Here is a 144,179-nt window from a genome sequence, read left to right as displayed (position 1 = left end):
GCAAAGAAAGAGCCAAAGCTGATTTGGCAATGGAGGGACGTTAAAAATAGATGAACAGTTGGCTAAACTTACAAAAAAAGAGAAGAAAACCAAACTACCAAAATAAAAAATGAAAAAGGAATATACACAACAGATAAAGAGGAAATAAAAGAAATTATTAGAAAATATTTTGCCCAATCATTTGCCAACAGAATTGAGATGAAATGGATGGACATTTACAAAAACATAAAATACCCAGGTTATAGATGTCCCAAACTGAACTTATTATCCTTCTCCTCAAATTCCCCACATCCCCCATTCAATTCCTTCCCTATTGCTGTCAAGGGCACCATTATCCTCCCAGTCCTAAGTGTCATCTTCAAGTCCTTACTACTTTTCACTCTCCCTTCCCCATAATCAATTTGTTTCCAAAGCCAATTTCATCTTTGTAACATCTCTTGATGAGAATCTCCTTCTGTCCTCAAATACTGTCATCATCCTGGTGCAGGTTCTCATCTCCTCAAGCCTGGACTATTATAATAGCCTGTTGGTTGGCCTACCTGCTAGAAATCTAGAGCTAAGAATTAGCATTGTCCATAATAAAGGAATGCTAGAAGTCTTTCTGATAATATCAGGGGTAAATCAAAGATGTCTATTGTCACCTCTATTTGATATAATTTTGGAAATGCTAAATGTAGCAATAAGACACACACACACACAAACTTGACAGATAAGCATAGGCAAAGTATAAATAAAATTATTGTTTTTTGCTGATTATCTGGTGGATTACAGAGAATGCTAAAGATTTAACTAAAAATGTAACTGAAATAATAAAGTAGCAGGATATAAAATAAACCCACAAAAATCATCAGACTTTCTGTATATTACTATGAAAACTCAGTAGGAAAAGAATTTCCTTTTTAAAAAAATTAGAGTGTATAAGTATCTGATATGAGTATAAGCCCTCCCTCACTTAAATCTAATTCACTTGCTTGTCATGGCATCACCTCCCTGATGTCATAGTCCCCTTCAAGAATGAAAGACAAAGGGGGGTGGAGCCAAGATTGTGGAGTGAAAGCAGTGACTTGCTTGAGCTCTCCCCCAAATCTCTCCAAATACCTGTAAAAAAATGGCTCTAAACAAATTCTAAAGCAGCAGAACTCACAAAAAGACAGAGTGAAACAAATTTCCAGCCCAAGACAACCTGGGTGGTTGATTGGAAAAGTATATCATGCCTGGCAGGGAGAGGAGCACAGTTCTGTGTTGGCACGCAGGCTGCAGCGAACCTGGAGCAGGCCTCAGAGGACTAAATCACGGACAGCTGTGGTGGTTTCCAGACTTCTCAACCCATGAACTCCAAAGACAACTTAGAAGGTCAGTGGGAAAAGTCTGTGACTGCAGTGAGAGAAGGAGCTAGATTTCAGCCACAAGTCCTGAGCATGGCTTCTGGGGCAGTGGCTGCCTCCTGAGCTTCTGGCCCACAGACTGAGGGGGAATCGAGTGGCTGATCAGAGGGGGATTGCAGAGATCTCTTTGCCAGTGCTGAGGCAGGAATCTCTTGCTTTATCTGTACTTGGATCTGGGTTACAGTTCTGAGGGGCAGTCCTGGGGCGAGGAGGAGCCCTGGCCTGGTGGAGCTTGTTGTAGCGGTGGGAGGAAACACCTCGCCCCTTATCATACCACCTTGGAGGAACTGAAAATTTACAGTGCCCTAGAAGTAGCTCTGAAAACAGTTGTACAAACCCCCGAAGCTTGGGACAATACATTCTTCACACTGGAAGCAGACTCTTACCTTAACAAAGAGTTTAAAACTCAAATAACTGGCCAGGATCATGAGTAAGCAGCACAAAAAGGGTCAGACTATATTATCTTACTTTGGTGACAAAGAAGATCAAAACATACAACCAGAAGAAGACAACAAAGTCAAAACTCCTACATCCAAAGCCTCCAAGAAAAATATGAATCAGTTCCAGGCCCTGGAAGAACTCAAAAGGGATTTTGAGCAGCAAGTAAGAGAAGTAGAGGGAAAACTGGAAAGAGAAATGAGAGTGATGCAAGAAAATCATGAAAAACAAGTCAACAGCTTGCTAAAGGAGACCCAAAAATATACTGAAGAAAATAACACCTTAAAAAATAGCCTAACCCAAATGGCTACAGAGGTCCAAAAAGCCAATGAGGAGAAGAATGCCCTAAAAAGCAAAACTGGCCAAATGGAAAAGGAAGTCCAAAAGATTACTGAGGAAAATACTTCCTTAAAAATTAGAATAGAGCAATTGAAAGCTAGTGACTTTATGAGAAATCAAGACACAGTAAAGCAAATCTAAATGAATGAAAAATTAGAAAACAATGTGAAATATCTCATTGGAAAAACAACTGACCTGGAAAATAGATCCAGGAGAGAAAATTTAAAAATTATTAAACTATCAGAAACCCATGATCAAAAAAACAGCCTAGACATCATCTTTCAAGAAATTATCAAGGAAAACTATCCTGATATGTTAGAACCAGAGGGCAAAATAGACATTGAAAGAATCCATCTATCTCTTCCTGAAAGAGATCCCCAAAGGAAAACTCCTAGGAATATTGTAGCCAAATTCCAGAGTTCCCAGGTCAAGGAAAAAAATAGTACAAGCAGCCAGAAAGAAACAATTCAAGTATTGTGGAAACACAATCAGGATAACACAAGATTTAGCAGCTTCTACATTAAGGGACCGTAGGGCATGGAGTATAATATTATGGAGGGCAAAGGAGATAAGATTGCAACCTAGAATCACCTACCCAGAAAAACTGAGTATAATCCTTCAGGGGAAAAAATGGTCATTCAGTGAAATAGAGGACTTTCGAGCATTCTTGATGAAAAGACCAGAGCTGAATAGAAAATTTGACTTTCAAATACAAGACTCAAGTGGAACATGAAGAGATAAACAGGAAAGAAAAATCATAAGAGACTTATTAAGGTCTGTTAAACTGTTTACATTCCTGCATGGAAAGATGATATTTGTAACTCATGAGACCTTTGTCAGTATTAGGGTAGTTGGAGGGAAAAAATTATATGTATGTAGATAGATAGATAGATAGATAGAGGGCACAATGGACCATGCCAGTATAATAAAAATGACAACAATTTGAATTAATTTATAGGTTCATTGCCATACTACTCAAACCACCAAAGAGTTACTTATTAGAACTGGGAACAATAATAGCAAAATTCATCTAGAGGGACAAAAGGTCAAGAGTTTCAAGGGAAATAATGGGGAAAAATTTGTGAAGAAAGAGGGTCTTTCAGTACCAAATCTCAAACAGTACTACAAGGAGGTAATCATTAAAACTATGTGATACTATTTTAAAAAAATAGAAAATTTGATCAGTGGAACAGATTAGCTACACATAAGACCCAAAGAAAATCAAATGCAGTAGCATAATGTTCATTAAGCCCAAGGCTTCAACTCTTAGGATAAAGGCTTACTAACAGACAAAAACTATAGAAAAAACTGGAAAGCAGTCCCGCAGAAATTAAGTTTATACAACATCTCACACCATATGACACAATAAGTCCAAATGGAAACACAACCAAGATATAAAGGTTCAGATCATAAACAAACAAGAGGAGCACAGAAAGAGATATAATTTACAACTATGGATAGGGGAAGAGATCTTGTCTAAATTAGGGATAGTGAGGATCACAGAAGTGAAATGGACAATTGTGGTTTTATAAAATTGAAAAAATTTTGCATAAACAAAAGTAATGCAGTAAGAATTAGAAAACAAAGAGTTAACTGGGAGTAATCTTTTAAACAAATATCTTGGATTAAGATCTTCAATCCAAGAGATTTGGGAATTCCTGCAGATGCATAAGAACAAGCAAATCTTCAATTAGAATGATCAAAGGATATACAGAGGAAGTACTAAAAAGAAAAAAATGAAAGCTACCAACAACCATGTGAAAAAAGCTCCAAAACCTTACTGGCAAGAGAAATGTATGTTAAGATAGCTCTGAGGATCTACCTTACATCTGTCAGATTTGCAAAAAATGAAAAATTACACTTACTGGAGAGGCCAAGAGAGGAGAGGTATACTAATGTACTGTGGTTAGAGCTGTAAAATGGTCAAACTATTCTGGAAAGCAAGTTGAAAATATGTGCCAAAAGTAATGATACCAAATTGTCTGCCCTTTTAATAGTTGAAACAACTACTAGGCAAATTCATGAAACAGAGGACAAAAAATGAAGAAAAGGACTCAAATGTACAAAAATGTTTATATCAGTCCTTTTTGTGGTAGCAAAGAATTCAAAACAAAATGGAGTCCATCATTTGGGAAACAACTGAAGAATTTATGGTGTATGAATGTAATTGAATACTATTGCACTCTAAAACAGTGGTATCAAACTCATTTATAAACAGGGATTATTAAGCCGTAAGGAAAAATCTCTGTGGGTGCACACAGTTGTAAAACCACATATTAACATTATCTATGTTTTATTGGATTTTTATTTATTCTGTTGAATACCTCCCAATTACATTTTTATCTGGTTCTGGCACTCTGGAATGTTGTGGGCCACAACTTGGTGATGTTTGACATCTCTACTCTAGAAATGATGAAAGGGATACATTTTAAAAGCTTGGGAAGATTTATATGAATATATACAGAGTGAAATAAGCAGAACCAAGAGAGAAACTTTAAATTGACTACACTATTGTGAAGAAGGACAACATTAAAAGATTTAAGAATGCTGATCAATTCAATGACCAATCATGAATCCAGAATACTGATGGAGAAGTATGTTACCATCTCTTGGGAGAGAGGTGATAGACTATAGGTGGACAAAGATATAAATTTCTAGATATGAGAAATATGTAGATTTGTTTTGCTTGATTATAATTATTTGTTACAAGTATAATACCATGGTACAAAAATTAGCTCATTTTTTTAAGTCTAGAGGAACTATACTGAGCCCTCAAGTCCACTTGGTTTCATCTGCTGTTCTTTTAGGAAGTTTAGATTAAAAGTTAGGAATGCCATCATAGCCAGTTCCCAGTTATGAAAATTCCTAACATTTAGGAACAAGTGTGGATCTCTGCCTTACTTTTCATTTATATTTAGTTCCTTGCTAAACCCTTGGCCTCTTTGAAGTTGAGGCAAAATTTAAGTTACTGGAAATATTAGGGTAAAAAAGCATCTAAATATGTTGTAGTGTTTGTTAATAGACAAGGATTAGGAGGGGAAGTTGGGGAAAGAGCAGACATCTTCTTGGAACTTCCCTGAGGCTTTGAGGAAGCAGATACAACTGGTGGCATCAGCCCAAGTTTCCTGCTCTGAGATGCCTGTAGGGCAGATGGCTCTCTTCAGACTCTCCCTTCTTTGCCACAATTATCTTACTTTTTCATTCTCCTTTAGCTGGTTGCCTTTGTGGTGCAGATTTTTTTCAACTTAACTCTTGATGTGCTCACTCTTTTCTCTCTGCTTCTAGACCCTCAAAATCTCTCCTTGGTTTTGAACTAACTCCACCTTTGATACAAACTTCTCAGGGTATGACCCAGTCCCTCCCCCAATCAGAACAGATCATTGGTTTCATCTAATTTGAATATCGATGATTGATTCAAGGAGCTGTCCAGGCCCTATACTCTTCTGGGAGATTGATACTTACAACATCAAGAAATGATACAGTTTGAGGGACCATTAAACAGGCATTTCACATCTTCTCTCAGTTCTGTATTGTCCAAACACTACTCTCTAGGTCTATGTCTTCTGATAAGTCAGGTCAGGACTTGAACTCATCCTCTGGCTGAACGTCATCTTCTCCCAGAAGCACTGTGCTGGATGTTGAGAGGGTACCTGCTGTAGAGTAGCCAGTAACCACTTAGGAAGCAGGATCTCGAGACCTCTCAGATTCTAAAGACTGTCTCCAGGCCTGGACACGTCCATCTTGGGATCCATGTTGGGTCATTTATGCTCAGATAAAGAAACATAAAACAGCAGAGGCAGTAGGAATCTCAAGGCCCAGGCTAAGCTCACCTAGTCAAGTCTTTGCTCCAGCCATGATTTTTCTTGCAGCTGACATGCTGTCAAGGTGTGGGAACAAGTGCTTCCTTTTCCCCATTTCCTCATAGGAAATCTATGGAGAAAGAGCAACTTGACCCAAAGGAGAATCAAAGAAAGAGAGAGAGGAGGCCGGGTCTTCATTTTTATTATTATTACTTAAAAAGTCAATTACTATTGAGAACACATTTTCTCCAATACAGCTTTCTACTTTTAACTGCTTTTAAAAAAAAAAAAAAACAAGCATTTATTTTGTCTTCCTCTTCCCACGAATGCACAATTTAGTGGGTTTGGGGGAACAGTTCCAAATTGTTCTCAAGAATGGCTGGATCAATTCATAGTTTCATGAACAGTGCATTAATGTGCCTATTTTCCCACAGCCTCTCCAACATTTATCATCTTCCTTCTTTGCCATCTTTGCCAATTTGATAGATGTGAGATACAATCTCAGAGTTGCTTTAATGTTGTTAGGACCATTAAAATTTATTATGAGAAATAAACCTCATAAGAATAATCTGAAACAGTCTTAAAAATAAAATTTTTAGGTCATTTGGTAAGGAAAGAGCCAGAAAGAAGGGGTGGCTCCCCTTTCAAGTATTTGTGAGATTACATTATATAGAGTTCAGACAAGAGCCTAAGGATATTTGCCTGATTAATCTTAGGAAGATAGTAGGCACTCTCCAGAAAGGCAGTCTGAGATATGTATCAGCAGGTAAGTTGATCTAATTTGGGAAACCTACAACACAAGCTTTGGGTAGACCCCAAACCAGCACCAGGTGGGACCTATGCATTCCTTACAACCATTCAGCTTCCCTGGAGTGTCTCTGAAGTCAGCCTGACCTCCACAGTAAACCTAGCATTTTGGGTTAGATAATTTCCAGCCACAAAAAGCTAGGTTCAAACAATAATGTTATTATTCACTCATTTCAGTCTGACTCTTTATGACTCCATTTATGATTTTCTTGGTAATGATACTGGAATGGTTTGCCATTTCCTTGTCTGGCTCATTTTATAGATGAGGAAACTGAAGCAAGCTGGGTTAAGTGATTTGCCCAGGGTTACACAGCTACTAAGTGTCTGAGGCCAGATTTGAATTCAGGAAAATAAATCTTCCTGACTCCAGTCCAGATTTATAAACAGGGGTCATACAAATTTATACAATTTTATTTAATTATTTATTACATTACATATTTATTATATTATAATTATGTTATGATATATTATTTATTATATTTTATATATACTTACAATTACTTAATATAAATTTATAAACAGAGGTCATATAAACAGTGTTCTAACCACTGTGCCACCTGGCTGCCTTAAACAATATTAATAAATGATAACTAATAAATACTTTCTCCACAATATGCATTTTTCTAATTATTAGTGATTTAGAGCATTTTTACATGAATGTTGATAGCTTTCAATTTTTAACTTCTTAAAAAAATAACAAGCATTTACTTTGTCTTCTTCATTTCCTCACTCTGCTCACCTACTTGTTACAACAAGTTTCATTAATGTTTTTTGTTTTCTTGTAGCTGACATGCTGAGAGGGTGTGGGAAAAGGTGCTTCCCTTCCCTTGTTTCCTCATAGGAAGTCTATGGATGGAGAGTAACTTGACACAAAGGAGAATTGAAGAGAGAGAAAAGACCAGGTTACTGACTGTTTAAAATCATCACTACTCAAAAAGTCAATTACTATTAAGAACATGTCTTCATCAGTACAGCTTTCTATTTTTAACTTCTTTTAAAAAAAATAACAAGCATTTACTTTGTCTTCCTTATTTCCTCATTCTATTTATCCACTAAATTTTCTGTTGTAACAAAGAAAAACAGTTATGCCAAACTGACCAACACAATGATCACAGAGTCATAGATATATGGCTGAAAAGGACATTAGAGATAATTGAGCCTATTTCATTTTTTGATGAACTGTGACACAGATAAGTTAAGGAGCTTGTCCATAATCACATAGCTACTAATGTGTTTGGCAGGATTTGAACTCAGGTCTTTCTGATACTAAGTTCTGCACTCTATCTTCTCTATCATTTAGCTACCTGACTCTCTGTAACAGCGCATATAATAGTTCATTCCCTCTCTTCTGAGAAGAAAAAATGTGTTTCTTTCTTTATCCACTTGGACCAAGATTTATCCCCCAGGTTCTTAAAGGTGATGCTAGTGGAATGCAAATTTTGGCAGATTCTACCAAGCTGGAAAGACTTCAATTACAGTCCTAGTAAGCAAACTAAGCCTTGTGAAGAATGGAGAGGTTCATCACCGGTAGGTTGGCTTGTAGGTCAATAATTCTTTTGACAAGATAATTCATAAAACGAAATGATCTTCTGCTCTGAGTGGCACCTTCTACTTTCTATGATGGCAAAGGCAGAGAGGTAGAAAAGGAAGCCAAAGGTGCGAAGAACAACACAGTTTTTAGATCACCTGTACACATTACTTTAATATTCACATTAAATGTTTAGAATAATTAATTAATGATATAACTAATTAACTAAATAATTAACTAATTATTCTAAATGTGACATAATTTCCACTGACCACTGATTTGACATCAATCTTGACATTCTTGTTATAAGTAAAACCAGAAGATATAAGGATGTGGAAAGACCCCTCAGGTTCTTCTTAGAAACATAAACAAAGGAGTCAATGGAAATGTCTTCAGCATGACCCAAAATAAACAAGAAATATCATTTCAAGGGTTGACTGGTTCTTCTGGATTGTGTGTTCTCATGATGAACATAAAGTGAAGATAATTATGGACACAGTGAAGATAATTATAGTTCATGCACCAACATCTATTGAGGCAGAGAAATTTCAAAGAAAATTTGAGGGTTTTCACTGGCCAAAATATAATTCCCTAAGCAATCAAGAATCAGTGCTGACAAATATGCATAATAAAGACTGAAACATAGACTAGGTGGTAGAACATCCTCAACCTACCTTTTGTTTTGATTCAAATATAGTACATTTATTGCTAAGCCAGAAATGAGTTTGGGAGTGTGTAAGCTTGTATAAACCCCAAGTTTATCTGTAAGCTGCAAATCTGTAAAGTTTAGCTATAATTATCTATCACAGAAGGCTTTGGTCTTTGCCCACACATAGTGGTCAAAAGGGCCCTCCATCTGGCTTTTGTTAGCTGGGTGGAGTGGCTATGACCCAAGATCAATCTACTAGCCACTGTACTCAGCCTGGCTCTGAAGAGATGAGCCCTGAAGAAAGCAGCAAGGAACAACACCCAGCAGAGAGGCACTGACACTTGCAGAGTAATGTGTCAGTGGAGAATTTTGTGGCAAGAATGGCAGAAGTTACTGTAAAAAATATGTCAGCAGAAACATTGTACCCAGTGAGAGGCAGACCTACTGAGTGACCTTACCACGGATCAAGGACCCGGTAGCCTCTGAGATGTGACTTGCTTCTTCATTGTGGTATCCCTCACCCATGATCCCTATACATGTTCACCTTCACCCATGAGATATATTTTTGGGAGATTGTACCCCCGTTTGGGAGGGGCACATTCCATTGAAAATATTATTATTTGATTAATATTAATCAAATTTGATTAATATTTGATTAAATAAATTAAATTACTTTAAATTTTCAGTCAGCCAATAAGACTTTATTAAGTGCCTGAAGCCATCACCAGTCATCTTGACTTATGTCTTACCACTAGACTTTGATGATTTTGGAGGAGAGAGTGAGACTGATGACTTTGCACAGCCCTGCCTCACTTAAATCCAATTCACTTGCAAGTCAAAACATCACTCTCCTGATGTCATTGGTCCTCTTCAAGAACTGATAAACAACAACAACAACAACAACAACAACAACAACAACAACAAAGTGCCTACTGTATTCCAGGCACTATGCTAAATGTGGCACATACAAAGAGGAGCGAAAACAGTCCCTCCCCCTGAGGAGTTGACAACCTGATGGGAGAAACAACATGCATACAGCTATGTGCACACAAGCTCTATACAGAGTAAATTGGAGTTAATCTCAGAAGGAAGGCATTGGCATTAGGAGGGATCAAGAAAAATTCTTGCAGAAGGTGAGATGTGAGCTGAAACTTGAAGGAAGCCAGGAGGTGAGAAAAGAGAGCTCTTTTTGTGGCTAGGCAATGGGGTTAAGTGACTTGCCCAGGGTCACACAGCTAGTAAGTATTTTGTGTCTGAGAGAGCAGTTTCAGTTGAATGATGATATCACAAGACAAAATTCAGAGAGTGAGAGGAAAGGAAGTAGATGTACTTATTGTAGATGAGTTTCTCACAGAGTTTTCACTCTCTTCTTTCAGTCTGAATTTTGCCACCATGCTTCAGTGACCTTTCCCCATCCCTCCTGAGTGAGTTTTTGGTGAGTTCCTTCTTTTTTTGGTGATTTCTTCCTGGAACCTCCATTTTGTGGAAAAGCCAAGACCAGCCATCTTTCATTCTCCTGATTTTGCCACCATGTCCCTCCTCCCAGGAAGGAAAGAAGCAGAATATTCTAAGAAGTGGAGGTGAAAAGGAGTATGTTCCAATTATGCAAGATTTCCTGTACAAAAACAAAGAAGCAGGAGATGGAATGTCAAATTCAGGAAACAACAAATAGACTATTTTTGTTGAAATGAGGAATGCCTGAATAGCAGCACTGTGAAATAAATATGTAAAAGTTGGCTGAAGTCATATTATGAAGAGCTTTAAATGCCAACCATCAGAATTTGTATTTTACTTGATACTGAATGAGACTGGAGACTTTCAGGGGCAAAGCCAAGATGGCAGAATAGAGAAAGAGCTTAGCTGAGCTCTCCCAACATTCCCCTACAAACAACTTTAAAATAATGCCTCAAATCAAATTCTGGAGTATCAGAGTCAACAAAAGGTCAGAGTAAGACATCCTTCCAGCCCAAGGAAACTTAGGAGGTTGGAAGGAGAGATCCATGACATGGAGTGGAGGCTGACCTGAAGTTCATGTGGATGAAACATCAGTAGTGGGACTACGTGATGGTGACAGAAGCAGCAGCAGCTTTGGGTACATTCAAGACAGAGATGGTAAGGGAACCTGGCAAATGGTCAGAAAGAGATTATAGGTTACCCCTGTACTAGCACTGGATGTGGAACCAGAGGCTATTTGGCAACTATATTGCCTACGCCCACTTCTGGGTCATAGTTTAAGGGCAGATAGGAGCACTTCCAGTCAAGGGGGAGTGGGAGCCCTAAGGGGTAAGTGTTTGGCAACTCCATCGCCTATACCTACTTGTGGGTCATAGTTCAAAAGCAGAGAGGAGTACTTTCAGTCAAGAGGCAGTAAGAGCCCTGAGCCAGCTCTTGTCCAATGTGAATTGAACAAAAGCCCAATAAGATTTCCTGGCAGAGCTAAAAAATTATTTTCAAAATCAAATAAGACTGGTAGAGGAAAAATTAGGTAAATAATGATAGCAAAGGAAGAAAATTATGAAAAGACAATTAACAGCTTTTGGTAAAAGAGGCATAAAAAATACTGAAGAAAATAACACCTTAAAAATAAAAATTGGCCAAATGGAAAAAGAGGTACAAAATTCCCTATGAGAACAACTTCTTAAAAAGCAGAATTGGCCAAATGAAAAAAGAAGTACAAAAACTCACTGAGGAAAATAATTCCTTAAAAATTAGAACTGGACAAATGGAAGCTAATGACTCTACAAGACATCAAGAAACAATAAAACAAAGTAAAAAAAATGAAAAAATAAGAAAAAAAGTGAGATATCTCATCAGAAAAACAATTGACTTGGAAAATAGATTGTGGAGAGATAATTTAAGAATTACTGGACTACCTGAAAGGCACGATCAAAGAAAAAGCCTAAACATTATATTTCAAGAAATTATCAAAGAAAACTTCTCTAATATCCTAGAACTAGAAGGTAAAATAGAAATCAAAATAATCCACTGATCACCACCTGAAAGAAATCCCCAAATGAAAACTCCCAGAAATATTATAGCCAAATTCTAGAGCTCCCAAATCAAAGAGAAAATACTTCAAGCAACCAGAAAGAAAATATTCAAATGTTGTAAAGCCACAGTCAAGATCACGCAAGATTTAACAGCTACCACATTAGAGGAGTGGAAGGCTTGGAATATGACATTCCAGAAGGCAAAAGAGATAGGATTATAACCAAGAATAACCTACCCAGCAAAACTGAGTATAATCCTTCAAGAGAAAAAAAAATGGATATTTAATTAAAACAGTCTTAATGAAAAGACCAGAACTGAATAAAAAATGTGATTTTCAAATATAAGATTCAAGAGAAGCATAAAAACAGTAAATATCAAAGTGAAATCAGAAGAGATTCAATAAGATTAAACTTTTTACCTTCTGATATGGGAAGATGATACATGTAACTTCTGAGAGCTTTATTATTATTAGGGCAGTTAGAAAGATTCTATATAGAAGGAGGATGTGGAAGTGAGTCATCTATGTTGGGATGATGTAAAAAAATGGATAGGTGAGAAACAGGGATGTCCTTGGAAAAAGAGGAAGGAAGAGGAAGAATGGGGAAAATTATCTCACAAAAAAAGAGACACTCAAGGAAGAACATTTACAGTGGAGGGGAAAATGGGTGGGGTAGGTAATGCTTGAACCTCATTCACATCTAAATTGGTTCAAAAAGGAATATACACACAAATGTGTATGTATAGATAGATAGATACAGATATGGATACACATGTCTATATTTATATCTATCTATATATACATACTCAATTGTTATTAGAACTCTATCGTGTTCAACAGGGAAGTAGGAGGGTAGGAAATAAAAGGAAAGGGGGGTGATAAGATAGAGGGCAGATAAAATAATTCATCAGAAGCAAAACAGACTAGAGGAGGGTCAGGATAAAGAGAGAGAAGGGTAAACAGAAGAAAATAGGAGGGAGGGGAAATGAATAGTTAGTAATCATAACTGTGAATGTGACTGTATACCTCAAGTTAAAGTGAATCCCTCTCTAACCAAACTTCCAACTGAAGAAGTTTTGAATGTCATTAGGTTCCTCTCATGTGCAAAGCACCTGGTGCTGATTCCATCTCAGCAGAGATCTACAAGACAGGAGGTCCACTACTCATACAGAAACTGACTGAAATCTTCTGGATTATACGGCAAAAGGAGGTTATCCCCTAGGAGATCAAGGATGCCTCCACTGTCCATCTCTACATAGGAAAAGAAAACAAGTTGTCCTGTGACAATCACATGGGAGGGAGTCTCTCCCTTAGTCATTGCTGGCAAGATTCTTGCCAGCATCTTCCTTAATGGGCTAATACTTCACCTGGAAGATGGTCATCTACCCAAGAGTGAGTATGGCTTCAGAAATGGTTGAAGGATGGTCGATATGGTGTTTGTTGCCCAGCAACTCTAGGAGAAATGGCAGGAGCAGAACAGAGGTCTGAACAAAACATTCATCAACCTGACCAAGGCCTTTGATATTGCCCATATTAAAAAAAAGAGGAAATAGAATACTTAAACAACCCCATCTTAGAAAAAGAAATTGAACAAGCCATCAATGAGCTCCCTAAGAAAAAATCCCTAGAGCCATAAGGATTTACAAGTGAATTCTACCAAACATTTAAGGAATAAATAATCCCAATACTATATAAATTGTTATATATTTATAATATTATAATTTATAATGTAAATCATATATTTCAATATACCTATTGAAAAAACAAGTAAGTAAGGAGTCCTGCCAAATTCCTTTTATGACCCAAATATGGTGCTCATACCTAAACCAGGGAGAGCAAAAACAAAGAAAGAAAACTATAGACCAATTTCTTTAATGAATATTGATGCAAAAATTTTAAATAAAATACTAGCTAGGAGATTACAGCAATATATCACAAAGATCATACACTAGGACCAGGCAGGATTTGTACCAGGAATGTAGGGCTGGTTCAATATTAGGAAAACTATCAGTATAACTGGCCATATCAATAACAAAAACAACAAAAATCACGTGATTATATCAAAAGATGCAGAAAGGGCTTTTCACAAAATGCAATACCTATTCCTATTAAAAACAGTAGAAACTATAGAATTCAATGGAACCTTCCTTAAAATGGTAAGTAATTATCTATCTAAAACCAAGAGCAAGCATGATCTGTAATGGGCATAAACTTAAAGCCTTCTCAATAAGATCAGGGTGAAGCAAGGATGTCCATTACCACCACTGTTATTCAATATTTTATTAGAAATGCTAGCTATAGCAACAAGACAAGAAAAAACTGAAGAAATAAAAAGAACCAATGAGGAAATAAAACTATCACTCTTTGTTAATAATATGGTGGTATAATTAGACGACCCTAGAGAATCAACTAAAAAACTACATGGAACAATTAACAACTTCAGCAGAGTTGCAGGATATAAAATAAAGGCATATAAATCACATTGGGAGCAGCTAGATGGTGCAGCGGATAGTGTGTCAGGCATGGAATCAGAAAGGCTCATCTTCCTGAGTTCAAATTTTATCTCAGACCCTAATCAAATCATTTAACCCTATTTCCCTCAGTTTCCTCATTTATAAAATGAAGTAAAAAGGAAATGGCAAACCACTCCAGTATCTCTGCCACGAAAATTCTAAATGGGGTCATGAAGAGTCAGACACAACTGAAAAACAACTGAACAATAACAAAAAAGTCATCAACATTTCTATATACTACCAACTAAATCCAGCAGCAAGATGGAAAGAGAAATTCCATTTAAAATAACTGCAGACAATTTAAAATATTTGGGAATCTACCTGCCAAGACAAACCCGGGGATTATATGAGCACAGCAACAAAACACAAATGAAGACAGCTCTAAAGAAGTGGGAATATTAATTGCTCATGCGTAAACCAAGCCAATGTAATAAAAATTATAATTCTACCTAAGCTAATTTACTTATTTAGTGTTATACCAATCAAACTACCAAAGAATTATTTTATATAGCTGGAAAAAAATAATAATAAAATTTATCTGGAAGAACAAAAGGTCAAGAATATCAAGGGAATCAATGAAAAAGTATGAAGGAAAGAGGCCTCTCGGTACCAGATCTCAAACTGTATTATAAAATGATAATCATCAAAACAATCCGAAACTAGCTATGAAATAGACTGGTGGATCAGTGGAATAGATTAGGTACACAAGACACAGTAACAAATGACAATAGTAATGTAGTGTTTGATAAACCTAAAGATCCAAGCTTTGGGGCAAGAACTCTCTATTTGACAAAAATTGCTGGGAAAATTGGAAAGCAGTTTGTGAGAAATTAGACATAGACCAACATTCACACTATTTAACAAGATAAAGTCAAAATGGATATTTGATTTAGACATAAAGAGTGATATAAATAAATTAGGGGAGCATGTTAAAATGTACCTGTCAGATCTATGGATAAGGGAAGAATTTATGATCAAACAAGAGATAGAGAGGTTCACAAGAAGTAAAATAGATAATTTTTATTACATAAAATTGAGATTTTGCACAAACAAAATTAATGCAGCCAAAAGTAGAAGGAAAACAGTAAACTAGGGGAGAAAATTTATAGTGAGTTAATAAAGGCCTCGTTTCTCAAATATATAGGGAACTGAGCTAAATTTATAAAAACAAAAGCCATTCCCCAGTTGATAAATGGTCAAAGGATACAGATAGGTAGTTTTCAGAAGACAAAATCAAAGCTATCAAGTCACATGAAAAAATATTCTAAATCACTACTGATTAGAAAAATGCAAATTAAAACAACTCTGAGATACCACCTCTTACCGATTAGATTGGTTAACATGATAGAAAAGGAAAATGACAAATGTTGGAGTCAATGTGGAAAAATTGGGACACTAATGCACTGTTGGTGGAGCTGTGAACTAATCTAATCATTCTAGAGAACAATTTGGAACTATGCCCAAGGGGCAATCAAATTGTGCATACCCTTTGATCCAGCAATACCACTATAAGGTCTGTATCTCTAAGAGATTAAAGAAAAGGAAAAATGACCTATATGTGCAAAAATATTTATAACAGCTCCTTCTCTGGTGACAAAGAATTGGAAATTGAGGGAATGTCATCGATTGGGGAATGGCTGAACAAGTTGTGGTACATGATTGTGATGGAATACTATTGTGCTATAAGAAATCATGAGCAGCATGGTTTCAGAAAAATCTGAGAGCATTTATATGAACTGATACAATGTGAAGTGAACAAAACCAGGAGAACATTGTACACACCAGCAGTAATATTTTAAGGATGATCAATTGTGAAGGATGATCACCTTAACTACTCTGATCAATACAATGATCCAAGACAATTCCAAAACACTTACAATGCAAAAGGCTATCCACCTCCAGAGAATTCTGAATGCAGATTGAAGCATACTTTTTTTTGTTGCGTCTTTGTTTTTTTTTAATTTTTTATTAATTTAATTTGATTTATCAATAATCACTTCCTTATGCTTTTGAGTTTAAAATTTTTTTCCCCCTTCCACCCCACCACCCTCCCCAAGATGGCGTACAATCTGATATAGGCTATACATTTACATTCATATTAAACATATTTTCACATTAGTGATGTAAGTAGAAATTAAAATCAATAGGAGGAACCATCAGAAAGAGGAAACAAAACTCAACAGAAGAGAAAAAAAAACAATTCGGCTTTCATAGTTCTCTGTTTCAGTGTGGATAGCATTTTCCATCACAAGGTCTCTGGAGATGTCTTAGATCCTTGTATTGCCAGGAAGGGTTAAGTTTATCAATATTAGTCATCACACAACGTGGCTGTTATTGTGTACAACGTTCTCTTGGTTCTGTGAAGCATACATTTTTAAACTGTATTTTTCTTGTTTTATTTTTTGTCTTTGTGTGTGTTGATTTTTTTTTCTTTTTGCAAGATGACAAATATGGAAATATTTTGCATGACTTCACATGTATAATCAATATCAAATTGTGAGCCTCCTCAAGGAGGCGTGAGGAGTGGAGGGAAGGAGAGAGAATCTGGAACTCAAAATTTTTTAAAATGTTAAACATTTTTTTACATGTAATTAGGAAATACTTAACAAAATAAATAAAAATGAATTTAAAAAAGAGTTTGTATTTTATCCTAGTGGCAACAGTGAGGGACTGTAGATGCTTCTTGATAAGGAAAGGAACCTGTACTTTAGAATACTATTTTGGTTGGTTTTTGGTTTGAATTCCACCTCTTTTAGCAATTTCTTCAACTCCTAGGACAGAAAAATCAGGGAGTGAGAAAGAATACCACCAATCATACTAATTAACTTCAGTTTTGTATTATTATAACTACTTCACATAACATTTGTATCTATCTTGAAATATAATGTTTAAATGTTAATCTGTACCTCTATTAAACAATAAAAATGAATTTTAAAATGTTTAATCACTCAAAAGCATTATTAAGAGTCTATGATGTACAAGACACTGTACCAGGCACATGGTACTAAGAAAAAGAAAAAAGAAAAAATCCCTCCTGTCAAGGAGCTTACATTCAAGTTACTCCATTTACTGAAGAATTTACTAAACACAGTCTCAGAGAAAAGAATGTGGGGACAGCAGCTTAAAGAGTGAAAGGGACAAAGACAAAAGAATTAGAGAGAAACACAAGGAAACAACTATGTATGTACAAGACATTTATAGGGGAGATGGAGGATAATCACAGAGGGAAGGCACTAGAATTAAGGGGAACGATAAAAGGTTCTTGCAGAAGGTGGGATTTTAGCAGAGATTTGAAGGAAGCCAGGGAAGCCAGAAGATAGAGATCAGGATGGAGAGCATTCCAGGCATAGAAGATAGCCAGTGAAAATGCATAGTAGGTAGATGGAGAGCAGAGGGCAGAGGAAGAGATGAAGCGGTACTTATGCAAACTGTGGGTATGTTTATTATTATATATGTCCCTAAGAAGACCTTACTGAGCTAGTCTTTTGGTGAGTGGGTTAATGACTTCCTGGGCCATCCCCTCACTGAACCACAATAAATAGAAAATAAAGCTGTATCAGATGACTAAAATATCCAGGTTATTCTGTCTCTATGAGCAGAGTTGGTGTGGGAGGGAAGGTTAGGGAAGAAGGGACTAAACAGAAAATACATCAGCGATAACAGATAATACTTTGGGGAGGTGGGTTTATAAATGACTGAATCACTGGACCCATAGAGAGGCAACGGAGAGGGTGTTCTCAAGCAGAGGAACTCAGAGTTCTGACCATGCCCTGAATTTTGGTAAATAGATGTTCACCAAGTAAATGTGAAGTGATTATTAGTTGGAGAGTTTTAAGAATTATATCCATCCCTTCGCTGAAGACAGCAGCCAATTCCAGCATGTTCAATGTTCATACATTTCTTGTCATATTAAAATGCTGATGTACTTATTTATTTGAATGTTTTTGCCTTGCTTGACTTCTAGATCTCACAAAAATATTTTGCTCATGTTAGAGAATGAACTTGGAGTTATTGGGCCTGAGGCAAGTTTAGTTGGGAGTGAGGAGTATATGGAGAATAACCTTACCATGAGTGCAGTTGTGCTGGGAGAGGTGCAACCTATACCTCAAAGGATCTTACCCTCACTCTCAAAGGGGAAAAGGCAGGAAGGTGGACTCAAGGAGAGATTCAGTGAAAGATTTCAACTTGATAGATAGGGACAGTGATGGCCATTGGGAAGGTATTGGTATCATGGGGAAAAGTACCACTTGCCCCATACCTGCTCTGTATCATACAAACCCATACATTATTTTTTTTATTACTACATTAGTCATGTTGTGAAAGAAGACACTGACTCAGGGTGAAAAAAAAAACCAAAAAAAATACAGAAAGTGAGAAATAGTATGCTTCAATCACACTCAGGCTCCATCAGTTCATTCTCTGGAGGCAAATAGCATTTTCCATCATGAATCCTTTGGAATTGTCTTGGATCATTATATTGCTGAGAGTAGCTAAATCATTCACAGTTGATCATCATATAGTATTGCTGTTACTGTGTACAATGGTCTTCTGGTTCTGCTAAATTCACTTTGCATTAGTTCATATAAGTCTTTCCAAGTTTTTCTGAAATCAGACTGCTCATCATTTCTTACAGCACAGTAATATTCCACTACAGTCATATACCATAACTTGTTCATACATTCCCCAATTGATTGACATCCCCTCAATATTCAATTCTTTGCTACTACAAAAAGAACTTCAATAAATATTTTTGTACAGAAACCCATACATTATTACAAAGTTTAAGGTACTTTAGACAATGGAGCCTTCCAAGTGAATAAGTTCAGGACACTAGGAATTTTCTTAATAGCATGTGTAACAAAAGCCTATGAGCAGGAGAATCTAGAAATCATACTAAGGTAATTTATCTGCTATTCTTGATTACAGATAAGCCAACAGTTGTGTTTAGAAATTAACTATTTATGTGTTCCACCAGCACTATCAGATAACTAGGCATTTGAGGCTGAAAGATGTTCAACATTACTTGGACTAACAAAAAGGTGGAAAAAAATAAGAGTTCAATATTTGGGGAAGAGCTGAATAAACCACAGAATATTACAAATATGACAAGAATTCAGAGAGTAGGGAAGACCTACTTGTATGAAATGATGCATATGAAAGACAGGTGCAACAAAAGAATGCTATACTCAGTGACTACAGCAATGTAAATAATATGGAGAGACAAGAAGACTTGGGCCAAATACAATGGACAACATTGATACTATTCTATCAGAATTAAAGAACACAATGGGATTAACTTAGAGAAAGATAGGAAGATTTTGCAGAATGAATGGACAGAACCAGAACAATTTTTGAATTAACTACAATATTGTAAAGAAAAACAACTTTGAAAAACTTAAGGACTCTACAATCAATGTGATGAGCAATCACAATTCCATTAGACTGATGATAAAGCATGCTTCACACTTCCTGGCAAAGAAGTGATAGACCATAGGTACAGAATGGGACAAACTTTCAGACATGACCTACGTATGAATTGGTTTCACTTGACTATACTTATTTGTTACAAGGCAGGGCTTTTATTTCTTAGGGTGAGAATGATTCCATATAGGTTGGGAATACTGATAGGGATGCAGAAAAAAAGAAGAAAAGGGAAAAAATAACATCAATAAAACATTTTTAAAAATACAGAAATGAGTAAAAGGAAGCTCAGAAGGGGACAAGGGCAATCAGAGCACCATTTGTACTATATGTCAAATTTAACATTCTAAAAAAGTTACATGTAATAGATTGTTTCATATACAATCTTGTCTTTTTCTTTTTATTTGTATCATGAGATTTTCATATTCGTCTAGTTTCACATATGTACAAAAATGTTAAAGCATACATCCTTTCTGTTAACTCAACTGGCAAATTACTAAAGTGGAAAGTGATATGTATTATCAGTCTTAGTCATGCTATTAGGCAGTTGTACTTAACTGTATTCAGGAAATGTACTTGGGGAATTATATGGATTTGTTGGGATTGGATGAATAAAAAAAGCATTCATAAAGTACTTACTAATGTAGTACCCCTTTTACTCGAAGAGTAAAAGGAATGTAGCTGAGACAGCTGTCCGCAGGATAGGACAAAAATCTTTGATGTATTCTGATTGAAGGACTATAGAATTGTGAATATGTCTGAAAAGATAATCTTCTTTCATCTTAAAGGACAGGTACAGCTGAAATCTCATGAGAAGGTAGAAGTGAGCGTGCCGAGGGGGTGGATAGAAGGTTTTCCCATGCAATCAGGAGACAACAGGAGAGGATGAAACCTGGCCTTTCAAAAGGGAGACACTGAGAAAAGACAATAGCTGAAACATGCGGAAGTCACACCCAGCATATGCAGAATGACTGGAGCTGTATTTGTTACTGAGAATGAATCTAAAGACACTACAATTTTCCTATTGCCTGTTATTGCTCTGTTATGCAGAGTCTCTAACCCCAGCCTTCATTTTTAAAATAATTAGTTCATTTTCTCTATTTACCACATATTTTCAGAATCGACTGATTTTTCTAAGATATTGTTCATTGTTATATGTGTCTTTGGGGGATTAAATGATGAAGAGAGGGAGGTAATGAACAGTGAGGTACAAAGAGAAATAGATTCTTTATACCAGAGGTTCCCAAACTTATTTGACCTACTGCTCCCTTTTAAAAAAAAAATTATTCAGCACTCCTCTTGGATATCTACTTTAACTCTGTAATGGTTTTTTTTTTTTGAAATTTGTGTCATTTCTAAAAAATATTTTTTAAAAAATGATGCAGCTTAAATTTAATAATTTATTGTAAATGTGTTTTTTCTCTCCATTGAAATTTTTATGATACAATATTGTGTCATGTAACTGAATAGTTATTACATTGTAAACAAATTATTACACGCACATATTCCTGCTGACACATGATGTACTTCTCAACAATATGCAACATGGTCACCTGCCAACACTTGCTTGTTAAAATCTGTTGGTGAACTTGACAACTGATCAGTATAACTTGCATTTTGTGTGGGGTTTTTTTTAAATAATGTAATTACTACAACTTTAATTCTGTTACACAGCAGATGAGACATGTACCAATGGTTTTTCAAAATGTTCTTATCTTGTCTTCTTTCCTCATGCTTCCACCACCCCCTTATTTTTATTCAATGCCTCTCAATTGCACAGGAGGCTACTACCATCCTCCCATCATTCCAGCACCCCCAGGTGGCAGCATCACCCACTTTGGGAACGTATTCGAGTCTAAATAATCTACTAGGACTATCAGCTGAGGATTCAAACTGAATAAAAGATCTTTTCTGGCACATATAATTATAATTCCACCAAAGCAGAGAAAAATAAGTGAAACTGGATTGTATTGGACATGGGATGAACCAACAATTTTCTGGTGGGTGGAGGTTTGGTAAGTGAGTGTAAATTAGTCCTATGAGATAGCAGCTTCGGGCAACTTCCCTTTTCTTGGGAAGTTTTCAAAGACATTCATTCCCTTTGAAGGTCAGAATGAGAGTATTAACTAAGGGAAAAGTTATATTCGGAGGTCGTCTAGAAGGGAGAAGCTGGGAAAGAGTGGTGCTTCCCATTAGAGACTGAGACTCAGTGACAAGGAATAGCTAGCTCTCCTGCTCAGCCAAAAGCCTCCAATCCCTGACCACTGATAGACTATATGCCGAGTGTAGAGTTAAACTTTGAGAATACAAATTTAAAAAATTATACAGTCCCTGCTCTCAATAAGCTTATTCTAATTAGGGGAGACAACACATTTAGGAGGGTTTAGCCTATCCTGTGGATAGATGGAAAGGACTGGCAGGAGGGTTCAGCATAAGGACAGATAGTAGATAAATAAAATTAAAAGCTGGTTCTTTGAAAAGACTAATAAAATTGATAAACCCGTAGACAATCTGATTAAAAAGAAGAGAGCAGAAAATCAAATCAAAAAAATAGCAAATGGGCAAGGTGGAATGACAGCAAAACCAGAAGAAATAAAAAAAATTAACAGAATATATTATGCACAGTCACATGCTAACAAAACTGAATACACAAAAGAACTAGAGAAACATTTTCAAAAACAGAAAATACCCAAGCTACCAGAAGACCAGATAGAAATCTCAAATAACTCAATCTCAGAAAAGGAAATAGATCTAGCGGTAAAGGAACTAAGAAAGGAAATAGCTCCTGGACTTGAGGAATTCACAGGAAAATTCTATCAGACTTTCAAAGAACAGTTAATACCTATCTTAACAAATTATACTAAAAAATTGAGAAAGAAAACACTCTTCCAGAATCCCTTTATGAGATAAATATAGCTATAATACCTAAGCTAGGGGAGGATGGAACATGGGAAGAAAACTCTAGGCTAATATTGTTAATTAACACAGACTCAAAAATTTTAAACAAAATCCTATCAAACAGATAGACTATAGTGATTTATTAAAGAAATCAGGGGCAGCTAGGTGGTGCAGTGGATAAAGCACCGGCCCTGAAGTCAGGAGGATCTGAGTTCAAATCCAGCCACAGACTAAAACACTTGATAGTTACTAGCTGTGTGACCCTGGGCAAGTCATTTAACCCCAATTGCCTTAAAAAAAAAAAAGTAGGAGAAAATGTTAAAAAAGAAATCATTCATTTTGATCAAGTGGGATTCATACCAGGGATGCAATGATAGTTCAACAACCAACATAATTATTCATATCAAAAAACAAAACATCCAAAACCACATGATCATCTCAATAGATGCAGATCAACTTCCCAAAGCACACAAAAAATTCATATAGATTCAATTACTAAGTGCTTCTTAAAGAAATAAAGAAAAACCTAAATAGAGGAATATTCAATGCTTGTGGCGAGGCTGTGCTAATATAATAAAAATGACAATACACCAAAATTAACTTATGTTTTAATGTCATACCAATTACCAAATTTATAGAGCTCAATAAAAGAATAACAAAATTTATTTGGAAAAACAAAAGCTCCAGAATGGAAAATGATGAAAAGAAGTAAGGATAAGAGAGGAATAGCACTTCCAGATCTCAAACTATATTATAAAGCAGCAGTGATCAAGACTATCTGGTATCGGTTAAGGAACAGAGAAATAGGTCAGTGGAACAGATTAGACAAGGGAGATTCAGAAAACAACAGAACTCAATAAATCAATGTTTGATAGAGTAGAAAACATAGGTTACCTAAGGAAAAACTCTCTATTTGAGGAATAGCTCAACATCAATAACAAATCTTTTTATATCTATAAAAATAAGATCAATTTCACTTGTTTTGTGATGTTACTTAGTCTTCACCAAGTACATTACCCAATGATTTTTTTCTCAAAGAAAGTATTCATAACATAGAGATGTGGAGCTTCTTTGAAGACTGAGTCTTTGGCCTCTCTCATTCCTTATTCCTGACCCACAATTTTCAACATAATTCCCACCGTCCTTACCTATTTCCATTTTTATGTTAAAGTCACTGAGAATAAAAGTAAATGATTCTTTAATTTGCAGAATCTTTATTGAATTCATTGTAGAATTTCCCCAGCTCTTCATTCTCTGCAATTGTTGCTAGCGGATAAACTGTAAATATCTTCATGGCGTTCTTTTTACAAATACTTACCAGAAGCACTGCAATATAAAATAACCAAATGTCCCATGAAATCATGCTTCTTGTTGCCTTTGGATATATTATAAAATCCACCCCACCAGTTCCTTTCTTATCCTTTCCAAGAAGTAGACTATGATGGCTCATACTTATGAGCCATCTTTGCATTTAGCTCCAATTTCCTTTATTCTTCTGATTTTGTTTATAGTCTGGATGTCAGGATTGACATGTGTCAATTCTTCTAGTACTATATGTTCAGTCTGTGATAACTGGACAAATATCTGACATTTAAAGTACTAACAGCCAAGTTAAGATTTATAGACTATTTAAACATGGGACAATTCTTAGCATCCTCTGCTCTATTTTCTACCACTCTGCGATTATAACTGCAGAGGCTTAAGTAGGCCACGTAGAATTGAAGGCCATTTTGTAGTTTTCTTTCTTTTATAGGTTGCCATGACCAAATAATTTATCAACAAATAGCTAATTTGTTAGTGATGAGCCTTTCTATTAGGCTTGTCCTCAGCACTGTAGATCCAGTGTGTTTCCAAGAATCAGCCTTTCTAGTATGGCAGAGAGCAAGCTAGGTGGCACAGTGGATAGAGTGCTGCGTCTGGAATCAGGAAGACCTGAGTTCAAACATGACCTCAGATACTTACTAGCTGTGTGACCCTGGGCAAGTCACTTAACCCTGTTTGCCTCAGTTTCTTCAACTGTAAAATGAGCCAGAGAAGTATCTGGCAAACCACTCCAGTATTCTTTGCCAAGAAAAGCCCAAATGGGATCATAAAGAGTTGGACATGACTAAAAGGACTCAACAACAGTGTGGCAGGATCTGCCAAAGTTTAGACTTCATTGGCATAGCACTTGAGAAACAGGGTCACCTCCGTGCCGTGATGAAGCATCAGAGTAAGACTTTGCGGAGGTTTAAAGAAAGCTTTATGAGAAATCCAACTGAGCAAAACTATCCTGAGGGCATTTAAGGGTGAAAATGGTAAGACAAAAAAACTGAAGAAAAAAATGGAAAATATCTGCAAAGACTTTTATAATAAACTTATTTCACCAACAAAGATGGCAAAGCCGCCACATTTGGATTCTACAGTTCAGTTCTAGAAAACAGGGCGTCTCCTAAAATCTTTATAGAGAGTTACAAAACAAATACCACATGAGGTCTGATGGGGTACTTATAAAAAAGGCATACTAGATTTTGGAGGCTAATTATACGGGTTGGAGAGGTAATCAGGTTCACCTGACCCTTCTCCAAAATTTAGCATCAAATATTCCCTAAATGGCTAAGTGTATGGTAAATGGAACCTAGTGTTTCACCACTAAAAGGTGAAAACAAAAGCCAACGTACCACTTACGTATATAATAGCAGGCTTTATTTGGGACACATAAGTTATAGCTAGCCAGATTTCATGTGAGTAGCAAGTATAAGGAGTGAGAAAGCTGCCAAAGGTCCTTCAGATGTGGGACGTGTTCTTTATGACCTATAGGGGACTTGGTCCTCTACCAGCCTTTTTCCATAATTATATAATGTCCAGTATACACGTAGGGATCTCAGGATGAGCATTTGGCAACAATGCAACCTGAGACTGGATTTCTCTTTTTTTCATATCGAAATAGCTATGCTTAACATCATTTACCAGTATGATCCCTCTTTTTAAACATTATTGAAGATATGAGAGCATTAAGCTATGCCTTATAGATAGCTTTTTTTTTGCATTAATAATTAGACACAGATTAGTAACATTCCTCAGTAACTTTATCTTAGACATTGTCCAAATTAATCTTCTATATATCTCACTTCCCTAAAATATTTATTAGTATCTCATTGCCTACTAAATAGAATCCAAACTCCTTAGCCTAACACTTAAAACCTTCTATGATCAGCCTCCGGACTGCTTTTCCAAACATCTTACTTTACACTCTTCGCTCTCCACCATCTCTCCTTCACTTTCCCAGCTATGCCTTTACGGGGAGAATTATACTCTCTAGATGGTAAGAGCCAATTATTAAATTTTTAGTGTAAGTATTGACACCTTGGAAAAAGACAAATGCTACATGCACATGAGGGCTCAATTTATTATTCTATTGGTTTTTTTTTAATTAGGAAAGTGATGAAGAAAATATCACTAACAGATTAAACTTAAAAGTGCATTCTACATTACATGCCTGTTACTAAACATTTACCAGAATGCTGGTGATAATGTACAACATAGAATGATGAGGGGAATATTAGAGAGTGTCAACTGGATGGAACCGTTCTCTACCCTGTGGCTACATGGTGACTAACAGAGCAGGAGAGAGACAGGAGCATCAGGAATCAAACAGAAGTTTCATTTCAAAATGAGGGGAAACAGTTTGCAAGCAAGGACACATGTGCCAGGGTTTCACCCCTAGTGGGGGTAGATCCGAGTCAGTGTGGGGAGATCTCAATACTATAACAGTGAAAATCCAGTGAGCTGTAGCCCTGACGATGATGGATAACAGCAACAATGTGACAAATTTCACAGCAGTGATTCATAGCAGTACTTCATGTCTGGAACATGGTTACAGCAGGAGCTTGTCTGCGGTCAGAGAACAGCTGGTGCTGGTCAAAGCAACACCATAATTACGTGAAACAATTCCAGGATTTCGCTGTAGCTGAGATCATCCAGAGGGTGAGTGCAAAGGATTGTTGTTATGCCAAGCTCAGGGCACAGCTTGCTTGCTTGGCCTTAGCTCTAGAAAACAGGGTGTCTCCTAATATCTTTATAGAGAATTACAAAGCAAACACCATTGAGGTCTGAAGGGGTAAGATCATTACCAACCAGAGGGATCAGGGAAGGTTTCACACAAAAAAACTGCAAAGGTCCTGAACTGATCCTAAATTTCCCATCAAAGCAAAGACCCATATTTTTAATACTAACATTCTCCTACTGTTCCTAAATGACAATGAGACATTCAATGCATCTGCCTCTAATGGGGCAGCATTTAGCACAGTACCTGGCAACAACAGGTGCTTAATAAATGTTTATTGATTACTCCCAGAGGGCAATCTAGGGAGCATTTGAGTTAGGATTTACAAAATGGTTAGGAATTCAACACTGGATAAAGGTTGTGGGAGGAAGTAGGACATTCCAGATATAGAAATCAGAGCAACCAAAGACCTGGAAGTATAACAGTCCTTGCAGAGGTGTGCTGGCTCCAGCTTGAACCAAGAGCTGATTGTTAAATGATCAGTATGAGCATTTGTAACTTAATTTTCAACAAATGCCACAAAATCAGGATATGACTTCTTATTTTGTCGATTATCTAGATTTAAGAAAGTGATGGAGAAAATGTTAACAACAGATTAAATTTAAAAGTGTGTCATATATAGATTTTTTTTTTTTGAGAACTGGTCGTTAAACATTTACCAGCACATCACTGGTTTTGGGAGAGCAGAGAGAAGTACACTTTAGAACATTATTAGATTTTATCTTACCAACAACCCCGTGAGGAAGGCATTGCAGGTTTTATTATTCCCATTTTGGAGAAAAGTAAAGTAAGATACAGAGAGTTACTTGTTCAAAATCATGTAACTACCAAATGGCAGAGGCAGGAGTTGAACCCAGATTTTCTGACTCTAAATCCACTGCTCTTTCCACTGCACCATAGTTTCCTCCACATCTTTGTATCTTCCTGAGTGATTAGCACAGTGCTTTACATTTGTTGTTGTTCAGGTATGTCTGACTCTTTGTGACCCCATTTGAGGCTTTCTTGGCAGAGATATTTCTCCAGCTCATTTTATAGATGAGGAAACTAAGGCAAACAGGGTTAAGTGACTTACCCAGGGTCACATAGCTACTAACTGTTTGAGATCAAATTTGAACTCCAGTCTTCCTGACTCCCCGGCCCTGCCCTCTATCCAGTAGGACACCCAGCTGCGCCTACCTGTTTTTCATGTAGTAGGCATTTAAATGTTTGTTGAATGTGTAGTTCTTACTAGTGAGGGCCATTGCCAGTTGTCCTGACCTATGTCTTGCCACTGGACTTCAATGACTCTGGAGGAGAGAGTGAGGCTGATGACTTTGCACAGCCCTGCTTCACTTAAATCCAATTCACTTGCAAGTCAAGACGTCACCCTTTTGATGTCATTGGTCCTCTTCAAAAACAAAGGATGAGTAACAACAATCTGTACTAGCACTTGATTGTTCTGCATTGTTCTCTAATTACATAGCATATATATAAGTCTTACTACTCCAACAAAACTATGAACTCTTCAGGGGGCAGGAACTTATACTGGTTTGGCATCATCTACAATGCCTGTTTGACCTAATACTAGTTACATAGCTGTCTAATTGGAGCCCAATAAATAGTCTTGACTGTGAGGAGCTTGCAATATTAACAGTTTTTCTTTCTTTTAAAATATGTATTGAAACATTTTATTTTGTCTCAACAGGCTCTTTCTGACAAATACTCAAACAATCTCACAATATGTTCCCTGAGAAACTGTTGGTTGCTTATTATTAGTATTGAGAATAATAATAATAATAATTTGTTGTTGACAGATATGAGGGATATGACCTTTGATAACATGGAACTAACCAGACTAGACCAGCCTGAAGTTTTGTTGACTTTCCATACTGACTTTATTTACACTGCCATAATCAAGACAGCCAACTAAGTAAAAGTCCTCCCAAAGCCACTGAAAGATAAAAACAGAGGGAGAAATACAAGCAGAAGGAAAAATTGAAAAGATTTGCTATAACCATTTTAACAAACTTTTCTGCATCAATAACAATGGCATCATCACACTTGGACCCTAAACATCACAGTCCTGCATGTGTTTATGGAGAAAACAGAAATGGCACTGAAGAGAACAAAGATGGGAAAGGCAGCCATGTTGCATCAATTGTATACAGAGAATATCTGTACTAAAGGCGACACAGTTGTGAGGATATTCAATATTCAATGTATATGAAAAAAAGAAGATATTAAAATCAAGGAAAAATCATGGAACTTGTTAATGAGAGAATATCAATAACTATTGACCAATAAGTTTACTCTCCTTTTTGTATATAACATTTCTGAGACTCATCTATACATGAAATGAGGGCATGCTCAAATGAAGTCATCAGTAGAGATCAAACCTACTTCCGCAAATGATATTCAACAATGGAGCACATTTTTGCTATTTCACAATTTAACTTAAAGATGCAAAGAATATAAGATCTTATTATATTTTTTATTGATTGATTATTGCCATGGTGGAGTCAGGATAGTGGAATCAGAGGAAACACTTTTGCCCAGCTCACCCAGCACTCTTTTTTCACAACAACCTAGAAAACACACCAGAAAAAGAATTCTGATTGGGAAAGTCAAGAAAAGTCACAATAAGTCATCTTTCCAGTTTAGGATAGCTTAGGGAGAAGACAGAGAGGTCAGCTCAGGAAGACAGAGAGAACCCCCATAGGAGCTGACCAGGAGTACCCTCAATGGCAACTGCAGTGAGGAGCATTCCAGTGCCCAGGGATGGAAAGGCTGAGACACAGAACCAAAGCAGAAAGTACAGAAAGTGATCTTAGGTGATCTCTCAACTAGCATTGGGTGCAGGAATGGGGGCTATTTGGCAACTGTATCACCTATTCCAGTTCTGAGTCATAAATCTAGGACAGAGAGGAGGGGCTAAAAGCAACTGTGGGTACTAATTGCATACTGAGCAAAGAACAACTTCCTCAAATGCAGCCACGTGCCTATGAACCTAGGAGTGCAGTGACTCAGTTCTAGCCTTTAACCCAGGAGTAAACCCGGAATAAAATGGCCAGGGCAGAAGTCCCAGACCAAAGGGCAGCCGGTATGTCAGTCACTCTGAACCTGCAGAACCTCCCACTGGGCTAAAAGTGACTGAGTCCAATAGCAGCCTGATGAAACCCAATCACACACAAGCCTGTTAACAGACCCAAACCTAGGTCAATAACTTCCAGAGTTCAAAACAGGAGGGCAGTGAACTGACCTATCCCTTCATCACACCACTTTGGGAACACTGAAAACTGGCAGGGCCCCAGATTGAGCTGTGAAAGCAGCAGAACATAAAAGGACAGAAGCTTTGGCTAGACATTTTCCACCCCCGGAAGTGTACAGATGATAGCATTATCATAAAGTCCAAAGTCAAGAAGAAGGCTGGAAGAATGAGTAAACAAAAGAAGGACTGAACCATAAAGAGCCACTATAGTAACAGCAAAGCTCAAGACACCAACACAAAAGACAATGACTTGAAAACACGTACAATCAGAGCCTTAAAGTAAAATACAGATTGGACACAAATCCAATAAGATTCATAGAAAAGTTAAAGGGGATTTAAAAAAGCAAAAAAAAATTTTTTTTAAAAACCCAATGAGGACACTAAAGAAAAAAATGGGGAAAGGAATGAGAACTATGAAAAAAGAATATTAAAAGAGAATCAATATCTTGGTAAAAAGAGGTACAAAACCTCACTGAAGAAAATAACTTTGAAAATTAGAATTGGCCAAATGGAAGCTAACGAAATAGAAGAAAATGTGAAATATCTCATAGGAAAAACAACTGACCTAGAAAATAGATCAAGGAGAAATAATTTAAGACTTATTAGACTACTTGAAAGACATGAACAAAAAAAAATAATCTAGACAGCATATTTAAAAAAATCATAAAAGCTCTCCGTATATCTTGGAACCATAGGATAAAGGAGAAATAGAAAGTATCCACTGCTCATCTCCTGAAATGAACCCCAAAACAAAGACTCTAAGGAATATTATAGCCAAAATTCAGAGTTCCCAAGTCAAGGAGAAAATACTCTAGTATTTTAAAAAATTCTGTGGTATTTTAGCTAGCAATCAAAAAGAAAAAATTCAAGTACTGTGGAGCCACAGTTAGGATTACACAAGACTTAGCAGACACTCATATAAAGAAAAGGAGAGCTTAGAATATGATATTCTAGATGACAAAGGATCTCAGATTACAATCAAGAATAATCCTCCCAGCAAAACTAAAAAATCCTACACGGGAAAAAAAATAGATCTTCAATGAAATAAAAGACTCTTAAGCATTTCTGATGAAAAGACAAGAGTTGAGTAGAAACATGAATGAGAAATGATAAGGGACTCAATAAGGTTGCTCAGGATCACACAGCTAGTAAGTGTCTGAGGCCAGATTTAAACTCACAAAAATGAGTCTTCCTGTGTCAAGGTCCATCACTGTTATCCACTGTGTCATCTACCTGACCCCACACAAGTAAACATCTATACAAATAAGGAGAGGGCAACTGGAAGGACAGTTGGTACTTGAACTTTAGCCTGATTTGAACTTGTCAAAAGAACACACACACACACACACACACACACACACACACAGAGTCAGGTACAGAAATATGGTTCACTCAACAGGGAAATATGAAGGAAAAAGGAGAAGAAGGGAGAGAAAATTAAAGGGTGAGTAAAATAAGGAAGGCCAGCTAGGTGGCACAGTGGGATAGAACCTGGAGCTTGGAGTCAGGAAGACCAGAGTTCAAATCTTGCCTCAGATATTTACTAGCTTTGTGACCCTGGGCAAGCAACTTAACCTTGTTTGCCTCTGTTTTCTCATCCGTAAAAATGAGCTGGAGATGGAAATGGCAAACCACTCTAGTATCTTTGCCAAGAAAACCCCAAAAAGGGTAATGAAAAGTCATACATCACTGAAAACATCTAAACAACGATGACAACAACAAAAAATAAGGAAGGATTTTGTTGTTGTTCAGTCATGTCTGATTCTTCATGACCCCATTTGGGGTTTTCTTGGCAAAGATACTGGAAGTGGTTTGCCATTTTTTTCTCCAGCTTGTCTTACAGATAAGGAACTGAAGCAAACAGGGATTAGTGACTTGCCCGGGGTCACACAACTCGTAAGCTATGAAAAAAGAATATTAAAAGAGAATCAATATCTTGGTAAAAAGAGGAACTATGAGGATGGATTTGAACTCATGGAGGTGAGTCTTCCTGATTCCAAGCCCAGTGCTTATCCACTGCCACCAAGGAGGGAATTGGTCCTAAGTAAAACAAACTGAAAGAATGTACAAAAATATTTATAGCTCTTTTTAAGGTGACAAAGAATGAGAATCTGAGGAGGTGCCCATCAATTGGGCAATAGATGTATAAACTATGATATATAAATATGATGACATACTATTTTGGTGAATTCTGATCAGTGTCTGACCAACAAGGATTCCAGAGGACTAATGATGAAATATGCTACTTTCTCTCTTGTCAGAGAGATGAAGGACTCAATGCAGAATGAGACAAATTTCTTTTAGACATGGCCAATGTGGAAATTTGTTTTGATTGTCCATATATGTGTATAATGGGTTTGTTTTTCTTGTACTCTAAATTAGGAGAGGTGAGAAGGTGGATCTCGGCTGATTAAAACAAATTATATACGTGTGTGTATGTACGTACACACACATATATATGTGATCATACATGCATTTATATATGTGTATGTAGGTATCTACCTTATCTTTTGATTAGTGGAATTATGTCTTTGTTCATCTTTGACTATATGGAAGGAGAATCATTAATTACAGAGAATGGTTCAAGAGAGAATGTCAATTTGTTTGCCAGAGAAGTGTCTCTTACTTATCATGTTTTAAATCAAGATAGGTGGGAATGAGGTGAGGGTGTTGGGAGGGTTTTATTATACTCTTGGACTCTATCTTAGTTATCCAGAAAGACAGACCATACTTCTTAATTCTATTCTCCATTTCTATTGTTCTGTTTAGTGACTCAAACCTTAAAATTAACTTTGTCACTTTGTACCCTAGCTTAAGATTGACTGTGAGTTTTGTCTTTGTTTTCCGATCTCTATAAAGTATAAAAAGATGTTGGTTGTGAAAAAAATGTTTAATAAGCAGAGGGAATCTCTACCCTGATTTGGATCTTTATTTAAGCAATACTACTTGAAGATAATTACTGAGTTGTCTCTGACAGACATTAGCTGAGTAATGGAAGAGTACTGAGTTTTTTTTCCATACCATGTTGCCTCTTTGGACATCATAAAATCAATGAATTTAGAACTTAGAAGTCACTCAGTCTAAAACCCTAATTTTATAAATGAAGAAACTGAGGCCTAGGGACATCAAAGGTCACACAGATACTAAGTAATAGAGCTGTGGTCCTGGTGCCTAGGATAGTGCTTTCTACCCAGCAGGCACTTGATAAATTTCTTCTGAAGTGAATTAAATTCAGGTCTTCTGGGTTCTTTCTACCATCCCTTGCTGCCTCTGGAATTTTTAGATTACTTTTTAGTCAGCAAATTTTCATAGCTGAATTTTAAACCAAGCCTTAAAACTTATAATCCTCAATTAAGCTTGAAAAAAAACAACCCAAAGCTAAAAGACTGAGGAAAACATGCCAATTCTGAGCTAACCCTTGAGGGATCACTGAATTAAGAATGAACAAAAGAAAGGATATGAACAAACCCAATGAAAAATTTAATTTTATTTCCCAAGACTTCTTTTTTCCCCCCAAAAGTTAAGTAAAACTGTAATGGTTGTCAAATATTTTATTGGGGGTGAGGGGGAAATACTCTCTGTCTAGAGTTTCAGTAGTAGGCATTGTACATTGCTGAGAACACATTGTAGTCCCTTCCAAAAAGGAAAACTGTGAGCCTGCCAAAAATCCTTCTCTGAGCCATGGATTTGTTTCAAGTTACAGAACCTTCTTTCATACTTTCGCAGTAACAATTTCGCATATAAAATGCTAAGAATAACTGACCAGTGGAAAACAAAGTACAGTAATAAGATGCTAGGAGGAATAATCTTAGACTAAAACAATAAGTAAGCCTCAGGAACAATAAGGTAGGCCCAGAATGTCTCAAAATAGCTTTCTCTCTGGGGGGTGGGGAAATGGAATAAAGTTGTTCCAGTTATATATTTAAAGAAAAACTGTAGCTAACTTATTAAAATTATTTAGATACAATATTATCTTATGTTTATTATCTATCTATCTATTGTTGTTTCCTCTATTAGAATATTGAAAGTAAGGATTGTTTCATTCTTTGTATGTGTATCCCCACTGAAGCCCAGCACATGAAAAGCATTTAATGCATATTGGTTGGTTGCTATAAACATAAATTATAAAATCGTGTTTATATTATTTTTTCATATTAAGAAATAGCTGTCACATGATCCAGAAGTACATACCACAGTATCTGTTCTAAGGTCCTTTATTTTCAAGTGATGGTTTCTATAAAGGTTCTACAAGGAATTCAGTCATTCTGTTGGGTAAGTGATTTACCCCAGTTTGGTGCTCTTTTTTGAATTTAAATGTGGGTAGCCAGATGTAGTGGTGAAGAAAACACCTGTTTAGCTTGCTTTGAAGATTTGCCTGGAAACTATTTTTTTTTTATTCAGCTTTCCCTTAATCCTCAGTTCTAATCTCTTTGTTTATTCACTTCCTGCCCCGTATTAGATTCATTACTGACTTCATTGGTTCCTCATTCTGAACCAGGCCTCACTTAAGATGACTATTTTATATGACTCGGACCGATCTACAATCACTACTGGTTAACATGATCATCATAAAATTTTCTCCAGTGTTTTATCTCTAAACAGACCTGGTATGGTCATCAGAAGAGCTGTCTTTTACATAGCACTTGAAGGTTTGCCAAGTACTTTATTGTTGTTGTCCAGTTGAGTCCAACTCTGTGACTGCATTTTGGGGTTTTCTTGGCAAAGATCGTGGAGTGGTTTGCCAGTTCCTTCACCAGCTCATTTTACAGTTGAGGAACTGAGGCAAATAGAGTTAAGTGACTTTCCAGGGATCACACAGCTAGTAGTATCTGAGGATGTATTTGAACTCATGAAGATTAGTTTCCCTGATTCCAAGCCCAGTGTGCTATTCACTGTGCCACCTAGTTGCCAAGCACTTTACACACACATGATATAGCAGATGAGGCACTGGACTTTGGGCCAGGAAGGTCAAGGCTTGAATTACGTCTCATATACTTACCAACTGTGTGACCCTGTGCAAATCACTTAACCTCTCTGAACTTCATGGGACCTAGAGGTGAAAGGGACCTCAGAAAACATCTCATCCAACCCCCTCATTTTACAGATGAACAATCTGAGGGTCCAGGAAGGTTATGCCCAAGGTCATATATTGTAAGTGTAAGCTGGGTTTCAACTCAGATCCTAAGTTTAGTGTCCTTTAAACTGTACCATAATGCCTCTTTGAACTTCCTCATCTATAAAATGGGAATAATAATAGTACTTATCTCACATAGGGTGATTGCAAAGACCAAATGAGATAACTGTAAAGTGCTTTGCAAACCTTGATCTCCAATGATCCAATTACTGTGGATTTCATGGAAGAGAATGCAATATTGCAGGTCTCTATGCAATTAGGATTATATTACCCACTAATAGGAACATTTGGAAAACCTTATTTATAGTGTGTAATCTTCCTCCATGACCTTGGCAAACATCTTAAGGTAAACCCTATTTTATACTTAGCTTGATGTTAATACTCACTGGCTTGTTGAATCAAGTTATCTCTGTAGTTTCATTTGTCATAGGATATTATATAATTTTAAAATAAATTTGAGTGGGAAGTACCTTGTTTGAGAAGAGTCTTCAAAGCTGCATTTTGGTAAACTGGTGAAACAGATTAAAAATACATATATGTGTGTATATATGTTTACATATGTTTTATGTATATTTTTATATGGGCAACTACTATTACACAGAAGAAGTGAATTTGCGATACCTTTGTTAAAAGCTAATTTAGATCCATCATGCCTTAGATGTACTCCCAAATCAAATATGCTGACATTTAATACTGCTAAAACATCACTGTGTTAAGAGATGCTGCAGTACAGTGGCAAGTGTGCCAGACTTAGAATCAAAAGAGACTGGATTCAATTTTGTGGCCATCTCTACAACATGCTGCCTCCATCTCCGTAATCATCCCCAACTTCTTTCCACATGATTCTTGTACTTTGCCTCTGGAACCGTACTATCTCTGAAGAGGTAAGTTTTTGCCTCATCTCATCCAGACCCAGGCCTTCCTGTTACTTATCATATCACCCCCTCCAGCTCCCTTTTATGTGCTGTCTTCCCCCATTAGAAGGCAATCTCCTTGAGGTAAGGGACTATCTTGCTTCCTTTTATTTGTATTGACATACTTCAGCACAGTGCCTGACCTGTAGTGGGTATTTAAATGTTCTTTGTCCATTGGTTGGTCCATCCATCTATCTGTCTGTCTATCTATCTATCTATCTCTCTATCTATCTATCTATCTATCTCTCTATCTATCTATCTATCTATCCATCTATCTATCTATCTATCCATCTATCTACCTATCTATCATGAACTAGCTCTGTAACTATAGGAAAGTCGCTTAAACTCAGTTAAGTGTCATAGTTTCTTCATCTTTAAAACTGGCAAAAGAAAATTGGCAAAATTGAAATACTTACCTCCCATGGCTGTTGCGAGCATCAGATGAAATAATGTAAGTAAAGTCTATCTCAGTGGTATCAAACTAAAGTGAAAGCGGGGAACACTAATCCATACTTAAGGATCCCTGCAGGCTGTATATTGGTTTAGTTTTTCAATGTAATCTTACCTAGGTTTGATTATATTTTGGTTTATTTTATTAAATATTTCCCAATTATATTGCAATCTGGTTCAGGTGGCAGTACAGAGTGATGGGGGTAATTTATGCCTCAGCACTATGCAAGCAGCAGCTTTTTGCTCTTTTTGGTTTTGGTTAGGACCTCTGATTTCACTGACATGAGAAATCCATTTTGGAAAGGTCTATTAAATAATAACAACTTTGTTTTTTGTTCAGACCTATGATTTCATTGGTATAGGAATCTCCCACTGAGGAAACTCTTTACCAAAGAAGACTGCCAACTATTCTGTAATTTGTAGTCTTAGAGAGTTGTCTCCTGCACTAGGGAGTTAAGTGACCTAGCCCAGGGTCATACAGCTAACGTGTCAGAAGGATTCAAACCCAGGTATCCATGACTTGGAGGCTGGTTTTGCCACATTACCTTTCCAATTATTATTATTGTTGGTATTTTCACTGAGAATAATAATATATTATTTGTTAAAATAGCATATTATCTAGGTTGATACATTCCCATTCACACTTTAGGGGATTTTTCACTTCTGAAGGGTCTGTCTGCTCTAGCCCTTGTGGTAGGGGTGCCAGAGGCACAAAGTATGGGACCTGCCTTGAGAACAGAGAGTAAGGGGGGGTGCTATTACTTCAACTTTCTCCCAGCTTGAGTTTCAACTCAGAAGCCTGGGAAACTCTTTCACCAGAGAGATAAGAATTGTTTAGTAGCTCTAATTGCTGGAAAGTTATTCTTTCTATTGTGTCAGAAAATGTGGGAGCCTAGTGGTGAGGGAGTACCATCTCTTGGCCTCTCTGCATTAGCAGGTCATGACAAGAAACATTACACAGTGGAAGGGTAGTCCAACTCCCTGGCACTAACATTTGGCTGTCACTATGGAGGTCACTGAGAAAGGCATGAGACAGCCTGGGGGACTGGGGAGGAGGTGGGTGGTGTCAGTGGCTGATGATTATACTTTTTGAAACAATCACTGGCATTGTATGAGAAGCAGGGCTGGTTCATCAGTGCTGGTGATTCTTCCGAGGCTGCTGCCGTGATTCTAATACAAAATTTGTGAAAGTATGACTTAGTTACTACCTAGGAAATGGGGCTTGCCCATGGGTTGACCTGTTGGGTGAGTATTTGTGTGTTCCCTATGTGTTTTGTCCATGACTCGAAACTAGAAGGGAAAAGTCTTTTCTATGTGTTTTTTTGAGAAAGGGGAGGTCTCTGGGGAATCCCCACTTGTTTTGTCTGCCCATGGGTTGAGGAAGTAGACTGTGGGAAAGACATAGGTAGCTAGGTGATATAATAGATAAGAGTGTTGGACTTGGATTGAGGAAGATAAGAGTTCAAATCATATTTCAGGCACTTACAATTGGTGGGATCCTGGGCAAGTCATTACACTCTATCAGTCTCAATTTTCTCAACTATAAAATGGGAATGATAAAAATAACAGCTACCTCATAGGGTTATTTGTGAGGATAAAATGAGAAAATATATGTAAACAACTTTGCAAACTTTAAAGCAATAAATATGAACTGTTATTAAAACTGAATCAGTTGTCACCATCCCAGGAATAATGTTAGACTGATCACAGGCTGAGCTTAGTGGTATGCATTTTCAAAAAGACTCAGCTAGTATATTTCCTATGAGTTAGTCCAAAATAGTGGTGAAGCAGGGTTACCTGGCATACTGGGGTAGAATTTGTCTCTCTACAATTTCCATTCATTGATCCTACTTATGCCCTTTTGAATTACATAGAATAATAAGTCTACTTTCTCTTTGGCATATTACAGCTTCCCAGTTTTTAAAAGGCAGCTGCTATACTCCACTCAAGACTTTCCTTCTCTATGCTAAATACGTGTACTTCCCTGAAAGATGCCTCATATATTAAGTGACATATCTAGTGTAGTGGAAAGAATACTATATGTTGAGTCAGAGGACTTGAGTTTGAATGGTAGTTTTTTCACTTATGACCTGCTGGATATTGGGTAAGTCACTTGACCTCCTGGTGCCAATGTTCTTCATTTATAAAATTATAGCACTGGACCAGATGATCTCTAAGGTCCTTTCCAGCTCTAAATCTATGAGCCAATGACATGCTTTTATCACAGTCCTCTGGACACTCTTAAGTTTGTCAATGTGTTTCTTATATGATTGTCAGACTTGGTACCATAGTTAAGGCATGGTTTCACTAATGAAAAGTATAGTTGAATTACCACCTCCCTTGATCTGGACACTATTTTTAATTAATAAGCCTCAGACCACATTAGCTTTCTTAGCACCATGTTGACTCACATTATGCTTGTGTTAAAATAAAAGTCCTAGTTTTTCCACATGAACTACTATCAAACTAGATCTCTACTATTCTCTACTTATGTAATTAGTTCTTTGAACTTAAATTCAGGACTTTATATTTATTCCTTTTAAATTTCATCTTATTCAGTTGAGTCCATTAGTTTAATCTACTGAGATACAATTGGATCCTTTTCACTAATTTGACATCAGCTGTTTTGTATCATACACAGATTTGATTAGTGAGCCTTCTAAATTTTCATCTAAGTTATTTATAACAATGATGACTAGGTCATAGGCAATATCAAAGTCCTATAGCAAGATAAATTTATGAGCCTCTTATAAACACTCTTTCTGGACAGTTGTTACCGATGAAGGAACTATGAACCTGCCTAAATAGTACTATTATCTAGCCCATATTAAATAAAAAAATAAATTCCAAAAATTTAAACTGTTTTGCCAATCAATCAAAAAGCAAGCATTTATTAATACAAAAGTGAAATTGTCCCTGCCCTCAAGGAGTTTACATTCTAATGGGGGAGATAATATGTAAAGATGAAGGTATGTGGAGAATATATACAAAGTAGTGATATTAAAGAGATGCACTCAAATGAAGACAATTTCAAATGCCTGAGAAATCTGGGGCTTATGGAATCCTTGGCTTCCTTCAAAACAGAGTTCAGGAATCACCATCTCTAGGAGGCCTTTCCCTATCCTCCCCAACCCTAGTTGTTTATGCTGTCATGTGTCAAAATTATTTGGTAATTTTGCATTTATTTATTTATATGTTGTATCCTCCAAAAAGAATGTAATCTCCTGGAGCACAGGAACTGTTTTACTTTTTTTTGTCTTCATTTCTCCAGGACCTAGTCCAGTGCCATATGTGTGTGTATGTGTATATGTGTATATATGCATATATATATATAGTGTGTATATGTTTTATATATATATGTATATATAACACACACATCTATATTTTTATATAGTGGGTTCCTTTTTTTTTCAGTATTTTTTTGGGTCTCCTTTAGTAAGCTGTTGACTTATTTTTCATGATTTTCTTGCATCACTCTCATTTCTCTTCCCAGTTTTTCCTCTACTTCTCTTACTTGCTTTTCATGGTCTGGGACTGATTCATATTTTTTTTGGAGGCTTTGGATGTAGGAGCTTTGACTTTGTTGTCTTCTTCTGGTTGTATGTTTTGATCTTCTTTGTCACCAAAGTGAGATTCTATGGTCTGACTTTTTTTTTTTTTTGCACTGTTTGCTCATGATCCTAGCCAATTACTTGAGTTTTAAACTCTTTGTTAAGGTAAGGGTCTGCTTACAGTGTGGAGAATGTACAGTCCCAAGCTTTGGGGGTTTTGTGCAGCTGTTTATAGAGACACTTCTAGGGACCTGTAAGTTTTCAGTTCATTCAAGGTGGTATGATCAAGGGTGAGGTGTTTACTCCTTTCCTGGCCTGTGCTCTGGTCTATGAGTGACCACAAGCACTCTTTTCTGCCTTGGAACTGTGAGGATGATTTCCTCTCCACTGCCACCAAAAGCTCCACCACGCCAATGCTCCTCCTCATCCTAGCACTGCCACCCAGAACTGTGACCTACATCCAAGCACAGGCAAAGCAAGAAAATGCTGCCTCAATGCTAGCAAAGAGATCCCTGCAATCCCCCTCTGATCAGCCACTTGATCCCCCCTCTATCTGTAGACCTAGAGCAACAGAAGCAGCCGCCACCCCAGGGCTGCACTGGGACGGGGGCTAGGACCCAGCTTCTGCCTCACCAAGGTCACAGACCTTTCCTACTGACCTTCTAAGTTGTCTTTAGTATTTGTGCGTTGAGAAGTCTGGAAACCACCACAGCTGCCCGTGATTCAGTCCCCTGAGGTCTGCTCCAAGTTCACTAAGGCCCAGTCTTTTCATGGGTGGCCCATGCTGAACTGTACTCCTCTCCCAGTTAGATGCAATAGACCTTTCCAATCAACCATCCAGGTTGTCTTGGGCTGGAAATTTGTTTCACTCTTTTTGTGGGTTCTGCTGCTCTAGAATTTCTTTAGAGTCATTTTTTACAGGTATTTGGAGGGGTTTGGGGGAGAGCTCAAGCAAGTCACTGCTTTTACTCTGCCATCTTGGTTCTGCCCCTAGGCACCACACTATATAGTGGGTTCTTAACAACATTTGTTGAACTGAACTGAAGAAAGCTAAGGAGTCCAAGAAGCAGAGGGGAGGATGGAAGATATTATAGGCAGGCAGGGCAGTACCCAATGACTTGAGAGAGAAGAGTGTTGTGTTTGAGAGGATAATAAGTAGGTCAATTTGGCCTATGGGAGCCATTTCCTAAGAGGTACATCTTCATCCTTTCAGTTCATCTCAAAAATCCCTCGATATCATTGCTCACACACACTTCTTTTCCTCTATGCTCTGTTAATGGAGTAGATTTTGTCCCTCTACACGGGCCCTGGAACCTACCCCTTCTTTTCTTCCTTAGTAGATTGTCCCCTTAAACATGCCTGCCCCCAGTGTTTAGACTATCTACTAATTCCTTCACTAGACCCTAACAATCACCTCAAAATATTTCATTCGATCTTTCCTCCCTTTCTCAGACTCCTTGTTGTTTCCATTTCTTCTCTTTTTACTTATTCCTCAAGTCTTTGCAATCTGGCTTCTGGCTTCATTTATTCAACTGAAACTTCTCTCTCATTAATTGCCAAAGGCTAATCGCCTTTTTCTCAGTCCTCAACTTTCTCAAACTTTTTGCTTCATTTGATGCTGTTGACAACTCTCTGGTCCTCAATACTTTGGCCTTTTTGGGTTTTCCTAACATGATTCTCTCCTAGTTCTCTTACCTGTCTGTTCCTTCTCAGTCTTCCTTGCTGGCTTATCAACCAAACCACACCCCTGAACTGTGGGTGTTCCCCAAAGCTCTATCCTGGGTCCTCCTTTCTTCCCTCTCTACATTTTCTCTCTTGGCAACCTCATCTGTTCCCATGGATGTAAATGATCATTTCTATGCATATGACTCCCAGGCCTATATATCCAGCCCCAGTCCGTCTCCTGAGATCTAGAGGCAATAGGGAGCCATTGAAACTTTTTGGGCAAAGGAGTATCAAGGTCAGACTTGTGCCCTAGGAAGTTTAGTTTAGTAACTATGTGAAGAATTGATTAGAGAGAGGTGAGACTGGAAGAGAGACTAATTAAGAGGGTATCACATGACTCCTCCTTACCCTTCCCATATTCCCTCCTCAGGGGTCAGGCAATGACAACGGTATTTAGTACAAGAAAATTTCTTTACTAGGACCATGAAGATATATATGGACAAAAATATCACAGGCAGGCAGTTACAGGCAGGGACAACTGACAATGGAGTCCATTTATGGCTAGCATAGTGGTTAAATCTTACCATAGATACCTACCTCTGCCTTGTCATCTGAAATCACTCAATTTTATGGCTCCACCAAGAAGTCTCAGCTCTTCTTAGTTTCACACTGTAGCAAAAATTCCCTAACAATCAAGATAAGCAGTATCCAAGAAGAGCCAGTTTTCGAGCCAGGGAGACCAGAATTCAAATTCTGCCTCTTGTATACATCTTGCCTGCATGACCCTGAGCAAGCCACTTAAGTGCCTCAGACAACGCTTTAAGACAATAAGTTTCAGGTGCGGCTCTTCATTGGTAACAGTTACCTCTATCAATATAACCACTAGTCCTGTCCAAAAAGACATCAGATGGGTACCATTGAAGGGCAAGGTCTTGGTGGCTCCTCCACATCTATGTCCCTTACTGCTCCACGGCTCTGGTTCCCGCTTGGGTCAGCTCTTTTGCCATTCAGACCCACTCACCCACCCAAGCAGCCTGCTTGAACTCTTGTTATGTCTGTTTAGAACTGCTTTATTTTTTGCCTCGATGTCCACTTCTCCAGGTCTGCCTATTCTTAAGAGTTAGGGTGACAAAAATTTATCTTCTCGTTTCATCTTGCTTCTGGCTGCTAGGGCCAGGGCCAAGCAAATCACCCAGAGGCTTCATTTAGTAACACTGGAGAGGGGAGGTAAAGCGAAGCCTTAGGTGCTTCTTGGAGGAGGGCCAGGGAAAGCAACAAGGTGCTGTGTTTACCTTTGCATGCACACGGGGAGCCCCGTCTCCTCCGCATGCAAATTTGTAGAGGGGGTCTTACGAAACCACATGCATGACCAGCATCCTTTTAGCCTCTTTCTTGCGGTGTGTGGGACGGTACCTGGGGCTGGTACGGAGAGGAGGGGTCAGAGTGGGTAGGTAAGGCACACTCTGCCTGTGCATGCTTTTCCAGTTTTCAAGAATGCCTGGGGAGTTGGAAGGGAGTGTCGGGAAGGTGGGGAGAGAGAGTGGGAGGACATTCCGGGCAGAGGGGTTCAGCCTCCGCCCGCTACCTCCAGCAAGCAAGGGAAAGAGGTAGTCGCAAGGAGGGCGGGGCGACGGCTTCCCAAGAAGGGGCGGGGCAGCGCGAGAGTCTAGGGCATCCCAGCCGCTACGAGGGGGACGGGGGCGTGGCCAAGGCGGGCGCGGGGCGTGGCCGCGCGAGAAGCAAGGCGAGGGGCGGGCCCGCGCGGGACACTGCCCTCCGCCCTCCTCCTCCCTCCCCTCAGCTCTACCCAGGCTTCCCAGCCTCCCCCGCGCTTCCTAGGCTCGGGCAGTCGCTGCAGCGGGCGCGCGTCCCCGTCCCCGGCTCGTTCCGTGCTATGGCGGCCTACAGCAAATACCTGACGGCGCGGAACTCCTCGCTGGCCGGGGCCGCCTTCCTACTGCTCTGTCTGCTCCATAAGCGGCGTCGCGCCGCTGCCGCCGCCGCCGCCGCCGCCTCCTCCTCCTCCTCCTCCTCCTCCTCCTCCCGTGCTGGAGGTCCGCAGCACGGGTAAGCGGGTCCCGCCGCCCCCTCCTCCTCGGGCGCATCCCCGCGCCTCTAGCACACGCTCTGGGGTCCTGCCGGGGCCCCTGTTATCGGGACCAGCATGAACCCGCTCGATCGGTCCCCGCACCTCCCTGATCTCCGGGCTTCGAGGGGGTCGGCAGGGGTGTCCTCTCTGGCGCGAGCCCTTGACCTCCCCCCACCCCGTGCTCCTCCCCTTCCCCCGGTGCGCGAGTGCCCGCGTCCCCCTCCCTCTCCGCGCTCGCGGCCCTTTCCCTTGCCCCAACTTTACCGGGTGTCTTCGGACTCCCCTTCCTGCCCACCGCGCGGGTGGGTGCAGGACCTGGCGCGGTTGGGGGCCCCGCCTGTGAGCCTCCTCCGCCCGTGTCCGTGGCTGTCCCAGAGCCCAGGATAGTCAGGGGTCTGACCACAACCATCAAGGAGGAGGGGGAGTCTTAAAACTCCCTTAGATTCACTTGGCAAAATCTTCTAGGAAAGTGATTTGCTACTTGGCCGGTGACTTGTCATCGAGACCGGCCGAATCTGTGACCCAAGAACTTGATTGACCAGGCTGCCCTGCCCAAGGTCCTTTACAGCTTCCTCCGCTCAGCGCTCAGCAGGTGAAAGGTGAAATCTCCTCCCTCTGCCTCGGTGCAGGTCCGCGCCTTTTGCCCTCAGCTTCAGAAGGATTTCACCGGGGGGATTTAGCTTCTATTTTTAGGATTAGGGAAACTGGAGGAGAGGGATTCGGGGGTCATTGTGCATCCTGAAGAAGAGCATTGGGAAGGAGGATGTTACGAGGACTGAGTATTTTTGTCTTCTTAGATAACTGGGTTTTTGTTGAAGTTACAGTCCAATGCCTTGCGCCTTCATCTTCATGTTCTGTTTTTTCAGTCATTATTTTATTTAATTAAAACTGCCACCACTAAAATCTGGAGTAAGAAGAAATTAAGTTTTATTCAATTGGAAGAAGTATGGCTAAAACTAGAGACCATATTACCTGTTCAGTTTTATGCTATGAACTGTAGTTTCCAATAGGAAATAGTTCTGAATTGCCCAAAAGACTTAGTTTAGTAGGAAATTTTTACATTAAAATGAGCATATCTAAGGGGGAAAAACCTGACAACTCTTGCTAGGCACCATAGTTCTTTAGATAAAATAATTCCCCACCTTTTTAAACATACTTGATTCTATTCCTCACTTAGAAAGTTATCCATTAAAAATGCAAAAATAAAAATGTAACCTGACTTTCTATTAATATTCTCTCAGAGAGTAGTGGTGCTTAAATGAATAGAATAAATGCATTAGTGTTTAAAGAGTGGATAACAGAACTAGATAGGCCTCAATAAAGATTTTAGATATTTGATTGGAAAACAATTTAATTTAATACTAGCAGTAGAGTAATAAGATACCATTTTTGTTAAAATCACACAAAAATGAAGATCCTTTTATTAGAAATTATGCAAAGTATTTTGAAATTAAATTGTACTCTGGTGAATATATTTGAATAAGAAATCTTTGTGTCATGATCTGTTGAATGGAAATAAAGAGATTTGTAGGTCATAGGTTAAATTAGGAATTTAGAAAAAGAACCATAAAACAAATGGTTATCCCTCAGAATGTTTATAGGCTTGATAAGGATTTTAAAGTGTTATTTTTGGGGAGGGGATGAAATGGTCAAATCAGCTTTATAGGGATGGGACAGGACCAGTGATTTCACTTGTAGGAATAACTCTTGAATGAGGAAACTCCTACCAATTTACCTTCTTTACCTTCTTTTACTATCTTTACCTAATCTGTAATTTAGGATTGCCTAGAGCATTGAGAGATTAGAATCAGAGACAGGACTTGAACCTGCATCTTGTTCTGCCATCTGCCTTGCCAGGAGGCCTTTATAAAGCTTTATAGGTGTACTGTGGTCTCAACTGTTTTAATTATCTTTCTGTAACCAGCTAAGATAAATGAACCTTTTGTATTAAGCTTATGAAAATTGCCTATTTAATAGGTGGAGTACTATATTTAACTGTCCTTATGAATCTCTTTGGGAGTGGCTAATTAGATATATGTAAAGGTTAATCAAAAAAGAAGGCCAGTAGTCATGCCTTTCCTTACTCTATGCAGTTAAACATGTTGGACACCAGAAGCCTCTCAAGTTGAGCTCTTGTAAAGTAAGGTGAGAACAGTTTTTGTTAGAAAATGGGCTGACTGGAAGTTGGCACCCATATAGAGTCTTTTCTGCTAACCTGTGAGCTCTACGAGGGAAAGTACCTTGTCTTATCCAAGGTTGTGTCTCCTTTAGTACCCACTTAGCCCAATACTCTGTATACCCTAAGTGCTTAAGTACTTTTTTTTTCTCCATTTATTCAAAAAGAATTTCTTTTGGTGAAGACAGAGCAGCGTATTCAATCCAACAAGTATATATGGAGCATTTAACCCATAATTATTTGATAAGAGAGCTACAAAAAGTATGTAAATGATAGGGTAGCTCCTGCCTTTTGGACATTTTCACCTGGATGACCTGTCTGTGTCTTAAGAGTCAACATGCTTAAAACTGAACTCATTATCTTTTCCCCTCAAGCCCTTCCCTCTTCTTAACTTTACTATTACTGCTCTGGGGATCACCATCATCTCAGTCACTCAGCGTCCCACACTAGGTATCATCCTCAACTCCTTACTCTCTTATACCCTTCCTACCCTTCAATATCTAATCTGTTATCAGAGTCTGTCAGTTTTATCTTCATAACGTCTCTTGAATACACACCCTTCTTTTTTCTGAAACAGCTGCTCGGCCTTTCTTTGTATCCCCATGTCTTAGCACAGTAAGTGCACGTAACCCTTAATAATTATGATGTCAATAAAACAAGCATTTAAAAAAGTTTTAAAATGTAAGGTAATTTATGATTAGGTGACAGTAATAAATATATGTAATAAATATGAATGATTAATAAATGTTAATAGAATTCAGGAGAGATCAATATGAGTGGTCAAGGAAGGCTTCATTAAGGAGGGTAAGACTTGATTGGGGCCTTGAAGAAGGGATAGGATTTTAGATATGATTTTATGTGGAAGAAATAAAATATTAAGGGTCATTTATTTCAGTTCTTATTGTGTTTATGAGTTTTGATGAAAGGAAGAAACTTTCTGTTCTATTCCCTTAGTCACCTTTTGGGAGGATTATATAATATCTACCGTAAGGATAGGCAGATTCATGTACCTCATGTTCATCGAACCTAATTTGTAGGGGGAAACCTTAATAAAGTATGAACAGGTAATCTGTCAGTTATGAATGATAATTATTAAGTAATTATAAGGCAACATTTTAGTAGGATGGAATTATTAGATACAGGAGTATGTAATCCTAAAATACTTGGGTTTCTCCTCTACCCGTATTCCTTCTCTGTCCCCTCCATCCCCCAACTCCTCAATAAAAATGATGAAATGTTTTAGAACATCTGAGAATAGCTAATCAAAAGTCAAGCAGTGTGTCTTGCCTTCCATGATACTTTTCTCTTTTGGTTCTTCTTGTACCTTTCTTACTACATACTTCTGTCTTCAGCCTGTATATGTTACCCAAAGCTCAGTACTTGGCACTCTTATATGTTTTCCATCTTAAAACTCATTTGTAGGGCTTTAGTGTTTTAGAGCTAGAAAGTACTATAGAAATAATTTAGTCCAATCTCCTTGTTTTACACATGAGGAAACTAAGGTCCAGAAAGAGAGGTTAGATAATTGGCCTAAAACTTTCTGGCTTCAACTGCGTCTTATGAAGAACTTTTCGTCTTTTTATCTCCTGCTATTAGGATGTCCTCATTTGAGTAAGCTGTCAGCATGGCATAATGGAAAGGGCACAGACTCAGGCATCACCAGACTGAAGCTTTGGTTCAGGCTTTGTCAACTTGTAATGTGAACCATAGGCAAATCATTTCACTTCTGTAGACTGCAGTTTCACTGTCTTTTGAAATGAAGGGATTGGATAAGGCAGATCCTTTCAGTTGTAAGTCTTGAGTGTAACTCTAAAAGCACATCATTATTTCCCTGGAAATTTGTTTAATCTAATAGAGTCTCTTCAGCAGTTGAACTACTTTTCTTCCTAGGAGTCATCTTTGACTTTGCCCATTTTCCCCATGTCAAATCTGTATGTTTTGTCAGCTGTTACAATATTTCTCATTCACTATTTCCATTGTCATCACCTTCTTCTAAACCCTTGCTAACTCATTGCTAGATTACTGTAGTAGCTTTCTAACTAGTCTTTCTGCTGCCAGACTTTTTCTCCTACTCTATTCAGGCACATGTTTATTGAGGGCTTACTATTTGCAAGGTATCATAAGTGTCCAATTATCTGCCTTCAGGGGCTTGTGGTATAATTAGAGATTTCACTTCATACCCAGCAAATTAGCCAAGATAGGAACAGTCAATGATGGTGGAGGCAGGACTAAAGAAAGACAGGTACATTTCTATACTCTTGGTAGAGCTATAAGTTAGTCTAACCAATTCTGGCAAGCAGTTTGAAATACATGCTAAAAAGTGACTAAAATACTCATATTCTTTGACTCAGAGATCTCACTGTTAGACGTAGGCCCCAAGGATCGGTCAAAGATGGAAAGAAAAGTCCTGTATGACCAAAATAAGTGATTTTTGTGGTAGCAAAGAACCAGAAATATAGTAAATGCTCATCAGAATGGCTAAATAAATTGTGGTACATGAACATAGTGGAATATTATGGTACTGTAAAATGATGAATCACAGACATACAGAATTAGAGTTGGAAGGGATCTCAGTGGCATCTAGTTCAACCGGTACATGAAAGGAATCCCCACTGTTACATAATTGATAGTTGGTCATCCAGCCTCTGCTTGAACACCTCTAAGAGGGAGAATGTGAATATGAAGAATTTAGAGAAGTAGATGAAGCTCTATATAAATTGATCTAGACTGAAGTAAACAGAACCAAGAAAAACAGTATATACAATGACTGTAACAGTGTAAGTGGAAAGAACAAAATAATTGAAACTGAATGTAATTTTAATGTAATTGTAATTATAATTTTTTTGTAACCCAAATTTGTAATTATAATGATGACGCATGGTTCCAGAGAATAGGTGAGAAAATATACTTCCCTCCCTTTACAGAGTTGAGGGACTATGGGTGTGGAGCATCACATCTGCTTTCCTATACAGTTCATGTGTTGGTTAGTTTTGACAAACTTTTTTTTCTCTTTCTTTTTTATTCTTTGCTTGCTGGGAGCTTCAGAAATGAAGTTGATACAGTTAAAAACAAAAGATCAATAAATATTAAGTAGTTTAAAAATATAATTGAGGAGACAAGACAGACACGGAAAAATGAAATGAAGTAAGGATAGGTTAATGCTATGTATTTGGAGAGTGCTTCATATATATTATCTTAAATACGCATTAGAGTCTTGTGAAATCAGTAACCACAGCAGCTTATAGGGAGCCACAGCACTTAGAGCTGGAAAGGATTTTACATTGTTTAAAATATTTAAAAATTTACCTGTCTTAACAAGCACCAGAAAAAGCCCCCAAGACCCCAAAACAAAAAGACATTTCCGTATACAAAGTAAAACAGAAAAACAGGATCATACATGAAATTGCAAATCTCTACTGTACACCGCTTGCTTCTCCTTTGGAAAGGACTTTAGAGAACTTCTAGTCCAACAATGAGGAAACTGAGGCCTAGGGAGGTTGTGACTTACTTAGGGCTACACTGTAAATGACTGTTAAAGGCAGAATTTGAATCCAGATTCCTTCTTACTCCTCGTCCATCCATTGCTTTTTCCATTATAGGCCATTGCCTTTAATAAGGACTTTCCTCATAACCATACTATGAAGATTATTAATCTCATTTGACAGGTAAGGAACCTGAAGCTGAGAGAGGCAAAGTAATTTCAATCATTGTTCCCAAGTCCTAGGAATACAAAAGGAAAAATGGAATAGTCTCTGTCCTGTAGGAGTTTTATGGGGAGACAACTATACAAGGTAATTAAACTAGGAAAAGTAGGTTGGAGTCAGGTCTTGAAAGGCTTTAAATTGGCAAACAAGGGTGATTATATATTTGATCCTGGAGGCAAAAGGGAGTCAGTGAAGTTTATTTTGTAGGGGAGCAATATGGTCTGTTTTATGCTTTAGTGTATTGGACACATTATCAAATTTTGGTCATTGAATCTGATATTTTTGACTAATTCATAGGCTTAGGGTTGAGAAGGACCTTAGAGGCCATCTAATCTATTTCTCTAATTTTCGTTTTTGTCACAAGGGAGGTTTCAGTCAGAATGGGGAAGGGACATATTTAAAATTATTGTGGTATAAAGGCAAAAGTCATTAGTTAAATATTCTTTGAAATTGCACTGGTTACTTTAGTTTTTACATCACCTTCATTTCTAAATGTCCTTCTTCCCCTCCCCAAGATCCAGCTCTTGTAACAGAGAATAAGAAAGAAAGAGTAAATAAAAAGACTGTTCAGCACTAACCAATACCTTGGTACAGTAGGCAAGATGTGGGTTCAAATTCTCGCTCTGACATTGACCACCTCTCTGGTTGTGTGGAGGAGGTAGCTAGCTGGCTGGGTGGTTCAGCAGAATGAACAAGTTAGTAAATCTCCTGGGATCTCAGTTCCCTTTCCTTATATTCCTTAAATGAAAAGGTTGGACCTAGATAGTCTCTGAGGTCCCTTTCAGTTCTGGAGCTATGAACCAATGACATCAGCTGAATCTTGACGTACTCATGGTTCGTCACTTTTTCCATCAGCTGCTCTGCTTGCTTTCTGTCCCAGGAATGTCATGCCCTCTGCAGGATAAGCTGATCACTTGAACTCTCAGATTGATCCAACTTTGATACTCACCCCTCCGCAGCACCCTTAGTTGCCTCTCCCTTCTGATCGGAGGGTAGGAGAGCAGAGCAATAAACTCCTGAACACTTTCTTTTATAGAGGGCTCAGAGCTTTACAGTTAATTTCATTTCCATCAGCTGCTCTGCTTAGTTTTGACTCCATCAACATCATGTATTTCTCTGCACTGGGTACTAAACTTTCTCTACTTCCTTACTACCTAGTCACTCGAATAATCCTTGCATTCTGGATTATCAAAAAGAAAAGATGTAGAGAGGCAGATTTTTGGATAAATGCAAAGATAAATTTTTTTTAACAACTATAACTGTTAGCTTTGGTTGTTAATATCTTAAAGTGGTGGGCTACCCCAGGATATGGTGGTCTTCTCTTTCCTGGAGGTCTTAAAGCAGAGTTTGGGTGATGACTTGTTGCTTTTGTAGAATGAATGGAAAGATTCGTATTCAGGTGGGAATTGAACTAGATAGTTTCTGAGATGCCTTCCAGCTCAATCTGTGAGTAATTGAGAGTTTAAAAGTATTTCAATAATTCAAGGACCTATAATTTTGTAACTGGGGGGTTTGCCTCCAGTAAATACCTGAGCTAAGTTTTGGGCTGCAGGTCCTTTGACTCATTTAATGAACTTATGTTGTTGAGTAGATGAGGAGACTGAAGCTGAAAGGCTCATTGCTAGAAAATAGTAGAATTGGGAGGAGAGCTCAGGACTTTGAACTCCCAGAATTCTCTTCACATGACCTCACATTAAGACAACACACTTTGTCAAAGATTATATTTCTAGAATTAGAAATAATCTAGTCAGCATAGGAATTAAAATGTCATTGTGAATGAAGATAACACTAGATGTGTCATAAAATTAAAATACACATCTAAGAACCTTGGAGAAAAGAGAAAGAATAGGATGGCTTGAGTTAATATTTGGGGTTTAAGGAATAAGATTCCTTTCTACATAGAGAGAGGAAAGGAACAGAGTGCAAGTATTGGAGAAATCTTGCCAGGCATATGTTTGCTAGGACGGGGCCCAATCCAAGTCCTGGAAGAAGCATCTAGGGAAGAGACAGGTTTTTCTGCCTCCAGCATTTCTAGGAGATAGGTCTCTTTATAGCTATTTGTCATCAGGTGAGAATACAGTGTATCTGTATTTCTGATAGGAAATAGAACCCCCTTTTTGCAGATAATAAATGACTAAAATATTGATACTTGTTGCTTTCAGTTAACTTATGTGCTGTACAACATACTCTTTAATAACATTTACAGCACTAATCATGATTTTGCTTTCTTTTGATAAAATAAATTTTGGGTAATAAATTTGATAAACTCAAATCAAGTTGCCTCTCCCTTTGATTTTATAACATTCCAGGGTAACTCCTATTATATAGGGAGAATTGAAGGTATAGGTATAGGGTCTGGATCTGAAAGGTTAAATTACTTTTTATATAGTCAGATCAGTGGAGAATTAATGTTGTCAATTTACCCTTTTCACAAATATTTGAGTAACTCTTATGTATGTGTGCTGAATGTTTTGGTGTTACAACCCTTAACTTTTTTCAGTCTGGAGCTTACAGCTGGAACATCTATGGCAGTACACTTGTACTTCACTTTATTTGGGAGACATAAGATATATAAATGTAAGTTACTAAGTTTTAGAAATTATTTTCTTCACAACAACCTTGTGAGGTAGGAATTACAAATATTTTACAGATGAGGAAACTGAGGTATAGGAAGGTTAAATTACTTGTTTATAGTCACATAGTTTGAAAGTGTCTGAATCAGGTCTTCTGGCTTCAGGCATCTTGTTTTCTCTATTTTCCACTGCTGCTCAGATGTGTTCAAAAGGTGTAAATTAGAAGTGGGAGATAAGATATGTATGCAGATAACTATGATCCTCTGATAAGGGTAATAGGAGAGATACAGGTATAATGCTGTTTTAGTTGAAAATGAAGAGATCACTTCTGACTTTAGGAAATATTTCATGGAGCAAGTGGCATTTGAACTGAATTTTAAAAGAAGATTAATGGTTGGAACCCGAATAGGTTATTATGTAGATAGAGGAGAGAAACCCTCTCCAAGAAAGCTAGAATTTATCTCTGCTTCCTCGGATTTCTCTTAGCACTTTGAACTCATTTTTTGTAATCAATTTTGTTTCAGGTAAAAGATTGGAGGTTATAATTTTCCAGCCTAATCTCTTCCTCCTGTTCTATTCTGGGCCCAATTCATTGTCTATCTGCAGTGTCTAAGATGTGTATGTTAATGGAACAGTTCTATAATCTGAAAAATAGGCATTTTTTTATCTAGTTGGTTTTTCCTATGAGGTTAGTTTTAAGCCAAAATCTTCTAAGTGATTTTTAAATCAGTGTTGATCAGCTTGACGTCAACACGATGTCATCTTCTCTGACTGGCACTCAAAGCCCTTCATAACCTTGCCCCCTTCTACCTTTCCAGTCTTCTTATTCCCCAACAAGTACTCTTTGATCCGTTGACACTAGCCTCCTGGCTGTTCCATGAACAGGACACTCCCTCTTTGGACTCTGGACATTTTTTTTGCCTGTCCCCCAGGCCTGGAATGCTTCCCTCCTCCTCAACAACTAGTGACCTCCCTGGCTTCCTTTAAGTCCCAACTAAAATCCCACCTTCTACAGAAAGCCTTCCTTAACCCCTCTTGATTCCAGTGCTTTCTTCTTTTAATTATTTACTATTTATATAGCTCGCTTTGTATATATTTCTTTGCATAGTATCTTCTCTCATTAGATTGCAAGCTCCTTGAAGGCAGGGACTATCTTTTACCTCCTATTGTATCCCAATGCTTAGCACAGTGCTTGGTACATACTAGGTGCTTAGTAAATATTTATTGATTTATTGTCAAATGGATTGTATGTGGAGGATTAAGGTGAGGGAAGAATTAAGGGAAACAAACAAGGTTGAAAACCTGGGTGACTAAAAGATTGGGAGGTGGCCTCATCAGAAATAGGAGAGGTTGGTTGAGAAATGGGTTTAGGATGAAGAAAACAAGGTTGTTTTTGGTCATGTTGAATTTTACGTGTCCATGGAACAGTTAGGTGGATATGTCCCAAAATCATTTAGTGATTTTGGACTTGAGTTCAAAAATGATTCTTGTTGGATATATAGATTTGGGAGTCATCAGTAGAGAGCAGTGATAGTTGAATTCATGGGAGCTGATTAGTTCACCAAAGAAGAGAGTGTGAAGAGAAGACTTTGGGGCGGGAGGGAGGGAATATGATTTGCATGATGACCCAGCAAAGGCAATTGAAAAGGAGCAGTCATCCAAGTTGGAGGGGAAATGGCAGAATCACAGAAGCTAAGAGAGCAGAGAATATCTGAGAGAATAGTGTCAAAAGAGGCAGAGAGGCCAGGTAGAACGAGAACTAAGAGAAGGCCATTGGACTTAGCAGTTAAGAGATCATTGGTAACTTTACAGTAGTTCATTCATGTGATTTGGTCAGAAGCCAAATTGTGTAGATTTGAAAAGTGACTGGGAGGTTAGGAAATTGAAGTTTGGTTATAAAAAGAAGAGACAGGATGATAGCTTTGAAGAAATATCTCTTCCAAATTTTTTTTTACAGATCCAACATCAGAGATCTGTCTGACAAGAAAAGGTGGATATTTTGTGGTGAGAATGAAGGATAACTGATGGACAGCCAGTGCACTTCATTGGTATTCATACAGTGTTAAGAAAAATAGAGGAAGGCCCCAAGTACATTGATTTGACCGTCTTGGGAGGATTTATGGAAAGGCATGGACAAGAGTCACACAAGATGAGAAGGCACAGATAGGTGATGATCTGTCTCATTGTAGAGTACCAGAATCAATGAGATCACAGTTCACTAAAGTGCCATGTTATTTGACTAGGTTAATTTGGAGCTGTAATTGCATGAGGTGCCATCTCTTTGATCTTTCCTTCTATTTCACTGGTGAATTTTCACCATTGCTTTAATTTATCAGCCTTGCTGCACATAGACTGCTGGACTCACACATTAGTCACTGCTCATTTCCTATTGCTAAGCCAGACAAATTCATTTTTTTGAATGTTCAGTGCTTGCTATATCCAGCCCTTTCCAACTTTCTTCTTCATAACAAAAGTATAAGGCTCTTGAGTATTGTTGCATGTCTTTGAACTACTTCCTTAATCCTGAATCACATTTCCCATATTTTTGGCCATCCTCTCTTGGACCTGGTTTTATACTTAAGAACCTGAGTACCAAGGGATATGTGTATAAATGGCATTAAAAAAAACTTTTTTAGCACTGTGGCTGACACATAGTAGGTGCTTAATAAATGTTTGTTGAATTGAGTTAGTGACCTTTGTATTTTCCTTTGTTTTATTGACAACTTGTATTAAAATTTTTACAGTGATCATTTATGAATGGGGCCACAAGAATAACTAGTTAGCATTTGTACTGCCGGAATTCCATATATTTTAGTCATGAATGAATAAATAAAGCATGTATTAAACACTCTGTGTAAGACGCTATGCTAAGTGTTGGGGATTCACCCAGGAAGGTAAGATAGTCCCTCTGAAAGGCTGCATTCTAATGGGGAAGACAACACACATGAAAGTTTTCAGTAGCAAGTCAGTTGGAAAAGATCCATGGTCCTTGGGCTTCAGTGTCAAAACAGATGTTAATGTCTCTTCTTTAATGTCATTATTAGCATTATTTAAATATTGTTCTTAAATTAAATGTTCTTAATATGAACATCACTGAAATTATTCCTGGGGCTCTTGAATTCAGGATTCTGGGCTGTCTCTATTAGGGTCTGAGAGGAGTTGGTGGTCAAGGTGGTAGTGGTGGTTTGACTTGTCCGGCACATTCTTCTTTTTTTCTCTCATTCAGGGTGCCTTGCTGCTTCAGCTAGCGGGGGGGGGGGGGAACCCTGCGGCCTCAAGGTCACATGTGGCCCCTAGGTCTTTGGGTGTGGCCTTTTCACTGAGTCCAAGTTTTACAGAACAAATCCTTTTATTAAGGGGATTTGTTCTATAAAGTTTGGATTCAAAGGACCACACTTGAGGACCTAGAGGGTCACATGTGGCCTCGGCTGCAGATTTCCTACCTCTGAGCTAGGCTGACTTGCCTGCCCTTGTTTGTGGCAATTGATTGCCATCTTAATTCATCTTTATGACTCCCAGTTTTCAGATACTAGTTTGGAACTAAGAGAAGTTTACAGAGTGCCTATTTGTAATGAGTTGTAGCTTTCCTAGTCTTTAATATTGCTCTGAAAATTGTTTATATCTATATGTTTTCGTCTTTCTCTGCTTAATTTCTAACCCATTGTTTAGCCTTATAAATGTTTGAATGTGTATGATCTAATAACTAAAAAAAAGTTACAGCTCTAAAAGTTTCCAAATATTTATACTGTCAGAAAGTTTCATATACTTGAAATATTTTGTGTTGGAATTTGGTGTGACATTCTAACTATCAATTTTGCCTTTTTTCTTTTCTCATTCTACCAATCTGGAGTAGAAAATCATCTCTCCTTTTGAAACAGTAAGTGCTGTTGGCAGAGCAAACTTTTGTCCATGCCAAGGCAGACAAAGGATTAAATTAAAGAATCAGGTGGCTACTTACCACTAACTACAGGGAAAGCATGTCTTTTACTTCCCTCAGTTGTTAGCATAGTTCTATATTTGGTAAATATTCAGAATAAATTCTTGTTGATTGAATGAAGAGCCCATCGTGGCTTCTTGACTTGTGACCAACTACTGACTACAAACTGAGTTATCATTATTTAAAGCAAGAATTAATGTAGAATTTTGTGTTAAATTAAATTCACAGAGGATTGCAGTATCACAGATTAGAGCTGGAATGGATCTTAGACTTCATTTACTCTAACTTCTCATTGTACAAATGAGGAAACTGAGTCTCAGAAAAAAGAAGCAACCTTTGCTGGGTCTTACTGGTAGTGGCAGATCTGAGATTTGAATCCTTGTGCACTGATTCTATATCCATAAATCTTTCTATTGTACCTTGGTAAAAGAAGCTTATGTGGATGAGATAATGTCAGAAGTAAGAGTTTTTTATTAGCACAAAAAGTTTAAGGTAGGGATGGAGTTCCTGATACACAAAGTATTTTCCATCTGAAAGTATTAGATGTTGAAAGGTAAGAAATTTGCCTCACTTATATAGTTAATTGTAAAAAAGATGCATAGTTTGAGAGATAAAAGTTTTGAACAGATTATGAATAGGAGTCAGGTTTCTTTGAAGATTCCCATGAGTGATAAATTGCAAAGAATTGATAGAGAAGTCAGACAAATGTATGCATGTCTAATGAATCGTGGCTGCTGATGGAGATCATATTTTAGATAAAAACAAAGCATTACAGTTCTGATGGTTCACCTCATTCTGTGAATATTGGCAAAAAAAAAAAAAAAAGATGTGAACAATAATAGCTGGAGGGGTTGTGGGAAGACAGACCTGTAATGCACTGTTGATAAAACTGCAGTGGTCCCATAATATATGATTTCATTTTGGAGTTATGCAAGAAGAGTGATTAAACTGGCTATACTTTTTGCCTTGGCAATCAGTCAGTAACAACTTTAATAAACTTCTATTATCCAGACCCAGCAATCCCACTATTAAACATAACCCTAAGGAAGTAAAAAAAAATGAAGTCAAAAGTCTAAAAATAATAGCTAACATTTATGTAGTGATTTAAGGTTTGCAAATTGCTTTGCATATTATCTCATTTAATCCTCTTGACACCTCAGTGACATAGGTCTGTTGGGGCAGATCTAATGTCAGCACCTTTTTAGTTCAGATTTCACTTGGATATGATGAGGAACTTGTAAGTCATTGAATAGTTAAATGGTTTACTTTGCCCTAACACAGCAAGGATAGGCAACAAAGATAAAGTGGCACTTAGCATCTGTAGACAAAGGGTCCATATGGGTCTGGTCAAGTCAGCAGGGCAGAGTATAGTGAATTTAGTAGTCTTCAGGTGTTTTTAATGCCCTTTAGATGAGCAGAAGGAGTGAGTCAAGGGGATAATCAGGTGCAAGGGATAGCTTTACTGCCTTTTTAGGCCAGAAAAACAAGGAACCCTAGTTCTGTCACAAAGTGCTATTCTCATTTTGCACATAAGGACAGTGAATGGTTAAGTGGCTTGCCCAGGGTCTATATGAATAGTACTAATGACTGGGCTATTAAATGTCTACAGTAGGATTCACACTCATTTTTTCTTGCTGCTTTCAACGTATATTAAAGTAGTGATAGTACTTCTTTGTGATAGCAAAGTACTGTTAACTAAATGGGTGCCTATTGGGGAATTACTGAAAAAACTGGCATATGAATTCATATGAGTGAATTTATGAGAATTTAGGGAAATGTGGAAAGATTTTTATGAATTGATGCAGAGGAAAATAAACAGAACTGAGAAGATATGTACAAGGATTATAACAGTGTAAGTTAAAAAATCACCAAAAAGATTGGATTTCTGAGCGATGGGAAAAACAAAACAGTGAAGCTCTGGAAAAGAAGAGATAATAAAATATATCTCCTTCCTCACGGTAAAGAGGTAGGGTGCTATTAGGATAGAATGATCCATTGTTGGACAAAATTTCTGTATCCAATATGTTGTCCTTAATTGCTTCCCTTTGACAGAGTATTTTAGTGTGGGGATGGGTTGGGGTGGGGTGGTGGTGGCGGTGGAAGGTTACTATGAAGCAAAGATAAGAGTGTCAATAAAATGTATTAAAAAAACAAAACAACCAAACTACCAAGTATCAAAGTTTGCAGTGGAAAACAACATCTTTGAAACCTAGAACAGGTGGTGTAGTACAGTGGAAATAGCACTAGGAGTGGGCAGCAATAACTGTGTTGCTGTAGAAGCACATTGGTGTGAGTTCTGGCTCTAGCACTTACTAATTGGGTGACTTTGTACTTCTTTGACTCAGTTTCCTTATCCTATAAATTGTGTATAATGCTTCTTGGATTACTAACTCCTAGTTTTTTTTTTTCCAGAAAGTGCTTTGTAAACTGTAAAAGGCTGTGTAAATGTGAGCTATTATGACTGAAAATCACATGTGAATGCAGTGTTGCTTTGTTTCATTGACATTGAAATTATTCAGAGGGGCAGTCAAGTTAATTATGTATCTGTTCTGAGGTATTTGAGAAAATCTAATTTAAAAGCCATGAATTGTAGTTCAGTGATTGCTTTCTTCATTGTTGATACTGCTTTGGGTCACACATCTACTTTTTGTGAAAACTTTTCTTTTTTAAACCAGAAAACATATCACAGAGTTTAGTTGCCCATCTTATTCATCAAATTTGACTCTAAATTACTTTTGGCTGTTCCAAAAACCAAATGTACGTCCACAGGATGACAACTTGCAAAGTACTTAACTACCTATTAAATTATTTTTGGATATATAATTTTAAGGGTTCAGAGTCTATCCTGAACACAGATTCTTGTATGGTAGATACTTTAGTGTCTCAGACTAGATTGTGGCACTTAATGGTTTATAAACTCTCAATTCAGCAAGCATTTATTAAGTGCCTACTATGTGCCAGGCATTGTGTTAGGTGCTTAGAGTGCAGAGACAGTCCCTGCTTGACCTCAAGACACTTTCCTAGGGGGTGGAGATGAACACATTGTACTCAGATAACTATACAAATAGAATTTCCTTGAGTCAGCACAACACTAAGAATTGAAGAGGGCTGTGGAATTGATGGGGTCTAGAGGTTTAGGGGTGCTGGGACCCTGGGATCACGACATGCCAGTCCTGCCCAAAAGAATTTGACCCAAGCCTTCTGTCAGCCAAAGACAAGATTTATTAATGATCTGCCATATTAGCCAGACTCTTGAGGAATCTGAATCTTGAGGTATTGGCTAGATTGTAAAAATCTGAGCAGTGGCTAGATTATAAGAATCCAAGCCTCTTAATGGAGACAAGATGGACTTTATATACAGAAGGACTATGGGAGGGATCTAGGAGTGGTCAAGTAGTCTAAGGTAATAGAACTCCAGGGGTGGCCAAGGGAGAATGGAGCCTAGATAGGATTAAGGGTGGGAAATTGGGGGGGGGGGGGGAGGGGGGGAAGGGGGGGGGGGGCGGGGGGGGGGGGGGGGAAAGGAGGTAAGACAGTGGAGGGCCAGGCTAGGTTAAGAGTAACAGAGATTGAGCATAGCCACGATGAAAGGCCAGTTGATGGGATTATAGTCTCTGGGGAATGCTAGAGATTAGGCCATGTGGGAAAGTCCAGGGTTTTTCCTTTTTGGGGTCTAGCTCCCATCGTGTTCATAGACTATAGAGGTTTTCCATTATCCTACTCTTTTACTCAGTAAAGTAATTTCCAAAATCTCCATTCACTGGGAAGAAATAGGAGTTGTCCTTGTGGACCATGACACATTGATTTTTGCTATTTGACATGCTGCTGTCATTGTAGCAAATTACCTTGATTTGGCTGAGGGTTAGTATGCAGGGTTAGTGAATTTTTTCTTTTTTTGCTTTTATGTTAAGTTGTTTGAAGGTTATAGTGGGAAGCTACAGTGTATTCGGTATAAGGAAATCTGTTATCCTAGTTTTCTCAGTTATTTTGTCAGGGTCCCATGACCTCTTGTTTGTAGGAGAGAATAGTGAAGGCTTCAAAATGTATTATCAAAGACTCAGTTGTTGCTGACCTCATGACCTCATTGTAGTCATGGTTGCCCAGTCAATGTGTTTTCTGTGCCTAAGGTCTCAGGTTGTTGAACAGTCCAGTACACAATTCAGTTTACTTAAAATCTAGAATTTGTTTTTAGGCTAGGCCGTTAGGCCTAGTTTTAATCTTTTTGTTTCAGTTATTAAAATTATAACCAACTAATCCCATTTAATACTACACTGAATTAATTATCCTTAAATAACATTTAGCACCTTTAGTAAATGATTTTCTTCCACTGTTGACCGTGAGGCTTTGATATTCCATGATTTGTAATTGGGAAATAGAAGGCAGGGAACTTCCTTGTACTTTGAATTTCTAACCAGTGATTTAATTGCCTTTGGTTTTAAACTGCCTACTTGCCTCTTTTTTTTTTTTCTTCCTGTTAGATTTGTAGGTGGGCATCAGGGAAGTTGACTAGATAATAGAGAATCAATCTGAAAGGCAAATCAGACTGAAGAATAGGCATAGGGAATTACAGTTTTAGTACTTAAAACTTTTAGGTACTTCTGACTCTGCTAGTGATCTTTTGCTTAGTATGCTTTGATTGCTCCTTGTGTTTCCATTATTCCATGGTATTTCAGTTGGCATGATAAACTTGATTGTGATTCCAGTATTGCAGCCTGTGTTTGGAATTTGGATTTCCTTTTGTAACTCTGACCCTGATTGACCTTATAGTAGCTGGAGGAGGGGGCCAGACCTTTGCTTGTGAAATCACCATTAATCCAAAATGCAATCTCCACTGCATTTTCATCTCTCATACAGTGATTGGCCTAGTTGTTGCGCTAAGTTACAACCTCATCCTTGCAGGCACAAGAATTTAGGTAGCAGAGATGGCAGTACCAATATTGTCTTTTTTAAAAAAATAAGTTTTCATTGATATCTTTTGCATATAATCATAATTTTCCCCAATATCCCTTTCCTTGCTCCTCTCAGAGAGCCATGCTATATAACAAAAAGTATTGTTTAAAGATAAGAAAAAGGAAAAAACAGTACAACTGATCAATATGTTGAAAAAAATAAAACATGAAATGTGCCACACTGATAGGCTTCCCATCTCCTTCTAGTCATGCTTGATCTTTATAATTTTTCTACATTCTCTTTTAATTTTTTTTGTGTGGATGTTCTTTCCATTTACCTTATTGTAGTTATTAGGTATGTTGTTTTCTTGGCTCAGTTTACTTTACTTCATTAGTTCTGTAGCTCTTTTGATGTTTCTCTGTATTCATCACACTCATTATTTCTCACAGCACATTACTCTTCAGGTATCACAATTTGTTTAGCTATTTCACAGTTGATGAACATTTGCTTTGTTTCCAATTCCTTGCTATCACAAAAAGTGTTGTTATAAATATTTTGGTGTTTGTGGGGACTTTCTTCTTATCAATGGCTTCCTGGGGTATAAGCCCAAGGAATATAATAAAGTCCCTGGGTCAAATGGTACGGACATTTTAGGCACTTTATTTGCATAGTTCCAAAGTGCTTTCCAAAATGTTTGTACCAATGCACAGCTCCACCAACAGTATATATATATATATATATATATATATATATATATATATCATTCCACAACCCCTTCAATATTGACTGTTGGCATTTTTGTCATCTTTGCCAAATTGCAGATGTGAGGTGAAATCTCAGGGTTATTTTGATATTCATTTCTCTTATATTAGTGACTTAGAACATTCATGTGTTTATGAATACTTTACAATTCTTCTTTTGAGAAACTAGCATTATCTTCTCTTTGGAATACTTAGTAGCCCTTATCCTGTTGTATTCTGGGAAATTTTCTGAGTGTCATAAGTAGTAGTAGATGTTTTATGGCACTTTGTAAGTTAATCTTTTAAATAGCAGTTTGCCTTTGAAAGAATTAAAGTGGCTTACATTATTAGGTATACGGAAGGAACTGATTCAGATTCGAGTAACTATGTTATTTAAGTTAGAGAGCTCTATTTAAAAAGAAACTGCTGCAATTTTGTAGGTCAAGGAATAAATATTTATTTCCACCAGTTAGTCAAATATTTATTAAATATTTATCAATCATTCCCCAACAAGTGTATATTAACTACCTACTATGTGCTGCTATTGTTCTAGGCTCTAGGGGACACAACAAAATGAAATAGACTTTGTTCTCTAAGGGCTTGCATTCCATTGGAAGTTGGGGTGGAGGAAAGAGAACAATAATATATGCAACCGAGTCAGGAAAAGCACGTAAAAAATAAATGCAAAGTGGTTGAGGGACACCACCAACTGGGAGAATCTAGAAAGGGCTCTTGGAGGAGGTGGCAATTGAACTGAGTCTTGAAGAAAAAACAACTGGATTCAAAGGATTGGGAGGCAATGTGGAATGAGTGTTAGATTTGAAAACAAAAAAACAAGTTTGAATCCTGGCCCTGCTTTTTATGAACTGTTACTTAGTCTGGACCTCAATCTCCTCATCTGTAAAATGTGGCGGTTAGATTAGATGATCTTTTTAAGGCTTCATTCAGCTTTAATTCTATGATCCTGTGAGGTGAGGAGAATATGGAATATATTAGGGATAAGGTACTGTCCTCCTGAAAAGATAGACTGGGGCCAAATTTTGAAAACCTTTAAATGCTCTGTTACTTTCTAGGGTACCACAATCCTTCTAGTTAACCTTGGTTGGCTACCTTGCTGTCATCCTTGATGCCTCACTCTCACCTCTCATTTTAGTTCAGTTGCTAGATCTTGCTCTTTCTTTCTCTGCAGTATCTCTTACATTCCCTTCTCTCTATTTACATGGCCTAGTTCAGGCCCTCATTACATCTCACCTTGACTATTGCCATAAACTTCAAATTGCTCTTAACTGCTTCGGGTTTCAAACCTCCTCAGAGCTACCAAAGTGATATTCTCAAAGCATACATCTGACCATGTCACCTTTCCTCCATTCTCCCTCTAACTTAAACTACAGTGACTTCCTGTTGCCTTTAGTATCAGACTCCTCTGTTTGGCATTTAAAGCTCTTCACAACCTGGTCCCTTCCTATCTTTCCTGTCTCTTTACACATTGTTCCCCTCCACGCACTCTGTGGGTTAGGCATAATTGGTTTACTTGCTATTTCTCACCTGATATTTTATTTCCCATTTCCTTGCCTTTGCACTGGCTTGTCCCTAATGGCCTAGAATGCTATTTCTCCTCACCTCCAGCTTTTAGAATCACTCACTTTCTTCAAGAATCAGATTAAATGCTACTTTCCAGATCAAGACTTTCATAGTCCCCCAGGTACTATTCCCTTTCCCACTAATGTTACCTTGTTTCTTTTCTATATATATCTTATAAATACCTACATGTCCCCATCTTGTGACCCCTAACATATTGTCTCCACCATTAGAATGGAAGCTCTTTGAAGGCAGGAACAATTTTATCTCTTCTTTGTGTTGCTATCATTTAGCACAGTGCATGGCATGTAGTAAGTGCTTAATAAATGTTGATTGATTGTTAGCAAATGCTGGAATTTTCATATTTTATCCTAGAGACAGTTGTGTTATCTATTTTGGCAGCTGTGTGAAGGATAGATTAAAGAGGTGAAAAGGCTCACTATGAGCAACCACTTAAGAGATTATTGCATGGATGTAGGAATGAGAAAATAAGAGTCTAAACTATGTAGATATGATATGAATAGATAGACAGGGATAAATATGAAAAGTGTTGTAGAGGTAGAATCAGTAAGGCATGGCAACTTATTGGATGTATGGTAGAGTTTTAACTGTACTCCTAGGTTATGAACCTGAGTGACTGAAAGAATATAAGTGCCCTTGACAGAAAAAGGGAATTTAGGATAAGGTGGTTGTTTTTTAGACATTTTAGTTGTGTCCAATTCTTTAGGACCTCTTTTGTAGTTTTCTTCACAGAGACTGGAGTCGTTTCTCCAGCTCATGTTGCAGATGACAAAACTGAGGCAAACAAGGTTAATGATTGACTTGTCCAGGGTCATGCAACTAGTAAGTGTCTGAAGACAGATTTAAACTTAGGAAGATCAGCCTTCCTGACTCCAGGCCTGGCATTTTTTCCACTGTGTCACCTAGCTGTCCCTAGGATAAGAAAGGCTGGGTTTTGGTAGAAAGACGAGTTCTGCTTTGATCATGTTGAGTTTGAGATACCTGTGGGACATCTAGGTGGTGTTGTCCAACAAACAATTGGAGATGCGGGACTGGAACTAAGGAGAAAAATGAGGGCTGGAAATAGAGATTTCAATCAATCTGCGTAGGGCACTATGTAAAGTACTGGTAGGAAATGGGGAAAAAAGAGAAGTATAAGACATCTCTCTTCTCAAACCTTATGTTTTTTAATTCTTTCATCATTTTGGCAGAGCATTAATTTGCCTTTTATCTCAGGTATTAGAAAGTGTTTGCCTTATATTGGCAAAAACATGGGTGCAGTTGTTGTAACCTCAAGCCCACTAAATGTTTGGATTTGTTTGGCCTCTGGTTATAATGCTGGCTGTTAGCTTTAATCTCCCTAATCTTTGTAAATCACTGGACTTCGTACCGGTAGAAGTGAACAAATGACTCATAAGTTTATGATGGGGCCCAGTGTTCAGTGCCGGAACTATGGTCATTTGAAGGTGCATACCTGGAAGCCAGAGTTAAGGAGAGGCTGAGAATGAAACAGATTGTGGAAGATAGCCTGGGATCAGGGGACGTGTGGAATGCAGTGGCTAAAACAGAGGCCAAAAGGTTACAGCTAAAATGAACACTGGGGCAGTTAGGTGGAGCAGTGGATAGAGTGCTGGGCCTAGAGTCAGGGGGACGCTTCCTGAGTTCAGATGTGGCCTCAGACACTTATATCACAGACCTGTGTGACCCTGGGCAAGTCACTCAACTCTGTTTGCTACAGTTCCTCATCTGTAAAAAAAAAAAAAAATGAGCTGGAGAAGGAAATAGCAGACCACTCCGGTATCTTTGCCAATAAGACCCTAAAGGGGGTCACGAAGAATTGGATGTGACTGAAAATGATGATCAGCAACAACAAAATGAACTTTTGGGAGCTAGGAGGTACACATAAATCATGGTTAAGATAGACTTTGGAGGAATACAGGATTGATGGAAAAACGTAAGGCCAAGATGGAGTAGCAAATCAGCAAGTCAGGCAGGCAGGTAGGAACCAGCAGTCACTCAAAAATAAGTGTTTGACAGGGTGGTGGACAAAACTCAGTCCATCAGAAGGGAAGCATGCTGTAGTGAAAAGCTCATTGATCTCGGAGTGGGTTCAAGTGAGTTCAGTTCCCTTCTGTGACTAGACAGCCCAGCTGAGCTTCACTTTCTTAATTGCTAAGTGAAGATAATTGTGTTGCAGGAAAGGGTTGTTGTGATGCAAATGCTTAGTTTAGGAAAATTGGTAAGCATAGATGGATTTGTTGTCAGCAGCTTGGGTGTCTTTGACACTTGCTATTGTGACCACCTCTCCTCCTCATTTTTCTTATCCATAAAATGTGATTTACACATGCACACACCCTTGTCTACCTCACAGAATGGTTCTATGGATCAAATGAGATAAGGTTGAAAAAAAGTACTTTGTAAACCTTGAAGTGTTTCGTAGATGTTACCATTGTAATCTTTAAAATATTAGTGTGATGTAATGGCTTTGCAATTTGGAAGAGCATGATGAGAATATTTCAATAATTTTATATACGCTTCCATAATATATGATTTCCAGCTCTCCACTGAGGGGAGGGATTGTTTTACCTTGAGATGGAAAGTGATTAGATTCCCTAAATGAGGATTGAGGAAATATGTCTCATCTCTATTAGCCCAAGTTCTCTGACATTTTAGACCAGCCAGTAGTGAGGAGATCCTGGGCGAGCCCATTGAGCATCAGGAGAAGAGATCCTTAGTACAGAATAATGGTTTCCAAACTTTTTAAAAAAATTTGACAACAGGGGCAGCTAGATGGTGCAGTGGATAGAGCACTGGCCCAGAGTTATGGAAGACCTGAGTTCAGATTTGGCCTTAGACACATAACACTTACTAGCTGTGGGACCCTGGGTAAGTCACTTTACCCCATTGCCTTGCAAAAAAAAAAAATTATATTTAACAACAACAACAACAAATGTTGGGCTCTCCAGATAAATCTTTTCATAAAGCAGTCTATACAAATACTTTTCTTATTTATTCAGATAAGGTTAAGAATTTATTACGTAAGATGTAATCTAATTTATTACTTCATTACATAATATTCCATAAGCAAATCTTAAATATCAGCATGTTTAGTTACTGACAAAATCTTTACACTTTTTATATTCATAACGAAATATTAAATACTAATGTAATGGGTTGATTTGATTTTTTGGGCACAGAGTTTCTTGAAACAGGTCATTAATATTGTTGATAATTCTTTTTCAAACAAAATCAGAAGTTAAAAAGACAATATGTATCAGCAGAAAAACTTGTTTTGCACAAATTAGATATTACAAGTAGCAAAAAATTTGTAGTTTTATCTAATAAACCAGATAAATCTTTATCAACTTATAACCAAAATATAATAAGATTTGAGGGTTACATCTATCATAGGACAAGTCTATTAACCATTCCTACTCAGGTGAAACAAGAAAATCATATTTGTCCATGGCAGATGGGTTTTGTATTCATTCGTATTTAGTTATTTCTAGATCTTTGAAATAAAATGGAAATTATTTTTGTATCTTGTCAAGTGATTAATAAGAAGGTCTTTACTTCCGTTTTGTCCAATGGGTAGGAATTATTAAAATCAGAAAAATAAAATACTATGTTGTAGAGTAGTTATTGTCTATGAAGCTCTCATTTTTTTCATTTCAGGATCACAGTATGAATTTTGAGGACCTTGCATTGATTTGATTTATTTAAAATATTTATCAAACAGATTTCAAGAGGATTTTTTAATATATAAAATGAGTTTGCTTCATCTTTATCATTATTTCTAAGAAAAATGACAGTTTCTTTTACTTCATTGTTCTCTGAAGTATTTTGGCTGGGGAAAGTCATTGTGTTTCGCAATATAAAAGTGCCCTATCCTTTGCCCACCTATTTTAATATAATTTTCCAAAGAACCTTCCTTTAAATGGACTCTTCATTAATAAAGGTAATTGTACTTGTAACAACAGGAAAAATTCTATTTTTATTTCTCAGCATAAGTGATTGTGAAGCATGTCATATGTTCACATTTCATGAGGGGCCACTTTTTTCAGCCATACTTATTGATCTATGTTTTATACTGATTTTGTTTGAGTTCTCAGTGCAAAGTCCAATACAGTTCTTTCACCTCATCATTTTCATTTGAAAAAAAAACCCCTATCAGTTTATTGAAGATTTCTTTCTCTATGGTACTATCAGAAAATAAATAAATAAATAGTAACATGCTATGTTTCATTTAGCCATTATACATATGTAAACAAAAGAACCTTTTTTTTATATCTGTTGTGTCATCATACCCTTTTAGTACAAAATAGGAAGATTTTAGTTCTCATTTAATTTGTAGCAAATGCCTTCAGACTCAAGGCTTTATTGCTTTTCACTGTGATATCTGCTAGGAGGCATTGTTTCTACCTCATCACTCGCTAGCTGCAAGTAGCTCCAACATTTCCCCTGTCTACTTAGAGTATTTATATTTAGCAATTTTGTAATCACCTTTAGACAATGTAAGTAGTTCTTTTGATGTCACAGACATGATTTTTGAAGTTTATTTTTACTTATTTAAAAGTATCTTATTTTCTCTGAAAGAAAAAAAACAGTATTTAAGTCATTTCAATTAATTAGGTTTCATGATGTGCAGATAAAACATTTTTTACAAAGCAGATACAGCAGTATTTCCATTTCATCATGAACATAATGGATTATATTTGCTGGATTTGGGCTTTTTTACTCTTATTTTGATATTTTTATTCTTTATGCTGTCTCTATTGTCTTTGTTTTACTTTTAGCTATTCTAGTGTATTTTCTATTTATCTTCTACAAAATATTATGAACAAAAATTGGAGACACATTTTAATTTTATTTTAGAAAACTTCAAATAAGTATATCTTTCATTATTTCAGTTTTTTAAAGTATTTTTTGGGGAAAATGAGCTTGTTATATTGTATTTGTCAAAATAAACAATATTGGGAAATGTGATAGGTGTTATGGTACTTTTAATTTATAGACAGTTTTTAAAATTTGGAGTTTTATACCCTTCATGTTCAAATGCAGCAGGCAGTATGAAGATAAAATTGATTTATGTCATGAGCCTACTACACCCACTAATAGTGATGGTTGGTTGGCTGATCATACCCCAGTTGAGATTTTGCACCAACTGAATCATATTTGAACTTGCTTCTGTATGACATATTATTGGCACTGAACCACATTAGTCTTCTTTTTGTTGGCAGTGATTTACTGTTTACATTGAAAAATGTGGATATGGTTAAAGAGGAATTTCATGAAAAAAAGTTGATATTAGAATCTCATCATCTCCTATCCTTATTTTGTCAGCATAATCAGAATTAATGTTTGCTGCAAAACCATCATCTTTTTTAGTAATCAAGGGGTATGGTAGCTTCTGCTTTGGTTCTTTCTGGTTCATCCATCAGCCAATATTGTGGCTGCATTGTGTGAAGAGAGCTTTGGAAACTCGGATTTAACTTTATAGTCAAAATATACTTCACAAAGCTGGGATGGCTTTATATGGTAGAGAAATATCAATTCAGTTACAACATATTCTGGCTTTCTCAGTTCTTTGTTTCTCCAGTTGCTGCTGGTATTTGCTATTGTGGAAGGGCAGAGATAAGAAGGGCACCAGCTACTAGGTGGGAGCACCTGTTTAGAGCCCTTTCCTGGGAATTGAAAATACAAATTTAGATAAGACAATTCCTGCTGTCAAAGAATTTACAGTCTAATAGGAAGATAAGACAGCAACATAACTATAACATTGTAAATGTATTTTTTGTGAAGTCTGAAGGGAAACGTTACCAACCAGGAAGATAAGGGAAGGCATCTTAGAAGAGCTGGATTTTGAGTTGGGTATGGGTAGTCAATCCCTGAGTGAATTGGGAAAGGGAGGGCATTGTAGGCAAAGGGAACATGTAAGCAGTGGCTGAGAAGCAAGAGAATACAATATATGTTCATGTGTTCAAACTCTGGGTAGTAAATTTGTGAGAAAAGAAGGGAAATTCATATTTAGGATTTTAGTTTATTATTTGATATCTTTGGAGATAATAAGTAAAATAACATTTAAGATTTATAAAAATTCAGGTAAAATATTAGTGACGAACAAAGTTTACAACAATAAAATGAAACAAATGCAAGCAAAACAAATATATATGCATATGTACATATGTATGTCTCATTTTCTACTCTAAATCTGTCATGTCTCTAATGGATAGCTGCATATATGTATATGTATGTGCACACATATGCACATGTACATATATATTTTAATTGGGATTGGGGAGAGAAATATTTCGTTCATTTAAAAAATTAGAGGTGGGAACGGTGCTACAGATGCAAAAATGGCGCACACACTTTCAGATGGAGTCACTGTACTATTTTACTTAATAATTTTATGTTGTTAAAAGAGACTCTTATGAATTGGAAGTAATCTGTATTTGTAATGTAAAAATAATCCACATCAATAAAACACAAAGAAAAGGAAAAATATTTCAGAGAGATACAGAAAGATTTGTGTGAACGGATTTAGAGTGAAGTATGCAGAATCAGAAGAGTAATTTGTACTGTGTAACATTAATATGAAAGCAAAACATTCTGAAGTCTTTTCTAAACTGATAGGTGGGTGGGAGTGGGAGAGCGAGAACACAGATTTCTGATAATTAAAAAAAAATAAAAATAGAGATGGTTGGGTGCTTCAGATATGGAATGTTGCACACACTTTCGGATGAGGTCACTGTAATGTTAATTTTGCTTAATTGTTTTACTTTGTTATAAGACACTTCAGAGGTGAAAGTAATCTTTAAATGTTTTAAAAACAAAACATCAGTAAAATTTTTAAAAATCCAATAAAGTAAACCATTCTTTTTTTTTTTCCTCTGCAGTAAGAAAAGTGGAAAACCACCATTACAGAACAATGAGGTAATTCTTTAATATTTTCTTTGCGGTAATTTATTAAGAAATTTTGAAATACAAGCATAAATTGATAGAACTCTAGAGTTGAACCTAGTGTTGACCCAATGCAATTTCTGTTCTAGCATAGGAATCCCTGCAAACATCATCCCTGACAAATGACCACCTAGCCTTTGCTTGATTGTTTCTTGGAGTTGTGAGAAAGAAGGACATTACAATGCATTCTTTGATAGCTCAAATCATTAGATTTCCCTAGGTTGAGCTCGTCTGCCTCTCTGAATTGTGCTCATTAGTATCAATTCTGCCTTCTGGAGCAACACAGCTAAATTGTATTCATTTTCCAGATGGCTGCCATTTAAATATTTGACAACTACCTTCAAAGCTTGTCATTTGCAAATTTGACAAGTATGGCATCTGTGTTTAACAAATCAAAATCAAGGACTATACTGGAGCTCTCCCTCCAGATTGATTTCAATCCATTCAATTACCGGTCTTTCAGTTGAGCTATTCTGAATTCTCTAACTCAGTTTGTAATCTAGTTACTATCTTTCCGTGTTGTCCATGAGGATACCATGAGAATCTTTGTTCTTGGACAATGACTTGTTCTTGATGAACCCATGCTAGCTCACTGATTCCATTTCCAAAAGCTCATTAACCATCCCTTTCACATTACCTCTTGTGATTTTTCCTAGAAATTGACTTTGCTGTCATTGGCGCGTAGTTTGAAGGATTTATCTTATTACGAACTTTGGATATAATGTCATTTTTAAGTCTTTAATACCTTTCCTGTAATTCTCACATTTCATTCTGTTTTGAAACTCATTGACAGCACCCAATTCTGTCACATTTGTAATTCTTCAGTCTCCTCAAGTGTAGTTTTTGTAAATCCATTGACTTGAGCCCATTTAGGTCCTCTCCTACCATCTATTTACTTATTTTGAGTTTTATTTTCTTGTTAGCCAATTTTATTCTCTCTTTTCACTTTTCTTTTTGGCAGAAGGAACATGAGTAAAGTAAGAATTAAGTAGTTTTTTCTTCTCCAGGGCCAATTATTATTTCCTTTTTATCCCAAGAAAGGTTTCTTTCTTGCTTAATCATCTTCTTTCCTCTAGCATTTCTTTAGTTATCATGTTTTTCTTTTCTCTTTTTTTTTTTTTTGGTGGGGGCAGGGGAGGCAATTGGAGTTAGGTGACTTGCCCAGGGTCACAGAGATAGTAAGTGTCAGAGGCTGGATTTGAACTCAGGTCCTGTGCTCTATCCATTGCACCACCTAGCTCCCCCCCCTTTTTTTTTTCTTTAGCCTTCTTTTTAAGCTTCAGCTTATTTGGGGATTTAGCCTTTCTGATATTTTTACAGGAGCATTCCAGCCTTTTTATTGGGCTTTGAAGGATGAGTGGGCATTTAATAGAGAGAGAGGGAAAGAAAATATTTCAGTTAATAGGGAATAGCATGAGCAGAGATATGAAGGTGGGACAGTTCAGGGCATGTTTGGAAGGCAAAGTATTCCAGTTTGTCTGAGTGTGGACTGCCTGGGCAGGGTGAAGCTGATAACAGGTAACATTGAGAATGTTGGATTATGGAAGCACCAGGTTTGGAGGGCCTTGAGTGCCAGACAGATAGGAGTTTAGACCTCACTTGTTTTATAATGGGATGCCACTGAAGATTCTTGAGTGGAAGAATTTTATGATATACCTAAAAAAGACAAGACTGGTAGTCATATGAAGGGTAGTTGGGAGTGGGATGCATTAAGGAGTCAAGCTATAATATTAGGAGACTGTTGGAGTAGTGCGAGTGGGTGAGAGAGGTAGGAGAGATTATAGAGTTAAAATGGGTAGGACTTTGTAACCAAATGACAATGGAGGAAGAGGGAAGAGTTAACTATAATCTTAAGGCTTTAGGTATAGGAGACTACGTGTATGTTAGTGGTGCCATTGACAAAAACAAGGAAAAGCAAATTTAGGTGAAAAGATAAGAAGTTTGATTTTGGTTATACTGAGTTTGAGATGCATATGAGATACCTGGGTTTCTTGTCCTGTAGGTATTTTTAAATGTAAGCCTTGGAAATCAGGGCTGGAGATTTAGATTGGAGAGCCATCTACACAGAGGTGATATTTCAGGAAACAGCATGAATGCAATTTCCAAGGGAGAGAATAGAGAAAGCAGAAAAAAGGGGCAAGAGCAGAACTTTGGAGAACTATTTGCCTTAAGGGATTGATGAGGGCAGTGAAAAGATATTTAAAACATACACATACAAACTAATAAAAAGGTGAGCTTAAATATAAAGAAAAGGGAATTTTTAGAGGAAAAATTATTGTTGGCATTGTGCATGCTATTTTCTTGGCTCTGTTTACTTTACTTTTTGTCAGTTCGTTTAAAGTCTTGCCATGCTTCTCTATATCCACCATGATCACTACTTTTTATAATACGGTAAGTTCCATTACATTCGTGTGCCATTTGTTTAACCATTCTTCCAATTAACGAACCAGTCTACTTTTTAAAAAATAGTTTTTTGATCCTGCGAATTCTGCTGTAAATATTTTTATGTATATGGAATCTTTTTATCAGTTACCTTCTTGGAGTGTATGACTAGCAGTGGAAGGTCAAAGGATGTAAATAGTTTAGCCATTTTATTTGCATAATTTCAAATTGTTTCCCGGAAGAAGGCCCAAGAGAGACCCCTGTGAGATAATTGTGAGATATTTTGAAATAGTTGCACAGTTGTAATAGGTATCAAATTGTGATAAGTTTACAGTTTTTTATGTGAGATGGAATGCTGAATTTGGGGAACAGCAAGCAGATCAGTTTGGCTTAAAAGTAGTGCCTATGAAAGGGAGTAAGTAATGGGTCCTAAGTGTAGACTGGAGAGGTGGTTTTTATATCCAGATTGTGAAATGCTTTAAATGTCCAGAACAGGAGATTTGTATTTTATCTTTCTGGCAGTAGTGTAGCACTGAAACTTCTTGAGGGCCATGGTCACGACATTGGTACCATAGGAAATTTATTTTGGCAGCTCTGTAGAGGATATATTGGAGAGAGGAGACAGTAAACAGTAGAAGGAATACCAAGTACCAGGCTTTGGCATTAAACCAAGGGAGACATGATTAGGGCTTGAACTGGAATAGTCAGTCAAGAAAAGTAAATAGATGTTAAGATTTCTAGAGAGAGAATCAACAACACTTAGCAACTGACTGGATCTTGAGTTGCCAGCCACTAAAGACTCACACACTCTTGAGCCTTTTCTGCTTTTAAGATTTGTATGATTTGTTTTTCAGAGTTTGTCCTATCATTATTAGTTCTAGACACATGAAGATAAAGTAGTTACTTTAGGGGCAGTTGTGTTTTGTCATTTTTACTATGCAGTAGCTCTTAAGTTTAGTTTTCCTATGGGATTATATGTAGCTGAATATCCCCTTGTTTTCCAATTCTTTGCAAGCACAAAAAGAACTGCTATAAATATTTTTTAAAAAATTTTTATTAATTTATTCTGATTTGTCAACAATCACTTCCATAAGCTTTTGAGTTTTAAATTTTTCTCCCCCTCCCTCCCCAAGAGGGTGCGCAATCAGATATAGGCTATATACATTCCTGTTAAACATTTTCACATTAGTCATGTTGTAAGGAAGAATTAGAACCAAAAGGAGAAACCACAAGAAAGAGGAAATAAAACAAAAGAGAAGAAAAAAATAGCAAATAGTATGCATTCAAACTCCATAGTTCTTTCTTGGGATGTGGATAACATTTTCCATCGTGAGACTTTTGGATACTTGCATTGCTGAGAAGGGCTAAGTCTATCAAAGTTAGTCATCGCACAGCATGGCTGTTACTGTGTACAAAGTTCTGGTTCTGTTCACTTCATTCAGCATCAGTGGATACAAGTTTTCCAGGTTTTTCTGAAGTTGCTTGCTCATCATTTTGTATAGCACAATAGTATTATTGTTCATAGTATTATTACTTTTCATAAGTATTATTAATTACATTCATATACCACAACTCATTCAGCCATTCCCCAATTGATTGGCATCCCCTTGATAAATATTTTTGTACACAAAGGTCTTTTTCCTTTTTCTTTGATCTTTTTTGGAATACAGATCTAGTAGTGGTATTGTTGGGTCAAAGGGTATGCGTAGATTTCTAGCCCTTTAAGTAAAGTTTCAAATTGTTTTCCTGAATGGTTGGATCAGTTCACTCATCTACTACCAGTTCATGGTGTTGTTTTTCCCTCATATCCTCCAGCATCTCATTTCTGATAGGTATGAGGTGGTACCTCAGAGTTGTTTTCATTTGCATTTTTCTAATGAGTAGTGACTTAGGAAATTAAGGGGATGTTCATTTGGGGAGTGGCTGAACAAGTTGTGGCATGTGATTGTGATAGAGTACTACTGTGTTGTGGGAAATGATGAGGGGAATGGATTCAGAAAAACATAGCAAGACGTTTATGAATTGTTGCAGAATAAAGTGAGAACCAGGAGATCATTGTGCACATTAATAATAATATTGTAATGATGATCAACTATGAAAGATCTGTTTACTCTGATCAATACAGTGATCCAAGACAATTCCAAAGGACTCATGATGAAAAAATACTCTTCTCCAGAGAGAGAAATGATGAACTTTGAGTGCAAATAGAAGTATAATTTTCTCACTTTATTTATTTTTCTTGCTTTTTAAAAAAATATGACTAATATGGAAATATGTTTGGCATGATTTCACATGTATAATTGATATATTTCTTGCCTTCCCAAAGAGTGGGGGAGGGGTTGGAAGGAAGAGAATTTGGAACTCAAAATTTAAAAAGAAAAAAATGCTATAAATAATAAATTGAAATGTTTTAAAGAAACATATAATAAAAGTCCACGTTTCACAACTATAGTATTCTATCTGTGCTTCATTCTGAATTTCCTTCTGTTCTCTTCTGTGCACTAAAAAAAAATGTTTTAGTGGTCCTCTTCTTCTTTGGCGTCCCTTGTTCTTCTTTGCCCACTACCCAAGCCTCCCCCCCAGTTAAAAACTAAGAGGAAGGAAGAAAGAATAAAAGAATGAAAAGAAGAAAGGAACTCTTGTGAGAAGTATAGTCAAGCAAAATAAATCCACACAGTGGCCATGTCCAGAAATGAATGTCTCATTCTGCACTTTGTGTCCTCTTTGTCAGGAGGTGAGTAACATGCTTAATCAAAGTTCTCCAGGAGATACACACACACACACACACACACACACACACACACACACGTGTGTATGTATTTATACATATATGATTGGTCATTACTTTGATTAGTTATTTTTCTTTACAGTGTAGCTGTACTTGTATAAATCGTATCCCCCTGGTTCTGCTCACTTCACTTTGCGTCAGTTTATACTTGCAGGATTCTTTGAGATTGTCTCTTTCATCATTTCTTATGGCATAAAAATATTCCATTACATATACCAAAATTAGTTTAACCATTACTCAGTTGCCTAAGAGGCAGTCTGAGAGTTGAGTGGCAGGTGGACACCACAGATGGATGAACAGCCCTGAAGCGGGCTTGGCAAGCCAGAGTTACTTGTCTTCTTGGACACGTGGCTCCAAGATGTTGTAGCATATGCAGGGGCCACAAAACTGTCTTGGCAGGTGGGCTAAACTAGATTGAGGGTAAATGACAGGCCTCAGACCCATCGGTGATCCCCTGGTAGAATGAGCATATGAGAACAGTTTGTTTCAGTAGCCATGAAGGCAGCTGAAGTAGGCTTTGTGGAGTGCTTAAAACTTGGTTAGACTTCAAAGCCATCATGGTCATCCATTGCATCCTGGGCAATCGCCAGTCTTGACTTTTGTCTTACCATTGAACTTTGATGACTCTGGAAGAGAGAGTAAGGCTGATGACTTCATGTGTTTGTGTGATTCTGCCTCCCGTAAATACAGTTCATGCACAAATCAAGACATCACCCATGATGTCACTGGCCCTCTTTGAAAATGAAGGATGAATGGCAGCTAGGTGGCGCAGTGGATAGAGCACTGGCCCTGAAGTCAGGAGGACTTGAGTTGAAATCTGGCCTCAGACCCAAACACTTGACACTTACTAGCTGTGTGACCCTGGGCAAGTCACTTAACCCCAATTGCCTTAAAAAAAAAAAAATGAAGGATGGACAACAGTGTAGCTGAACATACTCTGAATGTAAATTATAGTTGTAAAATTGATAAATATTTGAAAATAGAGAGGTCAAGTTTTTCATCCTGAATCCTAGGAAACGGTAGAAAAAATGGAGAAACAGTGGTTCAGGGATTTCAGTGTTCTTCCTGACAATCAATCAGTCAATTCATGATAACTGGGAAGAGGGTCTTTCTTTTTATTAACTTTATATGTCCTCCTAAAAGCTTTTGGAATTCCTGCCATTTTTGTTACAAGTGTTCCAGTAACAATTTTCAAGTAAATCAGCCCTTCAAAACACATCATAACCTTTGATTATCTTCCTTCATTAAAGTTTTTCTTAGTTTTCTTGTGTTGAATTGTTTTTGTCATATTGTCGTATATAAGCGAAACTTGCATTCTTACATAAATATAGTAAATAAAATGTTAACTTGGACAAAGGTTTATGATTAGTTTTATGATTAATTTGTGATGTAACCCTGTCTAAAAAATTTAACTTCTTTTTCTTTCTGATTGATCTCGTGTAGAAAGAAGGAAAGAAAGAGCGGGCTGTGGTGGACAAGGTGTTCTTTTTGAGACTTCAACAAATTCTGAAAATTATGGTTCCTAGAACATTCTGTAAAGAGGTAAGTCTTATTTTGGAAAAATAGATGTTATAAAGTAACTTTTGATAAGTGTCATAGAAAGAGTGCTAGGTGTGGAGTCAGAAAACCTACCAGGTATGAATTTGCTTTCAGCTACTTGCCTGCTGGGTGGTCATGGGCAAGTCCCTTAACATCTTTTAGCTTCAGTTTAATTTGTAAAATAGGCATAATGCTTGCATTATTACTGGACAAGGTTGCTGTGAAGAAAAATGCTTTGTCAGCCTTTAACCATTATATTAACATGATACGTTATATCCTCTTTTCGGATTGCAAGTCAAGTTGTCTCCTATATGGACATACTAAAGAAAAGGGCATTTCTTTGATTTAACAGGCTTGTACAAATGCTGTCCTGTTTTTCCGTATGCCATCAGTGACGTATTTCTTAGAGTGAACAGACTAAGCAGTGTTATAAACAGAACTGAATAAAACAGAGTAGACAAAGACATCGTAGCAAATCTTGGAATGTGTTTGGAAAGAAACACCAGAAACCTGAGGGACAAAGAAAATAAAAGCATACTGTGACGGGGTTAGAGCACTGGCCCTGGAGTCAGGAGGATCTGAGTTCAGATGTGGCCTCAGACACTTACTAGCTTTGTGACTCTGAGCAAGTTACTTAACCCTGATTGCCTCCAAAATACAAAACAAAACAAAACAAAAGGATGCTTTGGAAACTGCCAGTTCTTCTGTGTGCAGCAGGACTGAATCGGGCAGCACACGTGAATGAACGTATATTGCAGGACCGTCCCTTGCAGCTTCTGCCATAGGAACCAACAGAGTTATTTTAGGAGGGGAGCTGATAGTGAAAAAGAAAAAAGGGGATTCATTAGCTTTTCTGCCCTTTTCCTTATTTTAAAAACATCGTTGTCATCAGAAACACAAAGAATTTTTACGTTGTCACTATAACCAGAACATTTACTTGTATCTGGACCTATAAGAAGGGAAGGGGAAAGGAATAGACATTATAGAGCACCTACTCTGTGCTAGGCACTGTATGCTAAGCATTTTACAACTGTTAGCTCATTGGATTCTCACAACTGGAAAGTAGGAGCTATTATTATCTCTATTTTACGATTGAGGAAACTGAGGCAAACAGAGGTGAAGTGACTTGCCCAGGGTCACACAGCTAGTCAGTGCCTGAGGCTGGATTTGAATTTGGGTCTTCCTGAGTCCAGGTTCAGCACTCTTGTCTACTGTACTGCCTAACTGCATCTACTGTGCATATAAATACATAGATTCATAGACTAAGACACCTTTATAACTTGAAAGGGACTATAAAGGTATTAGCCCTAACATTTTTATTTTTCAGATGAAGAAACTGAGTCCCAGAGAAGTTAAATGACTTGTTCAAGACACACAGCAAGGTAGTAACATAGTTCAGCCTAGAAACCCTCGTGTCACCTGAGTCCTTGCTCATTATCGCTAGAATTAAACATAATTTCTCCTCTCTAGGAACCTGTGGTCCAAAACGAGAAAATAATATTTTGAACACACATTTAGTTTATCCTGGATGGTTTATCTAGAGCAGTAGTTCTTAACCTTTTCTGTTCATGGACCTCTTTAACAAATCTCAAATTAATATTTTTAAATGCACAAATTTTTTTAAAAATCAGATTACAAAAGAAAATATATTAAAATACAGTTAGAAAGTAAAAAAATGTTCACAGACTCAAGGTTAAGATCTAGAGGGGTTTTGTTATATTAGCTATGGGATTTATCCATCCCCTTTATTAACAAGGTGTTAGATGTTGGCAATGTTTTCTGATTACCATGTCTTCAGTCTTTAACATATGCCCTTAAAAAGGCATTTGAAAGAGGGATGGAGCTCTTTAAATCTATAGATATATATTCCAAAACTATATAGTACAGTTCAACTGTATGTTCCTAATTAAGTGGCAGCAGATATATATATAGTTTCCATGTCAATGAATAAAGATGAATTGGTAGGGAACTGCAAGGCCCAAACCCTTAAGGAGTTCACTCCCAAGATAGTATGTTCCTTTGTCTAGGATACTTTTTAACCCACTGCAAGAGGGATCAAGGTTTGGACTTGCTTAATTCAAATGTTAACTAAGGTTGAAATGATGTTAATACTACATAATACTGGAAAAACTACTGATGGCGCTCTCCATATGTATATATATAATGATGTCTTTGTACAGGATAACTTCTTTTTGAGCAGCCTAGACCTTGGGAGAACATTCTTCCCATAATTAACATGTATTTGCTTTTTCTTGGAGTTTGAGGGGATTGAAAGGTCAAGCTGTGATATTCTGTTACATTTACATACTATAATCTTATTATCGATTCTCCACTTAATGGACATCTACTTTATTTCCAGTTCTTTGCTTCCGTAAAAATTACTGCAAAGCGTACCCACTTTCATGGCTTCATCTCTCTCTTCTCTGTTAATGTCTTCCAAATGTATACTTTCAGCTGACAGTAATTGGTGGAGAATTCTGGCATTATCTCTAATTATAATAAACCTTTCATGATTTCATAACAACTGCTCACATTTAAATAGTGCCTTAAGATTTACAGAGACTTTCCCTCACCCTCCATTACCCCCTCCCCCAAATCCTGCAAAATGTATGCTATGTTTATTATAACCATTTTGTAGATGAGGAATCTGTTACTCAGAGAAACTATCTAATTTGCCCGTGATCAGATAGTCTGTAGTGCTCATTCTTGTCTCCATTCTTTTATTCAGTGATGTTCCCTTATAATGCCTTACTGCTGCTTCTCAGCCAATTCAGATCCTGCCTATCCTTTAAGATCCTTTTGTTGTTGTTGTTGTTCAGTCATTTCAGTCATGGTTGTGTCCAGCTCTTTGTGACCCCGTTTGGGGTTGTCTTGGCAAAGATACTGGAGTGGGTTTGCCATTTCCTTCTCCATCTCATTTTATAGATGAGGAAACTGAATCAAATATGGTTAAGTGACTTGCCCAGGTTCACCCAGCTAGTAAGTATCTGAGGCCGGCTTAGACCTGGCACTCTAGCTACTGCACCACCTAGCTGCCCTTTTAAGGTCCTTTTCAAGTTTTACCTTTTATAGAAAGTTAAAAAAAAAACAACAAAAAAACAAAACACAAACCAGCTTGTTTTTGTCCACATTGATCTCTTCCTTCTTTGTTTTCTTAAGAGCACTTAGAGTTTATACCATATAATTTTAGCTCTAAATTATGTAAAATCTTAGGATTAAAAATAACATAATATGGAATTATATTAAAATGAAAATATAATGTATCTAATAGAATGATAAATATAGAATAAAATAGGGTATCTACAGAATGGTATGTAGAATAGAATGCTATAATATAATAGAATGATGAAATGGGAAAGAATGTTAGAGATTGTCTAGTTGAACCAAATACTTTGACAGTTGAAGAAACCACAGCTCAAGAAGGAAGTTAATTTGCCCAAAGCCATAGGACTGGTTAATAACCAGCTCTGGGATTTAGAAACCAAATGTCTTGACTTCCGATTCAGCACTCGTTCTGCCATACAACAGTATGGTTTTTCCATTGTTTGTTCCCCACTTAAGGTGAATTCTTCAAGTATAGTAACTGCAGCTCTAATGAGATACCTATTAATAGTGTTGGGTGAATACTGATATACTCACTACTTCTTGGTTGTTGAATCTTGTGTTGGGGGTTGGGTGTAGAGGAAAGGCAGTTATTCATTGATTGAAGAAATGAAATTTAATGTAAAGAAGAATATTTTACTAGCAGAATTATTATCATTGTTCCATTGTAAAAGTGCTACCATTAGCAGACGTTATATAAATTCCATCTTGGAAAAAAATGTCAGCCATAAGGTAAGTTGAAGCAGGTAGATGTTTGGGTTTGTACAATAATGGTATTTGTTGCCAGTTGTAGCATTGATTTTTTTAAAATGGGTTATGTATTCTTATGATAAAAGGAAAACAAAGCTCAGGATTATTTAACTGCTTAGGGTTTTTAAGCATTGTTTAATTTGTTGTATGTATTTTTTTCTAGACAGGTTACTTGATACTTATTGCTGTTATGCTGGTTTCTCGCACATATTGTGATGTTTGGATGATTCAAAATGGGACACTCATTGAAAGGTATTTTTCCATTCACTTCTATTATGTCCAAATTACTTTGCCACCCATTCAAATTTATAGTATTATCAAGAGAGAATCTAAATTACTACTAATTTAACTCTAAAGTGATATGTAAATCATCAACCTGAATATTTACAGTTGATTAGGCAATTATAAATAAAACATTTAAAAATTTCCCATATATTCCATCAGGAAGCAAATAATCCTTAGAGGTTATCACTAGAAAAAAGTAAACCACTAAGCATCTTGAACCTAACACTTTTAATATATTTTCTTTATTCTTTTTCTGCATATTGAAGTGTATTGGATTTGAAACTTTGAGACCATTTTGAATTAGAGTTTTAGCTTAGAAGTTAAAAATTGAAGTGTCCTAAAAAGTTTTTGTATTGATTTTCTTGTAAGTTAAGAATTTTTTTCCTTCTTCAGTGGTCTGCTTTTAGACTATCCTAGCTTTAAATGTCCAGTAGTTTTGGGGGTTAATTTTTTATGTTCTTTTTACTAATAAAAATATTCACAACAATCATATTTACTGAAATCTTAGATTGAAAGCTATGCCAGAGGTTTTGAAATGAAAACATTTTTTTCCCTCTCATATACTTTATGTGTATCTTGGGAAATTTGGTGGGAGATGGGGATGCCAAAATTGTTCATTTTTTCGGCCTTCCTTTGAGTAGGGAGGAAATCAACATTGCTTTTTTTTTTTTAAATAGTATGATTATTCATATTACTTTTACTCAAAAGGTAGACTATTAATTTATTTTTCCTGAAACTCGTTCCAAGCAGTCCATGCTTTATGAAATGTTGCAATTTTCTGCCCTGCTTGTTGATTGGTATCTAGCATTTATATATCACTTATCTTTGCATTTGCTACCTCATTAGTTTCTTTAGTAGAGATCTATACTGTTTGTCTTGAGACATAACAGGAATGGGGAGAAAGAACTGACTATCTGCCAGTACTGAAACAAAGTTTTAAAAACATTCAGAAACCACAGGGTACATATTTATGCAGTCAGCCCATGCATGCAATTTTCACCAAGACTGTAATTACCACTTCTTTAACTTCTCTCCCTTTCTTCATCTGCCCTCCCCTCTTCCATCCTCCCTCAGCCTGATCTTTTACGCTTTCCTCTTCAAACCTGCCCATGATTTTGAGACGGGGGAAAAGGGGGAAAATCAGAGAAGAGACCATAAACAAAAGGACCAGTTCGCAGAGACCCATGCCCTGAATCTTGCAGGATAGTGCGATAGAAAGAACAGTAACCAAGGTCAGAGGACCTGGGCTCTGATTTCAACTTGTGTGTTCATATCACTTGACATGCTGGCGCCTCAGTTTTCTCGTTTCTCAGAAAATGGAGATTGGAGCAAGTGGCCTGTGCGGCCGCCCCTATGTTCTCTAGTTCTGTGATCTTAGGAACAAAACCCTTAGTGAAATCTTCAGAGATGTTTGCATGTGGGTGTGGTTTGTGTGCTGGATTTGGTGTTCAGGACCTAGCTTCCCAGGCTCAGATTTCACACCTGTTTTACTGTAGACAAGTCACATCTCAGACCTTCTGTTTCTTCATGTTCAAAATGAGGTAGTTGGATTAGGTGTGACCTGTGACATCTCTTCCAGCTTTAAGTCGTTGGTCCTGTCATTCCAACTTTGAGTGCCTCTGTAAGATCAGTGGAATGATTCTAAATGCCTCTTTAAAGTTATAGAAAACCTTATGGAGAACAGTACAAGGCGTCAGTTATTTTAACTATTTTAGCATAGGCTATCTAGATCACCTCAGAAGAACCCTTCCAGGTTTTATGAAGGCAAGCAGATCAGTATATTGGGAAGAGTTCTGACTTTGGAGTTAAGAGGACCTGGGTTCAAATGTGATGTTTATGTTTATTACCTCTGTGGCCTTGGGAAGAAACAAGCTTTATTAAGAGCCTACCCTGTGCTAGGCTTTAGGCTAAGCTCCAGTATGGTCTCGTTTGATCCTCACATGACCTCTGTGAGATAGGTGGTATCATTATCCCCATTTTACGGTTGAAGAAACTGAAGCAGAAAGAAAGGGTAAATGACTTGTCCAGTGTCACACAGTCAGTAGGTGTCTGAGCCTGGATTTAACTCAAGGCTTCCTGACTCTAGGCCCTGTACTCTGTCCCCTCCACCACCTGATGCCTCAGACAAGTCACCTAATCTCTCTGGACCTTAGGTTCTTCATCTATAAAATGAAGGGATCTTTGGTCCCTTCCAGCTCTAAAGCTGTGATCCTGTAATATAGAATTATTGTTTATTACACTTAGCATTTTAGTTTTAGCTAGATCAATTTCATGATATATGGAGTTGTGGTTTTTGCATGATTTTTAGGGTCCCTCATATTATTATATCCAGGACATTTATGCTTATTTTATGGGACCACATTTATGCTTATTTTATAGGACCTGGAGACTATTTCTCTGTTTTAAATTATTATAGATTTTTATGGTTGTGTCTTTGCTTTTATGACATTATTTCTCAAATATTTAGCATATTTGATACTCTTGTCTTTAGACAATGCAACCCTTGATTCAACATTGTTCTTTGGAATCCACTTGACCGTGTGGTTTTCAGTAATGTGTTGCAAAAGCTACAAAGGGGAACCACCCATACACAGCTGAATTACAGTGCTTCCTATGCAGAATTATCTTATATTTTTATAGAATTACATATTTATAGTAATGTGCTAAATGAGTTTGCAGGATGTGATAAAAATTGCAGAAAAGTTAAATGTTTACCAGTTCTTTATTTACTGGGACTGTGAACTATTCTCTCATAAATTTCTATCATTTTCTACTTCCTAAATATCTTTGCATCTTGTTCCTTTCTAATGCAATGATATCTCAATTAAAGAATCATCATATGGGAATGAAGCTCTTTCAGACCTTGTTCATACACTTCATACGTTTCAGGAAGCAGTGTTGATATGCATCACAGTGTTCCTCCTTGGCCCTGTGAGAAACAGCATACTTTTAATTAAAAGAGCATTGGACCTGAAACCTGATTCCAAGTCTCTGCTCCACTGCTTAATAATTATGTGACCTGGGATAAGTCCTTTAATTTCTGGGAGTCTCCATTTCCTTGCCGTACTGAGGCAGCACAGTGCAATGTAAGGAATCTTGCATTTGGAGTCAGAGGACTTGAGTTCATATTCTGCCTCTGCTATGTAATCCTTATGACCCTGAAAAAAGTCATATCCCCTTACTGAGTCTCAGTTATCTCATCTGTTGAAGGAAAGGGTCAGACCAGATCACTTGTGGGCGAATTTTTAGCTCTGCATCTGTGATATATGGTCTATGAAATGGGGAGTGTGACCTAAGGACAGAGTGCTGGATCTGGAGTTGAGACCTTTATTCAGATCCTTCCTTTGACACTTAGTGTGTGACCCTTTGCAGCTTCATCTCACTTTTGTGAGCCTCAGTCTTCTTTTCTGTAAAATGAGGGTGGCAATAGGACCTACCTCACAGAATGTGTTCATGTAAAGTGATTTGCAAACCTTAAAGAGCTGTATAAATAACAGGAGTTAACTGTTATCTGTGTATGTGAAATGTGAAAGTTCATAAAGCACTTTATAAATATAAGCTAGTAAAAATATCTGTTAATGTGCGTGTGTGTTTGTTCAGATCTTCTATTTTGACACACACAGTTCAAGATAAATAAAGCCTTATTGTGCTTCCTCATCTTCTTCTTCTTTGTCCTATTTTCCTTCCTTCTCCTCTCCTCTACCCCTACTTCCTTACTTTGGGTGCCCATAAACTCCATTTTACCAAAATTCAAAATTAGAATAACAGTTTTTGATTTTATACTTGTTGATTGTTTACCTCAAGTAGGAATTGGAATTTAAGCCTTTGTTTCCATTTGTGTTGAAAATATTTTGTCAATTTTCCAAGGAATTGTAGACATCAGGAAGTAGATAGAAGAATTTTTAAAAATTTCTGGTTTTGTTTGACTGCTGATGATCAAGGAGGCCCCTGAAATTTTATTATCCATAAGCCTGGATTTTAAGATAAATCTGGTTAGTCTTCAAAGGTAAACTGAGGAGAGGAGAAATGATTAAACATAGTTTTGTTAGTGATTTTTCCTAGCCACTTGGCCTCCTGGCTTTATGAAGAGGATGAGTTGGAAACTAGCTTAGCTGTGGTTATTGGGCATATTGAAGATCATTTTTCAGATGAAGAAAGTTAAGTTATTTGGCATAGGTGACATAGCTTGTTAATTAATAGACCTTGTCCTAGAGGGTGAGGATGGAAGAGTGTGCATCTTCCAGGATATGGCACTTGTACCAGTACAGGTCGAAATCCTGGTGCTAATCTTTAGCTCATCCTATTCCTCAAGGTTCATAGGTGTCCGTCCACATCTTGTTTTCTTGCACATTTGATATGCTACACATAGATAGAAGTATTACTTGTACAGAGGTATTATTACACTAGGTTATATAAAACCAAGAGTGAGAGTTTAGTATTTACCAGCTTTATGTTGGTACCTTAGATTATCACCTTGTTCAACTCCTACTTACAGACTGGTTTTTTTCCCCCAGCTTTGTTGTATACATAGTTATACTCACCTTCCTTCAGATATTTATATCCTGAATCATACTTGTATTGCTTAAACTGAATTATATTGTTATTTTCTTACCCTTCCTTTCATTGCCCTCCTATTTCTTCCTTTTCTTGCTCTTTGTTAAATATGTAAAATGCTTTCTTCTAAAATAATTAACATATTTCTTCAGATCTAACCCTAGCTTTATTTACTTTTGACTTCATTCCCATTAGCGTGGAATCATACAGTTTTGTAGCTAGAATAACCTTAAAAGATAATCTAATCTAGCCCCTTCATTTTTACAGATAAAGAAACAAAGGCGCTGAGGATTAATTAAATCATTTGGCAGAAGTTACACAGCTTGTTAGTAATAGATATGGTACTAGAACTCAGGTCTTCTGATTCCCAGTTAACCTCTTCCACCTGTACTGCTAAAGACTAGGGCATCTCTTTGCATATGTCTTGGCAGATTATGTTGGAGTTGGCAAGATTCTCAGGAGGCGATAGTTACTTACATTTGTCATTAAGTTTTTATTTCAGGGTCTTCTGGGTTTCAGTTCCTTCCTTTTTGGTGGCAGTGAGCCTGTAAAAACATAATATATGTGAACTAAGTCCTTAGTTTGAACCACAGTACCAGGTACTGCTCTGCCAGTTCTACAAGTTACTGATTAAGAAGGGAAATGGGGTATCAGTTATTGGCTTGCAGATAAACTAGGTCAGACTTAAAGATCATTAAAGAGTTAATGATTTTTTTGGGACCCCTGTTGTAGATGTTAGATATCAGATGAGATCAGATTTCAGATGAGTTTTTAAAAAGGATTTAGTGACACTTTTCTGTGAATTCTTGTAATAGTCATTTTGAATTCACTTAAGTTTTTCAAATCATAGCTATCAAAAGCTACAAATTTTTGGCTTCTGACACTTCAGAATTTTGGTTTCATTTAACATTACAAGTTTTAAAAACCTGAGAATTTAGATCATTGAACAGTAAATTGTTTAGTGAAAAAATGTAGAAAGCTAAGTTTACCTGCTATTTTAAACAGCAGTTCAAATACTTTTAGTGATTTTTTTTTTTTGGCCTCTCTCAGAGAAGATTAAATTGCTGGACATAAATGTCAAAGAAAATACTCTAAAAGGAACTTGACATGGTTCTTGATAATTCCTTGTTTACATCTTTCGGTTTCTTTGTCAACAGCTTGCTAATGCTTTTGCATTATGGGTAAATCTGGTAACTTAGGAAGAATCCTTTTCAAAGAAATAAATTGTTATTCTTTTCAAATTACAGAAAAAATCCTGAGTTCTCTACTGCTTCTGAAATTTCCAATCATTTAAGTCGCAGTTTTTTAATGGGGCATTTTACAAATAAATACACTGGGAAACTTTTGTTTTAAAATTAATTTTTGTTGGTATAATTTGTTTTTACATCACCTACATTTTCCATCCCTTCCTCTTCCAGAGAGCAATTTTTATAATAAAAAATAAGAAAGAAGGAAAACAAAAGTTCAGCAGCAACACATTAAAAGAGTTTGATATTATATGAAATGAAACTAACACTTTAAAAATGATTATTAGAACACCTGTAGGATTTTTAAAAAATTAAAGCAATTATTTTTTCTTTTTCAGTGGAATTATAAGCAGAAATAAGATATTATTCAAGAAACACTTTGTAAAGTTTATAGCTGCCACTCCAATGGTAAACCATTGCTAAAAAAAAAAAAGCATGCATTTATTATATTTTATAATAATGTGTGTTTCACAGCTTGAGCATCACTAAGGCACTTTGCTTTACATAAATTCCAGCCAAAATTGTTAAGCTTTTTGTTGTCTTCAGTGTTTCATGTTTCTAATGTTTTTATTAATGTAAATAACATTGTATTCTTATTTATTTTATTGGCTTTCATCACAGTCAATGTATTTATATTTTTACATTTTACTATTTGAGGAGCTATTTTAAAATTTAGTCTTTAATTTTAACATTAGTCTCAAATATTTAGCTTCTGATATAATTTATAGATGATTCTAGATGATAAACATTTTTAAACTAAGGATTCCTATTAATCCTCTTAGTACTATCATTTTTCCTGGTTACTTTGTTTTCACAAAGGTTTTGATAATTTTGATAATTTTTGACAATTTCATAGCTTTCAATTCCTAAGGAAGCTACGCCTTATAGCTTTCAATGCCTAAGGAAGCTACGTGCTGACTGAGAAGATATAAACTATAATTTTTTCTTAGGTAATAAGGTTCTTAGATATCACACTGAATGAATTCTTTAATTCTAAAATTCTCCCACTTCTTTGACTCATTGAAGTGGAAGAGACATTATGCTGGTACTTAATCTAAAATTCATTTTACTGTTTTTCATCCAGGTAGATGAAAATCCATATTAAAAAAAAATCTCCATAAAAACAGTTTTCTTTTGTCACTTAGTAGTCTATTCCTGTCCTTAACAACTTGATATGATACATTTTTCTCTTCGAATCCTTCTTAAAGTAGCTTATTTCTTTCTGTACATTGTCCAGTAGAAGTCGGGAATAACTGGTTGTCACTCTTGTTACACAGGCAGCCAGGTAGCACATTGGATAGAACTTTGGACTTGGAGTCAGGAAGGCCTGAGTTCACATACTGCTTCAGTCACTTACTAGCTGTGTAACCCTGAGCAGGTCACTTAATCTGTGCCTCAGTTTCCTTATCTGTAAATTGGTGATAATAATAGCACCTGCTTTACAGAGTTGTTGTGAAGATCAAATGAGATATTTCTAAAGCTTTGCAAACCTTAAAGCACTATATGAACGCTATTTTTATTGTTGTTATTATAGTTGTTTTCCCCCCAGGTTAAAAGCCCTTTAGTGAGGAACTATCTCAACTGTTTGAATAAAATGTCGACATCAAAAATTGTGACCAGGTTTTTTTTGTTTTTTTTTTTTGTTTTTGTTTTAAAGAAAATGTTTTCACATCTTTTTACTTATGGATTCTTTGGATAATTTAAAATTCCCCAAAGTAAATTAAACAATGTACAGAGACTGCTTACTATGATGATTTGCTTCATTTGCAACTAACACTCTGCATGTGGTGGTTTGCAGTGGTATCATTGGTCGCAGCAGAAAAGATTTCAAGCGGTATTTGTTCAACTTCATCGCTGCCATGCCTCTCGTAAGTGTACTTCTTTTAAAAAAAATCAGGTTTGTGCATATATTTTAAAAATGATTTATTATAAATAGAACTTTTAAAACCTAATCAGACTTACAGCCTGAATTTTCATCTCAAAAAGAATTACAGTTTTTGTTATCTTAGCCAGGAAAATTGTAATCCTTCCAGTACAACTTATGCTTCAGTTTCATTTCCTTGTACATAAAGGATAGAGCCTTCAAACTGGTACTTTTTATTTAGTGTAGCCAACTATGTCCTATAATACATACAAATCTCAAAGTTGATTAGTTTTTATAGAAGACTCAATTGGAATTTGTGGTCCAATTTTATTTAACTACTTGAATAAAATATAACCGGAATGTTTTGGGTACTAGACTTGCCAAATATTTTTTCTGGCTCCTTTAGTTTTTATTTAGTGACTTTTTGCACTGTGGGGATTTTAACATTCAACTGAGGGTAAAAGAAGAGACTGCCTATAGAGTATCTGTTTTAAAGTAGAGTTTTAAATTGTTGGAAACCTAGATTTAGCAAAAATTGGTGGGGATTGAAAAGTAAATGGGAAAATAATCTTTTAAACCATTATTTTAAAAGTTGAATAAGTATGGACCAGGGGTGGGAAACCTGTGGCCTCGAGGCCACATGTGGCCTTCTAGGTCCTCAGGCGCCACATTTTGACTTGAGTCCAAGTTTTGCAGAACAAGTCCTTTTATTAAGGAGATTTGTTGTGTAAAGTTTGGATTCAGTCAAAGGGCTGCACTTGAGGACCTAAAGGGCCACATGTGGCCTCGAGGTTGCAGGTTCTCCACCCCTGATGTAGACATTATTAATCTCAGGGTGAAGGCTCAGCCAGAAGATTAATATTTAGAATTTATACCTTTTTGGGGGGGGTTATGTAGTAGAAAACAGAATTTTCTTGAGATCCAGAAAGTATATACAGTTATCCCCTAATAACATAATAACCTGATATATGGAGTTTTACTTTAGGGTAATTGATAGAATAGGAATGAACTTAAGTTAAACTTAAGTGAGATACTGAGATTTTCCTTGGGGAGTTCCACTTTAAAGTATGTTAAATTGTCCTCTTGTGTCAGGGTTGCAGATAGCTATATTGGAAATATTGTAGGATTCTTCTGTCATCTTTTTTGGTTACTGGAAAAACTTTTCAGCATTCTACTGTGGTTCACATTGTATTACAACTACCGCATTGTAGTCAGCTACTGTGGCAAGAGAAATGTGGGGGCTTAATGAGACATATTTTGCTATGTCTTTGCTGTCTGCTTTTTCCACTTCTTTCTCTGTATCCTCTCTGAACCACATCTCAGAATTTGTAATGAAAATGAGTAGGAAAATTATATTTTGCTGCCCATCTTCATCTGTTGATGCTGTACCCATATTTCAATGTGCAGCTTAAATACTGCCTTCTCCATGACATTTTCCTTTTTCCCCTAACTAGAAATTATTTCTTTCTTTTTGGATGTCATTTTTATGAGTTTATATTCTATTTTATCTTGCTTGGGTTTCTCATGTATGTCTTGTACTATATCATAAATTCCTTTAAGTCCAGGACTCTGTTTTTAATCTTTGTGTAGGCTTTAGCACTTAGCATGGTGCTTAATAAATGTTGAATACAAATCTGAGGAGTAGGGTCATCTTTTGAAATTAATGCCTCTGAAGATGAACACACAAATACATTGTTAGTGGAGCTATGGATCACAAATATTTTGTAAATAAAATGACTAAAATGTTTGTAGACTTTGACTGAGAAGTTCTCTTACTAGGCACCACAAGGAGGTCATTGATAAGAAGATTGCTCCCATCTACACTAAAATAATTATAAGTAACTTTTTTTTTGGTGGTTGCAAAGTAGATGTCTATAGATTGGGGAATGGCAAAACAAATTATGGTACATGAATGTAATGCAGTATGACTCAGGAAAAATAGGACAAATATGATAAATAAAGAGAAATCTTGAAAGACCTACATGAACTGATGCATAATGAAGCAAAAGCAAGAAAACAATATACACTGTAACTGCAGCAATGTAAATGGAAAGAATAACAACCACAAGACCATTGAAAATGAATGTTACAAAATTACGTAGAACAAGCATGGTTCTAAAGAAGAGATATGAGAAGATACATCTTCCTTTGGAGAGGTGAGAGGTCCATGGATATGGATCATAGCAGATATTTTCAGAATTTTTCCATGTATTGATCAGTTTTGCTGATATTTCTTTCTCATCTTCCTTTTTGTCTTTAAAAAATGTTTTGTTATATGGGATGGCGTAGGGGTGGGGGAGGGACACTAAGAGAGATTCTTAAGATATCAATAAAATTTTATTTTAAAAAAATTTACGCCCTCTGGTTATACTGCCAGTTTCCCAATCTAACCATCGTATTCCAGGAACCTCTTAGACATTTACTTTTTCAGTGACTTAAGTACCTGACAGTGTTTCTTTTTAACTTAACCCCTGCTAGTTATCCTGACTTTAGTCACTTTATATTGATACTTCTTCTAATTCTCTGGTTTCCCAGGTTCTTGAACTCAGTTCTTGTGATCTGATTTTCCACTGCCATTTCATCCACTCACTGGTGTCCCATACCTCACAATTACTTGGAACTGTTCCTGTTCCTTGCCTTCTGTCCAGTACTTTTTCTTTTCTTTTCTTTTCTTTTTTTTCTTTTCTCTTCTTGGTTTTAAATTCCAAGTAAAAATTTCATGTTCATTCCTGTTAAATTTCGTCTTGTTAGCTTCAGTTCTCCATTCTCTGTCAGGATAATTTTAGATTTCAGTTCTGTCATCTAGTGTGTTAGCTTTCTTTCTGGCTGTGTCATTAAGAAATTTGATTAAACCTGTTATCTATGACTTCACCTCCCAGTATTTTGTGCGAAATGCACTGTGTAAACATTAAAATGCTATGTAAATGTGAGTTTCTGCTATTGTTACTCCACATTCTGATCCTCATTGTGACATGGAGGTAATTCTGGGTTCTCCCTGGGGACACAAGAACTAGAAGTTGCCACAAACCAGAGAAGACTTAAAGAATGGACTATATGACAAACTTTTCTGTACCAAGAGTACGGCAGGAAATTACAATGATGCTTATCACCAGAGGGTCGACCCTCTGGTCATGAATATTTTGGGGTCATGATAAGCCACAAAATAGACAAAAAGGCAGAATTGCCTTTCATTCTGTGTGGTCCCTTTCTGTCTCCACAGTGGAGAAGCAGATAAAAAGAGGTAGAACTACATAATTCTTGGACTATCTATGATCATTAATTTACCTATTGCTGTTCTTGATATGTAATCTTTGTCTGATGACCATTGAGTTGGTGCATGAGTGGAAGAACTTAAAACTGTTAGCTTTTTAAAAAGGTTGAGCCCCTTCCACCATTGTGCTGGCTGTGTCAGGAAGGTAGGAAGTAAAATGTGTCATTGATTTCTCAAGAAGTCTGGTTCTGTATTACTCTGGTATTATAGAAGCAGCATTAGATTCAGAGTTGGAGGATTTGAGTTTGTCCTTGAACTGCTCAAGGGCTCAGTTTATTCGTTTATAAAATGTCATAAAAGGCCTCTGAATCTTTTATCCAGTTCTTTTCAGCTCTGAATCTATTATCCAGATCTCATGACCTTTGTAGATTCTAAACATAAGGATTTTCTACCATAATTGAGTTTTTCTTAATGTTCCTTTTCACATCATTATACTATATTTGTATTTATCCCGGGAGCACTACAGAATATCCTCAGAAACAATCCCTAATAATTAGCAATCAGTTTAACCATCTAGAATGGAAAAACAAAGTGGATGAAAACACAAGAGCCCAGACTGTGTGATGTGAGGCTAGATGAGCTGCTTATTGGATATTCCCTTAAAAGTTTTTTTGTCTTGAATGGTTGAAGATGCAAATAAATTGGGCCAAGGACTAGCTCACAAATAGAGTTCTAACTGAGATTGGATGGAATTTGCACTGATCCCAAACAGCTTCATTCTTGAACAACAATGTTTTCATGATGCTGGTATATGTCTCTGAAGTAGAACAATAATCCCATAATCAGATGTATAAGCAAGCAAAAGGGAAAAGGGAAAGATGTGTCTTGATATAAGTAGGCTACAGCATATTAGTAGTAATGACTTTCACTCAAGAAGTGACAGAGTAAATAATGTCAAGGACGTGTTAGAAAAGGGGGGGCCCTAGTTATGTGTTGAGAATGAGAGAAATCAGATGAACAGAGTCCAGAAAGAAACAGTAGAATGTCTTCAGTTCATTGGATTGGTCCCTACTGAGGGGATTTATAGAAACAATGACAAAAATAACAAGATGAGAAATCATGGAAGGAATTGCAGTCTAAAATAGAGTATGGAAAATGCATATTTGTGATATTCAAAATTCATCTATAAGTATTATTATTGCAAAAATGTTGAGTAGAACAAAAGAAAAAAAAACACTCTGGTAGACTAATTCTACTGTCACTCAACAAATTCTTGACCTGCATAACTGAAGTATTGTCCAATCTGCATCTCTCCATCTTGTCTTCAGTGGTATTATTACGTGAGACTGTCAGATGTTTCGCTGAAATCAAGTAAAATATAGTAGAAAGAGTGCTGTGAATGTGAAGTTCAAAAACTTGTTTTCAAATCTGGGCTCTGGCATTTAGTAACTTTATGACCTTGGACAAGTCATTTATCCTCTCTGAGACTCATTTTACTTATGTGTGTAATAGAAATAAGAATACTTACATTATTCACAACATCTAATTGTTGAGGTGATTAAAGTAATGTGTAAAGTGTTTTGTAAACTTTAAAATGTAAGCTATTAATTATATATTTTGTCCCTCCCACACGTCAAGTAGTAGTAGTAACTTAAAAAAAAGGAAATGAAATTAGTCTTTCAGAGCTTGTTCTTAACCTCCTCCGTTTTTTAGTAATGCCGTCTTCACTTTCTAAATGCTCTCCAATTGTTCTTTTAATAATCTATGTTGAGTTTTACCAGGAATTTACATCAGTTTCACTGTTTCATAGTATCTCCCCCCCGCTTTTTTTAAAATTCAGGGTAATGTTTGCCTTTCTCCAATTTTACAGCACCTTACTCATTCACCATGATTTCTCAAAGTTCACTGACAGTTTTCAGTAGTGCCCTTGATTGTATTTTGTTCATGCCCAGTGTCTTGAGCTAATTTATGCCTAGTAGGGTTCTCTTTTCCATCCCACTTACCTTGAGTTGCATTCCCCTCCTCCTCACTTTTTTTTTTAAATCTTCTCAGGGCCATTCTTTGGGAGAGAAAACTGAGGCAAAATGGGACCTAACCTAGTGGCTCTTTCTCAGAAGTCTTCCTCTTTGACACTTACACAGCATCTGTTATGATTGACCAATTTCTTTCTTTTTTGAACTCTTTTTCTTTTTCCTTGATGTTCTCCTGCTTTTCTTCCAGTTTGTTTCTTTTTAGTTTTCTTCACTTTTTCCATTACCTCCCCCGGGACTATGAATGTAGTCACTCCCTAATGCTTTGTTTTCTGTTTCTTTATGCTATTTCCCTTGGTAATCTTGTCTACTTTTATGGCTTCAGCTGTCCAGTCATACTGACCTACTTGCTGCTTCTCAGATTTAGTATTCCACCTTCTGCCACAATTAAATTTTTTCCTCATGTATTTCTTCCTTATCTTTACTTTCTCTTTCCCCACCCCTTACATCCTTAAATTGATTCTACACATAGCTGCCACATTAGTTTTCCTGATTGGCACATTGTTGGATTATAAAACTAAAATTCTCAGAAGTATCTGCAGTGGCTCCCATTTGCCCATAAAATAAGGACTAAGCATTTAGCTGGATATTCAAGGCTTTCCACATTTTGGGTTCAGTTTATCCTTCCCATTTTACTATAATACCTTTCATGTACTTTATATTTAAGAACTGAAATATTAAGTGTTCTGGGGCATGTGTGAATCCCTCTATGCCTTCCCTAATGCCAGTCAATTAATTATTCAACAAATATTTACTAAGCACTGTGATTCAGGCATTTTGTTGAGGTTTTAGGGGACAATGGAGCTTAAATTGTAATCAGAGAGGCAACATGGATGTGTGTAATGAGATACAGAGTAGATACAAAGTAATTTTAGGGGGGAGGAGATGAGCTGCTGGAGAGATCAGCTGAGTGTTTAAGGAACCCAGGGATTCTGAGGTGAGATGGAAGGGCATTCCAGGCATAGGGACATAAATGCAAAGGTACAGAGATTGAGCACCATGTGTGAGGAACCACAAGTAGGCCAGTATGGATAGTTTGTAGAATGTGTACAAAGATTTGCATACTGAGTGATTTATGCTAGTTGGTGAAGAGCTTTAATGCCAAACAGTTTATATTGATCCTAGAAGTAAAAGTGAGCTAGTGGAGTTTGTTGAGTTAGGGTAGAGAGGGGAGGGTCACCTGGTCAGGCTCGCACTTTAGGAATATCACTTTGATAGCTGTTTGGAGGATGGGTGTATTTCAATAGTGGAGGGAAAAGATGAATAATTGAACTGGAGATTGTGGCACTAGAAATGACGGTATCAGATAGTTGATTGAATTTGTTGGGTAAGCGAGGTGAAGAGTTGAGATTGCACACTTGGGGTTGACTAGAATGGTGGTGGTGCCTTTGGATTGTACTGGGGAAGTCTGGAAGAAGAATATGTTGCAGAGATGTGTAGATGAGTTCTGCTTTGGACACACTGAGTTTCAGATGCCTTTGGACCATTGTTAAAAAAAAATGTACATTAAGTAATTGGTAATGCAGGCCTGGAGCTTAGGACAGAGTCTGGAGCTGCATATGAAGATCAGAGGTCATCTGCATAGAAATAATAATAGAACCCACAGAAGGTGAAGGGATGAACAGATGATAGAGTACAGAGAGAATATAGAAGGTCCAAGACAGAGCTTTGTCAGCATGCTCAGTTAATGGTTGTGATGTGGATGGAAATCCAGCAAAGGACTGAGAAGTGGTCAGACCAGTAAGATGTGTTTTTGGGGAAATTCCATCAGATTTTATTGAGTACTGTTTTTATATATATGTGTGTGGACACACACACACACACACACACACGACATAATTGTTGAATCAGAAACAACATCTTTGTTAAATAACTAGTCAGGTATATCTATGAGCACATCTGTGTTAGAAAAGCTTTGGTTTAACTGATTTAATATTCTTGTCAGCAAAACAGTATTATTAGGGATTCAGCCTTGTTATATTAAACAAGATGATATTTATGATGGCTATTACAGGGAGATTCCACTTATATTCTGTGTGTCGAATAATGCTGCTCCATGATGGCACCTTCATGAAGTTGCAATCTTTTGGAACAATGATTTTTTTTAACCCTTGCAATTCAACTTTATTTCAGTAATTTAAATGATTCTTAAACTTTTTTTATTCCACAGTGCAAAAGACCTTATTAATCATCTATCCTTAACCCACTCCCGCTTGCCATTCTGTTTTTAAAAAACAAAAATCCTTCACCAGGATTAATAGAAAAAATAGTATTTCATTAAAAGCAGAACAAGTGAGTGATATTATAAGTATTATTTTTTTTTTACCAGAAAAAGTATAAAGTTTACAATTATATAGGAAAGACAGCATGGTATGATACTTTACAGTATAGACAATAGTGATGTTTATTCCCTTACCCATATGTCCTGCACATAATACAGCCTTAATAAGTGTTTTGTTCAATTAAATTTTAAACACTGGCCTGAGAGTTAGAAGATCCAGGTTGTAGTCATAATGATACTGGGGAAGTTACATCATCAAGAGGTTGGGTTGAATTTTTCGATCCCTTCTAACTCGAAAATTTTATGATTTCTTCGAGTGATGCCATATTAATGTCATGTAATGGGCATACATTCACAGATTAATAGCCCGAATGCTTTATTGGTTTCTTAAAGCTTCTAAGTGAATCAAGGGAAGGCCTCTAGCACAATATATTGGTCTCTAGGAAGAATTTATGGAAGGGCATGGATAAAGGGCTCTGGATGGAAATGTATGGAGAGCTACCTGCACTGATAAGATCATAAATCCTTCAAGTCATAATACAGGAAATTACCCGGGAGAATTCTTGGTTAACAGTTGACAGATTTGTATATTTATTTTACTAGTAAAAGAGGGCAATAGGAGACAAAATTATAATGGAGGAAGGGACTAGATGTATATGGTATTTGAAAAGTGGTAATGTATATTAAAGTTCTAAGTAAACTCTAACAAGGTCATGTTAGTGGCCATTTTCACTTCTTTATTAGTGCGTTATACCTTGGATTTAATTAAGTTATATAGCAAGGCAGCATGGAATAGTAGAAAGAGGACTGGCATCAGAGTGAGGAAGCCCTGGGTTCATAACTTACTTCTAGACACACAATGCTTGTATGACTGTGGACAAGTCATTTAACTTTTTTTTTTTTTGGCAAGGCAGTTTGGGTTAAGTAACTTGCAGAGTCACACAGCTAGTAAGTGTTATGTGTCTGAGGTTGGATTTGAACTCAGGTCCTCCTGACTCCAGGGCCGGTGCTCTATCCACTGCGCCACCTACCTGTCCCCAGGTCATTTAACATTTAAGGACTCCAGAAAACTCTTACAGTACTTAAGTTGCTGAGTAGTTTGCCCGTCTGCATTGGTGGAGGGAATTTACTTACCAGAAATCACCTACACTAATGAAATCTTAGATCTCGACCAACAAAACGCATACTTTTATATATTCTGAATTTGAAAAGTTTGAAAACAGATTTATATTGATTAGAATAATGTCTCAATATGCTGTCCAATTATAAAAGTTTAAGATTTGGAGACAGAGTAAAGAACAGGGATCTAGTTATGTTTAATAATCAGAAATGAAACAGAACTAATGGATTGTGTTTTTGTTTTAGATCTCTTTGGTGAATAACTTTTTGAAGTTTGGGTTAAATGAACTTAAGCTGTGCTTCCGAGTAAGACTCACTAAATACCTCTATGAGGAATATCTCCAGTAAGTGATAATCTATTTTTCTCTTATTTTAAGCTACCATGCAATTAAATTAAACAGTTATGTCTAATTCATATCAATTGAGATTTATTTTTATTATTATATTTTTCAAGAAAAATGTTCTCAGAAACAGAATTATGTAGAACACTACATTGCATTAACATTGTACCAAGAGTCAAGAGACTCCAGTGCTACATCTAACCTGCCACTGTACAGCTGTGTGACCTTGGTCAAGTTAGTTCACCTTTCTTGGTCTCAGTTTTCCTTATCTGTAAAATGAATGGATTGGATGAGATAATCTTCAAGGCCTTCTCAAGTTCCAGCATTTTGTTTTTCTTTGGTTATATTCGAGTTTGGGGGAAAAAAATTTTTTTTTGCTTTTTCATTTTTGTTAAGTCTTTTTGTCTTCCTGTTGTTTCAGAGCTTTCACTTATTATAAAATGGGAAATCTGGATAACAGAATAGCTAATCCAGACCAACTGCTTACACAGGATGTGGAAAAGTTTTGTAACAGTGTAGTTGATCTCTACTCAAATCTTAGTAAGGTAAGATTCTGAAATAAATTTTAAACTTTGTAATTTCTGTTGCTGAACTATATAGTTCTTAGAGAATTTAATGTTCTACCAGCAGCAGATTAGTATGTAAATGTTTTTATGTGACATATTTGTAGTAAGATGAAATCACTGTATGAGGAGTTTTAAATTAAAATTTGAACTAGCGTTTAATCCTTTTATTTTGTTTTTTAAAAACACCATTTTCAAAGAAGGTTTTTTGGCACACATATCTAAAGTACTTTTGCTTCTTATAGATATTTACCTTCCAGTTTAATTCATAACTTAAATTTTTGGAAGCAGTTTTCAAAACTGTTAAAATTTTGAAATTTAAGTTCTTGAAATTATATGCTTTCCATAAAAGATTATGTATTAGCTATATTCACTTCTGTTTGCCAGCTTTCTTAGTTTCATTCCTATAGCTTCAATGCAAGTTTAGGACTCAGTTGCCTCATAATTAAATTAATGCAGTAGTTTCTTTACTGGATCCACTTTCTCTTTAGTCTAATTTTCTATCTTTCATTTAATGGTAAAAATTATATTTGTTAAAATATTGTTTAATTATCAATTGATAAGTAATAACTACACAATTCTCCTCTTAATTATGCAATAATAACTAACTCTACATCTAATAAAAGATGGGCTTCAAAACCCTCTACCACTTATTATACAACTTAATCTCATCTAAGTGACCTGTCCTCACTCATCTTCCATCTAGTCCTAGTCTGCCACCTCTCTGAATAATTTAAAAGCTGGTTTGTAATTACCTATGCTCTACTTTCTCTCCAGATCTCTCTTTAAACCATATTCCCTTTGTTAGGAATACATCTCTTTGCCAAACTCTGCTCAGGATTTATCTCCTCCAAAACCTTTCTTGAACTGACTTCAAATTGTAGTATTAGAATACACTAATAATTCTCCCTTACACTAATAATTCACCCTTGCCTCCTCTGACCACGTGTATTCTGATATAGTTCATGTATGTATGTAATATGTATTATTGACTGTCTTTATATGTCCTTGTTTATTCTTTAAACATTTGTCACAACTTAGATTATTGTTGGGAATAACTTTTAGCAGATTGACTAATATAGTCACATGTATTTTTTTTTTTTTGGTTATGTATGAGAAAGCAGAATAAGTCTTAACTCCTCTTCTGTGACATCCCTTCAAATACTTAAAGTTAGCTATCATATCCTTATATAATTTCTCCTCAAATTAAGTATCCACAGTTCATTATAATTTTCAAAATCATATCACATGATTTTAAAATGTTTCCCCATCCCGGTTGCTTATTTCTGTATACCATCTAGCTTATTTACATCCTTTTCCAATTTGTCTGACCAGGGTTGAGTGCAGTGGGACTCTTCCTTCTCTCTTTCTGGGCATTGTGCCTCTCTTAATGTATTAAAATTTTCCATTAGCTTTTTTTGGTTGACATTTCACTTTTGACTTGTATTGAGCTTGTAGTCCACCAAAACCCCCAAGTCTTTCCCAGATGAACTGATATCTTGCCATCCTTCTTCCGTCTTGTACTTGTGAAGTTGATTGTTCGAACCTTAGTGTAAGATTCTACATTTATCCTTACTAAATTTAATCATTTTATATTCAGCCCAGTGCCCAGTTTTGTAAAGATATATTTGAATCCCACTTCTGTCATTTAATAAGTATACCACCTATGCCTTTATGAAAGTCATTGATAAAAATATTCAACAGCTTACAGTCAAGCTGTTGAGGTAAAGGTAGAGGTCACTGGGACAGTCTGTGAAAGATTGCCTTTCACATTGACCATATGTCCATCTGGTCATTCAGCCACTTCTGAATCCACCTAACTATTCTTTTATCTAGCTCACATCTCTCCAACTTGTCCTTATGAGAGACTGTCAGATACTACCAATACCAGGCTAAAATGTAGGTAAACTATCTATAGTTCCTTGATCTACCAATCTAGTAACTGTCAGAAAAAGAGATAAGTCCAGTATAGCACAGGCCATACTGATTCTTTGGTATCACTTTTATGGATATTAGCTAACTATCATTTTCATAATACAATCTAGACCTTAGTAGTATGTCCTAGAATTTTTTCCAATAAAACTGAGGCAAATAACTTGCTTCAAAGTGGCAAGAACGAGGACTGGAATTCAGGACTACAGATTCCTAGACTAAATCATTTCCACCCATTTGGTCTTATTAATCTATTAAATTGTTGTTCCTCAGAATAAAAATAATAAACGTGCCTTTTTTTTCCTGTTAGTGAATGTTAACCCTTTCTTCAGTCTTTAATGAACCTTATTATAGATTTATACCTGTTAGATTGCTGTACATGTTGTCAGTTTCACATTGAATACTAAACATAAGTAAATGTTTTCTCAGTTATTCAGCTACTGATCCAGATAATGAGTTCTAATGATAATTTTTGTTTTACAGCCATTTTTAGATATAGTTTTGTATATCTTCAAGTTAACAAGTGCAATTGGAGCTCAGGTAAGTTTGAATTGTAACCTAATATTACTTATAGTATTTTATTATAGATTCCTTAGTGGTCTGAATAAATGAATGTACATTTCAGAGTACCTGGATTGCACCCAGGGATTGTAACATAGTAGGGGTAGAATCCTAATAGTAGCTATGTTAATTTTTAATGCCACAAGACTAGGAGTCAAATATGTGTTCACAGTTGAGTGTTTATAAGTTAGTAAGAACCGTGAACACATATGTAAAGCAGCAGCTATCTTTTCAGAGTAATTTCTGAATAAAGATTTTTGGGAAGATTCTATTGCTATAAGAATTTCAAATGCTAAGTTTTTAATATTACATGTTGAATATTTCCAGATGGTTTTCAGAGTCTTTCAGAACATTGAAAACCATTTAGCCTGCCTTTTATCCAGAAGGACAGCTTACGCTTACCTTGTATATCCTGGCCTCGTTGTTCTTTGTACTGTTTGATAACTTGAACTTTTGAACATTGAAGAATTTAGCATTAAAGTTTAGCTTTAATTAGCTCAATGTTTAATGGTATTGGGTTACAAGAAAACAGTAAACTAATAGACTTCATAACGTTTTACTTGTTTGTATGCTCGTCATCCAAGGAAATGCTGGGAATGAAACCTTGAATCTCATTTAGACTTTGCTTTTTGTTTCTAACTCCTTACTTTCCCTGGAGACCGTATTTAATTTCTTTCTCTTCAGTTTAAGAGAAAGTAGTAGCCATTTTTAGTAGCCATTTAAAATTCTTATTGATATTCAAAATTTTTACATTGTGTATCACCTACATTTCCCACAATGACCAGCCCTTATAATAAAAAATGGAAAAAAGGAGAAAAAAAACTTCAGCAAAAATAACCAATATATTGAAAAAATCTGAAGTTATATGTATTCTTCTACATCTGTGATCCCCCACTGTATAAAGAAGTGAGGGGGAGATATTTTCTTTGGGGTCATTGTTTATTATAATTTCACAGTTTTCTTTTTTGATTAGTTTATTGTTATTGTTTTCATTTTCATTGTTGTAGTCATTGTGTTATGTTTTTTCCCAGGTTCTGCTTAGCTTATTTCATTTTGCATCCATTCATATGTCTTTCCATACTTTCTATTTTCCTCAAATTTATTGTTTCTTGCAGTACAATTATATTCTAATATATTCAAGTAGCAGTTTGTTTAGCCATTCCCCAATCAATGGGCAACTTAAAAATTGTTACTGGAGGGGTAGCTAGGTGGTACAGTGAATAGAGCTCTGGCCTTGGAGTCAGGAGGACCTGAGTTCAAATCCAGCCTCAGACGCTTAACACTTACTAGCTGTGTGACCCTGGGCATGTTACTTAACCCTAATTGCCTCACCAAAAGCAAAAAAAAAAAAATTGTTACTGGAGACTATGAATACATAAAAACTTTATATTTATATGATTTTAAGGTAAAAAATAAAATTTGAATAATACTTAATTTTTTGTATATGGATTATGTATTTAGCTTTTAGCATAAACATGGATAACTCAAGATTTTAGTTGTCAACAAAAATTAACCATTATTATTTTGTCATTGTAATTTTCTCCTTTCTGCCTAATCACAGTAACCACTTTTATTTAAAGTCATTGTAGGTAGTAACTTCAGATTTGTGCAGTAGTTTTCTTCTACTGAAAATAGCATGATTTTTTTTTAGTGTTTATATTTTTCCCTGACAATTACAGGGACCAGCTAGTATGATGGCCTATTTGGTTGTCTCAGGCTTTTTCCTGACCCACCTCAGGAAACCCATTGGTAAGATGACAATGACTGAACAAAAATATGAAGGAGAATATAGATATGTCAATTCTCGGCTCATCACAAACAGGTAAGTAGAATTTGATTAAAGATATAATGAACGCATCTTTACAAATGTAGTTGGGAAAGAACAAGACCAAAGATGACTGATAAACTGCTTATTGAGAATTAAAATTTTTTTAGCCTGTTACTGAGATTTTAGAGAGCCTTTCAAATTTCCTAGTACTATGTAATGTGTAGTACCCCTGACAGTGACTTCCATATCTTACATAGTTAAAGTTAATTTTCATTTCTCAAATGATATCAAATTAACAAGCATATATTAAGTACTTACTGTATGCCAAGAACTATGCTATTAACACTGGGGATGTAAATACAAATGAAAATAAAAACAGTTCTAGCCCTCAATGCACTTAAATTATTATGGAGGAAGACAGCACATAAAAGGTAGCTAAAAAGGGTCTTGGAGAGAGGGAAGAGGAGGTACCCAGGTAGAGGCGTGATGACAAAGTCCAGAGAGTCACCAGTGGAGCCAGGAGGGAAATGGAGACTGGCTGGCCTAGGACCTGCTTCAGGAAAGAGCCAACCAATGGGATGGAGGGGTCTTCCAAGGCAGGAAAGCAGCCAAGATGTAGTGGCAAAGTCCTTTGCCAAGAAGATTGATGAATTTTCTCATATCTTTTCTTTTAGTCCAAGGTTGGTCATTGTAATTTTGAAGTATTCAGTTTCATTTATCTTGTTTTTGATGTTCTTTCCATTCTTAGTATTATATATTAAATTTACTATTAGTATAATAGTAATACAGTGTTCTAAAGATATATGGATAACAAAAGTCATAACACTTCAAGGAAAATGTTTTTATGATCTTTCCTTAGTCTGATCCATGATTTATTTTTTTATTTTCAGAATAAAATATCATTTGTAACATAAATGAAAATTTTTCATAATTTACTCAAATAATTTATCCTCTTCTCCCCTCCCCTCCCAAATTATTTTGACCCTAAATGAGGCATGAGGAAACTACATGAGCATGTAAATCTGCTACAAGTTTTGATAAATTTTATTAATCTTGGAGATTCTAAATCTCATAACATTCTTTCCTTCTATTTTTCATGATTTTAAAAAGTTTCCTTGAAAGTAAAAGATTAATTCAGTTTAGCAAATATTTATTAAAAATACTTTTTTTGTTAAAGAAAAAGAGGTGGAATAGGTAGATGATTTGCAAAGTGATTGGTTCTGGTTCGACTTGCAATTTGTCTCATTTTGAAGAATAAATACTTTTTGGTCTTAGCATAGGGAATAAGTATATATAGATGTGTTTACTCATCTAGGGTTGGAGATGCATTGGGGACATAGATTGCCTTGCATACCAGAGGAAATAGAAAAAAGAGAAGCATCCCTTTTAAAGGACTATTTCTTCAAATTAGTCTTTTGTTCTGATGTAGATAAAATTAATTTTGGTTAGAGAAGAATAGAAAGCAATGCATGTGGGTAAAATTTGAAGAAAATATTTTTCTTGACATTATTTCATATGGTGCCTGGACTGAATATCCAAGTAAATTCAGAAACTATGGACACTTCTCTTAGAAACTTAATTCACTATTTAAGTAGTACTGTTTTCTAATCTTAATTAGACTTTGATGAAAATTTATTGCTACTGTCAGCACTCCTTTTTGAAAAGTAAAAAATTTGGTTTAATAATTTGAAATATGTTATTAATGTCCCTGATATTATAATAAAAGGGAGAAAACAGATTGAGGTGCATTTTAGTGGTGATGTTTCATTTGTGACTATTTTGAAATAAAGTTAGGCTAACCACAAAGAACAGGAACCTGCTTTCATAAACCAGGAATTAAGACTTTTGCCGTAATGTTGTACAGATTGTGGATAGGTGACCTCAGACCATAGTTATATAGAAATGTGTTATTTTTATGAACAGATAAAAAGGATGAGGTCATTTTTCTCAAAGGTTGATAATGAAGTAAGCTGCCAATAGTATGATCGTCACATACTGTGTAGACTCTTCTTAGGCATAAGAGATACATTTGAACTCACTCATACTGTGCTTTCTCTCAGGTTGAGAATATATATTAATACTCCTTTTTTTTTTCTTTAATAGTGAAGAAATTGCCTTTTACAATGGGAATAAAAAAGAAAAGCAAACAATTCATTCAGTCTTTCGTAAACTGGTAAGAAAAAAAGAAACTATGATTGACTTATTAAAGAAAAATTTTATTACTTTGTAATTAACATATGTTATGACACATGTTGATAGTTCAATAGATCTGCAGTCATCAGTGTGGCTAGTCCTTTCAGCAATGTAAATTGTGATCTATATATACCCTCTCATCCTATAAAACTCTTGTCCATGTCCTCCCATAAATTATCCAGTGGTTAGGAATTGGAGATCCACCCAAAATGTTGGGGGTCTTCCTCTAGGTATCTTGACATTGTGTGAACACAAGTGAAACAGACAGTTTCCCTTTCAGTTCCCTTCCCTATCAGTTATCCCTTATTCTCTATACATGACTGGTGTAGGCATGCGTTTTTGTGATGATATATTTTATGCCATTTTTCTCACAGAGTCCTTCATTGGTAATGTGTTTACAGCCTAGTCTAGTCCATTCTGTACTTTTTTGCTCTTTTGGTGACCTTCAACTTCAGTACATAAGAGATTGTAGTGTCCCTTGACTCAAAACCACACAGCATCATAGATAGAATATTGTTAAAACTTTGGGCCATTGTTTCAGGGAAGTAGTTTGGAATAATTGAAAGTATTATGCTTTTAATATGCTTTTAATTCCCAGAGCATTCTAGTCCACTCTCTGGTTCGGTACTTGGCTTAGCCCATTTGTCCAATCACTGATCTGCCTAAAATATAGGTACTCACACAGACACACACATATATGTATATATAGTAGTCAAAAACTTCAGGCATTAAATTGATAAATACCAGATAGCATGAAAATTGATTATTTTTAATAGAGAGGGAGGCTTAGAGACTATCTTGTCCAAGAGATTCCCCAAAACAGGTGTCCTCAGCAGTATATTCAACAAATAGTCATTCTTTTTTTGCCTATGAGACATCATCCATAGATTTAAAGGTAGAAGGGACCTTAGGTGTTATCCCCCATGATACCCCTAATAAATGAGGAATCTGGGACCTAGGGAGGTTAAGTAAACTGCCACAGGTCACACAGGTAGTAAATGGCAAAGCCAGAATTTGAATGCAGGTCTTCTGACTCCAAACTGACGTACTTTCTCCATACTCCCAGGTAATTTCTGTGGCTCTCCATACTTCAAATATAAAGTTCCCAGAGTAGGGAGATAAGGGAGGAAGAGAAGTAAGAGGAGGAGATGATAATAGGAAAGTAGGTTGATGAGCTGGGGAGAGGATGCTTCTTGGAAAGATTGATAGTGGTGGATGGTGGAGCCACCTTCTCGAGTTCCTTTGTATTTGGAGTGAGGTAGGGTGTCAGCACCATTTTTTTCGGAGGATCTTGTCAGTGATTGTCTTGCAGTTCTTTTGGATGGAGGGTGAATTAGGTCCAGTCATTCTTTCCAGGTCTAAATTTATGATCCTCAATTCTATGGCATAGGCATTTTAATTGCTTTCTTAGCATAATTCCATATTGCTTTCCAGAATGGTTAAATCAATTCATAGGTTCCACCAACAGGATATTAGTATATCTTATAGGCTATAGTCTTCCTGCAGCCCTAACAACATTGATTATTCCCATCTTTTGTCATCTTTGCTGTTTTCCTGAGTGTGAGGTGAACAATCTTTCATTTAATAGTTCATCTAATTCGTCTTTCGAAGATTGTTTAATCATTTTCCTTGACTAATCCATTGGGAAATAGCTTTCAATCTTAAATATTTGTTAGTTCTTTATATATTTTGGATATCAGACCCTTGTCAGAGATACTTGATGCGAGTTTTTCCTCTAGTTTTCAGCTTCCTATCTTATCATTCATCTTTTCATTTATATCTGTTTATTCTTAGTTTTTTAATCTCATATCATTTTTAAGACATGGGAAATATTAATAAATATTGTATGTTTCACTTTTATATTTGGCCAGGTGGAACACTTACATAATTTCATCTTATTTCGATTCTCCATGGGATTTGTTGATAGCATTATTGCCAAATGTAAGTATTTGTAACTAATTTTTTTTCTGGTAGGATGAGATTTTTCAAAGAAGACATCAAGTATTTATTTTTGAACATTTTAAGTATAAATATTATGTTACAGATCTTGCCACTGTGGTTGGTTACCTGGTTGTTAGTCATCCTTTCCTGGACTTATCACATCCTCGACATCTTAAGAGTACCCATTCAGAACTTCTGGAGGTAAACAGTTTGTGAAATAAGCCAACATAATATCTTACCTAATTAAACAATGAAGGTGAAAATAAATTTTTGTTTCTGCTTAAGGATTACTACCAAAGTGGAAGAATGCTTCTGAGAATGTCTCAAGCTCTGGGCAGAATAGTCTTGGCTGGTCGTGAAATGACCAGATTAGCTGGGTAAGGACTTGGTAATGGACAACAGCAAAAGTCTTTTTTACCTGTATATTGTTATTGATGACACCTAGTTAATTTATTTAGCAGATATTTGTTGATTGTCAGCACAGTAGGGGATATAAAAATCTATATAAGATATGGTAATTCTCTTCAAGAAGCTTAGTCTAATGGAGTGTGTAACACATTTATAGAGATAACTAGATAAGAGATTGTAATAAATGCTGTACAAATAATTAAAACAAATTGATATGGAAATTAAAAGGAGAAAAAGATGACTTTCAGCTTGAGGGAATCAAGGTAGGCTACAAGGTCTAAATGAGGTTTGGGCTTCAGCCTGTGAGGATGCTTGGGATCTCTGTAGGTGAAAATGAGTAGGGGTAAGCATGCTTGCAGAAGCAGCAACCTCAAGAGTGGCCCAGAAGCAGAAAAAGGCAAATCTTCCATGTGCACAATGAAATACTTAAACATTGGTTATCGAAGGGCAGATTTTCTTCTACCAATTGCTCTTGCTAGTCTATTTTCACTATTATAATTGGTATCGGTTGTGAACGTTGCTAGGTTATAACAGTTTTTCTCTTCCATTGGAAGGAAAACAACTGTAAGTCATTTAGTCAACAAGTATTTATCAGGCACCTATTCCGTAGCAGGCACAGAGTTAAGTGCTAGGGATACAAAGAAAGTTAAAAATATCTCCCTGCTTTCAAGGAGCTCATAGTTTAATGGTGAAGACAAGAAAAGGCTCAACTGTGTTGTGGGGAAAGAGGAAATGTTCTAATTTCAGCTCTGCCATTTTCTAGCTGGGTTACCTTGGGAAGGTCAGTTGTCCTTTCTGAACCTATGAGTCCTCATAAGTAAAATACAAATGCTAATCCCTGCCCTGCCTATCTAAGAAAACTATTGTACCAAATGTGATACTATATGAAAACTTTGAAAACTCGAAAGCATAAATTATACAAATATATGAACTTCTTGAAAAGAGTAAGGTATATTCACTGCCACGACTTCCTCCCATGCACTCGTCCCTTAACCTCTTATGCTGTAGTTGTCATCTCTAATGCTGTACTAACTGTTCTCTCACAAAGGTCACCATTATCCTCACAACCAAATCTGAGGTTCTGCTAAATTCTGTTTAATCGACTAGTTTACTTACGGTCTTTAAGCTTCAAACGAGATAATATTTGTAAAGCACTTAGCAAGACTCTTAATAAATGCTGTTCCTGCACTGCTCCTCTCTCCCCCTCCCCCCTTTCTTGAGGGCAGGAACTATGTCATGTCTGAGCTTCAGATTTCTAACAGGACCTAGCACAGTAGTCAGTCAGTCAACAAACATTCATTAAACCCATACTTTATTCCAGGCACTGCTAAGCAATGGGAATACAAATACAAGCAAAAAGAAAAGCAATCCCTGCCCTTGAGGAACTTTCATTCTAAAGGAGGAGACAGCACATAAAATGAAGCTGAAAGGGGGCAGAGAGGAAGGTATCTGGTATGATGGAGAAATCTGGAGGAGTGTAGCCTGGTGGGAAATGAAGAAATGACTGGCCTGGGCACCCTCTTTAAATGGAGGAGGCGGAAGGAGAGCCCCAGAGGCAGAGGGTACTGGAAGAATAGGTATCTGGGAACTCATAGAAAAGTCCAGAGAAGGGCAGTTAGGTGAGAGATGAAGAGACACTACTCCATATATGATCACTTAATAATTATTGTATTGTTTTGTTATGACTGTTTTAATAGTTATATTTGTAAGATTTTATCTTTAGAATGTTTCGCTGTGTTAACCACACTCAGGCTGTGGATTCAGTGGAAAGAAGTCAGAATGTAGAGTCAGGGGACCTACGGTTGAATCCTGGCTCTCTGTCACTTTCTACCTCTGTGCATTGCCTTAGGCGGTTCACTTCCCTCTAGGCTTCAGTTTCCCAGTCTTTAAAGTTACGGAGTTGGACTAACCGGCTTCCGAGGACCCTTTCAACTGTAACTCGAGGTTCCTTTGATAACTTTTCTTTCCTTTGACACCTTCTGCTCCCTTGGATTTCTTGACGACTCTGTTGCCTGATTCTTCTCCTTCAGGAATAAATCATTTTCTCTTTCATCTGCTATCTCCAAATGCAGTGCTTTTTCTGTTAGTCAACCATCTAGCATTTATTATGTGCTTATTATGTGCCAGGAACAATACTAAGCCCTAGGGTTAGAAAGAAAGATTAAAAATAGTCCCTCCTTTCTTGGAACTTACAGTCTGATGGGGGAGTCTGTACACATACAAACAACACACATACGTACATGCACACGCACACACGTATACATACAGGATAAATTGGGAGTATTTTGACAAGGAAGATGCTAAGATTAACGACTGGGAAAGTCTTCTGCCTTTGGTAAAACTTTACCTGACACTTAAAGGAAACCAGTGAATCCAGGAGGTGGAAGATGAGGAAGGACAGAAGCAACCATTATTTAGGACAGTGGGGCCTTAGGCAGTAGTTTATGGTGTTGAGAAAGGTTAAGGCACCAGGAGCCTAATATCTGATTCTGGTGGCAAGGCATGTGGGAGAAGGTGGTGAGAGAATGAAGTGAATTATAGGACCATAAATAACTATAGAGCTTAAAGAAATCTCACAGACCACGTCAGAAAGAGTAAATTGAGGCTCGGTTGGTTAAGTAGCTTGCCGAAGGTCACATAGGTAGCAAAACCTCAGATACTCTGCCTCTAGAATTATGGCTTTTCATATAAACATACTGATTTGATACTTTTTAGTTTTTAATTTTTTTTCTTTTGCTCCAATTCATAAACTTAAATTATTTTTATGAAACTGTACAAAGCTTCATGGAGCTATACAAATCCAAAAATGTGATGATGTTTCTTTAATTTCTAAAAAAGCTTCACAGCTCGGATTACAGAATTAATGCAAGTACTGAAGGACTTGAATAATGGCAAATATGAGCGCACAATGGTGTCTCAAGAGAAAGGTAAATAAAATTAGTTTATTTATACAATTTCATATAATTAAAGATCCATCATTAACTTTTGATACTTATTTGTCATTTAAGGTGCTGAAGGAGCTCAAGTCATTCCCTTGATCCCTGGTGGAGGAGAAATCATCAATTTAGATAGTGTTATTAAGTATGTACAAAAAACTAAACATTATAGAGCTTTAATTGGCACTTTTACGTCATTAACTTTATAATGCCCTCCTTTCTTATGTACGTTGATGTGTTTAATACGAAGTTTCCTTGTGTGTGAATTTTCTTTGTAGATTTGATCATGTTCCTTTAGCAACACCAAATGGAGACATTTTGATTCGTGATCTTAACTTTGAAGTAAGTTTTTATACTATCATATATAAAACAAAACCACTTAAAATATGAACTAGAAGATAAATATGAAAATTTATTATTTGGTTCCATCTCTGACACATGATGAGTTCCTGGGCAAGTCTTTGAACTTATTGGAATATCATAGTTTTATGATATCATTTGCTGAAATTCTATCAGGCAACTAGTTCTGACCTTTTATTAATAATGTTCTTTGTTATGACTCTAAAGATTGGAATGATGGCAAAGCTGCACTATAAGTAATATATCACAAAAGTCATGTGATATCCAATGCCAACTTCATCTTAATAGTGAATTTTGTTTTCTGTCTATCAGCTAAATGGGAAGAATACAGATTCTTTGTCGTTTCTAAATTTGTTGTGTTTATTTGCAAAATTATAATATGTTAGTAGGGCAGGCTATTTTTTTTTTTTCAGATTTTATTAATTTATTTATTTTTCGTTTTCAACATTCAATTCCACAAAATTTTGAGTTCCAGATTTTCTCCCCATATCGTCCCTCCCCTCACCCCAAGATGTCATGGATTCTGAATCCTTCCTCCCCTAATCTGCCCTCTCCTTCTGTCTCTTCCCCACCTACCTTATCCGACCTTCCCCTTCAGATTTCCTGTAGGGCAGGATAGATTCCTATACCCCATTGCCTGTATATCTTATTTCCCAGTTGCATGTGAAAACAGTTTTTAACATTTGCTTTTAAAACTTTGGGTTCCAAATTTTCTCCCACCCTCGTTGAGAAGGCAAGCAACTCGATACTGGTTATACATGTGTAGTCATGTACACATGACTACATGTGTAGTCATGGAAGTATCACTTCCATGATAGTCATGTTGTAAAAAGCTAAGTATATTTACCTTAATCCTATCCCACCCCCCGTTTATTCTATCCTCTCTTTTGACCCTATCCCTCTTTAGAAGTGTTTGCTTCTGATTATCCCTCCCCCAGTCTGCCCTCCTCTCTGTTATCCACTTGCTGTCTTGTCCCCTTCCCTAGGGCAGGCTATTTTAAGGGTTACTTTTTGCTTTATTTACATGAGCATTTTTATGTTTAATTATACAGAAAGTCTGTATCATCATTAAATAGGTTTTTTGTAGAAACATTAAATGTAGTCTGGAATCCTGTACCAAAGGTATACAACTATTTGGAGTCAGAGAACCTGGGCTCAGATTCTAACTGTGCTTTCATGTAGAGTACCTAGATGACCTTAGATAATAAGCCACTTTCTTTTCCTGAGCTACTTTCCTTATCTCTAAAATGAGGTAGTTGGAGTAGATGTCCTATAAACCCTCTTCCAGCTCTAAATTTTGTTATTTCAGTTGGGGAAGTATTGAAGATTGTTATCTGACCCTGATGTAAGTGGTATTTTTCCTTAAGAAATCCACGGAGAAAGTGCAGTACTCATCTTGCCAGCTAAGGGCTGCTCAAAGAGACAGCTAGAAGTGTGGGCACTCAGGAATGGATCTATACAGAAAAGCGTAGTCCCAGAAGCACAGTTCATGAGAGAAGCCCAGAGTCTGCATTTGCTTACTGAGGACAAGGGTGATGAGAACCTGGACTAGAGTCTATCCAGGAATAGAAAGATGGGGCAAGAATCTGTGATCTAGAATTGGACAAGGAAAAGAGAAGCAGTGGAATGGAATCAGATTTCACCAGGTTGTTTTGAGGAGCAAATGAAAGAATATATGTAAAATTCTTTGTAAACCTTAAAGCCCTGATGTGAATGTTATCTGTTATCTTTAAAGAGATCACTAGCATTGAGCACACTCTTCAATACCCTCTTCTTTGTAAAGAGGGGAAAAGGAGGTGAAGAAAGGGAAAAGTATATGAAGATAAGGTGGAAGAAATCTACAATTAGCCATCGTAATTGGATATGAATGGGATAAACTTATCCTCTTCACTCAGTAGTAGCTTAAAATTCAACGATAAATAAACATTATCGAATGACAATTATATTTTTGTGGCAATGTAGTGACATCCCCCTAATTTGTATTTTAGGTTCGATCTGGAGCAAATGTTTTGATTTGTGGTCCAAATGGATGTGGAAAAAGTTCACTTTTTCGTGTTCTTGGTGAAGTAAGTTCAATTTAAGTTCAAAATGTACAGTTTTACCTTGTATTGCCAAACTATCAAAATAAGTTTGAAATTTTTTTCTCCTTTCTTTTTCAGCTGTGGCCTCTCTTTGGTGGGCGTCTAACTAAACCTGAAAGAGGAAAATTGTTTTATGTTCCCCAGGTAAGACCCTGTTAGAGTTATTTCATAATCTGTTGTTTGAAGATCTTTTAAAAAATAACTGTCTCATTTCTGTTGACCTTTTCTTTGTCATAAATCAGAGGCCTTATATGACACTTGGAACACTTCGAGACCAAGTGATTTATCCAGATGGGAAAGAGGACCAGAAAAGGAAGGGGATATCTGATCAGGTAAGAGCATATTTATATCCTAGTCCTACTTAAAACATTATCTTGTGGATTCTTTGTCTCATTTGGTGATTGCTTCAGTAATGCTGAGGGTAGAGTATTCAGTAGGGCAAAACTTTGAGTACATGAAAATCTCTGCTTTATTCTTTGCATTTTTGGTATCAAGTTCATTCGAATTTGTCATCCCTGTCATTCAACAACCTTCTTATCTAAAAAAGTGACCATTTCATACTTTAGTATCTCAACCTTAACTCTGAAATTGGTTAACCAATCTAGTGTTTGCTCATTACCCCACTCTTCATTTAACTGTGCACAGTAGTATTATATTCTTCTATAAGCTGCTTAACATGTTATTTTTTTTTAAGTTTTCAACATTCATTTCCTTAAGATTTTGAGTTTTAAATTTTCTTCCCTTCCCACTACCCCCCTCAAGATAGTGTGCAATCTGATATAGACTCTACTTATACATTCATATTAAGCATTTTTTCCCATTAGTCATGATGTAAAGAACAATTAGAACTAATGGGAGGAACCATGAGAATGAAGCAATAAAACAAAACAACAAAGGAAAAGGAGAGCAAATGGTATGCTTCCATCTGCATTTAGACTCCATAGTTCTTTCTCTGGATGTAGATAGCAATTTTCCATCTTGAGCCTTTTGAAGTTGTCTTCGATCCTTGCATTGCTGAGAAGAGCTAAGCCTATCAAAATCAGTCATCCCACAGTGTGACTTTTACTGTATACAATGTTCTCCTGGTTCTGCTCATTTCATTCTACATCAGTTCACGTAAGTCTTTCCAGGTTTTTTTGAAGTCTGCTTGCTCATCATTTCTTATAGCATAATAGTATTCTATTACATTCATATACCACAACTTGTTCAGCCATTCCCTAATTGATGGGCATCCCCTCAATTTCCAGTTCTTTGCCACCACAAGAAGAGCTACTATAAATGTTTTTGCACATGTGGGTCCTTTTTCCATTTTTATGATCTCTTTGGGATACAGCCCTAGAAGTGGTATTGCTGGGTCAAAGGGTATGCACAATTTTATAGCCTTTTGGGCATAGTTCCAAATTGCTTTCCAAAATGGTTGGATCATTTCACAACTCCACCAACAATGCATTAGTGTTCCAGTTTTCCCACTTCTTCTCCAACATGCTTAACATACTTTTGATGTGATAAATATTAGATAAATTGAAAATATTTTTTAAAAAAACCAACTCGTGGATATATCTTTGGCTATTATAGAAGAGTGCTCCTATTCTGTTCTTTAAAAGCGGAAAGATGAAGTAGGCCAATTGGATAACAGGTTTAATCTGTAATAATTTTGCTCACAGGTGCTGAAGGAATACTTAGATAATGTCCAGTTGGGTCACATCTTGGAACGGGAAGGAGGCTGGGACAGTGTTCAGGACTGGATGGATGTACTCAGTGGTGGAGAAAAACAAAGAATGGCGGTATGTCTGTCTTCCAGAAAATACTGAATGAATATTTAGCTGTTCACAGAAAGTCACTCTTGTATAGACTAGTATTTTTATGATCAAGAATGTAAATTTTGTTTTAATTTTTTAGGAAATTGTTTTTTACATTAATATACTTAGGAATATAAGATGACTGATGCCTGTTGACGAACACGGTATACTTCACATGTTTGATCGGACAAAAAGAGAAACAGCAGTCCTTGAGGCTGGCACCTTGCAGGATCACTTTCTAAAAATGTTACCAGAGGAGTGTATACAATTATGGTGATGTAACAGTCAGAATGAAAATTAATCACCTTCTTTTTCTGATTCCTTATTCTCCTTGGATCTGATGCTTGTTCTCTGACCCTTTTCCTGCTCTTTCAAACTTCGTCTTTTTTCTTGAGTCCTTTTGTTTCTGGATCTAATAGAGTACTCTACAATGACATAAAATTTTTCAAAGCCTATCCTAAATAGAGTTATTATGTCTTAGTGGACGAAGGATGGGCTTTGCAGTAAGGAAGATTTGAGTTCATATCCTCTCGTTGACACAACTAGCTGTGACACTTAGCTTCTCAGTGCCCCAGGAAATTCTCTTATAGAAGATAAAGTTGCAGATCTTCATATTTGCAAGGAGTTTCCACACACACACACATACACCAGTGAAATCACAGGTCTGAAACAAAGCCTAATCCTCCCCCTGCCCCACACAGAAGCGTTTGTTTTTGATACTTAAAATCAGAAGTAAGAGAATCTGATACAATCTGTGCAGAATTTGGTGGATTCCTTTTTTTTTTAAGTATGTAAAGTCCCAGTATAATAATGGTAAGTCATATAAGCTTGACTTTTACCAAATGTACATTATGATTAATGATTTGGCGAGTCTGTTAAGATGGAGACAGATTTTATAGCAGTGGCACACTCCCATTTACATATACCAGAATTTGAGCAACTTCAAAGCAATTTTCCTTAGAAATTAGTTTAGAATAGAGAGAGCAATAGCTGGAAGAATATAGAAAGAAAGCATATTTTGACCCAGTAAATGACTCAGCATACGTTTCTGAAGTTCCTACTCTGCGCTGAGCACGGCTCTGCTAAGGATACAAAGAGAGCGTAGCAGCCTGTGCACATGTAGGAGGGGGCTCAGGAAGTCCCTTGTGGAGGAGGTTCTGAGAGCCTGCCTTGCGTGTTTGTGAGGAACAGGACTGCTGGTGGATTGGTTGTACCAAAAAGTAAGGTACAGGCAACTTGGGGCTTCAAATGGCAAACAGAAGGAGAAGGGAGAAAAGAATAAACATTTGTAAAGCATCTTCTGTGCTAAGCACTTTACCAGTATTCTCTTTTGATCCTCATAACAACTCTGTGAGGTATAGGGGCTGTTATTATCCCCATTTGACAGATGAGGAAACTGAGGCAGACAGGTCAGGTAGACTTGCCCAGGTTCACATAGCTTTGAATATCTGAGGGCAGATTTGAACTTAGGTGTTCCTAACTCCAGGCCCAGTTCTGTATCCACTGTGCCACCGAGCTGCTTCATAATAGTAGCTGGTATTTATATATCACTTTTGAATATCTCGGGTTACCATCTCATAACCTTGGGAAGCAGGTAAAATTATTATCCTCATTTTACAGATGAGAAAACTGAAGTAGAAGTCAAGTGACTTGCCCAGGTTCACATAGTATCTGAAGGCACATTTGAACTCCAGGTGTTCCTGACTCCAGGTCTAACATTATCCACTGTGCCAAATCCTAGAGGCAATAAGATACTATTGGAGCTTATTGAGAAGGTGAATGAAATGGTCAGCCTGTGCTTTAGGACTATGACTTTTTCGGTTTTCTGGACTATAGATTTGAGAGGAGAGAGACTTGAGGCAGAGATCCAATTAGAAAGCTACTCAGTAATCCAAGCAAGACCTAATGAGGGTCTGAATGAGAGGAGTGGCTTGTGTGAAGAGAGAGAAGGGAACGGATTAGAAAGATGCTATGGAGGTAAAAGAGTTGGCAAGTGAATGGGTATGTGAGATGAAGGAGTGTAGGGAGTCAAAGATAACTGAGGTTGTGAATCCTGGGTAACTGGAAAAGGAAACTACCCTATTTTTTATCACCATCATCCATCTATTATTTACCATGCCTACCTACAACTCTGTTCTCTTTTTTTTTGTATATCCCAATTTCCTGATCATATGTGATGAGTTCCTTTGCCCTTCCCCCAAAAGAAAATGGTCTGTTCAAGTCATAATCTGAACCTATGATGTGGTGTGTGCCTATCTAATAAAACATGAGCAAATTAGTTGTTCTTGATTCCTGATTAGCATGATAGATCATATAGATGAGAAGACAGGCATGTATCAGCAACTAAAAGTGGTAGCTTATTTGAGGGATATCTTTGGGATTTATTAGGTTTAGCAAAAAGAAGTCTGAAATTTTTGTTTTAAAGGTGACTTCATGCATATAAAAGCAAATTAAAATTGGCATGAATGATGTTGCACAGCTAGGTGGTGCAGTGGATAAGGTACCAAACCTGGAGTCAGGCAGACTCATCTCCCTGAGTTCAAATCTGACCTCAGACTTTTCCTCGCTGTGTGACCCTGGGCAAGTCACTTAACCCTGGTTTCCTCAGTTTCCTTATCTGTAAAATGAACTGGAGAAGGAAATGGCAAACCATTCCAGTATCTTTGCCCAGAAAACCTCAAATGGGGCCATGAAGAGTCAGACAGGACTGAACTGGATAAAGGAAATGTCTAATGGGCAATTGGTAATGTCAGGTTGAAGGTTGTGGGAGATAGTGTCGGTCGTCAAGGATTTATTAAGTGCACACTGTGTGCCAGGTGTGTTAGAAATTAGGCCTTGTCCTCACATAGGTCACAGTCCAGTGGGAGGCACAGTATGGAAACGACTCTGTGCAGACAGATATGTGTGTGTGTGTGTGTATATATATGTGTGTGTGTGTGTATATATATATCTATACAGGGTAAATTGGGGGTACTAAAGAGAGGCAAATAATTAGCACTAGGGGAATTGGGAAAGGCTTCTTGAAAAGGATGGAATTTTAGATAGAACTTGAAGGAAACCAAGGAAGCCGAGATGAAGGATAAGCGTTCCAGGCATGGGGGACAGCCAGTGGAAAATGCCCAGAGTTAGGAGACAATGTCTTGTGTGAGAAATGGCAAGAAGGCCAGTGTTACTGGGAATCATCTCCAGAAAGATGATAGTAAAATGTTTTGTGACCCTTAAAGCATTGTAAATGCGAGCTGTGATAACAAAGTTTTCCTTTGTGTTGAGCCAGCATATACCTACCTATAACTTCTTTCTACTCATTGTCCCCAGTTCTGTGCTCAGCAGCAGTGAGAAGATCCCTTTTCTCCATGAGAAGTCTTTAATATAAATCCATCAGTTACTCTTCCCATTTACCACCTCAGTCCCCAAGCCTTCACAGAATGTTGTAGATAGAAGGGAACTTGCAGACCATCTAATCCAACCCATACCAGAAGCAAAGTGCCCCCTACAGCATGGTCAACAAAGTCATCGAACTTTTTCACGAAGATGCCCAGCGAGAGGAAAGCCACTTCTTCCCGAGGCAACCTGTTCTGCTTTGGGAAAGCTCTAATTTTTGGGATGTTTTTCCTTATATAAAAGCTAAAAATATCTCTTCACAGACTTCCTTCCACACCTTGAAGTAGTGGTGGCTGACATTTACATAGCATTGTAAAGTATCTACAGTTTTTTTACATGCATGATCTCATTTAAATCTCATAACAGGACTAGGAAGTATAAGTACTTCAGGTTTTGTTATCCCCATTTTACAGATGAGGAAACTAAGGACTAAAGTCTTTAAAACATGTTCAGAGCAGATTAAACATATCCGCTGTAATAATGTAATCATTATTTGTAAAGTGACAATCTTCATGATAAATGCAAAGGTAAAAACTTCCACCGGTGTCATAAAATTATTGAAGCCCAAATCGAGATTTTAATGTACTTTTATAAGTACTCTGCATATAAATATTTGAAAAAATGTGCATTTGCGCCTTTAAAAAGGGCTCTTCAGCTGCTCAGGTTAAGTAACAAAATACTACTTTTAAAAATATTCATCTTCAGTGCCTCAGCTCCTGTCTTTAATTCCTGGAAACAACATTTTTTTGTATAGCTTACAAATATGTATTACTATTGTTTCTTTTAAAGAATAATTACATTTAAGTAACTTAGAGTAAGTGTACTTTGTACTGTTGTATTTTAGATGACTATTTTGACTTTTTTCTTATAATATTTTTGTTTCCTATTTCAGATGGCAAGATTATTTTACCATAAACCCCAGTTTGCCATTTTAGATGAATGTACTAGTGCTGTTAGTGTTGATGTAGAAGGCTACATTTACAGTCATTGCCGGAAGGTAAGGGTCAGAGTATTCTTTTTTTTTTAAATTTTGAGTTCCAAATTCACTCCCTCCCCCCTTCCCCTCTGTTACCCCTCCAGAAGGAAAGAAAAAAACATCAAGAAAGTCCAAAGGGGATACTTCAGTCTGTACTCATTGTTCATTAATTCTCTCTCTGGAGGTGGATAGTATTTTTCATTATGGGTCCTTTGGAATAGTCTTGGATCATTGTTTGAACGGAGTAGCTGAGTTTTTCATAGTTAAACATTGTTACAGTATTGCAGTATATACAGTGTTCTGGTTCTGCTCACTTCGCTTTGCATCAGTTCATGTAACACTTCCCATGTTTTTGTAAAACTAGCCTGCTCTTCATTTCTTATAACACAGTAGTATTCTATGACATTCTGTCACATCCCGTGACTTGTTCAGCTGTCCCCCAGTTGATGGGTATCACCTCAATTTCCAATTCTTTGCTACCACAAAAAGAACTTCAGTAAATATTTTTGTACAAATAGTTCCTTGTCTCTTTTCGTCGATCTCTTTGGGATACAGACCTGGCAGTGGTATTGCTGGGTAAAAGAATATGCATAATTTGAAAGCCCTTTGGGTGCAGTTCCAGATGGTTCTCCAGAATGGCTGGATCAGTTCACAGCTCTGCTGGTAGTGCATTCGGGTCCGTATTGTTCCATATCCCTTCCAGCATTTGTCATTTTCTTTTTCTTTCATGTTAGCCAATCTCATAAGTGTGAGGTGGCATCTCAGAGTTGTTTTAATTTGCATTTTTCTGATCAGTAGTGATTTAGAGCATGTTTTCATGTGACAACTGATAGCTTTGATTTCTTCTTCTGAAACTGCCTGTTTATGTCCTTTGACCATTTATCAACTCGAGAATGGCTCTTATTTTTGTAAACTTGGCTCAGTTCCCTATATATTTCAGAAATGAGTCCTTTATCAGAGAAATTTGCTGTAGAACTTTTTCCCCAGTAGCCTGATTTCTTTCTGATTTTGGCTGCAATAGTTTTGTTTGCGCAAACGCTTAATTTCATGTAATCAAAATTATTGATTTTACTTCCCATGATCCCCTCTATCTCTTGTTTGGTCATAAACTCTTCCCTTATGCATAGATCTGACAGGTAAAATTTTCCACACTCTCCTAACTTACTTGTGATATTTATCCTTTATGTCTAAATCATTTATCCATTTCATTCTTATCTTGGTATACAGTGTGTGATGTTGATCTGTGTCTAGTTTCTGCCAAACTGCCTTTCAATTTTCCCAGCAGTTTTTGTCAAATAGTGACTTCTTGTCTCCAAAGCTTGGGTTTGTCATACAATAGATTTTCTATGATCATTTACCACTGTGTACATAATCTGTTTACAAGATTGTTTTCATGATTACCACTTTGTAATATAGTTTGAAATCTGGTACTGCTAGGGCCTCCTTCCATCACATTTTTTTTTCATCAGTTCCCTTGATATTTTGATCTTTTATTGTTCCAGATAAATTATGTGATATTTTTTCTAGATCTGTATAGTGGTAATAGCTTTCACACTCATTTGTATATTATTACACTGAACTGAGAAATCTAATCAGATTTATTTTCAAACCTCATGATAAGGCTTGATCCGTAGCAGAAGTTTTCATTGATGAAATAATAGCTATTAAAATATCTAAGCAAAATAACTGGCTTTGAAGTTTACTTTTCAGGAAAAGTAATTTATTGGATCTTCTGAAATGTGGTTGAAAGAACTTAGTGCACTTAGTAGATTAAGACCTGACACTTTAGGACTTCTTATCTTATCTTAGATTTTATCTGTACCACCTGAAGCTCTCTTCACTTTAAGCAACAGTCCGAGAAGTATAGTGGACTGAGAAGAGCATGTGATTGTGTGTACATCTGAAGACTTAAGTTCAAGTCCTGGCTGCAGCCCTTACTGGCTCTGTGACTTGGAATAAATCACTTTCCATCCCTGGTCCTGTTTTCTCATTTGTTAAATGGTAGTAATAGTATTTTTATTGCTTAATCACAAGATTCTTTTGAGGAAAGAATTTTATAAATTATAATAAAGACCTACATCAGTATGAATGTTGGTAATAATTGCTATGGCTCTGTTGTCATTACAACAGTGGAACTGGAAAGAGATCTAGAAATTGTCTGATCCAGGATTGGGGAACCTGCAGCCTCTACGCCATATGTGGCCCTCTAGGTCCTCAGGTGTGGCCATTTGACTCAATCCAAATTTCACAGAACAAAGCCCCTGAATAAAAGCATTTGTTCTGTCAAACTTGAAGTCATTCAAAAGGCCGCACCCAAGGACCAAGAAGGCCACATGTGGCTCGGAGATTCCCCACCCCGGATCCAACTTCCTCACTTTACTGGCAAAAGAAACTAAGGCACTGAGAAATAATCTGACTTGATCTCCACATCACACGTTTAGTGGCAAAACTGTCATTAGAATTCAGGGCTTACCCTTAAAAAAATTCAAACACTGTGCTGATGCTAGTTTATTAATGAAGTTGTATCATTTATAAATACATAAATTATTTTTCATGATTTTAGGTTGGTATCACTCTTTTCACTGTGTCTCACAGAAAATCCCTTTGGAAACACCATGAGGTTCGTATTTTTGTTTTTAGCTCACTTTGAATTTTTATTTTATTGTTTGCAAATAAAAATGATTTCAGATATTTTGAATTATTTCATCTTTCTCATTCTTTTAAAATGTTCTATAAAATTCCTTGGAAAATGGTCATTTATTAAGATTTATTGAATGCTGTGAATACAATCCCAGATTACTTTCTTTGTGGGAATTTAGAGTTCATATTATGTGTAAGTCACTGTGATAGGAGAAGGGATTATCGTGGCAAAAATGAAACAGCTCCTCTCCTTAAGGAACTTGTATTCTACTGGAGGTGTAGAACCCCATGACAGACGAGTGTGAAGTTCATTTGAAGCTATAAATGGATTTTTTGTAATTTCTAATTTAATAGTGATTATAACCCCTATAGGAATGTGGCTAAATACAGCCCTTCTTATTATCTGGCTTTGAGAAAAGGGATGGACTATTAAATAGGAATTTGGGAAAGGTTTTGTTTTCATAGTTATGAAAAGATGTTGATTGCCGTCTCCTGCTTTTCTTCATTGCACTGTAAAAAGCTTCTGAGTAGAATGATTAAAGTGTGATCTTTATTGTATAAAGCTCTATAATATTGAAGTGAGGTCAGCATGTTGTGTTGCGTTTGTCTCTGTGCTAGAGTGAAGTCATTGGTATGTTAAAGTAGAGCATCAGTGGTCCCTTTTGCCAGAAATGCACCTGAAACTCTAAAAAAGTTAATTAATTTGAATTCACTTATGTTTTAAGATTAATTTATGTTACCTATTGCTTTTAGGAGAAGAGGGAGCTATGGCAAAATGAAACAATTATTGAGCACTTGATAGGAACAAAGTCTTCTGCATTAACTATGAAAGACACAAAGAAATTTATTATCTACCTGGCGAGATAAGATGCATAAATGTGAAAAGTTAACTAAAAATTACTTCAGAAATATTGGAAATAATTGCTGAATGTTCCTAGTTTAGAACTTTAAAGAGAAAAAGTCTCAAAGTATTCTTATTGAAGTTATTGGTACTGGAATACAGTTATCTTAGCCTAATAAAGCTAAAGAGTTGCTTTAAAAAATAATTTCTAACACATATATAGATTTTATAAAGCCTATTTTTTTCTTGAATAGAGATAACTGTTCAAGTCAAAGTTTCTGTAAAATATACCCAAACATTTGTGTATATCTACAGCTTATAAATATTCTAAGCAATTAAAATTTTTTTAAAAATTTTTTTCTTGGTTTAGAAAAAGCATAGGTAAGTTGCAGATAGGCACTCTCAATAAATAACGAAATAATTGAAAGGCAAGGCAGAAGAGCATCCAGGAGTCTGAAAAATCAAAATCTCACCAAAACATAGGACTGTGAAAAATTTAAAAAAAAAAAAATAGACAAGACTGCTATTCCAACAGGTTCTGTTATTTACCAGTCATTTTTATTTCCTCCTTGAAGAATTTCTTACATTCCTCCAAGAAACACTGTTAATCTGCCTAAGAGAAATGTGTTCCTCCAGCCCTTTTAGTTTCTCATCTAGTAATCTATCATTTTGTATTTTCATAGATATTATGTAGTATTAGCAGAAATAAACAATATATACTTCAAATCACAACAGATATCTCCTTGTCCTCCATACTACTTTGCTGCCTTTGTAGCCCCTGTTTTGGCCAACTCTGTAGCAGATATTTAAACATTCAAAAGAGAAGTATGCTCTCTGACTCCTTTGTTATACTTTGCCACTGTTATTGAGAATCTTTACTTTCATGGAGGCTCATCTTATATGATGAGGTTTTATTAAACAGAGAGAATCTTTTTTTAAACTATCTTCAGGATAAAGCAGCAGCTGAGTTCACTTGAAAAAGTTTTATCTCTTTTCAGTGCATTCTGTCTTTCTCAGTATGGACTTGACTTGCAGAATCATTTGCACTAAAAGTTTGAGTTGTAGTGGAATGAAATATGCAAAAATTTTAATGCAATAAGTCAAAACTTGCTGATACAAGGTAGACTTTATCCTAGTTAATGCATTTTCCTTCTTTCCTACAGTATTATCTGCATATGGATGGGAGAGGCAATTATGAGTTCAAGCAGATAACTGAAGACACAGTTGAGTTTGGCTCATAAAATTTGAAGAATTACAGCTGCTTCCTTGAAATAAGTTCAGAGCACCCATGGAAAAACAAAGTACATTGTAAAATAAAGTTATTAAGCTTGTTTAAAAACAATTAACTCTAGGTATAGAATAATCCAAAACAAGCGGTTAAAAAACATTTAATATTATGTAGGATATTGCTAATTGTGTATATGTTGGTTTAATTATTAATATGTGCTAAGAATGTCCTTATTCTTGTGGTTAAAAACCTGCCTGAATTAAATTGGGCTTAAATCAGTGTAACCTGATTCATCCTGGGATGTAAACCATTTGAAGTCAGCTAATTTGACTTTTGTGGACCTTCTTTTTCCTTCAGTGAAGAAGAGCCCTTTTTAAAATTGGGGTCATCACCTGTCCTGTTCTAACAAGACAGTGCTGGGTTTTCTTTGCCTATCCCAAGGTGCTGGGGAACACACAAAAAAATCATAGCGTATTATGTAAATCTTTCACACCATCACACAATAGCAGTTAGTTGCACAGTGACAGATTTCTTTAGCTGCCACATTTACACTCATTCCTCATGTCTCAGAGTGCTTTTGACTCCATGAAAGCTTCTCTGACCTCTCCTTTTCTAAATAACAAATGTACCCCCTCCTTTTACAGTGTTGGGTTGGTTTGGGAGTTATTTTTGGAGATGTAGTGACAACATCCACTTTGTCTTGCTTACAAGGGTGGTTATTATCTGCTTTACCTTCTCAGTGTTTGGGAAGGTCTTTAGAAATCAAGCTCCACTGTTCAAGAGATTTTTTAAAATTTTTTTAAAGAGTTGGACAAATTTCTGTATCCTAGTAGACCATTCCTTAGAAGTCTGGTGGTTCTGTAGTGTTAACATCTAAGGTATCATAGGAATGCCCTGTGTGAGGGTATTGCACCAATAGGCAACGTGGTCTCTCATTCTATTACCGTGATTTCATGTTTAAAAGAAAAAATGGTCTTTTATCAAAACAATGTGCACATGGAAGAAATTATCAGCGTCCTAGGGTCTAGTTTACCTGTGTGAATTCTGAATGCCTTTTTATTACATTTGGATCATTATGTTTAATTACTCTATCCTGATAGAGAAGTTGATTGCCCCTCAGATACTATTTCTGCAAACCACCCTTAAATTGCATATGTTAACTTATACAATGAGAACTTCAACTAGCATAATCAATATAATTAGCATAATCAATTTTATCCCACTGGGCCTCAAAAAGTTGCTTTTTGTATTCTTGTCCCTGCATAATTCTGCGGATCATTGGCTACTAAAGTGAAACTTGATATACTCATTTCATGAGACATAACAATATTTTTACCACTTCTCTTAGAAAAATTATCTACTTCTCATTTATTTTCTATTCAAATTAAAAAAAAAGCAGATCTTATACAATGACTTTTGTTTGTCCTTTTCACTTTTGATTTGTAATAAGTGTGCTAAATACTGTGTGGTTTATGTAGTGGTGATTTAAATAGCACCCAGAGAAGAATATAAGTGATCATATGCTTCCCAAAAGGCTTACTAAAAACTGGTGGATTTCAGGTGAGTATATTTCAAGTACTCTTCCTATATGTCTCTGAATCTAGAGTCATATTTCTTTCTTTTTTTTTTTTTCTTGGTGAGGCAGTTGGGGTTAAGTGACTTCCCCATGAACTCAGGACCTCCTGACTCCAGGGTCCGTGCTCCATCTACTGTGCCCCCTAGCGGCCCCTAGAGTCATATTTCTTAAAGATGTTCCTGGTATTAAGGAATTCCTACACATGAAGTTTTACTTTTAAATATTATTAAGTCCTTGAAGTGTCTTAGTGTGATAATAGACTAAGGATAGGAAATATCTCTGTTGCTGACAGTGGACTCCTGCTACAAAGAAATAGCTAATTTCTTTTTTCATTTCAATTGGATTCTTTATTAGCTCCTCTTTTATTAGCTGGGGTACACCTAACTATGCTATATGCTTTTGAGAAATGCTCAAAAGTATAAGAAAAGGTTCAAACTCCTTGGAAGCTTAGTTTATTTAGTGTTTAGCATTATTTACATTATTACAATTCATATTATTTATTTAGTGTTTTTCTCTACAATAATACCTTTGCAAGGAGCTCCTGTAGTTTATAAATTGTAGAGGTAGAGATAAATGACTTTATCATAATAGAAAAATAATGTAGCCATTTACACAGTGAAGGTTTATACATTTTTATACAATTCAGTGAAAATTGATTTTCAAGAACTTGACTTCAAGAATAAAACCTGTTCATCTGTATTTCTGGGTCCTGATATAACCTCATACTGATGGTATACTTTGTTCCCAGGGAAGACGCTGAGTTGGCCAAGCATAGAATAGGGTGTTTCAGGGGGAATGACCTTTGGGACTGCTCTTCTTTCACCAACAGACTGTGGCTTTCAGCCACTCTTGTCTCAGTGTAATAAAGCAGCTTCAGAAGGTCCTTGTGCATCTCTAGATGTTAAAACTTTCCAAATTTAATAGCAAGTTACAAGTATAATGGAAACATTCTATAAATGGCAAATTGGACTACATTCTCTTCTCACGGCTGATATAACTTCACACACAACATTTACCTTCTCACTACATTAACCATTTTTCCTTTGGCACACAATCTGTGTACGTGAATCATGTACAATTGTGTGATTTTTCTGGTCACAGCTTTAGTAATTTTGTTTTTAAATGCTACTTTCAGATTGTGAGCTGATTAAAATTTTAAAGCATACAAGGACTTTTTAAAATAATGCCTTTTTCACAAAATATGGTTCAATTTAACTCAATTTAATAGAGTAGCTACTCTGACAGGAAGCAGACTATAAGAAATAGCCCTGGATTTAAAGTCAAAAGTACCAGAGTTCAAATAACCAGCTCTGTCATGACTGGTGTGACCTTGGGCAAACAAGCCACTTAATCATCTCTGAATCCCGGGGGAAAGTGATTGGCCTAGTATAAAGCCATTTGGGGAGGTGGTAGAGTAGAAGGCATAAGGGGAAGTCTGTGTACTTTATAGTATGTAAAGCAGGTATCTGTGTCGTTTCCTTGAATTACCAGCTGGATCCCAGAAAGCTCTTGGCCTGCTACTATTTGACGTGCTGTCAGCAAGAGGGGTTAAGCTTGTGTTTTTTGGCCCCAGGGAGTAGAGCAAGAAGCCTTCAATGGGAATTTCGGAGAGGCAGATTTAGGCTTAAATCAGCAAAACAACTCTGAGGTAGGTACTGCTGTTGTTACTCCTAGCACAGTGCTGTGCTTGGTAGACACTTAAATGTTAGCAGATACAAACTTATTTTAAAAGCATTTATTAAGTAATGAGTATGTACCAAGCACTGTGCATACAAAAATAGCACAGTCTTTGCCTTCAAGAAATGTAGGGCCTATCTTTCTCACATACCAGCAAATCTATAGGAAAAGGGCCTCCAAGCAATGATAGAGTGTATTGATGAGAAAGAGAAGTAGGCTCCACCATCTGGTCCATTGTGGTGAAAGATGGCTGGTAGAGGTTGAGAAGAGGAGCCTCAGGTAAAGCAGAGTGAGTGCAGGTAGATGGACTTGAATGAGGATGTTCCAGCAGGGTCACCAGCCAGTGCAAGCTGATCATTGGATCCTGAAGCCAGATCTCAGCCATGGTCTGTCGGGACAAAAAGGAGCAGAGCCAGCTCTCGTAGTTTGCAGAACAGGAGACAGGGCCTTGCTATGGACCCAGAGCACTGGGAGCCATGGCAAGAGATGGGGTAAACTCTGTCTGGGTCCCCTAGGGTGCCTTGCAGGAGGCTTGAGGCCGGTGCAATCTCCCACATCCAGTGGGGCCTTGAGGAGACATAACCAGCTTCTAGTTGGGGATTGTATGAGGGGAGAGAACATGACCAAGGCCAACACCTGCAGTTATGTACCACCAGGATACTGAGAGGCCAAGTAAGGAGGGAGGTGAGCTCTAGTTACAAGCCATCCTGAATAGCAGGGATAGTGGCCTACAGAGAACAGAGGGTACAAGATCCAGTAGGGCCTACCTGCTTACCTAACCTGTGTAAGATACCAGTGGATGAAGTCTGATATTAGTGCAAAGTTCTAGTCCAAGAACTTAATACTGGAAGTGAGAAACAAAGATCTCACAGGTTAAGAAGTGAAGCCAGAAGAAGAGTTACTCCATCATTAGGACAGAGCCTCAGTCAAAAACAATGTGCTGGCCACCGGGACCTTAAGAATAGCTGGAAGAAATGAAGCAAGGTAGCCTTTTATTGTTATCATCTCTACACACACACCTTCACCTCATTCACAACTTCTGCTTGCCACAGGAGCCCGAAACAAGGCCTGTCTGGTCGGCAGCCCAAGAGAAAAAGATGACAATCACACTGCAGTATTACATTCAGTGCCATTATTTGGGGAAATTAACAGCAACATAAGGAACTGCTGTATTGCCCGATGCTTATTCTGTTTGGCAGTAATTGCCCTGCAGATGAGGCTATTCCTTTAGCCTGAGGAAATTGATGTTGATAAAGCCAGTGGCATCAGAGGGCTATAATCACCCTTCATGATCACCAGCTCTTCGTTGTACAGTGACTGGGGACAATCCCAGCCCAAGACATACATCTGACTCATGGAGACTGAAACCAGGACATTTCCCTCACCCCCTGCCTGGGACGTGGCAGTGAAGTGGCAGATGAACACACCCTCTGGGCTATGCTGGAAATAAACCGTTGTACATCAATTCAGAGGATTCCAAGCTTAGGCCCTGTGTGATTTTGCACACGTCCCAATTCATTGTGAAAGCTTCAATTTCTAAATGACCATATTTGGTCGTTCTCACTGGGGTCTTGTAGATACCTCTGGACTTCATCCTAATGAAGTGATTCTTCACAATATCTATTTGGCCAACCCTGTTTGCCTACAATTTCATTCAGGTAGGGGAAGAGCTCAAGGGAAGTACAGTGGGATGTGCTGTCTTTGACACTGGACACCTGCATGGGATATTCCATGTTGCTTGGCATACCACATCAGGTCATTGCATCTTTTCAACCTATTACAACATTCAGGCATCCTGCCAGACTGATAATTTTAATCTGAGACGCCAAGGAGAAACAGGTAAGCTTAAACAACATGTGGTCATGCCACTTTCCTGTAGCTCCATGGGACTCATAGTTGGTTCCTTGGTGCAGTTTCTGACTGTGGACAATGCAGGGTCTGTCATAGGAGGTGGCCAGGAGGTAGAGGTCCTTATACAGGGCACTGAATTAGCTGGGCAGATGAACTGCACAGATTCCTTACTGACATCTTTTTTCACCCCAAGCTTCAGTGCCTTTCTCCTGGCCTCTTCAAAAGTCCTCCTGTCTACTGTTGGCTAGGTAAGCAATAACCTAACAACTTTGCTCCTGTGGCCACATCAGGACTACAGGATGTGTCCAGGCTTCTGCTGTAACCAAGAGCCATAGTACAGCCTGACACCACACTTGGCAAGGATAGAAACAGGACTGGCAAGGCGGAGGCTGGACTAGTCAAGCAAGAGTTAGGTTGTTTTTTTTTTTTAATGGCATTAGAGCAGAAATAACTCTGAAAGGGGAAAAAATGGAAGGAGAGTAAATAGAAGGTGGAAAACCTTACCCAGGTAGAGGAATCCCTGGAAAGTAGAAAGGGGCAAATAAAAGAGTGACTCAAAGATTAAAAGAATAGAAGAAAATATCTACTATCAGAAACAACTGGCATGAAAAACAAGTCAACCATTGGACTATGAAAACCATGACTAAAAGCCTATACATTGTGTCTTTTAAATAAATATGGTGTAGAAATATGTTAAACTTTACAGGGAAACATGTAGGGAGAGGGAAAAAGGAAAGAGGCCAAAAGAAATGAAAGAGGCTTAGGAGTACTAGATCTCAAAATTTAATACAAAGCAGTAATGTTCAAAATATCTGGTGCTGGTTAAAAAAAAAAAAAGTTGATCAGTGTACTAGATGGGTGAACAAGCCCAGAGACAGTCAAAGATAGTATGCTGTTCAATGAACAGTGTCTTGGCCAATCATAATTTTAGGGAAATGTGCTGAGGCCAACTCATACTAGTTCCAGAGAGAGCCAGTTGTTAAATTTTCAGTGTGAACATTTATTTGTTGTTGTTCAGTCATATCTGGCTCCTTATGACCCCATTTGGGGTTTTCTTGGCAAAGACACTGGAGTGGTTTGCCATTTCCTTCTCTGAATCGTTATACAGAAGAGGAAACTGAGGCAAACATGGTTAAGTGACTTGGCCAGAGTCACAGCTAGTGTCAAGTGTTATTCCAGGCTCAATGCTCTATCCACTGTGCCACCTAGCTGCCCATGAACATAGATGCCTCAGAAATGGGCAAAACTTACAAATCAAGGCTTGGCTTAATGTCTAGTGTCTAGATCAGGGGTGGGGATTCTGCGGCCTTGAGGCCCTCTAGGCCCTCAAGTGCGGCCCTTTGAATCTAAACTTCACAGAACAAATCCCCTTAATTAAAGGATTTGTTTTGTAAAACTTGGACTCAGTCAAAAGGCCACACTCAAGGACCTAGAATGCCACATGTGACCTCAAGGCTGCAGGTTCCCCAGCCCTATCCTAGACTCTAAACTTAAGAAAGTGACAGGAATAACTTCTAATGATTCAAGTTAAACTTAAAGCATACAATGCGTTTTCAGAGAGCTAGTGGTGAAACATTTGCCAGCGTACTCCTGAATGCTTCCCTCAGAAGTGTCGATAGACTAAATGTGGAAGGAAGCCAAGCTACTGATTTATTTGGCTTAACTGGACTTCTTGTCTGTAAGAATAGGCTCTACAGTGGTCCAGGGCAGAGGGGAGGATTGCTTATGGGGGGAAATGCCTTTGAGAAATGGTGGTTGTTTTTTTAACAGCATCAGTAAAACAGATAATATATGTAATAATATATAATACATATAACAATACAACATTTATATACATATGTGTGTACGTGTGTGTATATGTATTTTATATATACATATGTACACATATACATACATATTATATATATGTATATATACATATATACACATATATACCATGGGAGTCAGAAGTGGCAAAAAATTACCTCTCTTGGCTCTGCTCTGGTCATGGGTATGTGCCAATTGTGTATAAACAGAACAGGAAAAAAAAAAGGCAGCTAGGTAGCATAGTTGATAAAGCATTGACATAGTTAGAAAGACAAAACTTCAAATCTGACTTGGGATACTTACTAAGTGCTGTGTGGCCCTGGACAAGTAATTTAACCTCTGCCTGCCTCAGTGCCCTCATCTTTAAAATGGGTTTAATGATAGAGCAGCTCCATCCCAGGGTCATTGCTCAGATCAAATTTGTAAAGCACTTTGTGAACTTTAAAGTGCCAACAAATAAGCACTGTGATAAAATAGCTTTGGGAAGAAAGATAATTTGATGGTTTGTGGACAGTCACTGGTTCACATCTGCAAACATGGGAAATCACCTGAGATACCCAGGACAAACTCCAGACTCTTTATTTCCTGAATGAAGATATGAATCCCTTCTCCATTCTGTTTCCACACATCACCTCTTGGATGCCGCCATCTTTGTCCCCCTTCCCACTTCTTCCCCTGTGCCTCACACTCATTCTACTCTTCACCCTCATCATGAGTATAGTTCCTAGATCAGGGGTGAGGAATCCGTAGCCTCAAGGCTACGCGTGGCCTTCTAAGTCCTTGGGTGTGACCTTCTAAGTCAGTCCTTGGCTTCAGCCTTTTGACTGAGTCAAAGTTTTATAGCACAAATCCTTTTATTAAGGGTATTTGTTCTGTGAAGTTTGGATTCAGTCAAAGGGCTGCACTTGAGGACCTCGAGGGCCACATGTGGCCTCCAGGCCACAGGTTCCCCATCCCTGCTCTAGACCCTTCCCTGTTCCAATGATCTTATATCTCCTGATCTATCTTCACTTGCCTCTTATGTCCAATCTTGAATTCAGGATCTGCTGCTTTATTGTTTCACTAACCATTACCCTGGGATACTTTAAATCTCTGACCTGTTGATGTCAACCTGTTAATCTGTGTAATTCCTCTGGCATCCCTTGACAAAGCCGTGAACTTCAGCTGGGCTCTCACTGCTATTTTGACAGCCCTCTGTCTTTACAGACTCCCTGTCTCATTCCTCACAGTAACAATCCAAGCCCTCGACTCATCCCTAACCCTCCCCCACCTCCACCCCCACACATTTAAAATGAGAATAATAGTAGCACCCGTCTCATATGGTTGTGAGAATCTAAAGCTATGTGTCTGAAGACTTAGCAAGCCTTAAGGTGCTTTAGACATGTGAGCTGTTATTTTTTCAGCCTCCTTTTGTAAAGGAGGCCCAGCGCCGATGAGGAACTCAATCTCAGTTGTGACCTCAAAGCTGTCTTTCTTTTCACTATAACAGCATGAACATCACAGCCCAGAGAGAACACTGATTGCTCATTGTTCCTACCCATTCTTATCTGCCACAACCTTTTGTATTTACCATCTGGAGGTCTCTTTAGTTGTTATATTCTCTTTTTGAATTAAGCTGCATATCCCTCCCACTTCCAAACTGAAGGTGGCGCTACGTCCTTGATTATAATTTGGGATTTTTTTTCCTTTTTTTTTTTCTTTTTTTCTTTATTATTTTTTTGGGGAAGTGGGGGATTGGTTTTGGTTTTGGTTTTAGTTTTGGTTTACTTTCTGTTTTTCAGAAAAATTGCTTGGCAAACTGACTCCTCCAACTGAAAAACAAAAGCTTTTCTTTTTTGAAGACAGGGTCACAAAAATAAAACTCTTTAAATTAAACCTGTTTCCTAGGATTCACCAAGGCCAAGTCTTTACACTTTAGTCTGGAACATACCAAACATAACATAATGGGGGCAGCTAGGTGGCGCAGTGGATAGAGCACCAGCCCTGGATTCAGGAGGACCTAAGTTCAAATGCAGCCTCAGACACATAACACTAGCTGTGTGGCCCTGGGCAAGTCACTTAACCCCATTGCCTGGCCAAAAAAACAAAAACAAAAACAAACCCATAATATAACGATAGGTGGTACAGTGGAAAGATCAATGGATTGGGAGTCAAAGAACCTGTATTTTAATCCCACCTCTGACCCTTACTATCTATATGACCTTAGGCAAGTCACTTAACTTCTGCTGGGCCTCATTTTCCTTACTTGTGAAACAAATTAGACCAAGTGAATTCTAAGATCCCTTAAAATTCTAAATCTATAATCGTGGATTATAGGAAAGTTGATTTTTTCTTACCTGATATTGCTAATTTTTCTCTTATTTTTTGGTGAAAAATCATAAAAGTGGAAGGCAGCTAGGAGGGGAAGTGGCGAGTGGTTGGCCTGGAGTTCAGAAGACCTTGAGTTCCAATCCTGCCTTAGACACTTACCAACTATATAAACCCGGTCAAGTTACTTGTTCAGTTTGCTGAGTCTGGCTCAGTTTCCTCATCTGTAAAATGGAGATAATAATAATACTTCCCAGGGTTTTTGTGAGGCTGAAGTGCTTTGCACACCACAGAGCACTATATAAATGCTAGCTATCATTATTAATATTAATATGAAAGAGTTGAGAAGGAGACGATACTGGAGTGACACAAGACTTGGGTGAGGAATCTATAGAGGTTTCCTAGGTCCATATTTGTAGCAATTAAATCCTTGAGATGTAATTTTCTATTATATGAACTATTGAATTATTTCAGGGGGACAGGATTGTCATAGCATTTCAGAGCCCCATCCAACTTTTAATGGAAAAAGAATCCCCTTTATAACATCTCAAAACTGATATCTCTGACCTGAAAAGAATAATTTACTTTTAAATTGAATTTAATCCATAAGAATTTCATTACTAATAAATATTTTTTGTTAATTTTTAAATTTTAAGCTTAAATCCAAAATGAGAAAAGAAAAAACATTGCCATGGACACAGCAGACCACAAGAGAGAATTCAATATAAAACAATAAATTTCTAATTCAAGAAGACCTATATGATAAATACTACATATTATATTCAAAGCTACCCAGTTTCTCTTTGCTTCCTTGTTGGTTTTCTTTTGTTCTCTACTGTGCACTTTATTTTTTTCCCCTCCCTCCCCCTGTTACCTTAAAGAATGCTACAATTAAGCATGGATGTATATACATATATACATAGATAGCTATAAACATTATATATAATATGACTATACTATGCATATTTCCTCCTATCATCTGTTTCTCTGAAGGTGGATAGCATCTTCCTTCATAAGTTCAAGTCTTTCCACGTTTTTCTATATCAGCCAACTCATCATTTCCTATACCACAGCAATATTCCAACTCAATCGCATCTGTGAAAGGTTTTCCCCCCAATTTTCTGTATTCCTTCCATTCTTGGCTACATAGGTTTTATTTATGCAAGAAAATTTTAAAATAATAGAAATTATCCTTTTTATACTTCAACAATGCTCTCACTTTATCATATAGTTTAAGGTCTGTTAGTAAAATAATTTTAGTAATTTAATTGGGAGAATACTGAATGTAAAATTCTCATTTTAAAATTTATATTGGCTTTACTTAACCATGAACAATAAATATTACTTCAGTTATTTAAATATGAGTTTATTTGTCTAAAAAGTGTTTTATATTTATGTTCATATAGTTCCTGTATCAGTTTTGGCGGGTATACGCTCAGGTATTTTATACTGTCTGGATATTTTAAATGGTCTAAAACAATATTGAATAATATTGCTGACACATAGTGTAGTTTCTTTTAAACTTTTGATTAAATCTATTTTAACTTTAACTTTGTCTGAGATCATGATTACTATCCCTGCATTTTTTACATACTAAATTCTATTCCTACCCTTTATTTTATCTTTGTGTATATCTCTCATTTTTATAATGTTTCCTGAAAGCAACATATTGTTGAATTCAAATTTTTAAACGGCTGTTTCTGTTTTATGGGTAAATTCTTCCTATTCACATTCTAAGCTACAGTTGCTTGTATATTTTCCACTGTTGCAGATTCCAAGGCTTTTGCTTATGCCTGCAAATGCCAGACTTTGGACTTGATCAGTCATGCCCTACCAGTCCTTTGATATCTCACCTCTTTCTGTACTGGGAAAAGTAGCTGTGAATCCTGTAGATTTCCTAAACAAACACTGGACTCCTAATGTGGTCTGATGAGGGGAATATTTAGCAGAACTGAAGTGGGTGCCAGGCTGTGAGCAATGATACAGGGCCAGGCCAGCTAAACCCATTACTTGCTCCTGAAGATTGGAAGATGGTTTGGTTTGGGAAGTGAGTTGAGAGCATTTACTATCTAATGTATTTTTCTAATATTTTCCCTGTGTTTTGCTTTTAAGTAAAATTTCTTTGTTGCTCTCACAATGTACATAACTCATAACGTGATTATAAAGAGGAAGGAGGCCCCCGTCCCATGGAACATGTGTGAGGATGGGCCTGTGAAGTGGCCCATTCCATTGGGATGCATGAGTTATGGTCTCTTGTTAAAGGGCATGTGCAACCAGAGGCTCCTGGTTGGTCCCATGGTTGCCATGATGACAGGAAGTTTACATCAGAGAAAACCGGTTATTGAGCCAAGAAGAGGATCCCACTCACGCTTTAATAGGAGAACATAGAGTCCCTGCCTTCCTCTTGCCTCTTCTTTTTTGAGTGCATCACTTGGGACTCTACTCAACTTACCCTTGGACTCCCAGCAAGGAGAGAGGAGGTTATTTCTATCCTCCTTCCCTCTTCCCCCTGCCCCAACCCCACCCAGCAGCAGTAGAGGCTGCAAGCACAAGGCAAAAACAGTATGTGCTTGTCTAGGTGATCCTGAGATTGGATCTGAAGTCCCCAACTGCCTCTTCTGCTTTCTATTTCTTTCCCTAAGTGTCATGTCAAAGAGAGCTTGAGAGATGAATGTTTCTTTGTGAGCTCAAGAATTCAAGATGTTTAGGGCCGTTTATTCAGATGCTGTTGGCCCAGAGGGGGAAGCTATCTACAACTAGAGCCTTCTTGGAACAAGGTGACCACAACCATGCCTGGCTGGCCAGAAATTATAAAACTTGAGTTTTTGATCAGTGGAGGCAGGTAAAAATGCAATGTCTATCTGTTCAAAAGCCACACAAGTTTCCCCAGCAGTCTTTGCCTCCTGGAAGAATATAATAAAAGTGATGGACTTTGCATTTTGTTTTAAATATGTGTTAAGCCCTTATAGACACTAGGGATCGATATCTCATTCCCATTTGCACTGGTAGGATGGGTCTCCAGAGTGCAGGTGGCTATATCTCCCTTGGGTCCTAAAGGTAACCTGAAAGTGTTGGGGGGTTTCCATTAATGCTTTTGTCCCCAACCCCAATTCTGGTGTGTGTTATCCCTAATTTCAATAACCTAGTGCCAGTTAATATATCCTCATTATTATTAAGACCACTGATTACTGCCCCATTATCACTATCCCTTCAATTAGTAATTAACACCAATTTGCTTTTACAAAGGGATATTTGCTGAGAAAATATAGCAAGAACAGAAATATACATGCATCTTTCCAAACTAGGGGCATATTCTCCCTTGATCCTTAGGTTGGCATAAGGAAGAACTAATCAGGCATTAGGCACATGCCCCCAGGATTGAGCCATAACTTGCCAGTCTCCTATTACATGTTAATGTGCTTATGATTCTTTTGTGTTTTAAACATTTCTTAAATGCTAGAGGAAATAAATAGCTGTCCTATATCTGGTATCTAATACTTTGTAAACCAAATAACTTTTCCAAAAGGGATCTTATTAATCTTTTGGAGGAGACTATAGATATGAATCAAATCTAAACTTCAAGTGATTTTCCCAGAATTCTACTCTGGGACAGAAGGGTGGGGCACAATGAACTAATGAGAGTTAAGAGATTGATGCTGTCTTTTAGGGGTTGGTCTTTCTCAGGCCTAAATCTAAGGAGAAAGAAGGGAGAGGGAAGATAACTAATGGAGTTACTGTATGGAAAGAGACACTGAGATCTAATTGGATGATGTAGAATGCTGGTGAATGAAGAGCTAATTGGGCTGTTTGCCTTGCCCAAAGAGTCAATCTAACTCTTTTGCTGTAAGCTTTGTTCTAATTGGATAAGATAGCATCCTGTTAAATGAATAGTTGACTGGATTTCTAGTGCCCAGTGATGGCCAGCCTGATGAGCCTGAGGGGGAAAACCAGGTTTAAATTCCAGGACATGGAAGGAGTAGAAAAGGAAAGGATTGATCCTATCAACGATGGAGCAGAGATCTCAGAGGGTAGAGTGAAGGAGACAGACAGAGGAAGACAGGGATTTGGGAGAGGTAGGGCTCAGGTAGAAAGGGATGAAGTTATAAAAGCAGGTAGCAGGAGAAAGGGATTTTCACCTAGGTAGGAGGCAGTTCTGAATGACGGGGATCAGAGAAGCAAGAGGTTGGGACTCAGTCATAGAACAGTCAGATTAAGTACAGAGTTGGCAAAAGCTCACAGACTAAATCTTCTCCCAGGTACTAATTACACACAGTTCGATGGTGACTTAGTCATCCTACCTCACAAATGCTTTTCACAAATATGCTTTGTGTTTTCATACCTAGAATGGGCCTCAGCACATAGCAGGTTCTTAATTAATATTTGTTGAATTAAACAACCTTTGAATATAGCAGTTTCTGATAGGACACTACTTCTTTGCTTACATTTATCTGGTTAAATTTCACCTAGCTCCGATGTTCCCACATAGCTTGAGGTAGTCATAGAATCTAGTAGCTTGTAATCATAATAGTTGGAGAAAGAGTCAGACTTTCAAAGGGCAAATTCATTTCTTTAATATTTCAACCTGAGCTGCTGCTGCATGTTTGTTCCTGAGTCATCCAATGCTGTGATGCATATCACTATGAGGGGACCTGTTCGCTGTTTAGATCTCTTTCTTTGATAGAAGACAGAAGGTAACCTGCTCAAAGAAGGATTCGTTTGGTTGCTATTTGAGAAGATAAACATTCAAGAGACTCTATCTGCCTCTGGAAAACCATGTTGCTATGTCAGAGAATAAAGAGATCCTTTGCATAGTCCTTGGGAAAAGGAGAAGGAGCCAAGGGGTATTGCAGTTCTGATATAACTTAGTTCTGATATAACTCTGATATATAATTCAGATATTTTCTTGGTGAAGCCTTTTCCTCTTACTGTGCACTCATCTCTTTTTACAGTTTGTTTTAAAACTTAGAAATTGCTTTGTGATAAATCACAGGTGGCATAGTACTGGATTGTTGGGGATCAGAATTAAGCATAGGAAAAATGAGTGCTATTCATTAACTTCCTGTAATGATCTGTTAGGCTTACTGTGCCCCTGTAATCCTCTAACTTTTGTAACTGGAGCCACTTAACCCCATTCTAGAGGTTTAACCCTGCTCCAGATAGTGAGAACTGTTCTGATCCTAGTCATAGGGAATTTAAAGAAACTTAGGGGCTCAGTACTAAAACAGCCTTGTCATTGCTTCTGCAATGATCCCTTTCCCTGATTCTAGTGATAGAACATTTACTTTGTCCCCTCCAATCAATCAGTCAATCAATAAACATTGTCAAGCACCTACTATGTGCTAGACACTGTTCTTGGTGCCTAGCACAGTGCCTAACTGTAAGTGCTTAAGAAATGCTCTATCTATCCATCCATCCATTCATCAAGCTATCTACCAATCTGTTGATCTATCAGTCTATCTATCTCTTGTAACAGCAAGCATTTATCATGACTACCATGTGCTAGGCACTAAAGATACAAAGACAAAAAATAAAAGCATTTCTACTCTCAAGGATCTTACGTTGTAGCAGAGGGAGACAATATGGACATAAAGAACATGTATATACAGAATAAACAAGTAATTAGGGAAGGAGGGCACTATCAGTCGACAGGAAAGACTTTGAGTAGAAAATGGTGCTTGAGTCTTGAAGGAAAAGTGGGATTCTGTGAGTAGAAGTGAGGGGAAGAAATGGGGGGGGTGGTAAGACAAATAGACAGTAAATGGAATGATGTTTACGGAACAGAAAGAAGGCTGGTTTTGCTACATCATAGGGAGTGGAAAGGGCTGTAATGAATAACGAGTCTGGAAAGATAGGTTGGGGGGAAGAATGTAAATGGCTTTAAAAGCCAAGCAGGTTAGTTTATAATTGACCCTAGCGACAATAGGAAGTCACTGGAATTCATTGACATGGTCAGATCTGTATTTGGGGAAAATCACTTTGGCTTGGATTAGAGACTGGATTAGAGTGGGGAGAAATTTGAGACAGAGACCAATGGGAAAGCTACTACAGTGATCTAGGTGAAAGGTGATAAGGACCTGATCTAAAGTGGTGGTCATGTGAGTAGAGAGAAGAAATATGTTATAGAAATCACAAGATTTGGAAACTGATTGGACATGTGGGGTGAGTAGTTTGGGGTCAAGGATGACATTAAAGTGGAAGAATAGTTGACAAAAATAAGAAAGTTTGGGAGAGGAGCGGGTTTTGGGGGGGGTTATGTCAAATTTGAGGTGTCTCTGGGACATCTGTTTAAGATGTCCAACAGGTAGTTGGTGATGAGGAACTGGAGCTCAGATGAGAGACTGAGGCTGGATATATAGATCTGTAAATCCATGGGAACTGATGAGATCATTGGTGGTGTGTCCCACCCTTTGTCTTAGATCCCAGTTATAGTAGCTAGGTCTCTCTCTTAGAAGCATATAATGCTTCTGAGTGCTGGAAGGAATGTTGAAAAATATCTGAAGTTAGGTGACTTCCTCAAGGTCATACAGCTAATACATGTCAGAGCCCAAGTCCTGAACTCAAAAAATTTCTGACTCAAAGTTTAGCACTCTTTCCTTCTTGTACCATGTTTCCTTCTTCATGTTCTTGCCTTGGTTTTCTTCACTGTCCTTTATAGGAAATGGGATCCTGCCCTGAATTACAGCACCTGCTACCTGCTATCAGGTAGCTAAATGCCTGAAGTTAATTGCCAGCCCACTTGGGTCCTCTGACTCCATGGGTCTGTATGGTTTACAGGTCTCAGATTTCTGTTCCCCCCCCCCAGATTCCCCTATCATCTGATTTGTTCTGTCAACCACAGTTGGGTTATAACATTGAAAGTGACAAGAAGCAATAATTTTAATGAAAAAAAAAAAACATTTGCTAGTGGTGGTACTTTCTGGGCTTTTTTGGTCTCCTTGTTGTGCAGTAATTTATACTGGTTAAACTTCTGGATAAAATTATTATTGTTGGGTCAATGTAATTTTTGTTATTCATTTCCCTTTTAGAAAATTTAAATTATTAGTTTAAACAGATTAGGGTTAAGTTGTTTCAATTGTACACCATCTCCTTTTCTCGTTATTATCCTTTTTTGTTTTGTTTTGTTTTTTTTAAACTAATTTTGAACTTAGTGCTGACAAATCTATAGTCTGTATATAGACAACTGTTTCAGGTATAACTTCTACATGAGTAACAAGTTTTTTCTTGTCCATTAAAATAGAATCTTGTTCATTTTTCATGGTACTGTTTGGTGCTGGCCATATCTAGCACCAATTCTTCTTGCAGAGAAATTGTTTTTGATATAAAATGTGCCGAGGCTTCTGAGGAATCTACAAGCCTTTGTTCTGTCTGCTTCACTCTTCCCAAACCATGCTTTCCTATTTATTTCTCCCATCCTTACCAGTCCTTTATTCCTACCTAAAGTCCATAAATTCTTACCTATGCATACATAAAGAGTGTATGTTAATTTAATCTGGAGGGTCTTATCAATTCCTCTATCACTTCAATTCTCAGAAACTGTTGTTGGTGTATAAGGTACAATTATTTTCATGTAATCTTTTTGCCAATACTTATTATTAGTACTGCAAAGTCTGATGACCCACGAAATAACTGTTTCTTGTTGCCTTTTGGTGTATAAAACCCACTCCGCCAACTTTTTTCTTTGTCTTTCCCAGGAGCACTCGTGAACCATCCTTCCATTTAGTTAAAACTTCCTTCTTTCTTTGGTTTTGCTTATAGCAAGAATTTTAAGACTGATATGGCTCAGTTCCTTCAGAAATATATTCGTTTGGCTGTTAGACAAGAAACTCACATCCAAAGTACCAATTGTCAAATTAAAGGTTATTGATGGTCTAAAAACTCTGTAATTCTTAGCATCCGTTAAGGAAAAATGGACTATAGAGGCCCCGAAAGTCATTTTCCCCTTTGTTGCATTAGTTGCAATGGAAAAAAAAAAACATTTATTGCCAGCCAACCTATGGATAATGTGTTTCTCCATAGCTAGTTAAATTAGTTCTCATAAAACATTCTGGGCTCTCTAATATCACTAATAATGGCGAGAAACATCATGGGATATGGATAGAGAACTGTCCTCAGAGTCAAGAAGACCTGGGGTCAAGTTTCACCTTTAATGTATAATGGCCATGTGGCACGGGGCAAATCACTGAGTGCTCCTAGACAACACTCTAAGTTATAGACCAGGTGCCACTAGTAGAGAAAATTACCTTGCAGAGTGTTCTCTGTAACAATGACATCACAGGTGTAGTTAAAAAAAAAACCCAACCACAACACAATAATAACAAACACTATCTTGAAAGAGTCCAAAGGGTAATGAAGAGACAAATGGTGGGCCTAAACCAATCATAGCATACTACCAATAATAAAAAGTGGCATGGAGATTTATTGGGATGAGAAGTGGGCTAGTCGCCTTGTCTGCTAAGGTACCCCCAGAAATCTAACCATTAGCACATATACACACACATACGCATATATACATATATGTTTTTTCATTTAATATACATACATACATATATACATATGTATATAGACTGTCATACATACTTGTAAATACATATGTAAATACATATATATGTGTAAATATTGTGTACATGTTGTTTCCTCTGATAAAATGTAAGCTCCTCGAGGGTAACCCTCATACACATATTTACATGATAAATAGAAGGTAAGTGGAAAGACTGGACAAGTGGGAAAGGAACTGGATTTGGAGTCGGAAGATGTGGACTTGAAACCTGGCTGGTGGAAACCAGCCACTTCCACTGGCTGACCTTGGGCAAATCACATAACCTCCCTGGGCTTCAACTTCCTTATCTGTAAAAGGAGAATTGGTCAAATGATCTGGAGGTAATTCTAATTCTAAGTCCTATGCACTTACTTTGTGCCAAGCACTGTGCTGTGAGCAAGGAATACAAGTAGGAAAACCTAGATAGTCCCTGCTTAAGGAGCTCCCACCCTAATTGGAAAAGACAAGGTATAAAGAACCCAGTTCAGCTGCCGGGTGGACGGGAAAGCCTGAAAGTCTTAAGGGTACCACAGTGGGGCAAGGCCCGAGAGTTATTACATTAGCTGACAGTGTCAAGGGTCTGCATGGCATAGGGGCAGGGTAGATGGTAAAGCCTAAAGGACCTTAGGACACAGTGGCTGGGCAGATGGTGGTCCTCATCAGAAGGAAGAGAGGTGGTAATTCCCATCTCATCCAAGCCATGTGTAAAGTGAAGCAGGAACTGAATAAAGGAACTGGGCTTGTTTAGCCTAGAGAAGAAAAGACTCAGGGGGCATATGATGACTGTGTTCAAGTTTCTGAAGGTTTATGCTGTGGAAAAGAAAGTTGACTGATTCTATTTAGCTCCAGGAAAGAACCGGTATAGAAGGTAACTTGAGCTGAGCTTTGAAGGAAACTAGGGAGCTGGACAGGAAGCAATGAGAAGGGAGTGCATTCTAGTCGTTGGGGACAGTCTAGACCAAGGCGCTAGAGACAGGAAGTTGAAACTTTGCTTTCTTTACCTCTTATACATGTCTCAGTCTAGCTGGGGTTCAGTCCATCTGAACATACCACCATCCATCTACTTCTAATGCTCTGATCAGACTGCTTGTCTTTGCTGGTATCAAACCTGGGGATATTTCCCATCCGAGTCTGTCTGCAGGATTCCTCTGGGTCTTAGCCCTGGCCCAGCAGAAGTACTGAGAAGATGGACATCCTCTGGGATCGACTGCATTTCACTCCCGCTCAGGTTCAGCTGCTGGCTCCATGCTCCATCCCTTCCCTCTTGTGTCAAGAATACTTATCCTTAGAGTCTCATGTCACACTTTTACCGTATTCCAATATATTACACAAGCTTTAATAACATAATTTCCACCCTATTGTTTGAGAATATTCAGATTATCAAAAGATCCCAGAGAACCTTGGGAATCTGTGGCTAGAAGGAAAGAAGAGGAGGAGAAGGAGAGCAGAGGAATCCCAGATAATGACAGAGAACATTGAGGAAGGGGGTGGGGGTGGGAAGTGTTTCTGGTGTTCTCTTCCTGGTGGTCATTTTGAGGGACCCAGGTCTGGGACAACCTGCACCAGTGACCGCATTATAGAAATACCACAGCCAGATAATCTCTTAACAAAACTTTTTATACTCCCTTATGTAATTCAATAAGTTCTTTGTCTCAAGTAGCCTCATCTCATGTGAGCAGTGATCCTAGATAAGCACATAATTACATTCCTTTCAGGACATGCCTGTGGGCACCAAGCTCCATTGTCAAGAAGGGAGTCTGCCAGCTGGAAATCTGATCCTCTCCTCCTGTTCCCACTGCACTAGAAAGGGTCCTGAGCTTGCAGCCTCGGGGCCAGAGTTTAAACCCTGGCTCTGCCTAGTACTACTGTATGACCTTAGACAAGTCACTTAACCTCTAGGGGACTTCAGTTACCTCACCTCTAAAAAAAACATTTTATCAGAGGAAACAACCTATACACGTATTTACACGATAAATAGAAGGCAACTAGAAAGATGGACAAGTGGGAAAGGAACTGGATTTGGAGTCAGAAGATGTGGGCTTGAAACCTGGCTCTGCTCCTTCCACTGGCTGACCTTGGAAGATGACTTCTAAGATTCTTTTCAGTTCTAGATCCATGATCCTAAGAATTAGACCAGATCCAGGTACAAGACTTTACTCTGACCAGAAGTACTTGGAATATCCCGTGACAAAAGACTGGAAGGACAGGAAGTCATTAAGTGGCCTTCAGGAAGATTATAAATGAGTGGGCCAGGTGAGTGCAGATTCATAGGATCGTATATTTGGAACTAGAGGCAAGTTTCTATATCATCTAGTGTAACACCTACTTTTTATATGTGAAGACCTACAAGCCCATGGGTAAGGGGTCCCCCCTCCCATGAAAGGGTCCCAGATTAGTACTTAGGCTATCTAGGCTCAGTGCAGAAAGAATCTAACCCCTGGGGGTGTTGATTGGCCCTTTTTGCACTCTGGTTCATTTATACCCCATCCAAGATATACCCAGAAGCTCCAGAGAGAATTTTTTTTTTAATTTAGGAATGATTTTTGTATAGGATCTCCACAAAACGGATTAACAAAGTCCCCTTTAGAAAGGTACTCAAGGTACACAGTAGATTGGGAAAGGGACAGCTATTTATTTCTTCCACTACAAAAGAAGTGCTTAAGAACCTGAAGACTTGTAAGTGTTCATTGACAAATACTTTTAAAAAATATGATACAGTAACTTATAACTTCTATTATACTCCCCTGGGAGATGGATACTTAAAACATTAAACAAGAAATGCTTTGTGGGGCTGCTTAACAGTTTGTAGTTTCATCTCAGCTCTGCACTGCCTGAGAAATGCATTTAAGCTTCATATTTTCCAGGGCATGGCTACTCTTCCTGGTGATGGTTATTGTCTCCA

The 144,179-nt window shown here is 37.2% G+C and overlaps 1 protein-coding gene and 1 pseudogene across 2 annotated transcripts; one reads left to right on the top strand and one right to left on the bottom strand.

The window, feature by feature from the left end:
- The first annotated feature begins 37,731 nt into the window (after positions 1 to 37,731).
- On the top strand, positions 37,732 to 124,937 carry ABCD3 (ATP binding cassette subfamily D member 3). Of its 2 annotated transcripts, none has more exons than XM_027862609.1 (23): positions 37,732 to 37,802; positions 70,360 to 70,396; positions 77,037 to 77,135; positions 81,148 to 81,236; positions 88,869 to 88,938; positions 97,822 to 97,919; positions 98,338 to 98,461; positions 100,895 to 100,951; positions 102,652 to 102,794; positions 104,844 to 104,913; positions 106,805 to 106,874; positions 106,978 to 107,075; positions 107,160 to 107,251; positions 110,121 to 110,209; positions 110,291 to 110,363; positions 110,497 to 110,560; positions 112,567 to 112,644; positions 112,738 to 112,803; positions 112,902 to 112,991; positions 114,324 to 114,443; positions 118,732 to 118,836; positions 121,379 to 121,435; positions 123,460 to 124,937. In XM_027862609.1, the coding sequence occupies exons 3-23, from the start codon at positions 77,109 to 77,111 to the stop codon at positions 123,535 to 123,537; spliced, it is 1,758 nt and encodes a 585-aa protein (XP_027718410.1). In that variant the 5' UTR covers positions 37,732 to 37,802; positions 70,360 to 70,396; positions 77,037 to 77,108; the 3' UTR covers positions 123,538 to 124,937. The 2 variants fall into 2 exon arrangements, with proteins under 2 accessions (XP_027718410.1, XP_027718409.1); XM_027862608.1 differs by lacking the exon at positions 37,732 to 37,802 and adding an exon at positions 43,642 to 43,840.
- A 2,870-nt stretch (positions 124,938 to 127,807) lies between these two features.
- On the bottom strand, positions 127,808 to 131,083 carry LOC114043572 (annotated as a pseudogene).
- Positions 131,084 to 144,179: the final 13,096 nt, after the last annotated feature.

The sequence above is a fragment of the Vombatus ursinus genome, unplaced genomic scaffold, assembly GCF_900497805.2.
Source record: "Vombatus ursinus unplaced genomic scaffold, bare-nosed wombat genome assembly UNPS02014769.1, whole genome shotgun sequence".
NCBI lineage: Eukaryota > Metazoa > Chordata > Mammalia > Diprotodontia > Vombatidae > Vombatus > Vombatus ursinus.
Note: the sequence above shows the minus strand (reverse complement) of the source record. Positions and strands in the feature narration are given on the sequence as shown.

Coding starts and splice junctions, on each gene's coding strand:
- ABCD3 (XM_027862608.1), top strand. CDS start 43,668: ATGGCGGCCTACAGCAAATACCTGACGGCGCGGAACTCCTCGCTGGCC. Junction 97,920..98,337: donor CTCTATGAGGAATATCTCCA/GTAAGTGATAAT, acceptor CTGTTGTTTCAG/AGCTTTCACTTATTATAAAA. Junction 106,875..106,977: donor TGATAGCATTATTGCCAAAT/GTAAGTATTTGT, acceptor ATTATGTTACAG/ATCTTGCCACTGTGGTTGGT.